This window comes from Gossypium arboreum, chromosome 4, assembly GCF_025698485.1.
Source record: "Gossypium arboreum isolate Shixiya-1 chromosome 4, ASM2569848v2, whole genome shotgun sequence".
In the NCBI taxonomy this organism is placed as follows: Eukaryota; Viridiplantae; Streptophyta; class Magnoliopsida; order Malvales; family Malvaceae; genus Gossypium; species Gossypium arboreum.
Genome location: NC_069073.1, coordinates 121583612 through 121706649, shown reverse-complemented (window position 1 = coordinate 121706649; position 123038 = coordinate 121583612). Strand labels below are relative to the sequence as shown.

Genomic DNA, 123038 nt, shown 5'->3' with positions numbered 1-123038 from the left:
TTAGTCCTTTATAATTTATAAAATTTTAAATTAATAATGATAAAATTATTTTTTAACTTCCTAACAAACACATCCAAAGACTCTTAGGTAGCCAATGATGGTTTAAACCCGAACCAGGCCTCGAATGGAGTTTTCTGAGCCAAAGCCTCGGTTGGAAGCCTATTTTGAAGGTAAATAGCAGTGTTAACTGCTTCTGCCCAAAATGTCTTAGGCAAATTTTTTTCAAACATCAAGCACCTGGCCATATCCATCAAGCTTCTGTTCATTCTTTCACTTACACCATTTTGTTGAGGTGTATAAGTGTTGGTGAGCTGGTGTTTGATGTCTTCTTCATCACAAAACGTATTTAACCCGAATGAAGTATAATCAGTCCCATTATCAGACCTCAATGTCTTCAACTTGCAACCTATTTCAATCTCTGCTGCAGCTTTAAACTTAAAAAATATTGAAGCCACTTCTGATTTCTGTTTCAAAAAATAAATCCAGCAATATCTCGAGTAATCATCAATGAATAAGATGAAATACCTGCTGCTATTCAGAGATTGAGTCTTCATTGGACCACACACATCAGTGTGTACAAGTTGTGGTCTTTCAGAGGCTCTCCAAGCTTTGTTTGTAGGAAATGGTAGTCTAGCTTGTTTTCCTAGCTAACATACTTCACAAACTTATTCCTTTTCAACTGAGTTAGTGAAGTTTTCAACCAATTCTTCTTTGGTTAGCTGAGTCATTGAGTTGTAGTTGACATGGCCAAGTCTTTTATGCCATAGCTTGGATTCATCCTGAACAGCTGTGTAGGCACTGTCTGCGTCCTTGTTCTAGTCCACCACAAAGCTTTTGTCAGCCATGGTCACTGACATGAGCTTGGATCCATTTGGATCACTGATTAGGCATTCCTTGCCTTTGAACACCACAGAGTAGCCCTTTTCAAGCAACTGAGCTATACTGAGCAGGTTTCTATATATTTCAGGCACCAAAAGTACATTTGACACAAGTTTGGTACCTATATGAGTGTCAATCAGCACATCTCCTTTGCCTTCTACTTTGATGAAGTGCCCATTTCCAACCTTCACCTTTGTTTTGAAGCTTTTGTCAATTTTCTTGAAGATGGCAGCATCAAGAGTCATGTGGTTAGTACATCCACTGTCAATCAACCATCCTTTTGTGGCTTTTCTTTTGGTAGCTGAGCAAGAAACTGCAAAGACTTGCTCTTCTTGGTCACCGCCTTCTTCTGCTACTCGAGCTTCAGCTCTTGGCTGTTGAGGTTGATTTGGCCTCTGTTTGCCTTTGTTTTTGCAAACTTTTTCTGCATGGCCCATCTTTTTGCAGATTTTACACTGCATATCAAGTCTAAACCAACATACTTCACCCGGATGACTTAGCCTTTTACAGTGTGGGCAAGGTGGATATTTTCTTGCACCATCTGTCTTTGGCTTGTCTGACCAGGTTTTCTTCCCCTTGTATCTAGAAGAGTTTGAGGCTGGTCTAGTTTTGGCTTGGAAGGCACCTTCTTGATGCTCCTCCAATCTACTTGCTCTCCTTTGCTTTTGAGCATAAAGAGCATTGATCAGTTCTGTCAAGGATATGCTGGTCAAGTCCCTCGAGTCTTCAAGAGATGAGATCTTTGCCTCATACCTTTCAGGTAGGGTTGAGATCACCTTCTCTGTAACGCCCCCACACCCGAGACCGTCGCCGGAGTCGAGTATGAGGTGTTACTAAGCTTAGTTTAACATTTTTAGAACTTTGGATTATTTGTTTCTACATTCACAGCTTTTAAGCTACTTGCGTCACAGTCACAAGAAAAATCATATCTCGAGTTACGAAACTCAAAATTAAGATCCGTAAATTTTCCCTGAATCTAAACTCATATACCTATCTACTAATTTTTTTCTAGAATTTTTGGTTAGGCCAATTAGTACAGTTTATTAGTTAAAGTTACCCCTGTTTCAGGACTCGACTGGTCTGACCTCTGTTTACTACGAACCACATTTCTCTCTGTAAAAAATTCATATGACTATGAGATTTGTTTCTACTAAAACTAGACTCAATAAGGATTCTGAGGATATAAAATAAACCACCTAATTATATCTTTACAATTTATTGTGAATTTCTAAAGTAGGAACAGGGGATTCAGAAACTACTATGACTCTGTTTCACTAAAATTCAAATATCTTCTAACATATAATTCCTTTACTTGTTTCATTTGTTTCATGTGAAACTAGACATAATAAGCTTCAATTTTATATGTATTTAATCACCAAATTCAATTTCTATGATTTTTAGTAAATTTTCAAACTCGCGTTAGTGTTGCTACAGATGATACATTTATGGCAAATTTCATCCTTTTATGAGTTTTTATGCACTAAGTATCTTAATAGTTTTCTTAACATCAAACATAATCTACACTAACCATTTTCATAATTTATCATTATCAAGCATTTCCTCAACCATTCCACAACCATACCATAAGATCATTTTCACAAAATAGGTATATTGCTATACATGCCATACTTAAATTTACAAGCCATTTACCAAAAGTCTTAGGATAGTGTGGTGAGCCTTGACCTATCCCGACTCTGAGTGGCTTGTCCAAAACTACAATGAGTAAGAAGGAGGGAGTAAGCATAAATGCTTAGTAAGTTCATATGCAAATAATAAGTAACATAACAAACAATTATACCAATCAACATTAGCATACATCACTAAAACACATATCACATTTCTAAACATCATTCCTCATCATCTTATTACCTTATAGTGGTTGTATCAATACTCAACCCGAGGGTTAAATACATACCTGTCCAAAATAACCATTTCACATCACTCACCAATACTTCTCTTTACATCTCGAATATTCCTCCATTGAGTAGAACTTTACCCGTTGAACACATCGGAATATAATTCGGATACATGGATAATTTGCATATAAGTGCCACATATTCAATCAAGCAATCATGTAATCCGCCCATAAGCGAACTCGGACTCAACTCAACGAGCTCGGGAGTTCGCATCCATAAGTGAACTCGGACTCAACTCAACGAGTTCGGACATTCGCATCCATAAGTGAACTCGGACTCAACTCAACGAGTTCGGATGCTCAACCATCCTAGTGACATGTCACTTGTATCCTAATCTATTCCTAAGGTTAAAACGGGATTTTTCTCGAATACTTATCCTTGCCGTCTTCCGTAGAATGCTGAAATCAATACTCGGTAACAATTATATTTAACAAGTAGTTCACATAATTTACATATTATTTGAAATTAACCACAAAGCATACATTTCATAATAAAATTCAGCATAACATATAATTAACATCAATAACTTAAAAATAACCATTATGCTACATTATTTACACATGAACTTACCTTGGTACCAAAATACAAAGATTTTGCAATTTAGTCCACAATCTTTTCTTTTCCTCGATTGAGGTCGATTCCACATCTTTCTTGATCTAAAATAACACATTTAGCTCATTTAATACTCACATTATCAAATTAATCCTTAACTCAAATTTTGGCAAAATTACAATTTTGCCCCTAAACTTTTGCATATTTACATTTTTGCCCCTAGGATCGGTATTAAACTTTATTCCATATTCTTATGTTTTACAACATGCTGATCACTTTTCTCTTCTATGGCAACATCAAATTCTCACTCTAACATGTACTTGTGACTATTAGGTATTTTTACCGATTAAGCCCTTTTACTCGTTTTTGCTTAAAATCGAGTAGTACAAGTTGTCTAACATAATTTAAAACCCTATATTCTATCATAAAACATCAAAATACACAAATTTTACCTATGGGTATTTTTCCAAATATAAACCCTAGGTTGAATTATTGCTAACATAAGCTTAATCGAGCCACCGGGATTCCAAAACGTAAAGAACATTAAAAACGGGGCTTGGAATCACTTACTATGGAGTTTGGAAGCTTGAAACAAACCCTAGCTATGGAGAACACTTGAAAGTTCGGCCTAATGAAGAAGATGGACAAAAATTGGCTTTTAATTTTGTTTTTAATTCATTTTAATAACTAAATGATCAAAATACCCTTACTACTAAACTTTCCAAAAATTCCTTCCATGTCCTAATTTTGTCCATGAACTTAAAATTGGTCAAATTTCTATTTAAGACCTCCTCATTAATATTCCAAAACAATTTCATACTAAAAACTTCTAGAATGCAAGTTTTACAACTTATTCGATTTAGTCCCTACTTTCAATTTAAGCACTTTAGGCATAGAATTTCATCACGAAATTTTCACACAATCATGCAATCATATCATAATCATCAAAATAATTATAAAATAATTATTTCTATCTCGGATTTGTGGTCACGAAACCACTATTCTGATTAGGCCCTAATTCGGGATATTACAACTCTCCCCCCTTTAAGGATTTTCGTCCTCGAAAATCTTACCTGTAAATAGATGTGGGTATTGATTTCTCATAGTTTCTTCGGATTCCCATATAGCTTCTTCTACTCCATGCCTTTGCCACAACACCTTCACAAGTGCAACATTTTTATTCCTTAGTTGTTTGACCTCTCGAGCTAAAATCTTAATCGGTTCTTCTTCGTAGGTCATATCTGGTTGTAGTTCAATTTCTGTCGGTGAAACTACATGTGAAGGATCCGAACGATACCGATGTAACATAGATACGTGGAACACATCATGAATCTTTTCTAATTTAGGTGGTAATGCTAGCTGATATGCTACCGGTCCAACTTTTTCAATTACTTCATACGGCCCAATAAAACGCGAACTTAATTTGCCCTTCCGTCCAAATCTAAGGACCTTCTTCCACAGAGACACCTTTAAAAATACTTTATCACCAACTTGAAATTCAATGTCCTTTCATTTTAGATCTGCATAAGATTTCTGTCTATCTGAAGCAGCTTTCAAACAATCTTGAATTACTTTCACTTTTTCTTCAGTTTCTTTTATTAGATCAACTCCATAAATCTGATTTTCCTTGAGTTCAGTCCAATACAATGGCGTTCGACACTTACGACCATATAATGCTTCATAAGATGCCATTTTCAAGCTCGTCTGATAACTATTGTTGTAAGCAAATTCTACCAGCGGCAAATATCTTTCCCAACTTCCTTGAAATTCCAATACACAACATCTAAGCATATCTTCAAGAATCTGAATTACTCTCTCTGATTGTCCATCAGTTTGTGGATGAAAAGCAGTACTGAAATTTAACTTTGTACCTAACGCGTCTTGCAACTTTTGCCAAAACCGCGAGGTAAACCTTGGATCTCTATCTGAAATAATCGACAATGGTATTCCGTGTAATCTAACAATTTCTCTAATATACAGTTCAGCCAACTTGTTAAGAGAATAATCCGTACGTACCGGGATAAAATGAGCCGACTTAGTTAATTTGTCAACTATTACCCAGATGGCATCTTTCTTTCCTGGAGTCAATGGCAATCCTGAAACAAAATCCATAGTAATCTGATCTCATTTCCATTCAGGAACCATAATAGGCTGAAGTAATCCCGAAGGCACTTGGTGTTCAGCTTTCACCTGTTGACAAATTAAGCATTTGGACACAAACTCTTATATATCTCTTTTCATTCCATTCCACCAATACATTTTCTTCAAGTCATTATACATTTTCGTACTACCGGATGAATCGAAATAACCACTATGTGCTTCTGTAAGATCTTTTGAATCAATTCCTCATTCTTGATACACAAATCCGATCTTTAAACATTAAGCACCCATCGAACCAATTTTGAAATCGACTCTGTATCAACTTCACTTTGTTTTCTCTTGGCTTGCAAATCTTGATCATCTTTACGAGCTTGAAATCTCTTGCAAAAACATTGGTTTTGCTCTTAACTCTGCTAGAACTGAACCATCATCGACACTTTCAAGCGAGTGTTCATAACTCTCAAAGCAAACAACAACTTTCGCTCAAAGCATCAAGAACCACATTCGCTTTTCAGGATGATAATCAATAACAAGCTCGTAATCTTTCAATAATTCCAACCATCTTCGTTGTCTCAAATTCAAGTCTTTTGTGACATCAAGTACTTAAGACTTTTGTGGTCGGTATATACCGACATTTTCACCATACAAATAATGTCGCCAAATTTTCAAAGCAAACACCACCGCAGCCAATTCCAAATCGTGAGTAGGATAATTCCTCTCATGAGGTTTTAACTGCCTCGAAGCATATGCCACCACTTTTCCTTCTTGCATGAGCACACACCCCAAACCATTTAGAGAAGCATCACTATACACCACAAATTCTTTACGATTCGGTTTGTACTAACATTGGTGCCTCTGTTAATAACTTTTTCAATTCTTCAAAACTCTGTTGACATTCTTCCGTCCATTCAAATTTAACATCCTTTCGGAGTAATCTAGTTATAGGAGCAGCAATTATAGAAAATCCATTTACAAACCACCGATAATACCCAGCTAGCCCCAAGAAACTTCTAACTTTGGTTACGTTTTTCGGTGGTTTCCAATCAACAATGGCTGAAATTTTACTAGGATCAACCCGTATACCATCACCTGAAACAATATGACCCAAAAATCCAACTTCCCGGAGCCAAAATTCACTTTACTAAACTTAGCATATAGCTGCTTATTTCTCAAAGTTTGCAAAACTATCCTCAAATGCTCAGCATGCTCTGTCTCATCTTTTGAATAAATTAAAATATCATCTATAAACACCACAACAAATTTGTCCAAGTATGGCCAAAATATGCGATTCATTAAATCCATAAACACAGCAGGAGCATTTGTCAATCCGAATGGCATAACTAAAATTCATAATGACCATACCTTGTTCTAAAAGCGGTTTTAGGCACATCCGACTCTTTTACCCGCATGATTGGTAATACCGGATCTCAAGTCAATCTTTGAAAACCATGTTGCTCCTTTTAGGTGATCAAACAAATCATCAATTCTTGGCAGCGGATACTTGTTTTTGATTTTCACCTTGTTTAACTGCCGATAATCAACACACAACCTCATAGAACCATCCTTCTTTTCACAAATAACACAGAGCACCCCAAGGTGAAAACTCGGTCTCACAAAACCTTTATCACCAACTCTTGCAATCTGCGACTTTAATTCCTTCAACACTTGTTGGTGCCATTCTATCTGAACAATCGAAATCGAGTGTTCCGGTATCAAATCAATACCAAATTCTACTTCCACGATGGAGGCAAACCCGTCAATTCTTACCGAAATCGTCCTCAAATTCACACACAACCGTTACTGATTCAACTTTCCTTTCAACTTCTTTTGTATTAATTACATACGCCAAATAAGCTTCATAACCCTTTCTCAGATATCTTTGAGCCGACATTGAAGAAACCACACTAGGCAATGCCTCTGATTTATCTGATTCAACCCGCAGAGTTTCACCATTTCCACACTTTAATTCTATAACCTTTTCTTTGCAATTTACTATAGCATCATGCAATGTCAACCAATCCATACCCAAAATAACATCAAATTCATCAAACGGCAACAACATCAAGTCAGCCGGAAAGTAATGATCCCGAATCATTAAAGGACATTTCTTACATACTTTATCAACAGTCACACATTTGCCTAACGGATTCGATACTCTAATCATAAATTCTGTATTCTCAATAGGTATATTCATACTAGACACCAATTTCATGCACACATATGAATGAGTAGAATCGGGATCAATCAAAGCAATAACATTAACATTATAGAGAGAAATGTACGGTAATCACATCGGTGAGGAAGCATCTTCACGCTTTAATAGCATAAGTTCTAGCCGAGCCCTTCCTTGAGTCTAACCGGTGCATCCACGCTACATTCTTCTTGCTTGTTTCACTTCCGACTTTTCTGGATACCTTCCCTCGAGTCGCACCACTAGCTTTTACATTCGAAATTTTTCTTTCTCAGCTCTCTCTGGGTAGTCTCTAATAAAATGATCCGGAGAACCACATCGAAAACATTCATTTGCTCTGCACGGACCAAAATGATTTCTACCACACCGCTGGCACTCGGGTTTAACAAATCTCGTATTTCCCACACTAGCCGCAGATAGTCCGAGATTTAGGACCCACATTTCGCTTCTTAAAATTTCCATATGATTGCCCGGTGAAGCTTGGGAGCGGGATTCATATTCTTTGACTTTCCAGTTCTTTGTGAAGGTGCATTACTCATTGGTCTTTTCTTCCAATTTCGTGTTTGATTCTACCTTTTCTTTTCCTTGATAATTCTTGACCTTGCAAGCTCGATCGACAAGTACCACCATTTCTTTTAGTTCAAGGATCCCAACAAATACCTTAATGTCTTCGTTAAGCCCATTTTCAAATCGTCGGCACATCTTGCCTTCAGAGGAACATATTCACGGCATACTTACTTAATCGAACAAACTCTCTTTCATATTACGAGATCGTCATATTACCTTGCTTCACTCAAGAAACTCTTTACATTTCGATCAATAAATCTTTCACTAATATATTTCTTCCAAACTCTTCTTGAAAGAATTCCCGTGTTACCCTCTCTTTCGGTACCATGAAATCAAAGTCTTCCACCAATTATAAGCTGAATCCTCAACAAAGATGTAGCACATTTCAAACATTCTTGGTGTACAAGATAATTCATCAAATACCGGATAGAATTTTCAAGCGAACTCGCTTTCTCGCATCATCATCAATATTTGCTCTAAATTCTTCACCCCTTGTTTACGAATTCTATCAACGGGGTTCTATGAAATTTTATCATATCCACTCCTTGAGGCATTGGAGGCATAGGTTGAGGAATTGGGGAGGTGGGGAGGTCGTACATTTGGGTTCGTCTGAGCGAACTCGATGTACCATGCACTCATCATTTGGAGAAAGGCTTCCGACTCCTTTCTCCTCCTCCCGACCAACGATGGGAGGTGGATTTTCAGTCGTGCTGCTCCTTCAGGAGATGGCGCATTACTCTCTACTTCATCTGCCACAATTGGATCGGGATCCATTTACTATAAAAAATCATTTAAAAGGTCAAGTCGTCACACTATCACAATTCATACATATGGCATGTATAGCAAAATCCGTACATACAACACGTAGTCCGAGAACCGACTAAACCTGCTCGATACCACTAAATGTAACGCCCCACACCGAGACCGTCGCCAGAGTCGAGTATGAGGTGTTACTAAGCTTAGTTTAACATTTTTAGAACTTTGGATTATTTGTTTCTACATTCACAGCTTTTAAGCTACTTGCGTCACAGTCACAAGAAAAATCATATCTCGAGTTACAAAACTCGAAATTAAGATCCGTAAATCTTCCCTGAACCTAGACTCATTTACCTATCTACTAATTTTTTTTATAGAATTTTTGGTTGGGCCAATTAGTACAGTTTATTAGTTAAAGTTACCCCTATTTCAGGACTCGACTGGTCTGACCTTTGTTTACTACGAACCACATTGCTCTTTGTACAAAATTCATATGACTATGAGGTTTGTTTCTAATAAAACTAGACTCAATAAGTATTCTGAGGATATAAAATAAACCACCTAATTATATCTTTACAATTTATGGTGAATTTCTAAAGTAGGAACAGGGGATTCAGAAACTGCTATGACTCTGTTTCACTAAAATTCAAATATCTTCTAACATATAATTCCTTTACTTGTTTCGTTTGTTTCATGTGAAACTAGACATAATAAGATTCAATTTGATATGTAGTTAATCACCAAATTCAATTTTTATGATTTTTAGTAAATTTTCAAACTCGCATTAGTGTTGCTACATGATTACATTTATGGCAAATTTCATCCTTTTTATGAGTTTTTATGCACTAAGTATCTTAATAGTTTTCCTTAACATCAAACATAATCTACACTAACCATTTTCATAATTTATCATTATCAAGCATTTCCTCAACCATTCCACAACCATACCATAAGATCATTTTCACAAAATAGGTATATTGCTATACATGCCATACTTAAATTTACAAGCCATTTACCAAAAGTCTTACGGATAGTATGGTGAGCCTTGACCTATCCCGACTCTGGTGGCTTGTCCAAAACTACAATGAGTAAGAAGGAGGAGTAAGCATAAATGCTTAGTAAGTTCATATGCAAATAATAAGTAACATAACAAACAATTATACCAATCAACATTAGCATACATCACTAAAACACATATCACATTTCTAAACATCATTCCTCATCATCTTATTACCTTATAGTGGTTGTATCAATACTCAACCCGAGGGTTAAATACATACCTGTCCAAAATAACCATTTCACATCACTCACCAATACTTCTCTTTACATCTCGAATATTCCTCCATTGAGTAGAACTTTACCCGTTGAACACATCGGAATATAATTCGGATACATGGATAATTTGCATATAAGTGCCACATATTCAATCAAGCAATCATGTAACCCGCCCATAAGCGAACTCGGACTCAACTCAACGAGCTCGGGAGTTTGCATCCATAAGTGAACTCGGACTCAACTCAACGAGCTCGGATGCCTAGTTACATTTCACGAACTCGGACTCAACTCAACGAGTTCGGACATTCGCATCCATAAGTGAACTCGGACTCAACTCAACGAGTTCGGATGCTCAACCATCCTAGTGACATGTCACTTGTATCCTAATCTATTCCTAAGGTTCAAGCGGATTTTCTCGAACACTTATCCTTGCTAGTCTTCCGTAGAATCTTTGAAATCAACACTTTCGGTAACAATTATATTTAACAAGTAGTTCACATAATTTACATATTATTTGAAATTAACCACAAAGCATACATTTCATAATAAAATTCAGCATAACATATAATTAACATCAATAACTTAAAAATAATCATTATGCTACATTATTTACACATGAACTTACCTTGGTACCAAAATACAAAGATTTTACAATTTAGTCCACAATCTTTTCTTTTCCTCGATTGAGGTCGATTCCACGTCTTTCTTGATCTAAAATAACACATTTAGCTCATTTAATACTCACATTATCAAATTAATCCTTAACTCAAATTTTGGAAAAATTACAATTTTGCCCCTAAACTTTTGCATATTTACATTTTTGCCCTAGGATCGGTATTAAACTTTATTCCCTATTCTTATGTTTTACAACATGCTGATCACTTTTCTCTTCTATGGCAACATCAAATTCTCACTCTAACATGTACTTGTGACTATTAGGTATTTTTACCGATTAAGCCCTTTTACTCGTTTTTGCTTAAAATCGAGTAGTACAAGTTGTCTAACATAATTTAAAACCCCATATTCTATCATAAAACATCAAAATACACAAATTTCACCTATGGGTATTTTTCCAAATATAAACCTTAGGTTGAATTATTGCTAACATAAGCTTAATCGAGCTACCGGGATTCCAAAAACGTAAAGAACATTAAAAACGGGGCTTGGAATCACTTACTATGGAGTTTGGAAGCTTGAAACAAACCCTAGCTATGGAGAACCCTTGAAATTTTGGCCTAATGAAGAAGATGGACAAAATTGGCTTTTAATTTTGTTTTAATTCATTTTAATAACTAAATGACCAAAATACCCTTACTACTAAACTTTCCAAAATTCCTTCCATGTCCTAATTTTTCCATGAACTTAAAATTGGTCAAATTTCTATTTAAGACCTCCTCATTAATATTCCAAAACAATTTCATACTAAAAACTTCTAGAATGCAAGTTTTACAACTTATTCGATTTAGTCCCTACTTTCAATTTAAGCACTTTAGGCATAGAATTTCATCACGAAATTTTCACACAATCATGCAATCATATCATAATCATCAAAATAATTATAAAATAATTATTTCTATCTCGGATTTGTGGTCACGAAACCACTATTCCGATTAGGCCCTAATTCGGGATATTCATTCTCTACAATTCTTGCTTCACTAAATTGTTCTCCAAGTAGCCTTATGCTGTTTACTATAGCCATGATTCTGTCTGAGTACTTCTTGACAGTTTCTTCCTCTTTCATCTTCAAGTTTTCAAAGTCCCTTCTTAAATTTAGTAACTGTTGTTGCCTTGTTCTTTTAGTCCCTTGGAACTCCTCCTTCAACTTATCCCAGGCCTGCTTTCCCAGGCCTGCTTTGGTGACTCACAAGCCATGATTCTTGTGAAAATCACATCAGATACACTGTTCTAGATACATGACATAGCTTTATGCCTCTTTATTTTTTCATCAGCATGCTGCTTGATCTGAGCCACTGTTGGATTGGCTCTGAGTGGTTCAGGTTCAACATCTGAGTTGACCACTTCCCACAAATCGAATGCCTGCAGGTAGGTCTTCATTTTCACTGCCCAAATGTGGTAGCCCTCTCCATTAAAAACTAGTGGTACAGCTGGTGAGAAGCCTGATAAAGCCATAGTTGTAAGAATTGAAATATGACAGGTCCACTAAGAATAAGGCTCTAGATACCAATTGTTGGGTTTTGAATACTTTATCCGGATGAAGTATGAAGCTCAGTGTAAACTTGAGCAACAACGTAATTAATCCGGATAAAGAATGAAGGAAGATTAAACTTTCAAAAAGGGCTCTATATTTTCAGGATAAACAAAACAAAATTTTACTTGGTAAAAGAAAGTAAAAATTGAGAGAGTATTTTTTCAGGAATGATTTCTATTGAAATTCATTAAATTGAAAAATGGCATACTGCCAGTACATATACCAGTCATAAGCTGGTCAGCTTTGATAGGTTTCACTTACTATTTTTAGGCTTCATTGCAACTTGCACAACTTGCAAATTGCAACTTGTAAAATTAGATAAACTGATATATCAATCTTATAAGCACCGAATGCATTAAATACACTATCTACTTAGTTTTAATTTAACTAAGTTACAAAATATTACAAAAGTAACAAAATGAAACTGAAATTGAACAGTAGCATCAACTATAGTAGCTGTATGTGCTTCATCCGGAAATACTACAGCAGCTTGATCTGCTTCTTCATACTTCATCCGCATAACTTATGTTTCACGGTCTGCTCCTTGGTTGCTTTATCTGCTGCATGCATGCCAACTTCAACAACAAGCGAATGGGAAGAACTGGTTCCACCGCCACTTGATCACCACTTCTTTAAGGAGTCAAGCTCAACGTTTTGGGTTTCTAAGATATTATCGGAAATCTTTTGCTAGTAAGGGAGTTACTATAGTGTTTTTATATAAACTCACAATCCCTTTTTTTTTTACCAAAATGATGTGGAATTCAACACTATAAGTTGGTGTTGATATTCAACACTTCCCCTCCACACCAACTTTCCCCATGCCAAACTGACGTTAGATTCTATAACTTTTTCTTATCACCAGTAATGTGATTTGAGTAGCCCGAATCAACAATCTAGTCGTTCTCATAATCAATTCCATTGGGTGTTACAGTTGTAAGAGTCATCACCTCTTCCGCAACAGACAGTGCCTCGAGCCCTCGACATCCCATTCCTTTTCACTATTGGTGATAATAACATTACTTTCCACGAGTTTTTTCTTCAATCAACATGCGTTTATATTGTATTTTAAAAAAATATCTTCGTAGGCAGGCCAAAATTTTCTTCTTAAAAAGGTATTTTCAATTTTTTCTATTTAAAAGATGCTTTTATATTCAGGCCAAATGAGATAATGAAACAATGGCGCATTCAAAATTAGCCACATACAGAGAAAAAAGGCAGGGCAGATGAGATATGAAACAATGGCAAGTCCGTGGGAAGGTTTTAAGACCACATAACTGCCCGTGCTGAAAGCAATCACCATTGCAACCGTTGCATAGCCAAGGAGCACAGAAACAGACCGAGTCCGATATAAAACTATTCGACGCCAAAAGCTAAATCGTGATAATAGATTATCCAGAACGCCGAAGTGGGTGGTGAGGGCAGAAACAGAGAAAATAAAGGCCATTGCATTTGTTACAATAAATGCTTTAAAGGCTGCCTCATCAATCAAAAGGGGAGTGCCTTGCTCTGACCCTTTTCCACTCTCCAAACCACCAGGAATAGTTATTGCTGCTGCGAATGCGATGGTGGCTATTAGTGCTGCCACTATTAAATGAGCGTTTCTTGTGTTCTCCAAGCTTTCTGTAGAAACATTACGTGAGCCAAACTGACGAACTGGTTCCTCCGCCACTTGATCATTCTCCATTTCTTCCAACAATTCTTTGATTTGCTTCTGCCATGACACCCACATGTATTGTAGATTTACTAAATATGTTAATTAAAACTAAAATTTTAATAAAACCATAGCCATGGAAATGCAATATAAACACACACACCTGTTTATGATGATCATTCCTGGAACTGTTTTCGGATTGAAGTGCATTATAAACTTCTTGAGGTGTGATTCCAAAGGCACCTTCCAACTCCATTAGATTTTTGAGTGATCCATATACAATCTTAATACCACGATTGAGAAGAGAAAGCCTTAATGGAGAGGAAGGGTCTCTAAAAGCCAGATAATGAAGTAAATTCAAACCTTTGTTGTCCACTTTTTCACAACAATCTGGACATAAAGAGAGAATCTTTAAAACTGTTCCAACATTACCTTGCCTGGCTGCCATAAGAAGGGGTGTCATCCCTCTCTTTTTATCACCTATATAGGCAGCTGATACATCCCTTTTTAACAGTTCTTCCACAACTGATATTCTACCACCTATGTGCGCAGCATAATGAAGAGGGGTGTGCCCATCTTTATCTCTTTCCCTTGTCAAATTCCCCTTCTTCTCTAATATTACCCTTATTGCCTCTAAATCCAAGCAAAAAAAAATGTCAATAGACCTGTTCTTTATTTATTTCAAAATAAAAAATAAAATAAAATTGGAACTAACTCAACAACATACCTGCATCTTTAGCCATAGCTGCTGCATGCAAAACTGTTCTACCGCGGGGGCCGCCATGAGCTGTTGATGTCGATTTATCTAATAGTATACTCAGCACGCCCCTGTTTCCTCTCCTAGCTGCTATGTATAGTGGAGTCTCCTGTTTTTTGTTGGCAGAATATTGAAAATCAGAGTCTTCAAACTCCAACAATGCTTTCACCACTTCAAAAGTGCCACACCCTGCTGCTTCGTGTAAAGCCGTGTTGGATTCCTGATCCCTAATCCTCAGCATCTCCCTCACTGCATTTACTTTATCCATTCCCAGCTCCGCTAAATCTCCATCTCTAGCTTTTGCACAAGACTTGATTAGAAGTTTCACAATAGCAGAATGTCCATTCCTTGCTGCAACGTGCAAAGGAGTTTGACCTTTAGCATTCGTTTGGAGTAGCAGTGACGGACACTTGTTGAGAATTTGTTCGATAAAATCTGATCTCTTTTCTCTTTTTATCGTAGGAATGGAAATAGCCGAAGACAGATAGAATGAGTCATATGGTACAGGGAAGAATTTGATTATTGAGAGAAATCTTTTAAAAAGCAAGGCAACATCCTCCTCAGTTGCCAAGTTAACATGGAGCACGTTGTCTTGGTTTGGGGTCTTTAGCGACTCAAGTTGAAGCCCCTGCTTATTATTGAATTCTTCAATGTTGCATTCTGTTGCTGCCTTATACAGCGAAGCATCCATGTAAGTGATGTTCTCTTCAGGCTCCTCTGCTCCCATTTTTGTTGGTCTATTTCTTCCTGGATAACACCAAAGAAAATTTAATTAATTAGCTGAAACATTCCAAGCTCAAGAAAAAAATACTGCAAATTCAGAAATTTACCAAATGCCTTACCCGTTTCTTACTTGCTTGCTATCCTCCATCAAGTCACCTACAAATGACAACTATATATAATTTCATACTTGAACACTTCAGTAATAGTAATATATAGTGTTAGAGGTCAATAAAGTAGGAGTCTTTTTATGGTGAAATTTGGTTTTAAGGAAACTGCGAAGAAGGAGAAGAGTTGAAGAAAAAGAATGGAAGAAAATGGGGTGTACAGCTCTTTGTGGTCAAGTCAATGCTGCCCTATGTTTTTTTTATTCGAAGACAGTGTTTGGTAGCTGAGAAAATCGTTACACACTAAAATTTGAGCATGTTATTATTGTTGAGTCATGTAGACTAAACCCTAGATTTTCTTTTCACTCTTACAACAAAGAAAATCCCAAGACCAAAATGATTTACCTCATTTTTATATTTTTATATGTATTTTATAATCGATGAAATCCCGTCAATCATCTCCGTCACCCTTCTAGAACTCAAAATCCTCCACCTTATGAGATGAATTAGATGTAATTGAAGATTCTATCAAGGTGTTTTTGTATGACACCTTGACCATATCTCCGGTAACTTCCTCCCATTCTCATCCACCGTTGGATCATCCGTAGCACGACCAATGTCGGTATTCAAAACAGCAGGATTGACACCAATCACAAAATCCGCCACAGGCAACGTTCCACCCATTTTATATTAGCAAATGTGATTCCTATATGCATATTATAATATAAGATGAGATAAAATGGAAGAATCATTAACTAATTAATTAATTATTGATGTCAAAGTTGACCCCAAAAAATTATTGTCCAAGCAACAGTAACATAATGAACTTAATTAATAGTATTTTAAAAAGAATTTGACTTTTGAATGTTTAAATTTGACTAAGTCAAAATAGTTTACTAATAGATATACATACTAATGAAATTATAACAAAATTTAATTAATTCCATAATTGTTGAAAGCTCCATAATATATTTTAATTCCCTACTTGAACATTTTAGCATTGCATAATCTCCAATAGTGATACTCTTGCTATGTACTTTCTTATATTCAACATTTGACTAACATTTTTTATAATTTTAATTAAAATTTATTATTTGTTACGTAAGTATTTGGGTTTATTTTCTAGTTAAGTACTTGAGTTTGGCTTCAATGTTTAATTTGACACCTGAGCTTTTTTTCTTATCTCAATTAACTACCTTTGTTTTTGTACTAGAACACATGTGTCAAATATTCATTGTGCCACATGAATCCAAATTTAGGTACCAAATTGAGACTGAAAAACTCAAGTATCGAATTAAACATTAAAATCAAACTCAGATATCAGATGGTATATTAACCCAAAATTAGTTAAACTCTTGTCATTTAACATATGGTCTTCATTAAACAAAATAATAAATAAAAACATATTAAAACGACGTAGTTTTATCTTGTCTTATTTAGATTTTCGGATAACTCGAATTGTGTAATTTATATTCAAGTTAAACAAAAAAAATTGATTTTTATTTGAGTTGATCTGAATAACTCGAACTATTTAATTCAAAAATTAAATTTTTATTCTGTTTTTGAATCGAATAAAAACTACTAAATTGTTGAAAATATATGTATCAAATTCGTATTTTTTAAATATGTTTTATATATTATTAATTTCGTCATTCTAATTGCAATTTAATTGAATGAATTCTTGACCAAGTCAGAATAGCTTACTAATATATATACATACCGATAATGAAATTAAAAAATATTATACTTATATAAATAAATACCAAGTAGGTATTAGATGCGAAATTCAAGGGCTAAATTGTCCATTAATCTAATCATAAATTAATATGAGTCTCACGTTTCATGAAGGGTTTATTATTTATTTGTGTTCAATTATGTAATATAAATTTGAATGACAAAATATAATTTAAGCTTACTTTTATTTTTAGAAATTTGGACCTTCTATTTTTTGGATTTGAAATTTTAGGTCCAATCGTTGCTACTATTAAAATTATTCTTTTAAATTTACTAGTGTGATATTTGAAATTTAAAAAAATACTTAGTAGTCATGTAACAATAAAATAATATTGAAAATGTTTATAATTTTTTCTTAAAACATTCATTCGAACTCGTCATGATAAAATATTTTTTATTGGAATAGTATTCCTAAAAATATTGGCATCAAAATTTTGATTAAAATAGTTAACAATATTAATTATTTAGGCTAACTAATGACGGTATAAAAGTAGAAAGATGAAATTATGTTAAAAAAAAGCATATAGATTAAATCTCAAATTTCAGCATTGTGTAAAGGCAAAATTAAAGTTTAATCATTTTCTTATAATATAAAAAAATAAGACAAACCTAAAAGAAATAAAAGCTACGTATTCTTCTCTAAAACCCTTAAGACATTCAAATTATATATAACTATATATGCATGTAATGTACTTGTAAGGGAGTTACTATAGCGTTTTCGATTATCATGGGCATGTTCATGTACTTGATGTTTTTCATTATTTTATGTATCAGTGGCGGAGCTAGGTGGTTGGCAAGGTCTTGGTCCACCCTTAAAATGAATTTTTTATTTAGGTCTTTTAATTTATAAAATTTTAAATTAGTAATGGTAAAATTACACTTTGACTCTCAAAATTATAACAATTTGATTTAATCCTTTAAAATTATAATAATATAGACTATTAAAATGATGAAATTACATTTGTTTTCAATAGTTTCGCATGCATAAGCTAATGGTATAAGCAAATATTAATTCATAAATTAACTATGTTTAAACTGATTGGAAGTTAAATCACAAATGTTGTTTTGGATGCAAAAGACAACTTCTATTAATTGGTAATCTAATTATAAAGTTCATGGCCATGGAATCATGATGTAAGCTCTTACTATTAATTCTAATGCTGAAAAAGTTCCTAAAATTGAGGTTGAATGAATTACTGAAGAAAAAAGAGTTGCCAATGCAAACTCTAAGGCCCTCTATGCTATATTCTATGGTATTGACATGCAAGAGTTCAAATGCATTTATAAGTGCACTATTGTAAAGGAAGCTTGGGAAATTTTCCAAACGTATCGAAAAATAGGCTTGGACAAAAAAATTAGGCCAATTTAAAATATGGGTGAAGCTTAGACTTGAACATTTAAGGCCAGAGCCCAACTCGACCCAACCTGTTTTAAGTTAGTAATTTTTTTATTATGTTACTTTTATATATTATATAATTTATATCACATAAAAATTAAATAACTATATATAAAATTTTAGTAGATAAAAATATACAAATATATAAATATTAATTAAAAACAATATAAATATATATTTTTAAATTTTTAAAAATAATATAGACAAACTTAAAATGGGCGTGGATTAACCATTTATAAATATGAATGGACTTAGGTTACATTGGCCACCCAAATGGCCTAGTAAAATCAATCAAATTTGAAAACATTTTTTGTGGTGCCCCAAACTCAGCCGGGACAGTCTGACTCGAATTTCGAATATCACATTAGCCACCAAAGTGACTACCCGTTAAAAACACCTCAAAACACATTATCCAACCAGCACACCATATGTTTGCAACATAAATCATAAAAAAAATCATAATCCCATGCTTTTCTAAAAACACCATTAAAACAAACACAAAAAAAAAATTAATTTTTAGACCCTTGCGAACCCACCTCGCGACGAACCCCCATCTAGAACCCTAAGCAGCTCGCAAACGACTTTCTAAAAGCACCATTAAAAAAAACACAAAAAAATTCAATTTTTAGACCCTTGCAAACCCACCTCGTGACAAAACCCCATCTAGAACCCCAAGTAGCTCGCAAATGCCTAATGAGCGCCAAGTCACGACCTACTTGTGACACTTAACTCGCAACTTGCCCTGCGAGCACCTTGGTTTCTCATCCTACCCTGCGACCTCATCTATTTGGCGAGCCCCTTTCATTAGCAAACTAGACAACGTTTCTCCTTTAATAACTATAGACTGCCTAGATATCACACTCGTGAACTCCTTTATTTGGCGAACCTACCTAACAAGGCTGTTAAAGGTGGCAACAAACAGCAGTATGTATGTTACCCGGATGAAATACAGCAGCTACAAATGCACGTATGTTGTCCGGATGAAGTACGTTTTTGTAACAAGCAACCTGTATATGATTTGACAGAAAACTTTTTGACTGGATAAAGATGGTCAAGTCTTTCCAGTTTTAGAAAGGTCCTAGGATATCATTAGGATACATTTAATGTTTGTTCTCTTCTTCAAGTTAAAAATATTGTTATTCAAATGTAATAGTACTATATATGTACATCATACATTATTGTAAATAGATAGAAAAATTTGCTCTCTCAATTTCTCATTTTTTAGCTTCTGTTTTTTTGTTGTTATCCTTGCAACTCTCAAGTCTTTGAATCTCAAACTTATTTCATACTTTATCCAGAATTATTGCTTTGTTGCTCTAGCTTCAACAAGAGCTTCATATTTCATCCAGATAGCTTGGTTCTATTTTTCTTCCTGTGTGAAAAAAAACCAACAAAGGCGAACTCTCTATCTTGGTGTACATTGACTATGGCGAACCCCCTACTGTTTGGCGTGCTCACTCACACTGGTGAACTCTTAAAATTGGTGAACTCCACGTTATGGCGTGGTCCTATCATCCTGCGATCCCTAGCTCAAGTTACGCTTAGTTGGCTCACAGGTATTTATTCACAAGTTATTATCTCTATTTCATGCATTCTAAATTAACACTTTGATTCAATCAAATAGGAGGTATAAGGACGTACCTTAATACTCAATGATCTCCTTTGGTAAAATTATCAAATTATCAAACATTCAACATGTATAAAATCCAATCAATCATGCACTCAACCAAACAATTATAAAGTCCAAAATCCAAAATTAAACAGTCCATAATGTTCGTTTACAACTCGTCAAAATTTATTTAAAAGTCTATGTCTAATTCTAATCCCTTGAAATAGTCCCACATTGTCTTCCACTTAAGATTTGAAAAACACGTCACATACTCGAAGGGACTTGCCTTGCGTAGGATCACTGGATTGCCACGCTTCACCACTAGTCCTGCGAACTACTTATCTGCAAGGTATATGTAAGGAGTGTAAACTTATTGAAGCTCAATGAGTATACAAGCATACAACATATAAACAAATCATTAATGCTAGAAATTAAACATGCTATAATAGTTCACATAGAATACAATTTCATTCATATCATAGTGATATATTGGCAATTTGTGAATGAGAAACATAATCATATTATATATGGATTGGATAAGCAGATCTCCAAAACACTCCAAATAGTTCAAAGATAATCATATTATATACACATTGTAATTTGGATGCAAAAGACAACTTCTATTAGTTAGTAATCTAAATGTCTAGTTCATAGCTTATGGAATCATGATGAGAAAGTGGTTCATATCACGATATTATGTTGTCTAATGTCCAATAAGGGGAAATAACTTGTTTTGACTACTGAAATAGGATTTATTCTCAAATAGAGACAAAAATGCGTTAGTCTAGACTAATAACACATATTTTTTAAATTATTATTATTGTTGTAACTTTGTATTTTAATTGGGATGCACCATAAGAAACTCCATTTGTGGGAGTTATAAGATGCAACTTTCTTTCAACCATTAAATTTGTTTTTAAGGGATTAATGTTTTGTTTTGCTTTTAAATTAGTTATAATTAGTTGTTTTCCATATTTAAGAATTATGGTAGAAAATATATATACACTAATTAATTTAGGTAATACTTAAATTTCCAATTTTTGAACGAGGTAATTGCATTAAACATCCTCAAATTATGATAGTTATTTTAAATTGGTCTCTAAATTTCAAATCATTCTAATTACATCTCGAAATTATTGATGTTATATCAATTAGGTCATTTCATTATTAAAATCGTTAACTATTAAATGACAGATCAGATCATATGTGACATAATTTTTTGCTTTACGGCTCGTTTTCTTTTTCAATTTTACTTTATTTCTAGTTTTTACTTTCTAAAGTTACGTGCCATTTAATAATTAAATTAACACTTTTAATAACGAAATAACTTAAAATTTGACCCTCAGCCTTTTAAAAAAGAATTGAATTTAGCCATCAATCCTTTAAAAAGAGTCAAGATTTTTTTAATTAAAATACTAACTAAACTATTAAGTTTTTTAACATGGTAACGTAAATGGCAATCCACATGTACTTCATGTGTTTTTTTTTTATAATTATTTTTTATTTTAAAATATTTTTATGAAATTTAAATTATTTGAGGCTTGATACCTTTTGTAGACACTAAATTTCATCCAAGATCCCTAAGTAACAAGAATTCGAGTTTTAATTTGTGGATAGGGGATCCAATTTTTGTTAATGTTTATTAGTTTTGAAATGTTTAATTGTTTTCTTTTGGATTTAATTTCACAATTTTAAAAGTGGAATGTTTTTGAACTTTGGGCTAATATTTGATTTGGGCCCAAATGTTTTCTTATTTGTTCATATGTGTAATACATGTTGGGCTGTGAGCCCATTTATTTCAAAATTTATAACTTTTTCTTTTATATATGATAAAAATATAAAATGGAAAACCTCAAGAAAGGCCCCTGAATTTTCAAAATGCTACATCTTGATCCTTATTATATTTTTTCCATTAAAAATTCGATTCACTCATTTAATATATTTATTTTTAATTTATCAAAACTTTGGGTCATAATTAAATACCGAGACATGAATTTTAATTTACCAATGTAGACAACACATATTTAACAATGTGCCAATTTCGGGCGTCACGAAGATACAAAAACTTTCTAATTGTGTAACCAATTCTCGAACCTAAACATTTTTCTCTACATCTACTTCATAGACCCAAAATTACCTTTTTAAAAAGAATTTTAAATTTTTTCTACTAGGAATTGGAACAACATTGTAGTCAATGATAAAATGATATTAACATATTTATATTTTACATATATATTGAAGGATTCAAGACTGCCCACATACAGAGTAAAAAGGCAGGGCAGATGAGATATGAAAAAATGGCAAGTCCGTGGGAAGGTTTTAAGACCACATAACTGCCTATGCTGAAAGCAATCATCATCGCCACCGTTGCATAGCCAAGAAGCCCAGAAACAGCTGTAGTTCGATATGAAATTGTTTCACGCCAAAATTTAAATCCTGATAATAGATTATCCAGAGCCCCAAAGTGGATGAAGAGGGCAGAAACAGAGAAAATAAAGGCCAATGCGTTTGTTACAACAAATGCTTTAAAGGCTGCCTCATGAATTAGAAAAGGAGTGCCTTGCTCGGATCCTTTTTCACTCTTCAAACCACCAGGAACAGTTATTGCTGCAGCGAATGCGACGGTGGCTATAAGTGCTGCCACCACTAAATGAGCATTTCTTGTCTTCTCCAAGTTTTTTGTAGTATTATTTCGTACGTCAAAGAGACGAACTGGTTCCTCCGCCACTTGATCATTCTCAATTTCTTCCAACAATTCTTTGATTTGCTTCTGCCATGCCACCCACATTAGGCGATTGTATTGTAGGTTTATTAAATATGTTAATTCAAAATTTTAAATATTAATAAAACCATAGCTATAGAAATGTAATATGTACACACACCTACCTGTTTATGATGATGTTTCTCATATCGAAGTGCATTATAAACTTCTCGAGGTGTCATTCCAAAGACACCTTCCAACTCCATTAGATTTCTAATTGATCCATATACAATTTCAATACCACTAAGCTTGAAAAGAGAACGCCTTAATGGAGAGGAAGGGTCTCTAAAAGCCAGATAATGAAGTAAATTCAAACCGTTGTTGTCCACTTTTTTGGAACAATCTGGACATAAAGAGAGAATCATTCTCACTGTTCCAACATTATTTTGCCTGGCTGCCATAAGAAGGGGTGTCATCCCCCTCTTTTTATCACCTATATAAGCAGCTGATACATCCCATTTTAACAGTTCTTTCACAACTGAGAATCTACGACCTAAGTGTGCAGCATAATGAAGAGGGGTGTGTCCATCTTCATCTCTTTCCTTCGTCAAATTCCCCTTCTTCTTTAATGTTACACTTACTGCATCTAAATCCAAGCAAAAGAAAATTTCAATAGACCTGTTCTTTATTTATTTCAAAATTTTAAAAAAAAAAATTGAAAAAACTCAACAACATACCTGCATCTCCAGCCATAGCTGCTGCATGCAAAGCTGTTCTACCGTGGGGACCGCCATGACCAGTTGATTTTAATTTATCTAATAATAGAGTCAACAAGCGCCCAGATCCTCTCCTCCTAGCTGCTATGTAAAGTGGAGTCTCCTGTTTTTTGTTAGCAGAATACGGAAAATCAGGGTCTTCAAACTTCAACAATGCTTTCACAACTTCAACATTGCCACACCTTGCTGCTTCATGTAAAGCCGTGTTGGATTCCTGATCCGTAATCCTCAGCATCTCCCTCACTGCACTTACTTGATCCTTTCCCAGCTCTAAATCTCCAGCTCTAGCTTTTGCGCAAGACTTGATTAGAAGTTTCACAATAGCAGAATGTCCATACCTTGCTGCAACGTGCAAAGGAGTTTGACCTTTAGCGTTCGTTTGGAGGAGCAGTGACGGACACTTGCTGAGAATTTGTTCGATAAAATCTGATCTTTTTTCTCCTCTTATCCTAGTAATGAAGATACTCAAACACTGGTACCACGATACATACTGTACGGGGAAGAATGTGATTATTGAGAGAAATCTGTTAAAAAGCCAGGCAGCATCCTCCTGGTTTGCCAAGTTAACATGGAGCACGTTGTCATGGTTTGGGGTCTTAAGCGACTCAAGTTGAAGCCCCTGCTTATTATTGAATATTTCAATGTTGCCTTCTGCCGCTGCCTTATACAGCCAAGGATGCAAGTGAGTGATCATGTTCTCTTCAGGCTCCTCAGGTCCCATCTTTGTTGATCTATTTCTTCCCGGATAACACCAAACAAAATTGAATTAATTAGCTTGAAACTCAAGAAAAAAAATACTGCAAATTCAGAAATTTACCAAATGCCATACCAGTTAGTTACTTGCTTGAATATCCTCCATTTAAGTCACCTACGAATGACAACTATGTATAATTTCATAAACATTTTAGTATAGAATAAAGAAACCACCTTTATATATTTTTTTATTCCTTACTTGGATCACATTGGCATTGCATAATCCTCAACAATGCTATTCTTTTTTTCACTTTTACTTTAAACAAAACAACATTCTACTAACTTATTCTTGCTGTGTGTTCAAGTAAAGCTGGTAAAATTACCTATTGTGGTAATTAATCAAAAACAACATTATTACCATAAGAATACAGCTTCAACAAAATTTATAGATTTCAATCAAAAGATATAAAATACACATTATTAACAATCAATATTTGACTTAATTTTTTTAATTATTAGTTATTTTTTCAGAATTTTAACCAATTTGTCTACTTAATTTGAGTTAATTGCACCAAACATCAACAAAATATGATCCTCAATTTAAATTGGTCTCAAACTTTAAAACATTCTAATTACATCCTTAAACTACCAATGATATATAGATAAAGTACTTTCGTTACTAAAATCATTAATGTACTATAGGTGAATATTGAAATTGGTTACTATACTTATTTGTTTTCATTGATATTTGACATTATATTTTGAAAATATGAGTAAATTTTTCATTCAACTCTTATGTTATTTTGAATTTTACTACTAGACTTTGAATTTATTAAATTTTATCATTAACTTTGTTTTTTAATTAAATTTTATTATTCAATATTAATTTGATGATTTGAAAGAAAAAAATATTTCAAATATTTATTTTAATAATTAAAAATAATTTAACAAATATAATAATGTGATTTGATGATGGGATCTATTTCTTCCTAGATAGCACCAAATAAAATTTAATTAATGACAATGGTGAGGGTGTGTCCATCTTCATCTCTTTTCTTCGTCAAATTCCCCTTCTTCTTTAATATTACCCTTATTGCCCCTAAATCCAAGCAAAAAGAATGTCAATAGATCTGTTCTTTATTTATTTCAAAATTTAAAAAAAAATGGAACTAACTCAACAACTTACTTGCATGTAGCTGCTGCATGCAAAGCTGTTCTACCGTGGGGGCCGCCATGAGCTGTTGATTTGAAATTATCTAATAATAGAGTCAACAAGCGCCCAGATCCTCTCTTCCTAGCTGCTATGTAAAGTGGAGTCTCCTGTTTTGTGTTGGCAGAATACGGAAAATCAGGGTCTTCAAACTCCAACAATGCTTTTACCACTTCAGCATTGCCACACCGTGCTGCTTCATGTAAAGCCGTGTTGGATTCCTGATCCGTAATCCTCAGTATCTCCCTCACTGCATTTACTTGATCCGTTCCCAGCTTCTCTAAATCTCCACCTCTAGCTTTTGCACAAGACTTGATTAGAAGTTTCACAATAGCAGAATGTCCATACCTTGCTGCAACGTGCAAAGGAGTTTGACCTTTAGCATTCGTTTGGAGTAGCAGTGGCGGACACTTGGTGAGAATTTGTTCGATAAAACCTGTTCTCTTTTCTCTTTTTATCATAGTAATGTAAAATCTCAAATACCGATTGAATGATACATATTGTACGGGGAGGAATTCCAGTATTGAGAGAAATCTGTTAAAAAGCCAGGCAACAATCTCCTCGTTTGCCAAGTTAACATGGAGCACGTTGTCATGGTTTAGGGTCTTTAGCGACTCAAGTTGAAGCCCCTGGTTATTATTGAATACTTCAATGTTGCCTTCTGCTGCTGCCTTATACAGCGAAGCATCCATGTGAGTAATGTTCTCTTCAGGCTCCTCAGGTTCCATTTTTGTTGATCTATTTTTTCCAGGATAACACCAAACAAAATTGAACTAATTAGCTTGAAACATTCGAAGCTCAAGAAAAAAGTACTGCAAATTCAGAAATTTACCAAATGCCATACCAGTTAGTTACTTGCTTGCAAATCCGCCATTCAAGTCACCTACAAATGATAACTATATATAGTTGAACACTTTAGTAATAGTAATAGTGAAAAAGTAGGAGTTTTTTATGGTGAAATTTGGTTTGAAGGAAACTGTAAAGAAGGAGAAGAATGGAAGAAAATGGGGTGTACAGTGTCTGGTAGCTGAGAAAATTGTTACAAACTAAATTTTGATCATGTTAGTTATTATTGAATGACTTAGTTGTAAGGAAATGGAAAGCAAATGGCCCTAAAACAAAGTTGCATTATTAAATTTTGATTAATTAGTGAACCTATTAAAAATCAGTCCACCTTTCAAGAAAAATAATGTTTCAAATATTTATTTACTAATAGTCCAACTAGTTTTAAGCTTTCCAGCCAAGCAGCAGATGCCAATCTCATATGCATATTATAATATAAGATAAGATCAAATGGAACACTCATTACCTAATTAATTAATTAGTATTTTAAAAGGACTTTGACTTTTTATATTATTTAATGATACTTAAACTATTATATAACAACGTAAAGGTTTTGTTTAATTTTATATTTATTTCTGATTTTAGTTTTATCTATTTAAATTTAGATGTATTTTAATTATTAAGTTTGATTGTATTTATAATGACAATTTTGATTACTGATTATTTCAATGTATTACGTCCATCCTTAATTTTTATCAACACAAAATCAAATTATAGTATTATATTTAGCTATAAATGAAAATAATTACATTTATATACCAAACTGATTCTTTAATCTTTCAATTAAAAATGAGATCATTGATGTGGGCTAAATCGGTACATGATGATTGTATATTTTCGGAGGTTGATTGGTGGGGACGGCCTAAGGGTTGCAAGTTGGGTAGAAAATTGGGGAGGGATAAGGATTGTGTTTGGGATCATCTTCCTACGGGTTAGTTGAAATTTAACGTGGCTAGAGTAGTTGTGGAGAAGGTTGCGGGTTGTAGAGGGGTGTTGAGGGACGAAAAGGGAGTGGTCTCGGCTTCTTTTTCTAGTAAATGTGGTGCGTGTAGAGTGGAGCAAGCGGTAGTAATGGCTGTTAAATTTGCAACGGAGATGTGGAAGGTAAATGTTCCTGTAATTATAGAGTTTGGGTTGAGTAGTGTTTTTGATTGGCTGAAGTATAGACATTTACAATCATGGTTGGTAAGAAAATTATTTGCGGATATTGAAGGAGGATTACGGCATTTGGTGGAGATAAAAGTTTGTGGTCATAAATAGTCAAAAGAATGATATGGCTAATTCATTGGCAAACGCGGGACTATCTGGGAATCACTTTTGTAAAGCTTATTAGTAATTTGTTGTTTCTGATGATTTGTATTAATGCAGTCTACTTGCTGTTATATTTTTTGTAGGTTGTATTGCTATTTTTTTGCAGCAACATTGAAATTGCCCATGAAGGCACCAACATTGTAAAGCAATCTAAACTACAAATGCACACAACAATGTTTGAAACTCTCTAAGAATAGAGGATAATGAAACAATTGGCAAGTTTTGTGTCAAATTGTGTGAATTGTTGCATCAATTGAATTAGTATTCAAATTTAAAGTTGGTTAGGAAGGTTCTTTGATCTTTCCCAAAGAAATTCAGCATCAAAGTCACAACTATTGAAGAAGCCAAAGGTATTGATAATATGTGTGTTGATGAGTTAATTGGATTTCTACAAACATATGAGATCATAGCACTACTATAGAAGAGTTGCAAGAGTAGATAACCCTTTTATCTCATAACTTAAACAAATCTTTCAAATACCGACCAAAATGAAGCGAAAGTGTTGAGAAGTTCAAATTGCTCAACAAGGAAGATCCAAGGGAGTTGTTAGGCTATCAAGACCTATAAAAATAAAATCAATTTGAAAATATAAACTAATAGATCACTTGGTAGTTATGTAACAATAACAATAATATTGAAAATGTTCATATAGATTTTTTTTTCTTAAAAACATTGATTTGAACTTGTCATGATAAAATGTTTTTTTTTGTTTGTTAGAATAGTATTCCTACGAATAATTGACGTCAGCATTATAACTAATGATCCCTTTACTTGACTTGAACAACTTTTTGTCTTTATTTTCATACCAATTGGGGAGATGTCTTGTCTTGGGTTCGGAGCGTAGCGGATGACTTTCAAAAGATAGAGATATTGATGTGACTAACTGAACTGACAATACATTGAACTGGACCCAAGAAGAGTAGATTTTGAATCTATTTATGGATTTATTCATTTGTGACGTTCAAAGTGTGTCAGGCCGTGTCGATTTCACGAATCACACTCCAAACATGCGGGAAAACGTGTATTTTAGGTTTTTTGGGCATTTTAAGTCCTATATATGATAAAAATAAGATGGGAGCAAGCCGTCATAGAATACTCAAGAAAACAATTCAAAAAACACCGTTGAAGCCAATTCTAAAGTAGATTTCCATCAAGATTAAAGATCTCATTTTGATTTCTTTGAAGATTATTATAACTTTCCTTATTTCTTGTGCTTATATTATCCTTGGGATGTTTTTATTTGCTATCATGAACTAATATTTTAAATACCTAGGGAGATGAATTCTAGGATAGATTCTGTTATTTGATTTCTACTTTTTACGCAATAGATACTTGAATCTTGTTCTAAATTATATGTGCTTAATTATTGGTTTAATATTTCTAAACTATTAACCCATGTTTGATGTGCTTAAATCAAAGGAGGAATAGACCTTGTTTAAGAGTAAATCTAGTGTAATTGAGTAGAGTTACATACAATTCTAGAAATAAGACAACATGTAACACCCCCTAACCCCAAACCGTCGTCGGAACAGGGCTACGAGACATTACCGGATATATCAGACAACTTATGGATATTTTACAATTATTATAACATTCATAGTATAATTGAAGAATTATGTCCCTATAATGGACTTTCGAAGCCCAACACAAGTATTAAAGTGGAATGAAACGAGACTTGTTCGAGTATTCAGGGAAATATATTTTTTTTTATTTTACAAAAATTTCGACAGCATTTCTTCTTAATTTTTACATAAAACCCCCTGCAAATTCAAACTAAAAACCACCTAATCCAAAACCAATGGCACAATCAAAAACAATTTAAACCTAAATATATCTAAATCATAACCAATTCGTTATCATAGTCATTTAATAACTAAACATTCATAATATTAATCCAAATTAACTAATAACTTCATTTATTTATTTTATTTTTTTTCCAACTTATACCAAATTATATAATATAATATTTACCATTTTATCAAACTAATAACAAAATATGGTATACCATTCTTATAACTAACTTCACAAGTATATCTATATAACTTATACAACACCTAGTACATGCCACTTTCAATTAAGAAAGAAAACATCACCCAAAATTTGCTGGAGTCGGGATCGTTCAGATGCTGGACCAGGGTATCAGACTCCTATTAACCTGCGCACGGAAACAACCGCACGCTGAGTATTCCGTACTCAGTGGTATTACCATAATTCAAATTATAATAGCAATAAAGAATTTTAATTACCAAACATGTAACTATCTAATTTCACAAATATCAATTCATTCTTAAACTTTCATTAATTAATAATAATGATACAATTTTTTTTTATCTATTCTTCATTTCCATCACATATTACATGTAATAATTTCAATCACTACATGAACATTAAGTTCATGCCTTTCATTTTCAATCTCAATTTCAATCCACTATTCAACTTTTTCGTTTCTTTCAATATTCAATAATATAATCAATCAATTTATTTTAAATTTCTCATCTTAGATATTCACCCTATTAACAAATCCGGACTTTGACGGATACACGGATTCCAACCCAACACACCATTACGGCACATTGTGCCTAAAACGGTACATAGTGCCTGATCAGTATACGACACATAAAGTGCCTAAAACGACACACGAGGTGCCTGATACGACACACGAGGTGCTCGAAATACGACACATAAAGTGCTCGATCAAGAAAGCCGCAAATCCGTACACTTCCATATCCTATGGCATGCCAATTATATCCGACTTAGCCCGACTAGTTAATAGGGTATTTCAATTCTCAATTCACTTTCATTTCCATTCCAAGATTACTTTTAAATTAAAACTTTCACATTCAAATCAATTTACAATTCAATTATACATACACATTCACCATTCAATTCAATTCTCATTCAACTCAAATATCAATACTTACCTTATAATTCACTTATTAAATATAGAATTGATATAAAACATTTAATAAAAAGTAATTTGAATTATAGTAATACAAACCGTGAATTTCTCGTTTTAATCCTCGATAGCTTTCTCCTTTCCTTTGTGCGCCGATGTCTTGGGTTCTTTGTTAACTATGAAAATAATAATAATTTATAATCATCAATATAACACAATTCAATTTAATCCATGAGCCTAAACATGCAAATTTAACCATTTTTAATGTATATATATAATTTCACCATTAAGCTGTCTACTTGAGTCATTGTTACTAAATTATTTATATCTTGAGCTAGGAAACTCCAAATTAAGATCCACTAATTTTCCCTAAAACTAGACTCATATATCTTCTCACCATAATATTTTCAGAATTTTTGGTCTATCCAATTAGTACAGTTTATTCATTAAATACTCTCCTGTTATTTCATTTGACAGTTCTGACCTCTCTCTACTAAAAATAAATTATCTCATTGTACAGAACTCGAATAAGGTTCTTGTTTACTTATTTTGAAACTAGATTCATTAAGGAGTTTACAAATATAAATTACACTCCATAATAATTTTTGTACAATTTATAATGATTTTCCAAAGTTAAAACAGGGCATCTCGAAATCACCCCAAACCAGTCTTACAAAATTTCAAATATCTCTTGATTCATCAATTCATTGCTTACACTATTTATACTATAAGAAACTAGACTCAATAAGTTTTAATTACATATTTTTTTATCCTCTAGTTCAATTTATACAATTTTTAGTGAATTTTCAAAGTCAGATCATTGCTACTTCCCAAAACTGTTTTGATGTAAAATGCTAATAACCAAGTTTATAACACCAATTCACACCTTATTTCTATTCAATTTCCATCAAAATATTCATATAACTATCAAATTTTCATCATTTTTCTATAATTCCGAATTTATTTCAATTTAATCCTTAAAACTCAAAACTTATAGCTTAGTTTACAATTCAATCCTTATATCTATTCTAACTTGAATTTCATTCAATTAAACCCCTATTTCATCATTTTATTCAACATGAACTTTGTTTAAAAACCTAAGAAATTCCAAACTAACAACTTAATTTCATCAAAAACTTGTTTTAAGACTTCTAAAATATCAAAATTATGAGAAAAGGACTTGATTGAGCTTACCAATTAACTCCAAACTTCATAAACCTTATTTCCCCTTTTCTTTCTTCTTTCCTTTCTTTCTCCCCTGCTCTTCTTTGTTTCGTTTGCTTTCATTCTGTTTCTTTTAACTTATTTGTTTCTTTTATATATAATAATAATATAATATAATATAATATACTTAATTATTAAATATATATTTTTTTAATCAATAAAATCTTTGGTATTCTCCACGTTAACCGCCTCAGCTATAAGGAAATGGTTTAATTTCCTCTTAAGTCCTTCTAATTTTTCTTTAATCTATAATTAAACTTTTACCCTTATTCAATTTAATTCTTTTTACTAATTACTCTAAATTAAGCTAAATTTACTTAATTAAAGTCTAATTAACCACTCATTTTACTTCGTAAATATTTTTAATAAATATTTACGAATCCGTTTTTCAAAAATGGAGACCCGAAAATTCTCTTTTTCGGTAACAGTAAAATTCGGGTCATTATACAACATAAATCTACCGGATTAAAGTCAAATCTAATAAGGAGATCCATACTATTTTTATAAAGATTTTATAATTTTTTTATTTTGAATATTTTATAAAATTTAAATTTGTTGAGGTTTGATACTTTTGTAGATACCCAAGTTTCGTCCGTGATCCTTGAGTAATAAGAATTCGAGTTTTAATATGTGGATATCAAATCCCATTTTGTTAATATTTATTAGTTTTTGAAATATTATTATTATTATTTTGTATTCGATTTAATTTTATAAATTTAAAAGTCGAATCTTTCTAAACTTTGGGCTAATATTTGATTTGGGCCCAAATGTTTTCTTATTTTTTCACATGTTTAATAAATGTTGGGCTGTGGGCTCTTTACCTCAACATTTATAACTTTTCTTTTATATATGATAAAAAAATAGAAAATAGAAATTTTCAAGAAAGGCCCCTGAAATTTGAAAATGCTACATCTTGATTTTTATATTTTCTTTTCGATTAAAAAATCGAATCATTCATTTAATATATTTATTTTTAATTTATAAAAAATAAGGATCATAATTAAATACTGAAATACGAATTTTAATTTACGAATTGTAGACAACACATATTTAACAAAGTACCTATTTTAAGAGTTGCGAGGGTGCTAAAACCTTCCTTTCATCTAATCAACTCTTGAAGCTGAACATTTTTCACTAGATTTCTATCATAGACCCAAAATTATCTCTTTTTCTAAAAAAGGATTTTCTAATTTTTTAAAAAAAGTGATTTTATAGATGTATAATTTGGTGGTAAACCTAAAATTCTCATATTTATCAATTATTCGCCAAATTAGAAAATTAGCTACAACATCTTTATTATTTTTTGATATTTAATAAATCTTATTATGCTCAAATTGTGAATTTTCTTTTTACCTTTTCTAAATTACATTTCTATCAGCTAATAACTTTATATTAATTTCAATTAAATGAAGATTGTTAACATTGATAAGTTCAAAGAGGTAACATTGGCACTAGGAATTGGAACAACAATATAATCGATGCTAAAGCAATATTATTTTGACGTAAATAGCCACATACAGAGTATAAAGACAGGGCAGATGAGATATGTAACAATGGCAAGTACGTGGGAAGGTTTTAAGACCACATAACCGCCTGTGCTGAAAGCAACCACCATTGCAACTGTGGCATAGCCAAGGAGCACAGTAACATATCGAGCTCGATTTAAAACTTTTTCACGCCTAACAACTCCTGATAATAGTCTATCCAGAACCTCTAAGTGGACTATGAGGGCAGAAATAGAGAAAATGAAGGCCAATGCGTTTGTTACAACAAATGCTTTAAAAGCTGCCTCATGAATCAAAAAAGGAGTGCCTTGCTCTGACCCTTTTTCACTCTCCAAACCACCCGGAACAGTTATTGCCGCTGCGAATGCGACGGTGGCTATAAGTGCTGCCACTATTAATTGAGCCTCTCTTGTCTTGTCCAAGTTTTCTGGAGAGGTAGTTGGCAAGAGAATGGGACGAACTGGTTCCTCCGCCACTTGATCATTCTGAATTTCTTCCAACAATTCTTTGATTTGCTTCTACCATGCCAGACACATTTACCGATTGTATTGAAGGTTTATTAAATATGTTAGTTCAAAACTTAAACATTAATAAAACCATAGCCATGAAAATGCAATATATATACACACCTGTTTATGATGATGTTTCTCAGATCCAAATGCATTTTTAACTTCTTGAGGTTTCATTCCAAAGGAACCTTCCAACTCCATTAGATTTCTGACTGATCCATACTCTTCAATCCAAGGCTCCAAAGACATCTGCCTTAATGGATGTCTAAAAGCCTGATAATGAAGTAAATTCAAACCTTTGTTGTCCACTTTTTCACAACAATCTGGACATAAAGAGAGAATCTTTGAAACTGTTACATCATAACCTTGCCTGGCTGCCATAAGAAGGGGTGTCATCCCCCTCTTTTTGTCACCTACATAGGCAGCTGATACATCCCTTTTCAACAGTTCTTCCACAACAGAAAAGCAACCTAAGTGTGCAGCATAATGAAGAGGGGTGTGTTCATCTTCATCTCTTTCCTTTGTCAAATTCCCCTCCTTCTCTAATATTACCCTTATTGCCTTTAAATCCAAGCAAAAAAAATAGATGTCAATAGACCTGTTCTTCATTTATTTCAAAATTTAAAAAAAAATGGAACTAACTCAACAACATACGTGCATCTCCAGCCATAGCTGCTGCATGCAAAACTGTTCTACAGTGGGGGCCGCCACGAGCTGTTGATGTCGATTTATCTAATAGTACACTCAGCACGCCTCCGTCTCCTCTCTTAGCTGCTATGTAAAGTGGAGTCTCCTGTTTTTTGTTGGCAGAATACGGAAAATCAGGGTCTTCAAACTCCAACAATGCTTTCACCACTTCAACATTGCCACACCCTGCTGCTTCATGTAAAGCCGTGTTGGATTCCTGATCCGTAATCCTCAACATCTCCCTCACTGCAATTAGTTGATCCGTTCCCAGCTTCTCTAAATCTCCATCTCTAGCTTTTGCACAAGACTTGATTAGAAGTTTCACAATAGCAGAATGTCCATACCTTGCTCCAACGTGCAAAGGAGTTTGACCTCTAGCATTCGTTTGAAGTAGCAGTGACGGACACTGGCTGAGAATTTGTTTGATAAAATTTGATCTCCTTTTTACTTTTATTATAGCAATGAAAGAAATCAAAGCCGAAGAGAATGGTTCAGGTAGTGGGAGGAAGAATACTATTGTTGAGAGAAATCTGTCAAAAGAATTCTCCTGGGTTGCCAAGTTAACATGGAGCACGTTATCATGGTTTAGGGTCTTTAGCGACTCAAGTTGAAGCCCCTGGTTATTATTGAATACTTCAATGTTGCCTTCTGCTGCTGCCTTATACAGCGAAGCATCCATGTGAGTAATGTTCTCTTCAGGCTCCTCAGGTTCCATTTTTGTTGATCTATATCTTCCAGGATAACACCAAACAAAATTGAATTAATTAGCTTGAAACATTCGAAGCTCAAGAAAAAAGTACTGCAAATTAAGAAATTTACCAAATGCCATACCAGTTAGTTACTTGCTTGCAAATCCTCCATTCAAGTCACCTACAAATGACAACTATATATAGTTGAACACTTCAGTAACAGTAATAGTGATATATTGGGTTAGAAGTGAGGTCAAAAAGTAGGAGCCTTTTATGGTGAAATTTGGTTTGAAGGAAACTGCAAAGAAGGAGAAGAATGGAAGAAAATGGGGTGTACAGTGTCGGTAGCTGAGAAAATTGTCACACACTAAATTTGTTCATGTTAGTTATTATTGAATGACTTAATTGTAAGGAAATGGCCCTAAAACAAAGTTGCATTATTAAATTTTAATTAATTAATGAACCTATTAAAAATAATGTTTCAAATATTTATTTACTAATAGTCCAACTAGTTTTAAGCTTTCCAGGAAAGCAGCAGATGCCAATCCCATATGCATATTATAATATAAGATGAGATCAAATGGAACACTCATTAACTAAGATAATGAAAGCTTAAATTATATCAAACTTATTGATAGTATATATTAATGCATATTAAAAGACTTTGACTTTTGGATATTTATAAATATTATTTAATGATAATTAAACTATTATATAACAACCTAAAAGTTTTGTTTAAATCTATATTTATTTTTTATTTTAGTTTTATCTATTCAAATTTATTGTATTAATTGTTTAAATCTATTCAAATTTACTTTTGTTTAAATCTATATTTTAGTTTTATTTTATTTGAAGTCTTAAAACATTGACACTAGGAATTGGAAGAATATTGTAATCAATGATAAAGTAATATCCCCACAATAAAGTAGTCAAAAATAGTAATATCCGCACATATTAAAAGCAAGGGTGAGGAGTCACTAAACTAACTAAAATCACGATAAAGGCAAGTGCAACTATTGAATAGTAGTATAGCTATGGTGAGTCAGGAATATCGTATCTACGAGGATTAAAAGTAATAGTAATTAATATCTTTTTATTATCTAGTCGATAAATTGAGGACTTATTTTTGATCCAAAATTAACTAAACTAATTACTAAGAACGCAACAGAGAGTGAATTGAGAAAATATTTGAAGAAAACCAATGAGACAGACAATACCTAGAAAAGAATCCACCTAAACTTCATTTATTATTCTGAATCTAAATTAAATAATTTATTTACTTGTACCTTGATCCGTAGAAATCCCTAAATTATGTTAATATCTCTTTCGAGAATAAGAACAACTGACTCTAGGCTGATTAATTGAAATCTCTTTCTAATTAAAACATCTATTGTCGCATTAACTCGATCTATGAATTCCCCTATTAGATTTAACTCTAATCCGGTAGATTTATGTCGTCCTATTTCTAGGATTGCATGCAACTCCACTCAATTATGGCAAATCTACTCTTAAATGGAGACTTTTGCTCCATTGAAACAAGCACATCACACTTGAATTAATATCCTAAAAATATTAAATCAAGAAATAAATATATATAATTAAGAACAAGAATCAAGTATTTATCATGTAATTCAAAAAATCAAATAATAAGATCCATCATAAGTTTCATCTTCCCTAGGTATTTAGGGGTTTTAGTTCGTAATTTGGAATGGAAACATCTCAAAATTAGAATAATAACAAGAGATAAGAAACCCAAATAAACTTTGAAGGAAATTTGAATGAAGATATTCAATCTTGAAGGAGATTTGCTTCTGAGTTGATTCTGACGGCATTGTTCGAGTAATTCCTTTGTTCTATTTTGCGTGCCCCTTTAGATCCTCTTCTCATATGTATTTATAAATTTTAGAATACTCAGAAACCCTAAAAATTGAGTTTTTCCACGAAAAAGAGAAGCAGGGTTCGAAATCGACACAGGCTGGCACATGGGTGTGTGGCCAGCCCGTGTGGAAGTGCCCAAGCCATGTGGCTCCTAAAAACAGCACTTTTTGTTTGATTTTGGTCCGTTTTTTGCTCCTTTCATTTTCCTATGCTCACTTAAGTATAGAAACATAAATTTAAATGATTAGGAGCATCAAATTCACTAATTTACATAATAAATCATCCAAAAACATGCCAAGCATGAGATTAAAACATATTACTTTTATGGTTTATCAGTGGAAAAGCTTTAAGACTACATAACTCCTTGTGCTGAAAGCAATCACTATCGCATTGCAGCCATTGCATAGCCGAGGAGCCTAGAAACAGATTGAGTTCTATATGAAACTGTTTCACGCCAAAATTTAAATTGATATAATAGATTATCCAGAACCCCAAAATGGATAAAGAGGGTAGAAACAGATAAAATAAGGGCCAATGCATTTGTTACAACAAATGCTTTAAAGGTTGCCTCATGAATCAAAAGGGGGATGCCTTCCACTGAACCTTTTTCACTCTTCAAACCACCAGGAATAGTTATTGCCACTGCGAAGGCGATAGTGGCTATAAGTGCTGCCACTAATAAATGAGTATTTCTTGTAGCCTCTAATATTTCCATAGAAACATTTCGTAAGTGAAAGTGACGAATTGGTTCCTTTTCCACTTGATCATTCTCAATTTCTTCCAACAAATCTTTGATTTGCTTCTTCCATGCCACCCACATTAGTCGATAATATTATAGATTTATTAAATAAGTTAATTCAAATATTAAATTTTAATAAAACCATAGCCATGGAAATGCAATATATATACATACTCCTGTTTATGATGTTGTTTCCTAAAATGATTCTGTGCATTATAAGCTTCTTGAGGTATGATTCCAAAGGCACCTTCTAACTCCATTAGATTTCTGGCTGATTCATATACAATCTCAAAACCACCACGCTTGAAAACAGAACTTCCTAATAATTGGAAGACAGAGTCTCTAAAAGCCATATAATGAAGTGAATTCAAACTTTTTTTGTCCACTTTTTCACAACAATCTGGACATGAAGAGAGAATCTTTGAAACTGTTCCACGATAACCTTGCTTGGCTGCCATAAAAAGAGGTATCATCCCTCTCTTTGTTTCACCTACATAGGTAGCTGATACATCCCTTTTTAACAGTTCTTCCATAATTGAGAATTTTCGACCTAAGTGTGCAGTATATAACTTAAATTTTAGTTATTTTTGTTCTTATATTTATCTCTAAACATTTAACTTAAATTTAATTTCCACACAAGTATGGGCAATGAAGAGTCTAGTGGTTAGTGATAAAATTTTAGTTTACCCTTTAATCATATATTTGAATTCTTGCATGAACAAAAGTGAAAATATTTTTATGTCAATCTCTTTGTCACCTATGTGAATAAATTTTAATTTAATTTAATTTAATTTTTGTTAAAAGAATCTGATGAGTCAGTAGTGGGATGGGATCTGTTTTGTTTTATTTTGAAGAGAAATTTTAATTAATTAAAAAATTCCCACATTTCCCACCTTCTTGTTCACGTTTTTCTTTCCTTTTTTCTCTTAGCTAGCAATTGTTTTTTTTTTCTTCTTGTTCTTTAATTATTCGAATATTATTTGTTTTTGTGCTTGGGATTTTCTTTGAAACAAAATGCTTGGGCTGGTCCTAATCATTGGAAATATAGGAAAAAAAATTAAAGATAATCATGGGTGCAATGTAATGATGATGATCCATAATTGTTGTTAGAGTTGTGTGACCCAAATTCTAAGAGATTGTTTCCAAGTCAAGTTAAACAAAAATATATTTTCTTTCTAGAAGATTTTGTATTTATTAGTATAATATATTTAGCATTTATTAGCATAGTTTATTTGACATTTTAATTTAGCCTATAAATAGCATCTTTTACAACCTTAGAAAATATACCCATTAGATATTAGGACTCATAACACATTTAAAGAATTTTGTGTTTACGTTTTGAGGGTTCTTTATTTTCGGGTTTTTGGGGTTTAATTTTTATCTCCATCTTTTATACTATTCATTCTTTTGCCATTATAGTAAAAATATCTTTGCCCGTGGTTTTTATCCTCTTTGGAGGAATTTTTCCACGTTAAATTTGTGTGTTCAATTTCTCAATTTATTCTGTTATTTTTTGCTTGTTCGTTGCTTAAATCGGGTTAGTCCTAATAAGTGGTATCAAAGCTAGTTCAATTTTTTATACACCAGCCTGTTCAGAGATAGCAGCAACAAGGTTTGAAATTGAAAAGTTCAATTGTGAGGCAAATTACAATCTATGACAAGTTTGGATGATGGCAATTCTAGTTCAAACAGGCTTGAAAAAAGTTGTTATCGGGAAAAAGCCTGAGAATCTAAATCAAACAGAATGGGAAGAGCTTGATGAAAAGGCCTTGTCTGCAATCCAGTTGTGCCTCACGAATACGGTATTGATGGAGAAGACCCCATCCGCATTGTGGAAAAGGTTAAAAACTATTTATGTGACTAAGTCTCTGGCTAACTGTTTAATGTTGAAACAACGTCTATTTACGTTTCGTATGAACGAATGTGAGCTTCTTAGAGATCACACCAATCACTTCATTACTCTTTTAAATGATTTAAAGAATGTTGATTAGGCTATGCTATTATTGTGCTCTTTACCCATTTCATACAAGTCTTTCAGGGAAAAACTGATTTATGGTAGAGACAAACTCTCGTTCGAAGATGTGAAGGGTCATTTGTTGAGTAGAGACAAACTCGACAATGAGTTTGGTTTGGATAGCAAGGCAGATAGGCAACCTTCCATTTTGGTAGCATCAAAGAAACGAGACAAAAGGTGTCGCTATTGTAAAATTATGTCAAATCAGATTGTTATAAACTACGAAATAAAAGAGCTGCTGAGAGTAACGAGCATGATGTAGCTGGTGCTAATTTGGCCGATGAAGGTGGTGATGATTTCTTGTTAGTGTCAATGAGTGATAACTCCAAGCTCACGTCTGAGTGGATCCTAGATTCTGAATGTTTTTTCCACATGTGTCCCAATAGAGAATGGTTCTCCACATAAAGTTCGGTTGAAGGTGGAGTTGTGCGCATGGGAAACGATTCATCTAGTAAGGTAATTGGTATTGGTACTGTTAAAATTAGGATACACGATGGGACGATTAGGACACTCTCAGATGTTAGGTATATACCTAATTTATGAAATAATCTCATCTCCTTGAGTATTTTAGACTTGAAAGGATGCAGAATCAACATCGAGTCGAGTGGTATTAAAGTATCTCGTGGAGCTCTCGTTTTGTTAAAAGGTAAAAGAACTGACAGTCTTTATATTCTGGAAGAATCTATAGTGGCCGATGAAATCGGACGTCCCTCGTCCATTACGGAGTCAAAGTCAACTTATTTGGAACGGAGGGAACTTGGTCATAGGAAGGAAAAATGTATGACCGTTTCATTGAAGAGAGGTTCTCTTTTGGATAAAGGTTTTGAAAAGTTATGGCACTGTGTTCGTGAAAATTAGACTCGGGTTAGTTTTGATTTGGGAGTACATAAGTCGAAAGCTAGTAGTCTTCCAACTTCTAAGCACAGATTCGACTCAGTTAATTCCCTACATAGTTCAAGATAGGCCCGTGGCGGGCTTTGGCAAAGATGGCGTTGAAAGAATTTGTGTCAATGTGGAAATTGTTAGAGTTGTGTGACCCAAATTCTAAGAGATTGCTTGCAAGTCAAGTTAAATAAAAATATATTTTATTTCTAGAAGATTTAGTATTTATTAGTATAATATATTTAGCATTTATTAGCATAGCTTATTTGACTTGTTAACTTAGCCTATAAATAGCGTCTTTTACAACATTGGAAAATAGACCAATTAGATATTAGAACTCATAACACATTTAGAGAATTTTGTGTTTACGTTTTGAGGGTTCTTTGTTTTCAGGTTTCGGGGTTTAATTTTTATCTCCATCTTTTGTACTCTTCGTTCTTTTGCCATTATAGTAAAAATATCTTTATTCGTGGTTTTTATCCTCTTTGGAGGAGTTTTTCCACGTTAATTTTGTGTGTTCAATTTCTCAATTTATTCTGTTATTTTTTACTTGTTCGTTGCTTAAATCGGGTTGATCCTAACAATTGTCTTGGGAAGAGCAAAATGAATTTGGTGGTTTTAACAATGAAATTTGCCATGGCGATGTTGATGAGTCTGGCACATTTTTTTTTAGCCTTGTCAGGTTAGTAAAATTGAAGTTGAATATGATAAGACTTCTAAATAAGTCGATGTTCAGTATTTGAAAAAAACTCTTTGAGGCCATATGCAACAATCCTGAGTTTGCGCTTTGGAAATCTCGGGGTTGAATTCATGTCAGAAAATATTCAGGTGTGTAATTTTAACTCGAAACATTGATTAAAACTTAGAAAAATTTAAAAACAGAGGTTGTTTTCAAAACTGTTCTGCATCATACGGTCTGGGCTATTTGGGCTGTGTGGGCTCATTTTTTTCTTTTTGAAATTTTCACTTAGGCTTATTTAACTTAGAAATTTGTAATTATACCTCCCGTAGGGTCCGTTTGGCTTAAACAAGACTCAAAATACGACATCTGTTGATATGTGTCTATATGTGTTGTGAGTAAGGTATGTGAAAAATATGTTTACGTTCTGTGTTTTGATAATTCTGAAAGTATATTATGTATGATAAGCATAATTTGTATTAATAAATTTTGTATAGGTTATTATGTTAATGACATTTACATAAGCATGTCATATTTTTTATTCGTTACGATTGTATGTTAGCATGTGCATTGGGGTGGGTTTTGATATGATGGAGGAAGTGTTTTTGGTAGTATTACTATAGATTCTGGCAGTTAAATTGCAATATCTGTTTGATAGCTCAGCTGCACCATTATGAGTGGCATATCACCATGACCCGACTAGATGGATAGACTCTTACAGTCTTAATTGGTGTGATTGGTTGGACAGAGTTTGTATGTAGCGGATGGGGGTAGAATTTGTGTTTGCATTTGTATCTAATTATGAACACACATCTGATTCCGTATAAGAGATTATTTTTGAGATTATGATTCTAAAATTATGAAAATTTCGTTTTGACATATGATTATGAAATATGACATTCTGATTTGTTATAGGTTTCTCGTAATATGATACGTCTGTTATGATATATGATATACTCTGATATGTTATATGATACGATTCTAATTTATTAAAAGATATGGGTTCGATACGTCATGTAATATGAAAATTCTAAATTGATTGCTCGTGTTTGCATACTTCTTAAGGAAAAATTCTATTTGTGCCTCGAGTCACACACTGGGCTTTTAGCTCACTCGTTTATCTTATATGTTTCAGGTGTACTTCCGACTTAAAACTTGGCGGTGACTTCGGAGCTCGGTTCACACAATTTTGTATAAGCTATTTTTTTTTTAATTTCAGACTTTACGGTCTTTCATATTTTAATTTGATTTGAAACGTTAAATTCTTAGTTTTGGTATTTGTTTTTGCGAACGTTTTATTTAAAACTCGTAAACACACCTAAGATGACATAATTAATGGATCTTATGTTTTTAAGAGATAAGAATTTTAAAAGTATTTTTCCCTTGTAAGATTTTGAAATTAATTACGACTTTTTACAATTCAATTGGTTAAACATTCAGGATTGTTTTATAAAATTAATAAAACAAGATTTTCGTCTAAGTGCTTACACGCGTTCTTTTGAAAACTTGTGTTTTCCATAAATTAAATAACTTTATTACTCTGGAATTAAAACTAAGTTCTTTTTTTTTACAATTTCTTTTACGAACATTGTAACCTCCATAATCCGATTTTAAGTTTAGGTCGGATTTGAGGTGTTACAATACTCAGCATGCCATCGTCTTCTCCCCTAGCTGCTATGTAAAGTGGAGTCTTCTGTTTTTCTATTGACAGAACACGTAAAATTAGGGTTTTCAAACTCCAACTATGCTTTCATCACTTCAACATTGCCACACCATGCTGCTTCATGTAAAGCCGTGTTGGATTCCTGATCCCTAGTCCTCAGAATCTCCCTTTATTTACTTGATCCATTCCCAGCTTCTTTAAATCTCCATCTCTAGCTTTTGTGCAAGACTAGATTAGAAATTCAACAATAGCAGAATGTCCATACCTTGCTGCAACGTGCAAAGGAGTTTGACCTTTAGCATTCGTTTGGAATAGCAGTGATGGACACTTCCGGAGAATATTTTTGATAAAATCTGATCTCTTTTCTATTTTTATTGTGGTAAAGAAAATACTCGAAGTCAGACGAATAATAGACATGGTACGGGGAAGAGTTTGATTATTAAGAGAAATCTTTTAAAAAGCAAGGCAGCATCCTCTTTTAAATAACAGATGGAGCACGTTGTCAAGGTTTGGGGTCTTTAGTGACTCAAGTTCACGCTGGTTATTATTGAATACTTCAATATTGCCTTCTGCTGCTGCCTTATATAGCGAAGCATCCATGTGAGTGACGTTCTCTTCAGGCTTCTCAGGTTCCATTTCTTGTTAATCTATTTCTTCCTGGATAACACCAAACAAAGTTTAATTAATTAGTGATAATACTCTAGAACGACATATTTTTATGTGCTAATTGCATGTTTATTTTGAGTATGACCTTACTAATTTGAGCTATTTATGGTCTTTTATCTTTCAAAGATTAAATTGGAGGCAAAAGGAAATTTAAGGGTAAAAAGTGCAAATTTGAAGATACAATGGGCCAACATGCAACATAGGGAAAAAGGTGATGCCAAAAATGCAAGTATGGAAGACATAAGGGCAAAAGTACAAAAGAAGAGATTTTATATGTAACGCCCCAATTTTCGGGAATTCTGTGAATGTTGGCATAGGTTTAATTATGTTAGTGGGCCTCTAGAAAGCCCAAACTTAAGATAGAACCCGACAATTTTAGTTAATTTTTGTTCCATAAGAAAAAGGGGGTGAAATTATGAAATAAGACCTATGTGAAAATGTTTGAAAATGCTATAGGCTAAATTGAAGTGGCCAAATAAATAGGAGTGCAAAATAGGAGGATTTGCATGACGAACCTCCCATTTTACATGAAGTGGCCAGCCATCATGTTATTGTAGACAAAATGTACACTTGATATCCATAATTTATGGTACAAATTGATAATAGGTTAGGTAAATGTTCCATGATAATAGGTTAGGTAAATGTTCCATGATAATGGGTTAGGTAAATGTTTCATGATAATGGGTTAGGTAAATGTTTCATGATAAGAATTTCATGTCTTTTGTATTAAAGAATTAAATGGATGAAATATGAAGTTTTATTAAAAGAAAAAGGGGTGAAAAGAACAAAGTTTTGTCCATCTTTGTTCATCATAGCTGAAAGTTAGAGAAGAGAAAGGAGAGGAGAAAGCTCTTGAGTATTTGGTCATTAGGAGGAGGAAAATTGAAGGTAAGTTCTTGGTACCTTGCTTCTATTTTGAGGTTCATGAGTTCTTCTTGATTCTACCTTAACTCTTGAAGTATATTTTGATTTTTAGTTGTGTTGTGAGCATTTAGTCATGAATTAAAATGAAGGAAATGGTTGTTGTTTCATGTTCTTTTAATGAAAAATGGAAGATAGGTGAAGTTGACCCAAACAAATGAGCATGCTTGTGCCTTAGATGTTAAAGGGAAAAATCAGCTAACATGTTGTGCTTTTAAATGATGAAATGGAGATTATTCTTAAGTAAAATCATAGATATGTGATGATTGATTGGTGATATACATGTTTAAATAACATGCATGCAAGGTATGTGTGAAAGAGTGATTTGGTAATAAATCTGCTTGGGACAAAGAAGATAACGTGACTTTGGAAAATCACCATAAATTGTGGGAGATGAGAAGCTAAATAAATTATGTAATTAAAGCTTATTGAGTCTAGTTTCTAATGAAATAAACGAGAACATATTTTGAATTCTGTACAATGAGAAATTTGATTCAGTAATGAAGAGTGGTCGATTAGTCAAACAGTGAAACATGCGAAGCTTTGAGAAAAATCTGGTATTGATTGGCCAAACCAAAATTCTGAAAATTTTATGGATATAAGATATATGAGTCTATTTTCAGGAAAATTAACGGAACTTGATTTGGAGTTTCTTAGCTCCAGTTATAAATGATTTAGTGACTGTTGCTCGTGAAGACAGCTTGCAGTGAAATTATGATTATGTGGTAAACATTGACAAAAATTTGTTAATGAGTTGCTTATTGATTTCTTATAAGCTTACTATGATCTATAGATGTGGTTGGCAATATTGTAAGGGGTTAATACGTAGTTTGTATTTGAATAGTTAGATTAACGTGTTAGTAATCCAATTGTAGGTGGTTCGTGTGTGGATCTCGTCAAGATATCGTCGCAAAAGTGTGTAACTAACACCCTCTTTCTTAGTCTAGATCGGCAAAAGTCGAAAAGCCGAAATGCCGAAAACCAGTATTTTGTAGATTTGCGAGTGTGCGAATGCTCGTGAGGTAAATCGATTAATGTTTTTGGTAAGCTGCAAAATTTGGATTGCAAAGTGCATGATTTTTGTGCCCTCGATATTTTTGGGCTTAATGGGCCAAAATTGGAATGATAGGCCAACGGGCCCAATTCGGTAAGAACCCTCGGTACGTGATTCTGTTAGTACGTGAAAAGTAGGAATATGCATGAAAAACCCTAAAATAGATAAATTACTGAAATACCTTTAAAAGTGGAAAATTTATAGTTTTACCCCTAGTAGATAAATTACCGAAATACCCCTAGGTTAAATTGACCTAAATGCATGTTTGATCGTTGTTATTTATCGCATGCCATGTTGTTATTATCGATGCATGGGACCGGGATATTGACGGAGGAAGTACTGAAAGTGGCTTGTCCACGATCTTGAGGCTTTGCCTCAATTTATCGTTAATCGAGCAACAAAGTCGCAATCGTGGAGTGTTGGGTGGGTGGGTTGAGCTATTCCCACATGGAGTGTATGGCTGGTACGGTGGAGTGTAGTGGTTGGTGGGTTGAGTAGTCTCCCCAAATGGGCTTGCATATGTTTACCGATGTTGCATATATTTTGAAATGGGCCTATGGGCCATACATCATTATCTCAATAAGGGCTAAGGCCCGCTTATTGTAATCTGAAAGGGCTCGCCCAATACCATCTATTACTGAATGGGCTTAGGCCCAATAGGCTTGAGCTGACTTGGGCTTTGAATGGGTTTTCCTTACACACTGAGTTTCCCCAAACTCACCACTTTTATTTTCATCCACGCAGGAAATCCCCAACCATAGTGGGCTTGGAGCTGTGAGGGAATTCGGAGTGGCCACCCATTCTGAAAGTTTGATTTTCTTCTGGTGAACTGGACATCCTTTTATTTACGTTTGAATTTTTTGGGCTTTTAAATGTAATAAGGCCACTTAATTATTTTTGATGGTTTTAATATGTATTACTAAGATAGGTAATACTTATTTTAACTGTTGAAATTGGATAGCTTTAGGGCGCGTTTTCAAAAACAACAATTGATTTCAAAATAACACGACAACAAGCAAAGCTTCCGCAATGAAAGTATTTTTCAAAATTAATCACTTTTCCTAAAAATGACTTAATCAAATCGGTTTCCTAGAAATATCCATGACGTTAAGGTGTGGCAATGGCGGTATGCATGTCTAGGATTGGATCCGAAGGGAGCTTGGTACTTAAGCAGTCCGATGAACTCACCACCTCTTTTTCGGTTTCCTTCCTGGTGCACAGCTTCCATTCATTTTAACCCTTAATGAATTAATCTTTTGAACATCAAGTACGATTTTCTGGATTTAGAATGGAAATTTTTTTTTAACATTTTTGATGTGGCATGCCGGATCCGGCTATAACTTCTGGGCCGGGTTTGGGGTGCTACATTTAGTGGTATCAGAGCCTAGGTTGCAACAACTCGGCTGTGGAATGGGTTTATAAAAACAAAGATTTTCGAAAACGAAAATTTTATAAAGAATGCAAAAACTCGATTTTCAAAATTTAGATCTTTAGAAGGTGGCATTCAATCTCCTACCAAGTCCGTAAGTATTACTCGAACTCTTCTCAATATTTTTCTCAATTATCTGTTCGCATCAAACCCTACTAGGATACTCTAGATAGGATTATTCTGAAACCATAGGAAAATCTGATAAGAGATTGAAACTGTAGCTAGACTTCGATTCTGCGAAAACAAACTCTGAACTACTGTCTGATTCATAAAACATCTGTAATAAACACTGGAATATTAATTGATGCATAAAAATTCCTAATCAAGATAATACGATATGAGTACAAGAGGCCGTGGACGGAGCTGAGGAAGTGCTCGAGCGAGATCTTCGTCTTCGAGACATATGCCGGCGGTGAATGCACCGGTACCACCGACAATAGAGGTAGAGTCTCATGACCGCGGTGCCGGGGATGATGCCCTGTCACAGGTAATGCTTCGTGTTCTGGAAAGGGTTGCCGGGACAAGTTCGGGCAACGGAATTCGAGGATCGATTTTTGAATGACTTTGAGCTAACGGAGCGGAGATCTTTAGGGGCGTGTCTGGTATAGCCCCGAATGTGGCGGAATATTGGTTGGAGGCCACAGAACGGATTATGGACAACTTGGACTGCTCTGAGGAGATTGTGAGTGGGGTATCTGTAGTAAGTCCTTTGGGTCACTCGGTTAGGGTAAACAAACTGTATAGGGGTGTACCCTTAGAAACTCAAGGTAGGATTTTCCCTAGAGATCTGATGGAGTTACCGTTCGGGGAGTTGATCTCATTTTGGGAATGGACTGGCTTGTTAAGCATAAGGTGACTCTGGATTGTGCTGCTAAATGAATGGTGTTAAGGACCACAAAGGATGAAGAGGTTATGGTGATAGGTGAGCGAAGGGATTTTTGTCCAATGTGGTGTCGGCTTTAAGAGCCGAAAAGTGGATTCGAAAAGGTTGTGAGGCCTATTTGGCATTTGTAAGTCAGTCAGAAGAGGAGGGACTGATAGTGGATAAGGTTAGGACTTTAAAGGAGTTCCAAGATGTTTTTCCGGAGGAGCTTCCAGGATTGCCTCTGAACCGAGAAGTTGAGTTTCGAATAGATTTGTTGCCTAGAACGGCGCCTGTGTCCATCGCACCGTATAGGATGGCACCGAAGGAGTTAGTGGAGTTAAAGGCTCAAATTCAAGAGTTGTTGGACAGGGACTTCATTAGGCCAAGCGTGTCTCCATGGGGAGCACCGGTGCTATTCGTGAAAAAGAAGGATGGTACGATGCGGATGTGCATTGATTATCGCCAGTTGAACAAACTGACGATTAAGAATAAGTATCCACTACCAAGGATTGACGATCTATTCGACCAGCTTAGAGGAGCTTCCGTATTTTCCAAGATTGACCTTCGATCTGGATATCATCAGTTAAGGGTCAAGGAGGCAGATATCCAAAAGACGACATTCAGGACTCGGTATGGTCATTATGAGTTTCGGTTATGCCATTTGACCGATTTAACGCTCTTGCAAAGATTTATGGATCTGATGAATTGCGTGTTCCAACCATTTTTGGATCAGTTCGTAGTCGTCTTTATTGACGATATCCTGGTATATTCTGAAACTGAAACGAAACATGATGAGCATCTCCGTATAGTGCTGTAAGTATTAAGGGAGAAGGAACTCTTCGCAAAGTTCAGCAAGTGTGAATTTTGGTTGAGGGAGGTAACCTTCTTAGGACATGTGGTCTCTGCCGAAGGGATTAAGGTGGACCCTCGAAAGATTGAAGCAATTTTGGAGTGGAAGCCACCTAGGACGGTGTCGAAAATTCGAAGCTTCCTAAGGTTGGCAGGATACTACAGAAGGTTTGTGGAAGGTTTTTCTGTAATGGCAGCACTTTTGACAAAACTCATAAGGAAAGGAGTACCGTTTGTATGGACTAAGAAGTAGCAGGAAGCTTTTGAGAAGTTGAAGAAAGTTCTGACTGAAGCACCTGTGTTAATTCAGCCGGAGTCTGGGAATGATTTTATTGTGTACAGTGACGCATCACACGTGGGTTTGGACTGCGTGTTAATGCAAGAGGGTAAGGTGGTTGCATATACATCACGATAGCTTAAGCCTCATGAGGGAAACTATTTGACTCATGATTTAGAGTTGGCAGCAGTGATATTTGCACTTAAGATTTGGAGACATTACTTGTACGGAGAAAGGTGTATTATATACACTGACCATAAGAGTCTTAAGTATTTGTTGACTCAGAAGGAGCTGAACCTTAGGCAAAGGAGATGGATTGAGTTGCTTAAGGATTATGATTGTTCGATCGAGTATCACCCAAGCGTGGCTAATGTGGTAGCCGATGCTCTAAGTCGTAGAGCTGTATCTGATCTGAGAGCAATGTTTGCTCGTCTGAGTCTATATGATGATGGAAGTCTGTTGGCTGAGTTGCAAGTGAGGCCAACCTGGGTGGATCAGATTAAGGAAAAACAGTTGAACGATGAGTCTTTGGTCGCTCGTTTTCAACAAGTTAAGGAAGGGGAAAATTCTGAGTTTGGGAGCCAGAAGAGACGATGCAATAGCAATACCCTCATCTATTTGGATTAGGCAAATTTCGAGGACGAAATTTCTTTAAGGAGGGTAGAGTTGTAACGCCCCAATTTTTGGGAATTCTGTGAATGTTGGCATAGGTTTAATTATGTTAGTGGGCCTCTAGAAAGCCCAAACTTAAGATAGAACCCGACAATTTTAGTTAATTTTTGTTCCATAAGAAAAAGGGGGTGAAATTATGAAATAAGACCTATGTGAAAATGTTTGAAAATGCTATAGGCTAAATTGAAGTGGCCAAATAAATAGGAGTGCAAAATAGGAGGATTTGCATGACAAACCTCCCATTTTACATGAAGTGGCCAGCCATCATGTTATTGTAGACAAAATGTACACTTGATATCCATAATTTATGGTACAAATTGATAATAGGTTAGGTAAATGTTCCATGATAATAGGTTAGGTAAATGTTCCATGATAATGGGTTAGGTAAATGTTTCATGATAATGGGTTAGGTAAATGTTTCATGATAAGAATTTCATGTCTTTTGTATTAAAGAATTAAATGGATGAAATATGAAGTTTTATTAAAAGAAAAGGGTGAAAAGAACAAAGTTTTGTCCATCTTTGTTCATCATAGCTGAAAGTTAGAGAAGAGAAAGGAGAGGAGAAAGCTCTTGAGTATTTGGTCATTAGGAGGAGGAAAATTGAAGGTAAGTTCTTGGTACCTTGCTTCTATTTTGAGGTTCATGAGTTCTTCTTGATTCTACCTTAACTCTTGAAGTATATTTTGATTTTTAGTTGTGTTGTGAGCATTTAGTCATGAATTAAAATGAAGGAAATGGTTGTTGTTTCATGTTCTTTTGATGAAAAATGGAAGATAGGTGAAGTTGACCCAAACAAATGAGCATGCTTGTGCCTTAGATGTTAAAGGGAAAAATCAGCTAACATGTTGTGCTTTTAAATGATGAAATGGAGATTATTCTTAAGTAAAATCATAGATATGTGATGATTGATTGGTGATATACATGTTTAAATAACATGCATGCAAGGTATGTGTGAAAGAGTGATTTGGTAATAAATCGCTTGGGACAAAGAAGAAGAACGTGACTTTGGAAAATCACCATAAATTGTGGGAGATGAGAAGCTAAATAAATTATGTAATTAAAGCTTATTGAGTCTAGTTTCTAATGAAATAAACGAGAACATATTTTGAATTCTGTACAATGAGAAATTTGATTCGTAATGAAGAGTGGTCAGATTAGTCAAACAGTGAAACATGCGAAGCTTTGAGAAAAATCTGGTATTGATTGGCCAAACCAAAAATTCTGAAAATTTTATGGATATAAGATATATGAGTCTATTTTCAGGGAAAATTAACGGAACTTGATTTGGAGTTTCTTAGCTCCAGTTATAAATGATTTAGTGACTGTTGCTCAGGAAGACAGCTTGCAGTGAAATTATGATTATGTGGTAAACATTGACAAAAATTTGTTAATGAGTTGCTTATTGATTTCTTATAAGCTTACTATGATCTATAGATGTGGTTGGCCGAATATTGTAAGGGGTTAATACGTAGTTTGTATTTGAATAGTTAGATTAACGTGTTAGTAATCCAATTGTAGGTGGTTCGTGTGTGGATCTCGTCAGCATATCGTCGCAAACAGGTGTGTAACTAACACCCTCTTTCTTAGTCTAGATCGGCAAAAGTCGAAAAGCCGAAATGCCGAAAACCAGTATTTTGTAGATTTGCGAGTGTGCGAATGCTCGTGAGGTAAATCGATTAATGTTTTTGGTAAGCTGCAAAATTTGGATTGCAAAGTGCATGATTTTTGTGCCCTCGATATTTTTGGGCTTAATGGGCCAAAATTGGAATGATAGGCCAACGGGCCCAATTCGGTAAGAACCCTCGGTACGTGATTCTGTTAGTACGTGAAAAGTAGGAATATGCATGAAAAACCCTAAAATAGATAAATTACTGAAATACCTTTAAAAGTGAAAAATTTATAGTTTTACCCCTAGTAGATAAATTACCGAAATACCCCTAGGGTTAAATTGACGTAAATGCATGTTTGACCGTTGTTATTTATCGCATGCCATATTGTTATTATCGATGCATGGACTGGGATATTGACGGAGGAAGTACTGAAAGTGGCTTGTCCACGTCTCGGAGGCTTTGCCTCAATTTATCGTTAATCGAGCAACAAGGTCAAGAATCGTGGAGTGTTGGGTGGGTGGGTTGAGCTATTCCCACATGGAGTGTATGGCTGGTACGGTGGAGTGTAGTGGTTGGTGGGTTGAGTAGTCTCCCAAATGGGCTTGCATATGTTTACCGATGTTGCATATATTTTGAAATGGGCCTATGGGCCATACTCATTATCTGAATAAGAGGCTAAGGCCCGCTTTATTGTAATCTGAAAGGGCTCGCCCAATACCATCATACTGAATGGGCTTAGGCCCAATAGGCTTGAGCTGACTTGGGCTTTGAATGGGTTTTCCTTACACATCGAGTTTCCCAAACTCACCCCTTTTATTTTCATCCACGCAGAAATCCCCAACCATAGTGGGCTTGGAGTCGTGAGGGAATTCGAGTGGCCACCCATTCCGAAAGTTTGATTTTCTTCCGTGAACTGGACATCCTTTTATTTACGTTTGAATTTTTGGGCTTTTAAATGTAATAAGGCCGCTTAATTATTTTTGATGGTTTTAATATGTATTACTAAGATAGGTAATACTTATTTTAACTGTTGAAATTGGATAGCTTTAGGGCGCGTTTTCAAAAACAACAATTGATTTCAAAATAACACGACAACAAGCAAAGCTTCCGCAATGAAAGTATTTTTCAAAATTAATCACTTTTCCTAAAAATGACTTAATCAAATCGGTTTCCTAGAAATATCCATGACGTTAAGGTGTGGCAATGGCGGTATGCATGTCTAGGATTGGATCCGAAGGGAGCTTGGTACTTAAGCAGTCCGATGAACTCACCACCTCTTTTTCGGTTTCCTTCCTGGTGCACAGCTTCCATTCATTTTAACCCTCAATGAATTAATCTTTTGAACATCAAGTACGATTTTCTGGACTTAGAATGGAATTTTTTTTTTAACATTTTTGATGTGGCATGCCGGATCCGGCTATAACTTCTGGGCCGGGTTTGGGGTGCTACATTATAGCACAAGACTCTATTTAATGTTTAATTATATTAGGATAATTATTAAGGATTATTATTTAGATTTAATTTTAGAATTTATTTTCATTTATCTTTAATTATCTTTATTTATTTTTATTTATCTTTTAGAATTTAATTAGGAATAGGCTAGGTTTCTTAGTAATATAAATAGGGGATGAAGTGACACAAATTTCGTCCATCTTTTGCTGTAACACTCTGTCCCCCATAAATTTAGTCTTTTTGTTCTTTTCATATTTCAATAAAAAAAAATTTCCTTTCCATTATTTTTATTTGTTTTTCCCCAAAAATCATGAGTCACTAAATCTATCTAGCCGAAGGTTGTCAAAATTTCCCAAAAAGGGATCATGAGGCTCAGGATCCGTACTTAGCCTTCTCGACGAATATTCATCGCTTCTCTGCATTACGGGGCTGACACTTCCATCCATGTCCCTTCAAAGGTGATCTTTTCAACATGTGCAAAGGCAGCTGCTTTGTATGTTTTGGGAAGGTTGCACAGTCGGTTCGTTAGCTTACTACCTCAAAGGTTGGCGAGCCTAAGAGACAAAATGGTGTGGGATTCGCCATTGAAAAGAGATGATCTAGCATAAGATAATCCTACAGAAGCGATTGTTGGCTAGAGTTAGCTTCCGCTAAATTGTAAGTCTAAATTCTTAAAGCTGGTGGTCGTAGGCGTCCTCTTCCACTATAACTGGCTTATCCTATTTGAGAAGGATCACCTAAAACCGAGGATTGGACCGGAGGCTGGAATCTCTCTATAAGAACACCTTTTTCTCAACTTTATTTATTTCTATTATTTTTAATTTTTGCTATCCTAATCAAAACTTTTAATTCTATTTTTATTTTATTTTTCCAGATCAAAACTTTTAATTTTGTTTTTTATTTATTTCTTTTCCAGGTACGCAAGTTTTCTTGGGTACGATTCTTACCAGGATTCCGAGGAACAAGCAATTGTCTAAATCCGGTCCTTGACAAGCGTCGTTTTGCCTATCAAAATAAAATAAACCTCTTCAAAAATAAAATAAATAAATAAAAAGGTAGAATAGTGGAAGAGGGTCGATCCACAGGGAGTTTAATGGAATTTTTTATTAAATTTCTTGTTCTCGACCTAGGAGCTGAAATGGAAAATAAAAAAAGGTGATTTGAGAAGTAACAAGAAAATAAAATAAACAAGCAAAAGCGCAAAGGAAGATGTATTAAAATAAAAGAAATAAAATAAAGAAGATGAAAGATTAAGTTGAATAAACACGAGTATAAGAGTCGCCTCGAGCTAGTTTCGTCAATTCCCACGATCATCGAAAATAGATTTTTGCTCCGGGATTCATGTCAGTTACAGTCTACGAGGCCCAACCCATCGTAAGTTGCTTTTCTCTCATGTAACCGATCTTCCCAAGTCTATCTCCGAAAGTCGATTCTTAAGTAAATCAACCACGTCTATCGCCATTAAAATACTTAGTTTTAAAACAGGAAAAGCCCAACTCGGAAGTTGTCTTATCAAGAATCATTTCCGATCTCGTCTTTCCTTAGTGGACCGCCACTAAGAGTGTTCATAGGAAGTCGAATTGCCACAGGCCGATCCTTCCTCCCAACTGTAAAATTAAACGATTCCAGACCAACGGATCCTTTTTGATTTGAAAAACGTTTAAAAATTTTAGTAAGGCCGATTGCCAAACTATCTAAGCAGAAGATTTAAAATGTATCCCGAGGGATTTAAGCAATATTCAATTCTCACGTGAGGAATTGATTCATACTAGCTCTTGGCTTGAGAAAATTAGCCAAGCATGATATTGATTATCATGCTTAACATGTTTTGATAATGTAAAACATAAAATAAAATAAAGTAAAGTAGAAATAAAACAAAAGAAGAAAATTTTATTAAAAATGAAAACAAAGTAGCAATAAGAACAAAAGACAAGAGATCCCCTTAGCCTTACCCAAAGGTGGGTATTTATAGGCTTCAAATGCCCAGATCAACAAGCAATTGTCCAAATCCGGTCCTTGACAAGCGTCGTTTTGCCTATCAAAATAAAATAAATAAATAAAAAGGTAGAATAGTGGAAGAGGGTCGATCCACAGGGAGTTTAATGGAATTTTTGATTAAATTTCTTGTTCTCGACCTAGGAGTTGAAATGGAAAATAAAAAAAAGGTGATTTGAGAAGTAACAAGAAAATAAAATAAACAAGTAAAAGCGCAAAGAAAGATGTATTAAAATAAAAGAAATAAAATAAAGAAGATGAAAGATTAAGTTGAATAAACACGAGTATAAGAGTCGCCTCGAGCTAGTTTCGTCAATTCCCACGATCATCGAAAATAGATTTTTGCTCCGGGATTCATGTCGGCTACAGTCTACGAGGCCCAACCCATCGTAACTTGCTTTTCTCTCATGTAACCGATCTTCCCAAGTCTATCTTTGAAAGTCGATTCTTAAGTAAATCAACCACGTCTATCGCCATTAAAATACTTAGTTTTAAAACAGGAAAAGCCCAACTCGGAAGTTGTCTTATCAAGAATCATTTTCGATCTCGTCTTTCCTTAGCGGACCGCCGCTAAGAGTGTTCATAGGAAGTCGAAATGCCACAGGCCGATCCTTCCTCCCAACTGTAAAATTAAACGATTCCAGACCAACGGATCCTTTTTGATTTGAAAAACGTTTAAAAATTTTAGTAAGGCCGATTGCCAAACTATCTAAGCAGAAAGACGAAATGTATCCCGAAGGGATTTAAGCAATATTCAATTCTCACGTGAGGAATTGATTCATACTAGCTCTTGGCTTGAGAAAAATTAGCCAAGCATGATATTGATTATCATGCTTAACATGTTTTGATAATGTAAAAACATAAAATAAAATAAAGTAAAGTAGAAATAAAACAAAAGAAGAAAATTTTATTAAAAATGAAAACAAAGTAGCAATAAGAACAAAAGACAAGAGATCCCCTTAGCCTTACCCAAAGGTGGGTATTTATAGGCTTCAAATGCCCAAATCAACAAGGAAAAATTAATCAAAAAAAAGATAAGATAATATCTTTAAAATTTATGAAAATGAAATCCAAAATCCCTCAAATCACGTCAATAGATCAAGATAAGTTGTTTCCAGAATATTCCCCGTGTTGACTTTTGATTTGCCACGTCAGATCAGCGTCGTGCCCAGCATTGTGCCCATGACTCCAGCCGTGACAGAATAAGCGTCGTGCCCACGACTCTAGCCGTGACAGAATAAAAAGAAAAAAAAACTGCAGATTACGTATTTTTGTTGCCATTTCCAGTATTGGGTTCACTACACAAGAAATAAATCAAATACAACCAATTAAGTAGTGAAAATTTCATAAGACAAAGGAATTAACAAGCAAAAAGTGTCAAATATAAGAGTACATCAAATTCCCCCTCACTTGTCTCATACTTGCCCTCAAGTATGTTTGAAATAAATTAATCAAAAGCTTCATCATCTTTCTCCTAAACCGTTGCAAGTCTTAAACAAAGTTATGAGAGTTCAAGTGCACAAAAAATGACGTGAATAAAACATGAATCAAAATGAATAGGTGCAAGCAAGAACAATCATTCAACCTTACCATTGTCTATCAATTATCAATCAAATTCTAACCTAAGCTTAATTCTTACCAAGATGCACTTAAATCACTAAAAGTGTTTCGGGTGTAGAAATCAAATTCACTCAAAGTCAAAATTTGAATAAGGGTTTCCATAGGCTTGTGGCAAGATCAATTCTCCACTACTTTAAAGAAATGAGATGCAAAAATCATTAGGACTTTTTAATAAAAGGTGTAATGGGGCTTAGGTAAAGGTACGGAATAAGGCTAAAATGAAGCTAAAGAAAGTCAAGACAAGAGTTTCCCAACAAGTAACTATATCATGTCCACAACCTTAGAAAACATAGGCAACAAGAATAAGCAAACTAAACAAATGTAGCTATAATGAACAAATCATCAAACCTTTTTTTTTTTTAACTTTTTTTTTTCTTTTTTTTGAATTATTTTTCTTTTTTTGTGCTTTTTTTTTGTCTCTTTTTTTTTAACATTATCTCACAACCTTAAACTTATGCTCTTTGTCTTGTCAAGGGTGGAAGAGAGGAATAAATGAAAAGGCTCGGGTTTAAAATCTTGGTGAAAACAAAGAAAACGAGATTAGGCTTCAACTTGGTTCATTAAGGGAAAAGAAAGGGTGAATCCTAATGCCTAAATCATATTAATGCATCAAATTCCAATGTAATCTCAAAATGCATACAAGCCACAAGTTCTAGATTCCAAAGTCCAAATTGACACTCTCAGGCAAGAAAAAGGAGCATGAAAATATAATCATACATGCTAAAGGCTCAAGTTCTCACAAAATGGGCTAATTAATTAAGCTAGGTGAGAAATTCAACTAACAACATCAAGACAAATTGTAAGGGTTGTCAAATTGGACTTACTCATATTATTCGATTATCAAGCATGCTAGAATTCAAGTATCTTTATGAACTAAAATAATCATAACATGCTTAGCGGCAAGCAACGGTAAAAGAGTTGTTCTTCTAATCAATTCAAACAAACATATCATCAAACAAATATGACAAGCAAGGCGAAATTAATGTCATCCTTTACCCTCCCCCTCACTTAATCGTATTGTCCCAATACGGAAAAAAAAGTAAAGTACATTTAAGAACAAAGAAAGGTAAAGGATACTCCCCGTGATCAATGACGACGGCGGCCACGGCTGAGGTAAAGGAAGGAGAGTTTCCGTGATGTTCTCTTCTAGGGCCTGGAGGGGTCTGAACAAACGACAAATAAAAATAAAATTTAAAATTGATGAAAAGTAAACAAATGGGTTGCCTCCCATTTAGCGCTTTGTTTAACATCGTTAAGCTCGACATTTTCCTGTCAGATTTTTGGCTCTTCCAACCCGATTTCTTCAATTAGTCCGATTGGTGTGCTCTCGAAGAAAGGTTTTAGCCGTTGTCCATTAACTTTAAACCGTGCACCTGAGCTATCCTCAATTTCTACGGCTCCATGAGGAAAAACATTGATCACGGTAAATGGTCCGCTCCACTTGGACTTAAGTTTTCCTACAAAAATTTTTAATTTTGAGTTAAATAGAAGAACTTTCTGCCCAACGAAAAATGATTTAAATGAAATGCGCTTGTTATGAAATGCTTTTGTTCGCTCTTTATAATTTTGTGCGCTATCGTAAGCATTGCGGCGAATCTCCTCAAGCTCTTGGATATGAAGTTTCCGTGCTTCGCCAACAGCGTTCATCTCCATATTACATTCCTTCATAGCCCAAAATGCCCTATGCTCAAGTTCGACAGGCAAGTGGCAAGGTTTGCCGAAAACAAGTCGGTAAGGTGACATCCCGATAGGTCCTTTGTAGGCCGTGCGATATGCCCACAACGCATCAACTAACTTCAAGCTCCAATCTTTCCGGCTTGGTTTAATGTTCTTCTCTAGGATTGACTTGATTTCTCGATTTGAAACCTTTGCTTGTCCGTTGGTTTGCGGATGATAAGCTGTTGCTATCCGCTGAGTCACGCCATATTTCTTCATCAAAGCTTCAACGACTCGGTTAACGAAATGTGTTCCTCTATCGCAAATGATCGCTCTCGGAGTTCCAAATCTTGAGAAAATAAAATCACGTAAAAAATTAGTTGTGGTTTTCGCATCATTTTCTCGGGTGGCTTTCGCCTCTACCCATTTCGAAACGTAATCAACGGCCAAAATAATGTATAAATTTCCAAATGATGAGGTAAATGGCCCCATATAATCGAGCCCCCACACATCGAAAATTTTACAGATGTGTATAGGATTTAATGGTATCTCACTCATTCGACTTAGATTTTCGACTCTTTGGCACCTGTCACATGCTTTGCAAAAGTTGTAAGTGTCCTTAAACAAGGTTGGCCAATAAAATCCGCACCCAAGAATTTTGTGTGTGGTTCGTTTAGGGCCAAAATGTCCACCGCAAGCATAGGAATAACAAAACTCAAGTATGGATTTTACCTCGCTATTACTTATGCGTCGTCGTACTATTTGATCCGAGCAATTTTTCCATAAATATGGATCATCCCAAATGTAGTATCAAGACTCTCTTTTTATGCGTTTGATCTCAAATTGAGATAGATTGTTCAGAAATTTACCCGTAACTAGAAAATTCGCCAAATCGGCGAACCATGGGAATGATGCGTGTGCTTCCATCAATGTTTCGTCTGGAAATTGTTCTCGTAGGGGAGGTTTGACTGGTGAAGTAGGCAAACGGCTTAGGTGGTCAGCTACTAAGTTTTCGCTTCCCTTTTTATCCTTGATTTCAAGATCGAACTCCTGCAGTAAGAGAATCCATCGTATCAACCTCGGCTTTGCTTCTTTTTTGTTCATCAAGTATTTCAGCGCTACATGATCTGAAAAAACAAAAAATTTAGTTCCTAATAAATAAGAACGAAATTTTTCTAATGTAAAAATGACAGCAAAAAACTCTTTTTTCGTTGTCGAGTAGTTGCGTTGAGCCGAGTCGAGAGTTCTAGAGGCATAGGCTATCACGTGTGGTCCTTCTTTACTCCTTTGGCTGAGAACGGCTCCCACGCTAAGGTCAGATGCGTCACACATAATCTCAAATGGTAAAGTCCAATTTGGTGGTTGTACAATTGGTGCGGATATAAGCCTTCCCTTAAGCTCTTCGAATGAATCTTTGCAAGATTAATCAAAAGTAAAATTCACGTCCTTTTGTAGTAATCGGCAAAGAGGTTGCGCCAACTTAGAGAAGTCCTTTATGAACCGTCGGTAGAAACCTGCATGGCCAAGAAAACTACGAATTTCCCTCACCGAAGTGGGGTATGGAAGTGAGCGAATTACATCAATCTTTCCCTTATCAACGGCAATTCCTTGGGCCGAAACCACATGACCGAGTACTAATCCTTTACTTACCATAAAATGGCATTTCTCGTAGTTTAAAACCAATTTAAATTCAATGCATCGATTAAGAACATAAGAAAGATTGGAAAGGCATTGAGAGAATGAATTACCGTAAACAGTAAAATCATCCATAAATACCTCTATTCCTCGCTCGATGTGATCGGAGAAAATGCTTAACATGCATCGTTGGAATATGGCCGGAACGTTGCAAAGACCGAAATGCATTCTTCTATAGGCGAAAGTTCCGAAAGGGCAAGTGAATGTTGTTTTTTCTTGGTCTTCAGGTGCCACCGGAACCTGAAAAAATTCAGAAAATCCATCAAGACAACAGTAATATGTTTTTCCAGCAAGTCTTTTGATCATTTGATCGATAAATGGTATAGGAAAATGGTCCTTTCGGGTTTGTGAGTTGAGTTTCCTATAATCGATACACATTCTCCAACCATTTTGTACTCTCTTCGGAATCATTTCTCCTTCAGCATTTTTGACCACCGTAATTCCAGTCTTCTTTGGCACAACATGGACCGGACTTACCCACTTGCTATCAGAAATGGGGTAGATAATGTCAGCATCTAGCAACTTTTGAATCTCCTCCTTCACAACCTCCATCATTGGCGGGTTTAAACGTCGCTGGCCTTCTCTCGTTGGTTTTGCGTTCTCTTCTATTTTAATTTTATGCATGCAAGTGGATGGACTTAAGCCTTGGATATCAACTAATGTCTATCCAATTGTCTTTTTATAGGTGCGCAAAACAACAATCAATTCTTCCTCTTCCTGTCGTGATAATTCACTTGAAATGATAATTGGCAAGGTTCGGTTATCGCCCAAAAATTTGTATTTGAGATGCGATGGAAGTTGCTTCAATTCTTGTTGTGGCACCTGCAAAATTGAGGGAAGGGGTTTAGATGGAATTAATCGAGAATCAGAAATGGAGGAAAGAGTTGAAATGATTTCGCCTTCATCATCGAGATCCTCCAATTTCCTATAAAAATCATAAAACAAATCAGTTTCGATAAAATCATCGGCTAACGAATCTATAATATCAACAAAATTTAAACTTGCGATGGAATCAAGATATTTCATAGCTTTGTACACATCGAATTTAACCACTTCCCCGTCAAATTCCATGGTTAAGATGCCGTTACGGACATCAATTTTTGTATGCGTTGTTGACAAGAAAGGGCGTCCAAGCAAGATTTCTGATCCGTTGTTGCTGCGGTCATTTTCCATGTCAATAATGTAAAAATCAGCAGGGAAAATGAGATCGTTTACCTTTACCAACACGTTTTCTAGTACCCCTTCGGGGTAGATAACTGACCGATCAGCTAATTGAACCGTCACTCGCGTCTCTTTTAATGGTTCTGTTGAAATTTTGTTGTAGACGCTTAGCGGCATGACATTAATAGATGCGCCTAGATCGCACATCGCCCTTTTTATTCTGACTTTTCCTATTTTGCACGGAATTGCAAAACATCCCTTGGTCCTTGTATTTCGGTGGTAGGCGTCTTTGAAAAATGGCCAAAACATTCTCGTTGAGGTTAACTCTTTCATTGTCGGATAACAGCCTCCGATTTGTGCATAAGTCTTTCAAAAACTTTGCATATTTTGGCACCTTCCGAATAACATCAAGGAGTGGAATATTGATTTCCACTTTTTTGAATATATCCAAAATTTGCTTCTCCTCTTCCTTTTTGTCACGCCTTGCAAGCTTTCTTGGAAAAGGAAGAGAAGTCTCGTAAGTAGAAAAAGAAGGACTAGGGATGACTTTACCTGAGGTAGGCGAGGAGTTTTCTACTTGACTCTTCAAAGAAATGTCTTCTTTGTCTTTCTCGATTTTCTCGGGCTCCTTTGTCAGCTCTGGTGAAATTACGGTACCCCTTCGTAAAGTAATCGCGCTCACATTTTCCCTCGAATTTGTTTCGGTTTGAGAGGGCAATCGTCCTTGAGACTCTAGGTGACCAACAATTTGGGCTAGTTGGCTTATTTGTTTGTCAATTTCTTGGAGATGAGATTGTGTTTGGGTTTGGAATTTCTCTTGTGAAATGGCCAATTTTTCAACAATAGTCTCAAGAGAGGTTTTTTGTGGTGATTGATTTGGAAAGGGAGGTGGTCTCGGTTGGTAATTTTGGTTTTTGTTTCCATAGCTCATATTTGGATGGTCTCTCCAACCGGGATTGAAAGTGTTACCGTAGGGATTGTATGGCCTTTGAGGAGGTCCTGGGAAATTATTTATGGCATTGACTTGGGCGCCCGTCTTATCTTGTAGCATTGGACATGAATCGGTTGGGTGGTTTGGCATCGTGCAGATTCCACAAACCTTCTCGGCTCCTATCTTACCTGTGACAAGAGAATTGACAATATCAGTGAATTTATCTATTTTATTTTCTAAAGAAACGGTACTTACTTCGTGAACCCGTCGGCTAGGTTTACTTGAAGAGCCGAACTGTTGTGAGTTTGCGGCCATAGTAGAAATTAGAGTTCTATCATTTTCTGGTGTCATATTGACGAGTGCGCCACCACTTGCAGCATCCACCATCTTTTTGTCCATCGGAAGCATCCCTTCATAGAATCTTGAAGAAGGGCGCTTTCGGATAGGCCATGTCATGCGGCAACTTGCGCATAACTTTTTGAACCTCTCCTAGTAGTCGTAGAGAGATTCATCGCTCCTTTGCTGGATTCCCAAAATGCTTCGCCTAAGCTCGCTCGCCTTTGCCGCTGGAAAATACCTATCAAGGAAAACACGAGATAGTTCAGCCCATGTGGTTATTGAGTTAGGCGGTAGGTAAAATAACCATTCCTTAGCCATTTCGGCTAAAGAAAAAGGAAATGCCCTTAGTTTGATTTGGTCTTCCGAGACTCCTTGCGGCTTCATGCTACTACACACCATGTGGAATTCGGCGAGATGTTTATGTGGGCTTTCGCTAGGAAAACTGTTGAATGTAGGGAGGAGATGAATTAACCCTGTTTTGAGTTGAAAAGGGGTAGTGCCTTGAGAAACGGTAATGCAGAGCGGTTGTTGTACGGCGGGGGCGGCGGCAAGCTCTCTAATGGTTTGGTTCGCCATTTGCTCCGGTTCAAACGTGGGATTTGTTATTGGATTAGTGGTGTTGGGAGATGGTCTTTCGTTGGGAGTTTGTTTCGGTTCACGTGGTGGTGTCGTAGAAGTAGATTCCAGATTGGATTATCGTTCTCTTTGCTCTTGCTGCTTCTTTCGTCGAAGTGTTTGACCGTGGTTTCTATGAGCGCTTGCTTCAATTTCTGGGTTATATTGAACTAGAGTCCCCGGGTTTCTCCTAGTCATAAAACTCAAACAAAATAATCAATAATTGCCGAAAATAAAACTCCCCGGCAACGGCGCCAATTTTGACAACCGTCGTTTTGCCTATCAAAATAAAATAAACCTCTTCAAAAATAAAATAAATAAATAAAAAGGTAGAATAGTGGAAGAGGGTCGATCCACAGGGAGTTTAATGGAATTTTTGATTAAATTTCTTGTTCTCGACCTAGGAGCTGAAATGGAAAATAAAAAAGGTGATTTGAGAAGTAACAAGAAAATAAAATAAACAAGTAAAAGCGCAAAGAAAGATGTATTAAAATAAAAGCAATAAAATAAAGAAGATGAAAGATTAAGTTGAATAAACACGAGTATAAGAGTCGCCTCGAGCTAGTTTCGTCAATTCCCACGATCATCGAAAATAGATTTTTGCTCCGGGATTCATGTCTGTTACAATCTACGAGGCCCAACCCATCGTAACTTGCTTTTCTCTCATGTAACCGATCTTCCCAAGTCTATCTTCGAAAGTCGATTCTTAAGTAAATCAACCACGTCTATCGCCGTTAAAATACTTAGTTTTAAAACAAGAAAAGCCCAACTCGGAAGTTGTCTTATCAAGAATCATTTCTGATCTCGTCTTTCCTTAGCGGACCGCCGCTAAGAGTGTTCATAGGAAGTCGAAATGCCACAGTGATCCTTCCTCCCAATCGTAAAATTAAACGATTCCGCACCAACGGATCCTTTTGATTTGAAAACGTTTAAAAATTTTAGTAAGGCTGATTGCCAAACTATCTAAGTAGAAAGACGAAAATGTATCCCGAAGGGATTTAAGCAATATTCAATTCTCACGTGAGGAATTGATTCATACTAGCTCTTGGCTTGAGAAAAATTAGCCAAGCATGATATTGATTATCATGCTTAACATGTTTTGATAATGTAAAAACATAAAATAAAATAAAGTAAAGTAGAAATAAAACAAAAGAAGAAAATTTTATTAAAAATGAAAACAAAGTAGCAATAAGAACAAAAGACAAGAGATCCCCTTAGCCTTACCCAAAGGTGGGTATTTATAGGCTTCAAATGCCCAAATCAACAAGGAAAAATTAATCAAAAAAAAGATAAGATAATATCTTTAAAATTTATGAAAATGAAATCCAAAATCTCTCAAATCACGTCAATAGATCAAGATAAGTTGTTTCCAGAATATTCCCCGTATTGACTTTTGATTTGCCACGTCAGATCAGCGTCGTGCCCAGCGTCGTGCCCATGACTCCAACCATGACAGAATAAGCGTCGTGCCCACGACTCTAGCCGTGACAGAATAAAAAGAAAAAAAAACTGCAGATTATGTCTTTTTGTTGCCATTTCCAGTATTGGGTTCACTACACAAGAAATAAATCAAATACAACCAATAAAGTAGTGAAAATTTCATAAGACAAAGGAATTAACAAGCAAAAAGTGTCTAATATAAGAGTACATCAGTCCTTGAGAATTTGACGCTACTTTCCTTATACTATTATTTTTTATTTTCAATATTTTATAGGGATAATATATTTTTGGTACTCTCAACGACCGCTTCAATTAGCTTGAAACATTCCAAGCTCTACGAAAAAAGTACTACAAAATCAGAAATTTACCAAATGCCATACCAGTTAGTTACTTGCTTGCTTATCCTCCATTCAACTCACCTACAAATGATAACTATATATACTCTAACACTTTAGTAATAGTAATATATTGGGTTAGAAGTCAGGTCAATAAAGTAGGAGTTTTCTTATGGTGAAATTTGGATTCCAAGAAACTACAAAGAAGGAGAACTTAGTGCCTTTCCCATATGCATATTATAATATAAGATAATTATAGCATCAATATTTATATGTTGTGACTATTACATAATTGATCGAGTTAAAATAACTTAGTGCTAATTTAAGAATTTCATAGTGACAAGTTGATAGTGACAAATAAATTAGATCACAATTATACACTTATAGTAATAATTTAATTGTATTATAATTTAACCAGTCACAACTATTATCATAATAGTGATGAAATTCTAGAACTATTGTGCCATATTTAAAATTTGTCACAAATAATAATTTGTGATGAAATTTTTATTATCACCACAATATCTTTGAACATCTCCCAATGAATGTCATAGATTTATTAAAATATTTCGAATTGCTGAAAAATAAACAATATTTTCCATAAGAAAATATCTAATTAAACACAGATTCTCATCTGTCTGCAATACATTATATCTTCACCTTCTGAAATACTCAACCCTGCCAATTCATTCTCCATCGTGAGATCTATTAATTACCTTTGACGAGATCCAAATTTATTATGTGAAAAACCGAAAAATCAAAACCCTAAAAAACCAAAAGGCATGCTACTCAGGGGCAAAACTAGAGGGCTGACAGGGGCTCTAGTCTCCGCTAAAACAAAAAAAAAATTATTTAAATCTTTTAAAATTTTTAAAAATTTAAATTAATAAAAATAAAATTACACTTTAATCCCCTAAAAACATCAACTAATATTTATTAGTTCCAAGGATGAGATGTTGGACATTATTACGACTACATTTACTTATGCTAATTGCCATTTAATTTAATTAACAAAGTTCGAGAAAAAGGCTATTAGTTAGAAATTCAAAAAGTTGCCAAATGCCTCAGTTGTGTTATTATAGAGTCAACACATTTTGTTTTATTCAATGAGAAGATTTAAAGAAAAATTTTAATTTATTATTTAGTTTTGAGTTCATCTTTTAATTTTTAATTTAGTACTTTATCTTTTATTTATAATCAATAAAAGTTAAATGAATATATAAAATTATTAAATATTAAATTAAAAACAATATAAATATATAATTTTAAAAATAATATAGGTTGATTTAAAATGGACTTAAGTTAACTATTTACAAATATGAACGAACTTAAACAAAATTTTAAATTTATATTTCAAGTGGAATCGAACAAATTTAATGCATAATAACTCATTAGTTAAGTTCTGAATTGTGTTTTTAAACCCATCAAATCAACTCAATTAAGTTGTAGTAAATCAAGAGAAAACAAAGGCAGGGCCGACCAAATATGACGCTATAGCAAGACCGTGGGAAGGTTTTAATACAACATAACTGCATGTGCTGAAAGCAATCACCATCGCAACCAGTGCAAAATTAAGGAGATTAACGGCAGTCAACCGTATAATTAACATTTTGCGTCGCTGATTTGAGTTTGAGGAAAAGAAATATATCATAGGTAACGGAGAGGGTGGAAAGAGAGAGAATAAAGGCCAATGCATCCGATATGATAAATACTTTAAAGGCTACCTCATGAATAAGAAAAGGAGTGCCCTCCTTCGACCTTTTTCACTCTTGAAACCACCCAGGACGGTTATAGCCGCCGCGAATGTGACCGTGGCTATAAGTCCTGCCACTACTAAACGACCTTCTTTTTTCTTCTCCAAGCTTGCTGTAGAGATAGTTGGCAAGCGAATGGGACGAACTGGTTCTTCCGCCACTTGATCATTCTCAATTTCTTCCAACAATTCATTGATTTCCGATTGATAATTCATTATAAATGATATTTTCAGTGATTTAAATTTTAAACAGATTTGATAATTCAGTATAAAAGTAATTGATAGAATTTTTCAACCAAAAATTAGGGAAAATGATAAGTAAATATTAGGCTGTAATTTTTTTCAATTATTTATTTATTTAACATTATATTTTAAAAACTTTACTTTTAAAATTTTAAAATTATATTTATCAAACAACTTAATAATGTTTCGTACTTGAAGAAATATACTAAATAGATTTTATAACTTAAATCCCGTACTTAATTTTTTTAGGCATAATGACAAAATTATCTCTTAATATTTACATTTTTTTTTAATTTAACCTTCCTCAACCTTTTAAAAAGAGTCAAACTTAGCCACCAACCTTTCAAAAAAGTTAAATTAATTTTATAAACATGACAAATTAGATTGCAATCCACTTGTATATCATAGAAATCCACATTGAATTAAAAATACCAAAACTTTCCACATCCATAGAAAAAAGGCAGGACAGATGAGATATGAAACAACGGCAAGCCCATGGGAAGGTTTTAAGACCACATAACTGCCTGTGCTAAAAGCAATCACCATCGCAACCGTTGCATAGCCAAGGAGCCCGGAAACAGCCTGAGTTCGATGTAAAATTGTTTGACTCCAAAACTTCAATCTTGAGAATATAATATCTAGAACCCCAAAGTGGGTGGTGAGGGCAGAAACTGAGAAAATAAAGGCCATTGTATTTGCTACAACAAATGCTTTAAAGGCTGCCTCATCAATCAAAAGAGGAGTGCCTTGCTCTGGCCCTTTTTCGCTCTTCAAACCACCAGGAACGGTTATTGCAGCCGCGAATGCGACGGTGGCTATAAGTGCTGCCACTACTAAATGAGCATCTCTTGTCTTCTCCAAGCTTTCTATGGAGATGGTTGGCAAGCGAATGGGACGAACTGGTTCTTCTGCCACTTGATCATTTTCAATTTCTTCCAACAATTCTTTGATTTGTTTCTGCCATGCTACTTACATTAGCCGATTGTATTGTAGATTTATTAAATATGTTAATTCAAAACTTAAATATTAATGAAACCATAGTCATGGAAATGCAATATATATACACACCTGTTTCTCATGATGTTTCTCGGATCGAAGTGCCTTATAAACTTCTTGAGGTGTCATTCCAAACGCACCTCCCAACTCCATTAGATTTTTTAATGGTCCATATACAATCTCAGTACCACGAATCTTGCAAAAAGAAAACCTTAATGCAGAGGAAGTGCTTCTAAAAGCCAAATAATGAAGTAAATTCAAACCTTTGTTGTCCACTTTTTCACAACAATCTGGACATAAAGAGAGGATCTGTGAAACTGTTGCAAGGTAACATTGCCTGGCTGCCATAAGAAGGGGTGTCATCCCCCTCTTTTTATCACCTATATAGGCAGCTGATACATCCCTTTTTAACAGTTCTTCCACAACTGATATTCTACCACCTAAGTGTGCAGCATAATGAAGAGGGGTGTGTCCATCTTCATCTCTTTCCTTTTTCAAATTCCCCTTCTTCTCTAATATTACCCTTATTGCCTCTAAATCCAAGCAAAAAAAAAAAGTCAATAGACCTGTTTATTTATTTCAAAATTTAAAAAAAAAATGGAACTAACTCAACAACATACCTGCATCTCCAGCCATAGCAGCTGCATGCAAAGCTGTTCTACCGTGGGGGCCGCCATGAGCAGTTGACGTGAATTTATCTAATAGTAGAGTCAACAAGAGCCCAGATCCTCTCTTCCTAGCTGCTATGTAAAGCGGAGTCTCCTGTTTTTTGTTGGCAGAATACGGATAATCGGGGTCTTCAAACTCCAACAATGCTTTCACCACTTCAACATTGCCACACCGTGCTGCTTCATGTAAAGCCATGTTGGATTCCTGATCCCTAATCCTTAGCATCTCCCTCACTGCATTTAGTTGATCCATTCCCAGGTTCTCTAAATCTCCATCTCTAGCTCTTGCGCAATACCTGATTAGAAGTTTCACAATAGCAGAATGTCCATTCCTTGCTGCAACGTGCAAAGGAGTTTGACCTTTAGCATTCGTTTGGAGTAGCAGTGACGGACACTTTGTGAGAATTTGTTCGATAAAATCTGGTCTTTTTTCTCCTCTTATCTTAGTAATGAAATTTGTCAAAGACGGATCAAATGATTCGTATTCTACGAGGAAGAATACATTTAGTCCGACGAAGGATCTGAATATTGAGTGTACTCTGTTAAAAAGCCAGGCAGCAATCTCGTGGGTTGCCAAGTTAACATGGAGCAGGTTGTCATGGTTTGGGGTCTTTAGCGACTCAAGTTGAAGCCCCTGCTTATTATTGAATACTTCAATGTTGCCTTCTACTGCTGCCTTATACAATGAACCATCCATGTGAGAGACGTTCTCTTCAGGCTCCTCAGCTCCCATTTCTGTTGATCTATTTCTTCCTGGATAACGCCAAACAAAATTGAATTAATTAGCTTGAAACATTCCAAGCTCAACAAAAAGGCACTGCAAATTAAGAAATTTACCAAATGCCTTACCTATTTGTTAGATCTAAATAAACTTATGTAAATGTTTATAAAAAGAAATAAATAATGTTATGATAACAAGATTAAGATTGTCTAAGTGTGTAAGTCCAAATCTTATGCTTATATATTTTATAATTTTTATAAAAGATATAAAAGACAAAAATATCAAAATATTAATATTTATTGCTTCCAAGGACCTCAATATTTTATTTTGATTACATTAATTTAAAATATTAATATTTATTACTTTTGAGGACAACTTGTTGGACCTCATCATATTATTTTAACTACATTAATTTAAAATATTATTATTTATTGGTAGACCTCCTTATATTATTTTGGACAAAATTAGTGAAAAAGGTCACTCTTTTAAAAAAATTTAATGATTTGTAGAAGATTAGTCATTGAATTTATTAGAAAAACAACAAATGTAGGGTTAACCTAATTTAAGGAAAATGTTAATTTATTATTTGGTATTTGAGTTTAATTTTAATGTTTAATTTAATATTTAAGTAATTTTTAGAGTCATATTTTAAGGAAAAATAATATAATCGAATTTAAAATGGGTTTAGATTAATTATTTACAAATATAAATAGACTTGGATAAAATTTTAAACTCATATTTTCAACTGGACCGAGCTTAAACAAATATAAATTATAATGATACATGTATAGACTTGACCCGACCATAAACACTTCTACTAATGATCCATTTACTTCGATTCAACAACTTTTGTGTTTATTTCCATTTTCTTGGCCAAAGGGTGGAAGTAATCAAACCATAAATCAAGGCTAGGTTTTCTTTCTATAACTAATCTACCTAATAAATCCTTCAATTTTTATTTTCATTTAATCATTTTTAATAAAATTAGTTGATTAACTTCACAACAAAGGTCTCTTGAATCTTGTTTATATTTTAATAAAATAGTTTTTATATATAAAATATTTATTTAAACAAAATATTAACTTGTAATTGTAAAACAAATAGGCAATTATAAATATTTTTCTTTCAAAATCTATATAATAAAAACTTTGTTCCTTGATAAACCTTAACTATTTTGCTTTTTACTTTAATTTTTTTATCTCATTCAATTACAATTTATACACACTATTAAATTAACACATAAATTAAATCTGAATAGATATTCCATCTTACGAATAGGATGAACATATTTGGTCAATGAGTCCAATGCAAGGGTTCACCTTTCGATTTATTGAAAAGGACATAGATAAAGGCACAACAATATACATAAAGTAGTTAGGAATAACAAAAAGAACTGACCGAACCAAAGTTATTCGTCCTTCTATCGAAAGTTTCCTCGCATCTCATCCAGACAGTTTTTACCTAACCTTGCTTACAACAAAGTCGAAAGTATGCACAGTAACTCTATTATGTAACAAAGGTAGTCCAAGGTAACACCTAAGATTGTCCACTCGGTTGAATCCCACACTATCGCAAATCACCTCAGCAACCAAACTAGGTGTATTAGGGGAGAAGAACACCTACAACTTGCTCTTATTAACCTTCTACCCAGAAAAGTAACAGAAAGTTTCCAATATGCTACTCACCACAACTATTTGATCCCTACTGGCTTCACAAAATAGCATAAGGTCATCAACAAAGAAAATATGAGACAAGGCAAGATCTCTTCTTGAAAGGAACAAAGGCTTCCAACTCCATTCTCAATCGCCTCCTCAATAAGATGCCCAAGTCTCTCCATGCAAAGGACAAAAAGATAGGGTGATAATGGGTCTCCCTGCCTTATGCCATGTGACGGTTGGAAAGCCTCCGTTAGAGCCCCATTCAATAACACCTGAAGTGAAGAAGAAGAAACACAATGCAATATGTCACTAATTAACTGCTTAGGAATTCCTACCGTTAACAAAGTATCTCGTAGAAAATCCCAGTTGATTCTATCATAAGCCTTTTTGAGGTCTATCTTCAAGATCATACCACATTTGGTACCTCGAAAGTTCTTCAGAGAGTGAACCACCTCTTACGCCACTATAATATTGTCGACTATATCTCTACCTAGAATAAAGCTTGATTGGGTTTAACGTGTTAATTTCACTATCATAGGTCTTAGTTTGTTAATAATCGTCTTTGTAAGAATCTTGTACAGTACTGAACACAAGCTTATTGGCCGAAATTGGGTGATTCTTTTTGGTTCGACATCTTTGGGATAAGGATTAGTAACGTTCTGTTCAATTTCAGATCCAAACGCAACCCACCCAAATTATGCCCCACAAATGAACACACTGATAGTCCTACAATTTCCCATTGTGTCTGAAAGAAACTAGCCTGAAACCCATCCACACCGAGGGCCTTCAAAAGAGCCATACTAAACATTGCTCTACGTACTTCCTCTTCCTAAGCCACTGAAAGAAGAGCACTTGTCTCATCACAAGATAACACAAGAAATTGACTGTGACAAGGGAAAACACCACTGGCCACGTAATCCATGGTGTAGAGTTCTTTAAAGAAACGCACCACATACTGCTTCAACACATCCTCCTCAAAACACCATTCATTATCCACAAGAAGACCCTCGACTTTATTCTGCTTTTGTCTTGCCAGCGTACGACTGTGAAAATAGGATGTATTCCTATCCCCATTTTTAACCATTTTGCTCTGAATTTTTGAAACCACAACAATTCCTCTTGTTCTAAAATTTCCTCAATTTTCTGTCCTAATTCGTACTCCCGTCTATAAAGTGTTTGAGAAGAATGAACCTCAAGAACTTTTTCTATTTTCAAGTCTTTAATTAACATGTTTTGAACTTTTTTTTAATTTTACTTTTAATTAATGATAAACATGTTAATTTGCATATTTTTGGTGTTTAATTTGGCTTATTTCTGAATTAATCCCTGCTTAATTGGTGTTTTTATGATTTAATCTTGTCAGATATGCAATTGGTCAAAAACGAGCAAAAAGGGGGCCAAATTGAAAGACAAATCGTTGAGTTGGGGCCAAATCATAAAGATAGGAAAGCCAAGGATTTAACATCAATTTTGACTTTGTAAAAATCTAAAAATAGAAGATATTATTTTATTTTATTTAGTTTTATTATTTATTTTTATTATTTATTTTATTAATTTAGCTTTAGCCTATTTTTAGTAAACCCTATGAATATAAATAGGGGCTTTTAATTCTTAGGAAAATCATCTCTTAATTTGTATTCCTTCTTCTACTTGGAATAGAATTATTCTCTCTCTTGTATTTCCTTTTTCAATTTGGAGTTGGAATACCATTTCTTTTCCCTTCAATTTGACGTTGCATTTTGTAGCTTTGTTTCCAATTTTTGTTTCTTTTCCAAAATTGGTTCAATTGCTATCCAAGTCCCCTTTCCTTTCCAAAATTCCATCATCCTTCACACCAAGCCAAAACATAATCCACAACCTTCAAGCATGATTAAATTCATGCCACACTAAACCCCTTTCAGTTTTAAGCCGGTGTTAACCCTGTCAAAAAACTCGTGAGTTACGAACCCGAGCTGTTTAACTCCCAACTTTCGATATTTATTATTTCTCCAGATTAAGAGTATGACTTCGTCAACTCACAAAGTCAAGAGAACACTAAGTCAAAAAAGCCGTCGTTTGAGTTAGTGTGGCTAGACGTACAGTTGGAATTCCGAAAGGATCGATTGTCTAATTGGTCTTCCGTGAACACATTGGCGTGCCAAGTGGGGATTGCTGCTTGGTTCCGTCAAGGGAAGTAGTAACCGGATTTAAATGTCCCAAACATTTGAGGGCATTGGTTCGAGCTAGGCTCTTCTAGAATGCAAAGCTGCCGGAGTTCTAAATCACGAACGTTTCATAGGTTGTTCGATCGATAAGGGTTAATTGTAGGATGTTCCATAACTAATTTACACAAGGAAGAGTTGGTGTCCAAGGCGTCCTTGGTAGCTATAACTAGCTTATCGGAAAAGAGGAGTTCACCTAATTTTGAGGATCGAGTCAAAGACGGAAAAACCCGTGCTTAAGGCTGAGCTAAGTTTAATTGATTTTTCTTCAGATTACTTTGTTGTTCTTTTTATTTCATCTTTTTCCTTTTAAGTTTTTTTTTTTGTGTTTATTTCAGGTTTCATATTTTATCCCCCCAAATATCGCGGGCACGATAACTGCCCAGACATAAATTTGGTCGAGAGATAAACAATTTTCAGTAAATCAGTCTCTATGGGATCGACCCTACTCCCTATACTACTTTAATTTGTAAATTAGGTGTAGGTTTATATTGGTGGAATCGACAGCCATCAATTAATCACTCCTTTATTTATATAGACAAAATAATAAATATTTAATTATATAATAAAAACAATTTATAATATTAAATATATTTTATTTTTTAAAAAGATCATCTAATATTTATTAGCTCCAAGGATGAGTTGTTGGACCTTATTATATTATTTGGGCTACATTTATTTATGCTAGTTGCCATTCAATTTAATTAATAAAGTTGGAGAAAAAGGCTATTAGAAATTCAAAAAGTTGCCAAATGCCTCACGTGTTTGTTATTATAGATTCAACATATTTGGCCAGTGGATCTTATTTGCTTTATTCAATGAGAAGATTTAAAGAAAAATGTTAACTTTATTATTTGGTATTTGAATTTAACTTTAATGTTTAATTTAGTACTTGAATTTTTTATTTATAATTCATAAAAATTAAATGTTTATATAAAATTTTAATAAATAAACAATATATAAAATTATTAAATATTAAATTAAAAACAATATAAATATACAATTTTGAAAATAATATAGGGTGATCTAAAATAGAATTAGCTTAATCATTTACAAATATAAACAGACTTGAGCATCATTCGAGTTTGAACAAATTTAATGTATAATAATTCATTAATTAAGCTCTTGAATTGTGTTTTTCAAACCAACTCACTTACTCGCATCAAATCAACTCAATTAAGTTGTAATGTAAAACTAACTGGTAAAAAAGTTAAAGTAAAATCAAACAATACAACCATAAATTCTAAAAACACTAAAATAAGGCACAAAACAAAAGCAATTTCAGTCTAATAACCAAGTTTAAACCAATGAAAATGGTATAAACATGTTCACAAAGTAATCCGAGATCCACAGAAGAAATAATATCCATTTGCGGGTAAATAAAGAAGTCAAAATAAAGGCAGGGCCGACTAAACATGAAGCTATGTCAAGTCCGTGAGAAGGTTTTAACACAACATAACTGTCTGTGCTGAAAGCAATTACCATCGCAATCAATACAGAATTAAGGAGATTAAGAGCGGTTAACTGTGTAGAAACTACTTTGCGTCGGTGTTTTGAGTTTGAGGAAAAGAAATATGTCGTCTTAAGATAAACGGAGAGGGTGGAAAGAGAGAGAATAAAGGCCAATGCATTCGATATGACAAATGCTTTAAAGGCTGCCTCATGAATCAGAAAAGGAGTGCCCTCCTTCGACCCTTTTTCACTCTTGAAACCACCCAGGACGGTTATTGCTGCCGCCTGCCACTACTAAATGACCCTCTCTTTTCTTCTCCAAACTTTCTGCAGAGGTAGTTGGTGAGCGAAAGGGTGCAGAGATAGTTGGAGAGCGAAAGGGTGCAGAGATAGTTGGAGAGCGAAAGGGATGAACTGGTTCCTCCGTCACTTGATCATTCTCAATCTATTCCAAGAGTTCATTAATTTGCTCCTGTCACGCCAGCCACATTAACCCATTGTATTGTAGGTTTATTAAAGATGTTAATGTTGAGCATTGGCCTGCAATGCAACATATGGCCAGCAAGTCAGCAAGCAGACCAACAGTGGAGCAAAACCGAATGCAGCAACTAGCTTAGGACCATTTTGTTCTTTTTGTTCCAATGTAACCAACTTTAGTTTGTTTGTAATTTGTAATCTAAGTTAGTAAGATTTTTAATGTAATGGATGTAATGGCTGATATATCAGCTTACTTTGGTTTAAAATTTAACTTGTATTAGTTGATTATTAGTGGGAGTAGGTAAATCATTAGGTAATGGTTATTTGACTTGTTAACTTTGTATTTATTTTTCGTTATCAATCAATGAATATAGTTGCTAATTTTTCATCCATGTTTTGTGCTCAAGTTCTCTTCATTTTTTGCCCTCGGTTTCATTTAGTTCTTAAGCAAATAAGTTGTTGCTGCTAACTTTGTTCTAACAAATGGTATCAAGAGCCTAAGTCTTTGAGGGCCTTCTCTTGGTGGTTGTTGTTTGTTTGTGAAATCAAGCTTAAGAAAGTAGGAAACCTCAGCTGTTGAACTTGTTGCAGCAGGATGAGCTTCACATCACCTCCACCTCTTGTGTTCACTGGTGAGAACTACCACATTTGGGTGGTAAAAATGAAGACTTACCTTCAGGCACATGATTTGTGGAGTGTAGTGGAGAATGATGCCGAGCCACCTCCATTGAGAGCGAGCTAATCCCACTATTGCTTAGATGAGACAGCATGCTGAGGAGTCTGCCAAGAAGCCTAAAGCCATGGCCTGCTTGCAAAGTGGAATGTCTGATGTGATCTTCACTTGCATTATGGCATGTGACTCACCTAAGCAAGCTTGAGACAGGTTGAAGGAGAAATTCATGGGGTCTGAAAAGACTAGACAGCAACAACTAATTAATCTGAGGAGAGATTTCGAGAATCTCAAGATGAAAAATACTGAGACCATTAAGCAGTATGCTGATAGAATAATGGCCACAGTGAACAATATACGGTTGCTTGGTGTAGACTTTGCTGAAAGTAGGGTGGTTGAGAAGGTTATCACCACACTTCCTGAGAGATTCGAGTCTAAGATATCCTCATTGGAGGACTTGAGAAACCTCACCACCATTTCTCTATCAGAATTGGTGAACTTACTCTATGCTTTGGAGCAAAGAAGGGCTAATAGGCAGGAAGAACACTCTGAGGGAGCCTTCCAAGCAAGGGCCAAAGAGAGCTCCAGTGCAAATCAAAAAGGCAAGAAACCTTGGCTTAACAAGAAGGACAAATTCAGAAAGGACTCAAGTAAAAGGAGCTACCCACCATGCACTCATTGCAAAAGAACCACACACTCAGAAAGAAACTGTTAGAGAAGACCAGATGTTCAATGTTGGAAATACAAGCAATATGGTCATGTTGAGAAACTTTGTAGGAACAAAGGCAAAGCACCAGTACAGCAACAAGATCAGGCACGTTCTGCTGAGGATCAACAAGCTCAGGAGGAGCATGTTTTCAGTGCATCTTCCCTTGTAACTACAAGCAAAGGCAAATGTAGTTGGCTTGTAGATAGTGGCTACTCACATCACATGGCTGCTGATGTGAACCTGTTTAAGGAGCTTGACAGGAGTTTTAGCTCAAGGATCAGAATTGGCAATGAGAGCTTAATTAAAGCTAAAGGTAGGAGTGATGTGTTGATCAGCTCAAGCTCTGGTAACAAGCTGATTCCTGATGTGTTGTATGTGCCTGATATAGACCAAAACCTGCTAAATGTTGGTCAGCTGGTTGAAAAAGGCTATTCTTTGTTCTTTAGAAGTGATTCCTGTGTTATTGAAGATTCTCTTAGTCAGGAAGTTGTCATAGTACCTATGGCAGACAAGTGTTTCATGTTGGATGTTAATCAGCTTGAAAAGAGGGCATATTTGAGCCAAAGTGACAATGCTGGCCTATGGCACAAGAGGCTAGGCCATGCCAATTTCAGGTCACTTAACTTGCTGCATAAGCTTGGTTTGGCACAGGATATGACCAAGGTCGAGCCACTTGAAGGTGTTTGTGATGTCTGTCAACTTGGCAAGCAAGCTAGACTTCCTTTTCCAGTTGATCAAGTATGGAGAGCTCGAGAGAAGCTTGAGCTAGTGCATTCTGACATTTGTGGCCCAATGAAGACCCCTTCACTAAATAAGAGTAAGTACTTTGTACTTTTCATTGATGATCTGACCAAATTCTGTTTGGTTTTCTTCTTGAAATAGAAGTCTGATGTGTTTGAAGCTTTTGGAAAGTTCAAAGCTATGGTTGAAAACCAAACCGGTTGTAGGATCAAGACATTAAGAACAGATAATGGGGCTGAGTATTTGTCTGATAGATTCAAGAAGCTATGTGAATAGGCTGGGATACATCATCAGCTAACTACAGTGTACACTCTTCAGTAAAATAGAGTGTGTGAAAGGAAGAATAAGACTATAATGGATATGGGCAGGTGCTTGCTGTTCCAAAGCAAGCTTCTAAACTCATTTTGGGAAGAGGCTGTCAATAGCTCGGTATACTTGCTCAACGGGCTCCCAACACATGCTGTCAAGGATAAGACACCCTTTGAAGCATGGTATGGACTCAAACCATCTGTCTCTTATTTGAAAGTATTTGGATGTGTGTGCTATGTCCTTGTACCTGCAGAAAGAAGGACCAAGCTTGAGAAGAGGTCTGTTCCCTGTATTTTTGTGGGCTATAGCAGTGACAAGAAAGGCTACAGAGTCTATGATCCTTCAACAAGGAAGATTTTGGTAAGTAGAGACATCAAATTTGATGAAAAGAAGATTTGGAACTGGGATGGTTCGAATGCAAGTCAGTTTGAAGAGGATTCAGCTGAAGGCAACTTGGAGCTAATTAAAAGTGAGCCTAGTAATAGCAATGTTGATGACCTTCCTGTGAGAGGTACTAGGTCCATTGCTGATGTTTATCAGAGATGCAATATGGCCATTGTAGAGCCTTTGAGCTATGAAGAAGCAGCTAGGGACATGAATTAGAAGAAAGCTATGGAAGCTGAAATGGACATGATTCAAAAGAACCAGACTTGGGACTTGGTTGAGAGACCAGAAAAGAAGGTTATTGGAGTTAGATGGGTCTTTAGAGCAAAATTCAATGCTGATAGCTCATTGAATAAACACAAGGCAAGGTTGGTGGTCAAGGGGTATTGCCAGCAGTATGGAGTTGATTTTGAGGAGACTTTTGCCCCAGTTGTAAGATTGGATACCATCAAGCTACTGTTTGCTTTGGCTGCATAGAAGAAATGGCAGATACATTAACTTGATGTTAAGTCAGCCTTCTTGAATGGTTTTCTTAAGGAGGAGATTTACATAGAGTAACCCGATGGCTTCCAAGTCCAAGGGCAAGAAGACAAGGTCTATAGGCTGAAGAAGGCTCTGTATGGGCTGAAACAAGCACCAAGAGCATGGTATGATAGGGTAGATGCTTACTTGTCTAAGCTCGGGTTTGAGAAAAGCCTGAGTGAGCCAACCCTCTATGTGAAGAAATCCAAGGATGAGACATTGCTAATTGTCTCAATTTATGTTGATGACTTGCTAGTGATTGGAAGCAAGAATGTTCTGGTCAACGAGTTTAAAGTACAGATGCAAGAGGTATTTGATATGACTGATTTGGGGGTCATGACTTACTTCCTTGGTATGGAAGTGAATCAGATTAATTGAGGGATTTTCATTAGTCAACATGCTTTTTCCTTGAAGATACTTGACAAGTTTAGCATGCAAAATTGCGAGTCTGTAAGCACACCAATGGTTCAAGGAGAAAAGCTATCAAGCATTGATGATCATATAAGGGTCGATGAGAAGGAGTATAGGAGTTTAGTAGGTTGCTTGCTCTATTTGACAGCAACCAGACCTGACTTGATGCATGCTGTAAGTTTGTTGGCAAGGTTTATGCATTGTTGTAATGTAGTACATTTCAGGGCTACCAAGAGGGTGCTGAGATACATTAAAGGAACTTTGAGGCTTGGTATGTTGTTTAAGAAAGAAAAGGAGCTGAAGCTGGTTGGTTATTCAGATGGCGATTGGGCTAGTTGTATTGATGATATGAAAAGCACATCAGGGTACTTTTTCACCCTTGGCTCGAGTGTGTTTTGCTGGTGTTCAAAGAAGCAACAGACTATTGCTCAATCCACTGCAGAAGCAGAATACATAGCAGCAGCAGCAGCAGTAAATCAAGCCATTTGGCTTAGGAAGTTGCTATATGATCTCAATGAAGAGCAACTTGAGCCTACTGAAATTAAGGTTGACAATCAATCAGCAGTGGCTATTACTAAAAATCCAGTCTTCCATGGCAAGACTAAGCATTTTAAAATCAAATTTCATTTTGTTAGAGAGGCTGAGCAGACAGGAGAAGTTAGCCTTGTTCATTGCAGCTCACAAGACCAATTGGCTGATAATTTGACTAAGCCACTTTGTACTGCAAGGTTTGAGAATTTAAGAAACAAGATTGGTATGTGTTGCATACAGTCCATGGAGGAGTGTTGAGCATTGGCCTGCAATGCAACATATGGCCAGCAAGTCAGCAAGTAGACCAGCAGTGGAGCAGCACCGAATGCAGCAACTAGCTTAGGACCATTTTGTTCTTTTTGTTCCAATGTAACCAACTTTAGTTTGTTTGTAATTTGTAATCAAAGTTAGTAAGATTTTTGATGTAATGGATGTAATGGCTGATATACCAGCTTGCTTTGGTTTAAAATTTAACTTGTATTGGTTGATTATTAGTGGGAGTAGGTAAATCATTAGGTAATGGTCATTTGACTTGTTAACTTTGTATTTATTTTTCATTATCAATCAATGAATATAGTTGCTGATTTTTCATCCATGTTTTGTCCTCAAGTTCTCTTCATTTTTTGCTCTCGGCTTCATTTAGTTCTTAAGCAAATAAGTTGTTGCTGCTGACTTTGTTCTAACAGTTAATTCAAAACTTGAATATTAATAAAACCATGGAAATGCAATATATATGCACACACACCTGTTTATGATGATGTTTCTTATATTGAAGTGCATTATTAACTTTTTGAGTTGTCATTCCAAAGGCACCTTCCCACTTTCTGAGATTTCTGAGTGATCCATATACAATTTCAATATCACCACGCTTGAAAAGAGGAAGCGCTAATGGATAAGAAGAGCCTCTAAAAGCCAGATAATGAAGAAAATTCAAACCTTTGTTGTCTACTTTTTCACAACAATCTGGACATAAAGAGAGAATCATTCTCACTATTCCAACATTATTTTGCCTGGCTACCATAAGAAGGGGTGTCATCCCCCTCTTTTTATCACCTATATAGGCAGTTGATACATCCCTTTTTAACAGTTCTCCCACAACTGATTTTCTACCACCTAAATGTGCAGCATAATGAAGAGGGGTGTGCCCATCTTCATCTTTTTCCCTTGTCAAATTCCCCTTCTTCTCTAATATTACCCTTATTGCCTTTAAATCCAAGCAAAAAAAAAAATGTCAATAGACCTGTTTTTTATTTATTTCAAAATTAAAAAAAAAATGGAACTAACTCAACAACATACCTGCATCTTTAGCCATAGCTGCTGCATGCAAAACTGTTCTATCGTGGGGACCGCCATGAGCTGTTGATGTCGATTTATCTAATAGTACACTCAGCATGCCCCCGTCTCCTTTCTTAGCTGCTATGTAAAGAGGTGTCTCCTGTTTTTTCTTGGCAGAATATGGAAAATCAGGGTCTTCAAATTCCAACAATGCTTTTACCACTTCAACATTGCCACATCCTGCTGCTTCATGTAAAGTCGTGTTGGATTCTGATTCAAATCCTCAAAGATCTCCCTCACTGCACTTACTTAATCCATTCTCAACTCTAAATCCCCATCTCTAGCTTTTACGCAAGACTTGATTAGAAGTTTCACAATAGCAGAATGTCCATACCTTGCTGCAACGTGCAAAGGAGTTTGACCTTTAGCATTCATTTGGAGTAGCAGTGACGGACACTTGCTCGGAATTTGTTCGATAAAATCTGATTTTTTTTCTCTTTCTATCGTAGTAACGAAAGAATTCAAAAACCGATACGATGATACAAATCCTACGGAGATGATTTTGATTGTTGAGAGTTTGGCAAACTCCTGGCTTGCCAAGTTAACATGGAGCAGGTTGTCATGGTTTGGGGTCTTTAGCGATTCAAGTTGAAGCCCCTGCTTATTATTGAATACTTCAATGTTGCCTTCTGCTGCTGCTTTATACAGAGAAGCTTCCATGTGAGTGATGTTCTCTTCAGGCTCCTCAGGTTCACAAGAGGAAATAAGCATGATGTTTATCGATGATTCCATTTTTGTTAATCTATGATAATACTCTAAAATGACGTGTTTTTATATATTAATCATGTGTTTAATTTAAGCTTGAGCCTACTAATTTGTGCTATTTATGTCTTTTTATTTTTTAGGGACTAAATTGGAGGTGAAAAGTAAATTCAAGGGAAAAAGCGTCAATTTGGAGATTAAATGGGCCAATATGCAACGTGGGACAAATATAGTGCCAAAAGTGCGAACATGGAAGGCACAAGGACTTAAAAGTAAATAGAAGAGATTTTATTTTGGAAGACTCTATTTTATTTTATTCTATTAGGATAATTAATATTAAGATAATTATTAGGATTATTCAAATATAGGATTTTATTTTAATTATCTTTGTTTATCTTTAATTAAATGTATTTATCTTTTTAGAATTTAAGTTCAATTAGACTATCTCCCTAGCACTATAAATAGGGGGTGAAGTGACTCTATTTGGGGGCATCTTTTTCTGTAAACACTCTCCCCCAAAAGTCTATTGTTTTTTCATATTTCTTTTCAATAAAATTTCTTTTTCCATATTTTTATTTATTTGCTTTCCCTTCATTATCATGAGCCACTAAAAAACCCTTCTAGCCAAAAGTTGTCAATATTTCCCCAAAAAGGGTTCTTGAGGCCTAGAATCCGTACTTAGCCTTCTCGCCAATTATTCATCATTTCTCCACACTACGGGCTGACGCTTCCGTCCATGGCCCGTAAGAAGTAAGCTTTTCAGCATATGCAAAGGCGGCCGCTTTGTATGTTTTGGAAGGACTGCATAGTCGGTTCGTTAACTTACTGTGTTAGAGGTTGGCGAGCCAAAGAGACAAAATGGCATGGGATTCGCCATTGAGAAGCGTTGATCTAGCATAGATTACTGGCTAGAGTCAGGTTCCCTAAAAATCGTAAATATAATCTTTGGAGCTGGTGGTCGTAGGCGTCATCTTCCACTATAACTGGCTTACTTGAGTCGAGAAGGATCATCCAAAAGCCAAGGATTGAGCCCAAGGCGGAATGAGACAACCGAAGGCTGGAACTTTCCATAAGAATTTCTTTTCTCCTAAAACTCTCTTTATTATTTTTATTATTTTCGTAATCATAATTTGATAAACTTTAAATTCTTTTTTATTTTATTTTCGCTTCCAAAATCAATTCTTAAATTCTATTTTTATTTTTTTCCAGGCACGATTACTTGATTTGAAGACAAGTATTCGTATAATTCGGTCCCTGAGGATTCGACCCTACTTTCCCTTTACTATTTCTTTTTCATTATTTTACAAGGAATAGGATATTTTTGGTGCTCTCAACGACCGCATCAAATTTTGGCGCCGTTGCCGGGGACCGGCAACATACTAATATTGTTTTTCTTTGTTTTCTATGACCAGATCTGCTCCAGGTACTCTTGCGTTCGACTCAAAAATAGAAAAGACTGCGAAAGCTAATCGAAAGGAAACAAAACTAAGGAAAAAGCAGTCAGTGGTGGTTGGAACTCAAAGCAATCCAACGCCAGAAATTAGAATCGACGACGAAGTAGAGTCTAGGGTTAACGAAAACCCTACTCAAATGTTAGAAAGTAAAGAAGAAGAAGTTGATTCCCCTGAAGAAGTGCTGAACACTAGGGTTGACGAAAACCCTAATTTAACACCTCAACTTATGGCTAAGACAATTCGGCAACTAGCCGAAGCACCGACAGAACAACTGCTACTATGCATCGCGTATCCTACTGTGGATGCTGATTTTGAATTAAAGTCAGGCTTGATTCAGCTACTGCCAACTTTCCGTAGGCTACAAAATGAAAATCCCCACAAGCATTTAAAAGAATTCCATATGGTTTGTTTGAGTATGAAACCTCAGGGGGTAACTGAGGATCAAATTAAATTGCACGCTTTCCCTTTTTCCCTAGCAGATTCAGCCAGGGAATGGTTATTTTATTTACCTCCTAGATCCATTACAACTTGGGTTGATCTATCTCGTTTATTCCTTAACAGGTTTTTCCCTGCATCACGAGCGGCTGAGTTAACAAGAGAAATCATGGGCATAAGGCAAATAGACGCAGAGACTCTATACGACTATTAGGAGCGATTTAAGAAATTGTGTGCAAGTTGCCCACAACACGGTATAACGGAACAGTCTTTGCTCTAGTACTTTTATGAAGGCTTGAAACCCATGGAGATGAATATGGTAGATGCCGCGAGTGGAGGAGCGTTAGTTAACATAACTCCACAACAAGCAAGAGACTTAATCTCCACAATGACTGCAAATTCCCAACAATTTCGAGCCAATCCTAAACCCCCTAGAAGGGTTCACCAGCTAGGTAATTCTACCATTGAAGATAGACTTGATAGACTTACTAATATTTTGAATTCCCTTGTTACAGAAAAATCGAAACCAGCTCGAGTATGTAGAATATGTGCTACACCTGAACATACGACTGATGCGTGCCCTAGTCTGTATGACGATTTTATGGCCCATTTAGATGCTGTGGGAAATTTTCCTGGGCCACCACAAAGACGATACGACCCTTACACCAATACCTACAACCCAGGATGGAGGGACCACCCTAATTTTAGTTATGGGGCTAATCCACGATATAACTAGCCATACCAAAATCGAACCCCACAATAGTCGCAAGATTCAAGTAATTCTTTAGAAACTTTGGTCAATAAATTAGCAACTAATGTCCTTGATTTTCAACAGCAAACTCTCAAATTTCCAAAGAGAAATGAAGGGTTTTCAGCAGAAAACTGGAGCATCCATAAGGGAGTTGACCACATCAATTGAGAAATTAAACTCTCAAGGGAAACTGCCATCACAAACAGAACCAAACCCGAGGCAGAATGCGAATGCAGTAACGTTACGAAGCGGAAAGATCCTGGAACCAGTTCCTGGCAAGAATCTTGGTCAAGAAATCGCCCAGGAAACTCCAGGAAACAACGAATAGATCCGAGCGAAACCCCCACTGCCAAAAATCCAACCTCCATTCCCAGAACGATTAAATTAGTGCCGAAAAAGTAAGGAAGACAAGGAGATCCTCGAAACATTCAGGAATGTTGAGATCAACTTACCACTGTTAGATGCCATTAGATAGATTCTGCGGTATGCCAAGTTCCTCAAAGAACTTTGCACCAACAAACGAAAACTAACAGGTAATGAAAAGGTAAGTGTTGGTGAGAATGTTTCATGATTCTCAAATGAAAAATACCGGTTAAATGCAAAGATAGGGGTATGTTCGCTATTCCATGCAAAATTGGCCATTTGGGAATTAAGAAGGCTATGTGTGATCTAGGGGCCTCAATAAATGTAATGCCTTATTCTATTTATGAATCAATTAACGCGAGTTTTTTGACAAAGACAGGTGTTATTATTCAATTGGCAGACAGGTCTATTGTGCATCCCGAAGGAGTCCTCGAGGACGTCTTGGTAAAACTTAATGAACTTATTTTCCCTGCAGATTTCTACATAATTAAGATGGAGGAGGACAACACTGCTAGATCTTCAGACCTCCTGTTGGGCCGACCCTTCCTTAGTACTGCTAGCACCAAGATCGATGTCCGAAGCGGCACTCTTACGATGGAATTTGATGGGGAGATCGTGAAATTCAATGTTTACGATGCTATTAACCATCCAAGAGAAATCTTGAGCGTAAACCGCGTCGACCTGATTGACTCATTAGTGGATGAGACTTTTGAGTCAACTTATGAAGACGAATCTGAATATAGATATGATGATTATGAATTTGTTAAGACATTATTATCACCATCAGAAACTAAACTTCTACCTTCTGTTGTGCAGGCTCTAGATTTGGAATTGAAACCACTTCCCGCGCATCTCAAGTATGCATTTTTAGGAAAAGGTAATACCTTACCCATTATAATTTCAAATAAACTCTCTAAACCCGAAGAGGAAAGTTTGATCTAGGTACTAAAGAGTCATAAGGAGGCGATTGGCTGGACCATTGCTGACTTGAAAGGGATAAGGCCCTTGACATGCACCCACAAGATTTACTTGGAGGAGAACACGAAACCAAGGAGAGAGGCACAAAGACGTTTAAACTCGAATGTGATGGAGGTGGTGAAAAAAAAATAATTAAGCTGCTGGATGCTGACATCATTTTCCCCATTTCTGACAGCAGATGGGTAAGTCCGGTACAAGTCGTGCCCAAAAAAACGGGTGTGACAGTAAAGAAAAATGCTGAGGGCGACTTAGTACCGGTCCGAGTGCGAGTGACGGCGATGTGCGCATCGATTCTGAGAAGTTGAACGCTTATACTAGAAAAGATCATTTCCTCTTCCTTTTATAGATCAAATGCTTGAACGTTTAGCTGGTAAAACTCACTTTTGTTGTCTTGATGGATATTTAGGTTTCTTCCAGATCCCTGTTGCGCCAGAAGACCAGGAAAAGACCACTTTTACATGCCCGTTCGATGCGTTTGCATCTGGGAGGATGCCATTTGGACTTTACAACGCACTCAGCTACCTTCCGAGATGCATGATGAGTATATTTTCGAATATGTAGAAAAATTATTGAAGTTTTTATGGATGATTTTACCGTGTATGGAAACTGTTTTACTGAATGCCTTGAAAACCTTACGATAATTTTGAACAGGTGCATAGAATTTAATCTTGTCTTGAACTATGAAAAGTGTCATTTTATGGTAGACAAAGGTTTGATTCTAGGTCATATAGTCTCATCTAAGGGAATTGAGGTTGATAAGGCCAAAATTGACATTATAAATTCTTTGCCATATCCCTCTACTGTTAGAGAGATACGTTCTTTTCTTGGCCATGCAGGATTTTACAGGCGTTTTATAAAAAAACTTCTCAAAAATAGTTGAACCATTGTGCCAGCTGTTGCAGAAAGACAAAAAATTTGAGTTTGACTCAAAATACAAGGAGACTTTTGATACACTTAAGCAAAAGTTGGTAACCGCCCCTATAGTACAAGCACCAGACTGGAACTATCCCTTTGAAATTATGTGCGATGCAAGCGAACGTAGCGTGGGAGCCGTATTGGGACAAAAGATAGCGAAAGAGCCTCATGTCATCTGTTACGCCTCAAAGACCCTAGATGCTACACAAAGCAACTACACAACCACAGAAAAAAGAACTTTTAACTATTGTGTTTGCTTTAGATAAATTTCGATCATATTTACTGGGATCTAAGGTGATTATTTTTTCTGACCATGCAGCTCTTAGGTACTTAATCGCAAAGAAGGAAACAAAGCCAAGGCTCATTAGGTGGATTTTACTGCTCCAAGAATTTGACATCGAGATTCGTGATAAAAAGGGGTGTGAAAACCTAGTGGCCGACCACTTGAGTAGGATAAAAACTCTATTTGATGATGATTCCATAAAGGATGAGTTCTCCGATGAAAGCTTATTCTCAATCGAGGCTTACTATCCGTGGTATGCAGACATAGTTAATCTCTTAACCACGGGATCGCTGCCCACTGAGTTAGCTCAATCCATAAAAAAAAAGCTTAGACGCGAAGCTCGGAATTACATATGGGACGATCTATACTTGTGGAAACATTGCTCAGATCAGATAATACGACGATGTGTTCCAGAAACTGAGGTAACCTCTATCCTTACTTTTTGTCACACAGAAGCTTGTGGAGGTCACTTTGGCCCTAAGCGGACAACTCACAAGGTATTGAAGTGTGGGCTATATTGGCCTACAATCTTTCGCAACGCGTTTAACTTCTGTAAGTCTTGCGATAAATGTCAACATACAGGTAATATCACTAGACGAAATCAAATGCCCCTATCCTCGATTCATGTATGTGAGATTTTTTATATATGGGGCATTGATTTCATGGGCCCCTTTATTTCTTCGTTTGGAAGCGATATATACTTCTTGCGATGAGACTATGTTTCTAAGTAGATAGAAGCAAAGCCTACTGCAATGATAATGCTAATCTTGTTGTGGAGTTTCTAAAGCGAACTATTTTTCTAGGTTTGGGACACCTCGAGCTTTGATCAGTGATCGTGGTACCCACTTTTGCAACAAGGTCATGGAGGCACTATTATCAAAATATGGGGTTCATCATCATATAGCAACAGCCTACCATCCCCAAACGAACGGCCTAGCAGAGGTTTCAAACAGGGAGATCAAGTCAATTTTGGAAAAAATGGTTCGACCCAACCGTAAGGATTTGAGTCTTCGGCTCAATGACGCGCTTTGGGCCTATCGGACGGCGTATAAGGGACCAATTGGCATGACCCCATATCTACTTGTTTTTGGCAAAGCATGTCATCTACCAGTAGAGTTGGAGCATAAAGCTTATTGGGCTATTCGACAATGTAACATGGAGTTAGAGCTCGCGGGGAAGGCAAGGAAATTGGACATTCAAGAATTTGAGGAAATTCGCAATGATGCCTATGAGAATGCTCGAATTTATAAGGACAAAACAAAGATGTTTCATGACAAAAATATAGTTCAGAAGCATTTCTCAGTAGGACAAAGAGTTTTGCTTTATAACTCTATATTAAAGCTATTTCCAAGTAAGCTTTGATCTCGGTGGCAAGGACCTTTTATTGTGACTGAAGTATTTACAAATGGCGCAGTTGAAATAGAGAGTGAAGAATCAGGAAAGCGGTTCACAGTCAATGGTCAACTGCTGAAGCCATTTTACGAGAATTTCCAGGCCCACACGGTCGAGAAAATTCAATTAGAACCACCATAAAACTGTTCAAGGCGTCGAGCTAACGACGTTAAACAAGCGCTTGTTGGGAGGCAACCCAATCTTTCTTTTTCTTTTTCTTTTTCTTTTTATTTATTTATTTATTTTATTATTTATTATTTTCTTTTATTTTTATTTTATTTTAGTTAAATATTAATAAATTTCTCTTCTTCCATCTAGGTGAAATGAAGCGAAAATACGAAGAAAAAAAAGACAGAAAGTGTGCACCAAAACAACCCAGAATGCCATATCTCTGTAGCCAAACAGTCCTATTCCAGCCTTAGAATCCCCAAAACCTACAGCCAAACACCCCTTTTCAGCAAATAAAACCCCCAAACCTTACATTTTTTTTCCCCCAAATTTCTCCATAACCGCCGACTCCTTTCTCCTCCACCACCCACCGCCAATTTCTTAGCCACCATGGTGAAAACCCGAAGCTGAACAAACATTGCACACGTCACCCACCCCGTCTCCACCTCTTGCCGCTTCGCCATCTTCTTCTCCACCGTGTACGCCAACCGACGGTAACTACATGGGGAGTTTTTCTAAAAAAAATTTTTCTCCACCTATTTGTTTTCCTTTTACTTTCACATCGAGGACTATGTGTTTTAAGTGGGGGGGAGGCATTCTTCGTTATTCTTGTCATTATCTGCTATTTTTTTGTCATATTGTTGTTGCTGTTGTTTTGTGCTCGTTTCTGCCTATTTATTTTAAGAATATCCTGCTGCTTTTCATGCCCAAGATTTTACCAGGAATTGCCTACTGTTTGACTTTCATGCATGATTCTTACCTTCTAAGGAAGTTATGATTTTTCCCATAATTGATTCCATCTCCTTTGTTTTATTTTTATTAGGCTAAAAATAATTGTGATTAATAGGTTAATTCTATCTTGCTTTTCATAAAATTGATCAAGTTTAATATAAAATGAACACTTAAAATGATTGCATGCTTAATTAATGTTCATGGCTATTAGGTGATTATTGAAACTTATTTTTGACACTTAAATTTTTTTCTTTCTGAGTTCTCAAGAATTTTAAATATCGTTTAATTTTTAATAAATGTTTTCCATGGTTATGAGTACTGACTTAGATCGTGACTAAGCGAGTAACCGGGTAGGGTGCTTGGTTGTCATTCTACTTAGCGTCAAAAGGTTGTGTGACGTGACAAGTAAAACTCCGCTAGCCGAGGTTATGAGTATGGCTCAAATCGTGGTCGATGAGTAACCGGGTAGAGTGCTTGGGTTGTCATTCTACTTCGCGTCAAAAGGTTGTGTGACGTGTTGGGTAAAACTCCGCTAACCGGAAATAAATAATTTTAGGAGTATGTTGGGTTGAGTAACCGGGGTGGGGTGCTTGGGTTGTCATCTCTCTTTGCGTCAAAAGGTTTAATATATTCCAAAGTAAGTAAATAATAATAAAATTTAAAAAAAATCAAAAAAGAAAAAAAAAGAAGAAAAAAATAAGTACTAATAAAGTTGCACTTCGGGGACTAAAGGAGGAAATAATTAAGGTGTCTTAGTAGGTTTGGTAATTTACCTAAATGGCATAACTCAAGTCGATCTTAATTTTTGTATGAAATAATTGGAATACTTTTTCTGTTTTACTTCAAGCAAGCTTAGAGGTCTCTTTATTTTTCATATGCGTTTTTAACTAATTTTTATGAAATTTTGGAGTGGTATTTCTTTTATGGCAGAATCTAGCTTTCACAGTCGATAGGAACCATACTTGAGGGCAAGCATGGGCTAAGTAGGGGGAATTTGATAATACTCTAAAATGACGTGTTTTTATATATTAATCATCTGTTTATTTTGAGCTTGAGCCTACTAATTTGAACTATTTATGTCTTTTTATCTTTTAGGGACTAAATTGGAGGCGGAAAGTAAATTCAAGGGAAAAAGCGTCAATTTGGAGATTAAATGAGCCAATATGCAACGTGGGACAAATATGGTGCCAAAAATGCGAACATGGAAGGCACAAGGACTTAAAAGCAAATAGAAGAGATTTTATTTTGGAAGACTCTATTTTATTTTATTCTATTAGGATAATTAATATTAAGATAATTATTAGGATTATTCAAATTTAGGATTTTATTTTATTTATCTTTGTTTATCTTTAATTAAATGTATTTATCTTTTTAGAATTTAAGTTCAATTAGACTATCTCCCTAGCACTATAAATAGGGGGTGAAGTGACTCTATTTGGGGGCATCTTTTTCTGTAAATACTCTCCCCCAAAAGTCTTTTGTTCTTTCATATTTCTTTTCAATAAAATTTCTTTTTCCATATGTAACGTCCCCTAACCCTATACCGTCACCGGAACAGGGTTACGAGACATTACCAGTCAGTACAGTCCAATTCCGGTCATTAATTAAAATAAATATTCACACACATCCTAGTTTTAAGATGTCGTCCCTTTAATGGGCCCTTACGGTCCAATATGAACAGTAAATTCAATTCGGGACTAATTTAGAATCACTACGAATTTTTAGTAAATTTCAAAATTCATACTACATACTGTTGCCAACCATAATTTACTCATTTCATCAATACTTCTACAACCTAAATGACTCTCATTAAACATCCTGGGTACATGCCACTATCAATACTCAACATACTTTACCTTAATGAATTCGGGATCATCCTGGGATGCTGATTCAACGTACTATCTTTACTTAACGTGCGCACGGAAACAAACCGTACACTGAGTATGGTATACTCAGTGGTATTTCTATAATCCGAACAATTTATAATATAACAAATACTTAAGATCATAATAACAATTACAATTATTCAATTATTTATTCATAGATAAATTTCAACTACTTACCATATAAATTTTATACAAATCATATAATAAACACAATAACATAATTGTTCAATTCTTAACTAAATCCATTATTATTTACTCCATTCTTTCACTTACTATTCGGTATAGCTTTCCTTAATTTATTCACAATTCAATATCATTAAACTATATTCAATTATACACTTATCAATCATATTCCATTTTAATTCATTTCAATAACAATCAATTTCATTTATATCATATCAACTTACTATCCGATAGCTTTCACTATAAACATACGATTCATATATCTCAAATCACATTTCAATTCATCAAGTGACATCATATATCATCAATTCGAACTCCAATCATTTCATGAACCTTTGGTTCATATTTTCAATTTCATATAAATTTTCAATTCTCAATTCAATTTCTCGTTTCATTTCAATAGCTTGATCAATCAAATTTATTCGATTTATCTTTCACTTATTTACCCTATTAACAAACCCGAACTTTGACGGATACACGGATTCCAACCCAAACACACCATGACGGCACATTGTGCCTAAAACGGTACATAGTACTGATCGAGATATCGACACATAAAGTGCCTAAAACGACACACGAGGTGCCGATCGACACACGAGGTGCCTGATACGACACACGAGGTGCACGAAATACGACACATAAAGTGCCGATCGATAAAGCCGCAAATCCGTATACTTCCGGATCCTATGGCATGCCAATTATATCCGACTCACCCGACTAGTTAATAGGGTATTTCATTCACTTTCTCAATTTAATAATTCTTTCATCAATATACCATTCGATATTCACATATATTCACCCATTTTCACAATTCATACAATTTCATTCAATTCAACAATATATTTTAATTATTCACATTAATTCATAATTCAATACAATTCAATTCACTTTTCAATATCAAATATTCAAATATCACAATCACATATATTCATATCAATTTCCTCGTATTTCCAATCAATATATTTTTAATATAATATTCATTCAATATTCAAATTTCTACATAAATCATATATATTATATAATTCAATCAATATAAATTCAATCAAAATAATTTCAATCAATATAAATTCAATAAATTCATCGCATACCAAAATCAATCCATTCCAATTGTAAAACATCATAATTCTAACACTAACAATTGCCATATGTATATAAATATAACAAATAATAACTAAGTTCAGATTATAGAAATACAAACCGTAATTTTCGAGGTAACTCCAGTTGACTTTGTCTTATCCTTTCTTAGCCGAGATTTCCGGTACCACATTGACTACGAAATTAATACAATTCATAATCAGTAATACATTACTAATTTATATCTTGAGTTACAGAATTCTAAATTAAGATCCACTAATTTTTCCTGAAACTAGACTCACAAATCTTATTACAATAAAATTTTCAGAATTTTTGGTGTAGCCATTAAATACAGTTTATTCTTTAAATTCACCCCTATTCTGCTGTCTGACAGTTTCGTCCCTTCTTCACTAAAAATTAATTATCTCACAGTACAGAACTCGGATAATATTCTCGTTGATTTCTCCTGAAAATAGACTCATTATGGATTCTAAACACATAACTTTAAGCCTCTAATTATTTTTATTCAATTTTTGGTGATTTTCCAAAGTCAGAACAGGGAAACCCGAATTCATTCTGACCTTATCTCACAAAATTCATTATATCTCATAATTTACAACTCAATTGCTTATACTATTTCTTCTATAAGAAACTAGACTCAATAATATTTAATTCCATATTTTATTCATCCTCTAATTCAATTTCTACAATTTTTGGTGATTTTTCAAACATAGACTACTGCTGCTGTCCAAAATAGTCTTAGTACAAAATATTGATTTACTTTAATTTCAATTTAATCCTAACTAAATTACTTACTTTTCTATCTTAATTCATACTTTATTTCAACTCAATTTTTTAAAAAACTTAGACATAATTATCTATTTTTCATCATAAAACCATAATTTCGAAATTCTTTCAATTTAGTCCTTAAAGCATAAAACTTATGAATCACTTTACAATTCAATCCTTATATCATTTCTAACTTGAATTTCTATCAATTTAGCCCTTAATTCATCATTTTATTTAACATGGACAATATCTAGAAATCTAATAACTTTCAAAATATCAACTTAATTTCATCAAAACTTTGTTCTAAAACTTCTAAAACATCAAAATTAAGTAAAAAGGGCTTGATTGATTTATCTATTAAAGCTTAAAGCTTCAAACCTTCAATTTTCTCTTTTCTCCCTTTCTTTCTTTCTTTTTCTCCCCTGCTCTCTGTTTCGTTTCATTCTATTTCTATTTCCTTTCATTTGCTTCTTTAGCTTATATATATAATATAATATAATATAATATAATATAATATAATATAATTAAAACATAAAATATCTTTATTATATAATAATATAATAATATAATAATATATTAAACATAAAAAAATCTTAGATTTTTTTCACGGTACACATCTCAATTTATACTTTTGTATAATTTCCTTTTAGTCCTTTTATTTTCTTTGAATCTATAATTTAACTTTTACCCTTATTCAATGTAGTCTTTTTCTTAATTACTCTTAACTAAATTAAATTCACTTAATTAAACTCTAATTAACTACTCATTTTACTTCGTAAATATTTTTAATAAATATTTACGAATCCATTTTTCAGAAACAGAGACCCGAAAATACATTTTTCGGTAACGGTAAAATTCGGGTCATTACACCATATTTTTATTTATTTGCTTTCCCTCCATTATCATGAGCCACTAAAAAACCCTTCCAACCAAAAGTTGTCAATATTTCCCCAAAAAGGGTTCTTGAGGCCTAGAATCCGTGCTTAGCCTTCTCGCCAAGTATTCATCGTTTCTCCACACTACGGGCTGACGCTTCCGTCCATGGCCCTTAAGAAGTAAGCTTTTCAGCATATGCAAAGGCGGCCGCTTTGTATGTTTTGGAAGGACTGCATAGTCGGTTCGTTAACTTACTGCGTCAGAGGTTGGCGAGCCAAAGAGACAAAATGGCGTGGGATTCGCCATTGAGAAGCGTTGATCTAGCATAGATTACTGGCTAGAGTCAGGTTTCCTAAAAATCGTAAATATAATGTTTGGAGCTGGTGGTTGTAGGCGTCCTCTTCCACTATAACTGGCTTACTTGAGTCGAGAAGGATCATCCAAAAGCCAAGGATTGAGCCCAAGGCGGAATGAGACAACCGGAGGCTGGAACTTTCCCATAAGAAATTTTTTTCTCTTAAAACTCTCTTTATTATTTTTATTATTTTCGTAATCATAATTTCAGTAAACTTTAAATTCTGTTTTTATTTTATTTTCGCTTCCAAAACCAATTCTTAAATTCTGTTTTTTATTTTTTTCCAGGCACGATTACGCCTGAGATTTGAAGACAAGCATTCGTATAATTCGGTCCCTGAGGATTCGACCCTACTTCCCCTTTACTATTTCTTTTTCATTATTTTACAGGGAATAGGATATTTTTGGTGCTCTCAACGACCGCATCAATCTATTTCTTCCTGGATAACACCAAACGAAATTTAATCAATTAACTTGAAACATTCCAAGCTCAAGGGAAAAAAATACTGCAAATTCAAAAATTTACCAAATGCTTTACCTGTTTGTTAGATGTAAAAAAGTTTATGTAAATGTTTATAAAAGGAAATAAATAATGTTGTGATTGAAATAACAAGATTAAGATTGTTGAAGTTACAGTAATTTTATTACTTAGGCCTAAGGATGAGTTGTTGGAACCATTATTTTATTTTTACTATATTTATTTAAAATATTAATATTTATTACTTCCAAGGACAACTTGTTAGACCTCGTCATATTATTTTAACTACATTAATTTAAAATATTATTATTTATTACTCCCAACCATGAGTTGCTAGATCTCGTTATATTATTTTGCACAAAATTAGTGAAAAAGTCATTAAAAAGTTAACGATTTGTTGAAAAAAAATTTGTAGAAAGTGTGTTTTTAGAAAAATGATTTATACCAATAATGAGAATTAAGTAAGATGATAAGGGTTTTTTTTACCTTAATCAATAGTTGAGGGTTTAATTCTTAGTTTAGGTATGGAATAACTTTAAAACTTGTGCTCAACATCTACCCCTTTTATGGGCTTATTGACTCCAAATGCAGAGAATTAATTACTAGACTTGTTTGTATTAGTGGATTTTTTTATCGATGATCCAATTTTTGTTGATCTATTTCTTTCTGGATAACACCGAAGAAAATTGAATTAATTAGCTGAAACATTCCAAGCTAAGAAAAAAAATACTGCAAATTCAGAAATTTACCAAATGCCACCCGTTTCTTACTTGCTTGCTATCCTCCAGCAAGTCACCTACAAATGATAACTATATATAGTTTCATACTTGAACACTTAAGTAATAGTAATATATATGGTAGGAGTTTTTTATGGTGAAATTTGGATTCCAGGAAACTGCAAACAAGGAGAAGAATGGAAGAAAATGGGGTGTACAGCACTTTGTGGTGAAGTCAATGCTGCCCTATGTTTTTATTATTATTCCAAGACAGTGTTTGGTAGCCGAGGAAATTGTTACACACTAAATTTTGATCATGTTAGTTATTATTGACTCATTTGGACTAAACCTTAGATTTTCTTTTTCACCCTTATAACAAAAAAAAAAATCCTTACCACCAAAATATCAAATGTTGATAACGTTAGTGTTACGAAATGGCTATTTGTGCAGTGGCGAATTCAACCTGCAAAGTCACAAGCTCACTTAAAGTTGCGAGCTCATCCAAGTCTGCAAGCTCAACCAAAAATGCGATCTCATCAAAAGATATGAGCTCAATCCAAGTTGCTAGCTAAGTTAAGAGCGAGTTGTTGCAAGTTTTGGCAAGCACCTAGTTGAAGTGCAAGCAGGGTTCGCATATTATACTGTTGGTGTTTTGTTTAAACTCTACTTGTTAAGGTTTATGTGTTGAAAAAAGCAGAGTTAATATTAAAATGATGTTTTTATGTACTTCCGCTTCCGAAGCCACTGAAAGAAGAGCACTTGTCTCATCACAAGATAACACAAGAAATTGACCGTGACAAGGGAAAACACCACTGGCCACGTAATCCATGGTGTAGAGTTCTTTAAAGAAACGCACCACATGCTGCTTCAACACATCCTCCTCAAAACATCATTCATTATCCAAAAGAAGACCCTCGACTTTATTCCGCTTTTGTCTTGCCAGATTCCTATCCCCATTTTTAGCCATTCTGCTCTGGATTTTTGAAACCACCACAACTCCTCATATGCTAAAACTTCCTCAATTTCCTGTTGTAGTTCGTACTCCTATCTATGAAGTCTTTGAGAAGAACAAACCTCAAGGACTTTTGCTATTTTCAAATCTTTAATTAACATGTTTTTAAGGTTTTTTTTAATTAATCACTCCTGTATTTATATAGACAGAATAATAAATATTTAATTATGTAATAAAAATAATTTATATATATTTATCATTATATTAAATATATTTTATTTTTACAAAGATCAGCTAATATTTATTAGCTCCAAGGATGAGTTGTTGGACCTTATTATATTATTTGGACTACATTTATTTATGCTAGTTGCCGTTTAATTTAATTAACAAGTTCGAGAAAAAGGCTATTAGAAATTCAAAAAGTTGCCAAATGCCTCACTTGTTTGTTTTTATAGAGTCAACATATTTGGCCAATGGATCCAATGTTGGGTTCCTCTTTTGCTTTATTCAATGAGAAGATTTAAAGAAAATATTAAATTTATTGTTTGGTATTTGAATTTAGTTTTAATGTTTAATTTAGTACTTAAATTTTTATTTATAACTTATAAAAATAAAATGTTTATATAAAATTTTAATAAATAAACAATATATAGAATTATTAAATATTAAATTAAAAACAATATAAATATATAATTTTTGAAAATAATATAGGTAAATTTAAAATAAATTTAGTTTAATCATTTACAAATATAAACAGATTTAAGTATCATCCGAGTTTAAACAAATTTAATGTATAATAATTCATTAACTAAACTCTGAATTGTGTTCTCAAATCCATCAAATCAACAACTTAATTTAAAACTGATTAGTAAACAAATTAAAATAAAGTAAAATCAACACAAACAATACAACCATAAATTCTAAAAACACTAAAATAAGGCACAAACAAAAGCAATTTCAGTCTAAAAGCCAAGTTTAAACCAATGAAAATGGTATAAACATATTCACATATTTCGAGATCCACAGAAGAAATAATATCCATTTGCGGGTAAATAAAGAAGTCAAAATAAAGGCAGGGCCGACTAAACATGAAGCTATGGCAAGTCCGTGAGAAGGTTTTAACACAACATAACTGCCTGTACTGAAAGCAATCACTATCGCAATCAATGCACAATTAAGAAGATTAATAGCGGTCAACCGTGTAGAAACTACTTTGCGTCGGTGTTTTGAGTTTGAGGAAAAGAAATATGTCGTCCTAAGGTAAACGGAGAGGGTGGAAAGAGAGAGAATAAAGGCCAATGCATTCGATATGACAAATGCTTTAAAGGCTGCCTCATGAATCAGAAAAGGAGTGCCCTCCTTCGACCCTTTTTCACTCTTGAAACCACCCGGAACGGTTATTGCTGCCGCGAATGTGACGGTGGCTATAAGACCTGCCACTACTAAATGACCCTCTCTTTTCTTCTCCAAGCTTTCTGCAGAGGTAGTTGGCGAGCGAAAGGGTGTAGAGATAGTTGGCGAGCGAAAGGGATGAACTGATTTCTCCGCCACTTGATCATTCTCAATATCTTTCAACAATTCATTGATTTGCTCCTGTTACGCCAGCCACATTAACCCATTGTATTGTAGGTTTGTTAAATATGTTGATTCAAAACTTGAATATTAATAAAACCATAGCCATGGAAATGTAATAAATATGGGCAAACACACCTGTTTATGATTATTTTTCTCTTCCTCAAGAGCATTATAAACTTCTTGAGGTGTCATCTCAAAGGCACCTTCCCACTTTCTGAGATTTCTGAGTGATCCATATAAAATCTCAATATCACCACGCTTGAAAAGAGAAAGCTCTAATGGATAGGAATAGCCTCTAAAAGCCAGATAATGAAGAAAATTCAAACCGTTGTTGTCCACTTTTTCACAACAATCTGGACAATAGGAGAGAATCTTTGAAACTGTTCCAAGATAGCCTTGCCTGGCTGCCATAAGAAGGGGTGTCATCCCCCTCTTTTTATCACCTATATAGGCAGCTGATACATCCCTTTTTAACAGTTCTTCAACAACTGATAGTCTACCACCTATGTGTGCAGCATAATGAAGAGGGGTGTGCCCATCTTCATCTCTTTCCCTTGCCAAATTCCCCTTCTTCTCTAATATTACCCTTATTGCCTCTAAATAAAAGCAAAAAAAAAATGTCAATAGACATGTTCTTTACTTATTTCAAAATTTAAAAAAAAAATGGAACTAACTCAACAACATACCTGCATCTGTAGCCATAGCTGCTGCATGCAAAACTGTTCTACCGTGGGGGCCGCCATGAGCTGCTGGTGTCGATTTATCTAATAGTACACTCAGCACGCCCCCGTCTCCTCTCTTAGCTGCTATGTAAAGTGGAGTCTCCTGTTTTTTGTTGGCAGAATACGGAAAATCAGGGTCTTCAAACTCCAACAATGCTTTTACCACTTCAACATTGCCACACCCTGCTGCTTCATGTAAAGCCGTGTTGGATTCCTGATCCGTAATCCTCAGCATCTCCCTCACTGCACTTACTTGATCCATTCCCAGCTCTAAATCCCCATCTCTAGCTTTTGCGCAAGACTTGATTAGAAGTTTCACAATAGCAGAATGTCCATACCTTGCTGCAAGGTGCAAAGGAGTTTGACCTTTAGCATTCGTTTGGAGTAGCAGTGACGGACACTTGCTGAGAATTTGTTCGATAAAATCTGATTTTTTTTCTCTTTCTCTCGTAGTAACGAAAGAATTCAAAAACGGATAGGATGATACAAATCCGACGGAGAAGATTTTGATTGTTGAGAATTTGGCAAACTCCTGGCTTGCCAAGTTAACATGGAGCAGGTTGTCATGGTTTGGGGTCTTTAGAGACTCAAGTTGAAGCCCCTGCTTATTATTGAATACTTCAATGTTGCCTTCTGCTGCTGCCTTATACAGAGAAGCATCCATGTGAGTGATATTCTCTTCAGGCTCCTGAGGTTCACAAGAGGAAATAGGCATGATGTTTATCGATGATCCCATTTTTGTTGATCTATTTCTTCCTGGATAACACCAAACGAAATTTAATCAATTAACTTGAAACATTCCAAGCTCAAGGAAAAAACTACTGCAAATTCAAAAATTTACCAAATGCTTTACCTGTTTGTTAGATGTAAAAAAAAAATTATGTAAATGTTTATAAATGGAAATAAATAATGTCGTGATTGAAATAACAAGATTAAGATTGTTGAAGTTATAGTAATTTTATTGTTGGACCCACTGTTTTATTTTTACTATATTTATTTAAAATATTAATATTTATTACTTCCAAAGACAACTTGTTGGACCTCATCATATTATTTTAAATATATTTATTTAAAATATTAATATTTATTACTCGCTGGATCTCATTATATTATCTTACACAAAATTAATGAAAATTGTCATTTAAAAAATTAACCATTTATTAAAAAATGGTAGAAAGTGTTTTCAAAAAATTATTTATACCAAACACGAGAGTTAGATAAGATAGTAATGATCTCTCTTATCTTAAACAATGGTCGAGGATTCGATTCTTACTCTTAATATGGAACAACTTTAAAATTTGTGCGTAACTTTTACCCCTGTAATGGACTTACCGACTCCAAATATGGAGGATTAGTTACTAGGCTTTTTTCCCGTGCATAACACCTAAGAAAATTTAATTAATTAGTTGAAACATTCCAAGCAAAAAAATACTGCAAATTCAAAAATTTACCAAATGCCTTACCCGTTTCTTACTTGCTTGCTATCCTCCAGCAAGTCACCTACAAATGATAACTATTTGTAGTTTCATACATGAACACTTTAGTAATAGTAATATATAGGGTTAGAGGTCAGGTCAATAAAGTAGGAGTTTTTTATGGTGAAATTTGAATTCCAGGAAACTGCAAAGAAGGAGAAGAATGGAAGAACATGGGGTGTACAGCTCTTTGTGGTGAAGTCAATGCTGCCCTCTGTTTTTTTTATTATTCCAAGACAGTGTTTAGTTGCTGACAAAATTGTTACACACTAAATTTTGATCATGTTAGTTATTGACTCATTTGGACTAAAACTTAGATTTTCTTTTCACCCTTATAACAAAAAAAAAATCCCTACTACCAAGATATCAAATGTTGATAACGTTTGTGTAATGAAATGGTCATTTATGCAGTGGTGAACTCATCTTGTAAAGCCACGAGTTCACTTGAAGTTGCATGCTCATCTAAGTCTACGAGTTCAATCCAAGTTGCTATAGCTAAGTTAAGAGCGAACTGTTATAAGTTTCGGCAAACACCTAGTTGAAGTGTAAGCAAAGTTTTGCATATTCTGCTGTTGATGTTTTGTTTAAGTCTGCTTGTTAAGGTTAACGTGCTGAAATAGAGTTAATATTGAAATGACGTTTTTAGGTACTGGTTTACCTAATCTGTTTGTGTACAAATTTACTTTTATTTTTCCTAGATAAATTTGGGACGATTAGTTGGTAACTTGTAATCATTTTCTCTTATATATTGCAATCTTTTGAAATGAAAGATAACAATTTGATAGCAATTCATAAAATCTGCTAAGTATATTCTTTGTTTCTGCTCTAGTTTTTCGTTGCTATGTTTTCTTAATTTCTCAAAACATCAAAGATTAATCACTAAATTAAACTTTTTTTAAATTTGAGTCATCAAAATAATAATGTGAAAATATTTGTATAACTTACATTAAATATTATGATCATTGTAACGAAAAGGAAAGCAAATGGCCCTAAAACAAAGTTGCTAATGATGGTTAAAATACTAAAAATTGTTGAAAAGTAGATGCACCAAATCCATCATTTTTGAAAATGCTTTACAGATAATGGGCACATGAAAGATGCATGCTTCCACCTAAAAAAATCTAAAATTTTCTAAGATTTATTTACTAAATAAATTTTACATGAAAGATATTAATGATGTATTTGATACTGTTATTGCCTTTGTGCTTTATTAAATTTATACATTAAACAAAACGACAATCTGTGGTTAGATGTGAGGTCAATAAAGTAGGAGTTTTTTATGGTGAAATTTGGTTTTAAGGAAACTGCAAAGGAGAAGAATTGAAGAAAAAGAAAGGAAGAAAATGGGGTGGACAGCTCTTTATGGTTAATTGAACATTATATATAATTGAACACTTTAGTAATAGTAATATATAGAGTTTGAGGTCAGGTCAATAAAGAAGGAGTTTTTTATGGTGAAATTTGGTTTCAAGGAAAGTGCAAAGAAGGAGAAGAATTGAAGAAAATGAGGTCTACAGCTCTTTCCGGTGAAGTCAACGCTGCCCTATGTTGTTTATTAGGCCATAATCAAATTTAAGAGCTGGTGCTTAGCAGCTATAAGCCTTTGTAGCAACCTTGAATTACTTCCTATGGTGCTCAACAGTTGGAATCACATCGACTTTGGTTTAAGATATAGATTTAACACCCAGAATTGCTGCATGCAAAGTTGGCCTCTCTTCTTTTTATTGTCTCTCAGACAGTACTTTATGTTTAAGCTTTATAAACACTTAATTTTGTTCCGAACATTAATAATGTGAACATTACGAAGAAACTTTTCAACCAATATAGACATAACCCAACTAAGATCCCACCATTCCAAATTTTAAGAAAACCATAATTCAAAGTCAAATTATTTGGTTTATATGATTTTTATATAAATTAACTAGGATCTGAATGTGATTTGAACAAAAATAATTATATTACAACAGTGAATATTTATATATTGTCACTATTACTTAATTTAGTTCCAGTGTAAGAATTTCATAGTGACGAAATGGTATACAATTATTAGTGTCACATGCAAAATTTGTCACAAATTTCTTTATTGTCACTACAGCACCATCGTCAACAAAGCTAGGTATTGTTGTAAGTAATAACAAACAAAAAAAGGCAGAGCAGATAAAAAATGAAACGGTGGCAAGTCCATGGGATTTTGACAAAGTTGATAGGGCAGATGAAATACACTTCATCTCTTTCCTTTGTCAATTCCCTTTATGCATAAAACATTAATTAAAATTAGCAAATGGGGCCAAAACAAGGTTGTTAAAGATGATTAAAATACTAAATTGTTGGCCTGCCCCAAGGCTATCGGAAGGTTATCATTGAATCGGAAAATGTGAGGGGCGATGGATATTTTAAAGAGGCGACTAATGACCAAGCTGTTGTCAGATGGATTCCAATTTATGCATAAGAGACGGAAAGCTACTAAGATTGCAGACTTTATGGCGCTGCTGGTCCTGATTTGGGAACTACTCTGCATTTTTTTGAAGAGCCATCAGCTGGTGTTTTGGAGCTGCTTACTTACCATGGAAACAAGTTTAATCTTTGATTTGGTTTGTTTTTAAGCTTTTTGCTGCTACTTTCTTACTATTGATAGAATTAAGTGACCCAAATTCTTATTTAAATAAAATACGATGGAAAATAAAATAAAAGTAAAATCCATATAGAACTAGACTTCTTTTATTTTATTTTAGAATAAGGTTTTTAAATCTTATTAAACTCCATCTATTTTATATTGATTAGGATAAGGTGTTTCAATCCTACTAGAATATAACTTTGCAAGCTTATAAATAGACATAGTCTATTCCTCTTGTATTGAGTAAAATTTTTCGACATAGTGAATTTTCTTCTCCTCTGCCCGTGGTTTTTTCCCAAAAGGGTTTCCACGTAAAATTTGTGTGTTCTTTATTTTATTTATTTTATTCTATTTTTTTTCACAAATTGGTATCAAAGCTTCCGGGTTATTCATCTCGATCACGGTAATGGCGTCTTTGAAGTATGAAATTCCGTTGTTGGATTGCAACACCAGATTTGCGTTGTGGCAAATTAAGATGCAAGCAGTTCTTGCACAGATGGATCTGGAGGATGCCCTGCTAGGGATAGATAAGATGCCTTCGACATTAACAGATGAAGAGAAAAAGCGTAAGGATCGAAAGGCATTAACACAATTACATCTGCACTTGTCCAACGAAATTTTGCAGGATGTGATGAAAGAGAAAACTGCCGCTGCATTATGGAAGAGGCTAGAACAAATATGTATGTCGAAAACTCTAACAAGCAAGTTGCACATGAAGCAGCGTCTTTATGCTCATCGTTTGGAGGAAGGTGCGTCAGTACACGAACACTTAACAGTGTTTAAAGAAATTCTCTCAAACTTGGAGGCCATGGAGGTTCGAGATGATAAGGAAGATCTAGGGTTGATTCTACTTTGTTCGTTGCCCGTCTTATTCAACCTTTAGAGACACGATTTTATATAGCCGAGTCTTTCACGCAGTTGATGAGGTTTATGATTCTTTAACCTCGTATGATAAGATGAAGCATCTTGTGGTTAAACCCGATTCTCAAGGAGAGGTCTCATTGTTCGTGGGAGACAAGATCGAGCGCGATGATGATCGTGGCGGGACACGAGAACGGAATCCTCGTGGTAAATCTAAGGGTAGATCAAGTCTTCAAACAGAGGTAAAACTTGTAACTTCTGCAAGAAGAAAGGGCACATTAAATCTGAGTGCTATAAGCTACAAAATAAGATTAAAAGGGAGGCTGCGAATCAAAAAGGAAAACAACCAGAAAATTCCGGTGAAGCTGATGTTGTAGAAGACTATAGCGATGGTGAACTTCTAGTCGCTCCTGTCAATGATTCTAAAGTAAGCGAGGAGTGGATACTTGATTCAGGCTGCACCATCCACATGAGTCCCAATCGGGATTGGTTTACAACTTACGAAACAGTATCTGAAGGTGTTGTTTTGATGGGAAACAATGCTTCATGTAAAAATCGTAGGTGTTGGAACAATTAAAGTTAAGATGTTTGATGGAGTTGTCAGAACACTTAGTGACGTGCGGCATGTTCCAGAATTGAAAAGAAATTTAATTTCGTTGAGTACTCTTGATTCAAAAGAGTACAGATACACAGCTGAAAGTGGGGTTTTAAAGATTTCCAAAAGGTCCCTTGTTGTGATGAAAGGGCAGAGAAAGATTGCCAAGTTATATGTTTTCTGAGGTTCTCTCATTCTTGGTGATGCAATTGCCGCTTTCTCTTCCTTGTCGATAATGATATTACTAAACTTTGGCATATGCGCCTAGGGCATATGAGTGAGAATGGCATGACAGAATTAAGCAAAAGAGGACTTCTTAATGGGCAAGGAATTTGCAAACTGAATTTCTGTGAGCACTGTGTTTTTGGGAAGCAAAAGAGAGTTCGATTCACTAGAGGAATCCATAACACGAAGGGAATGTTGGAGTATATTCATTCTGATCTGTGGGGGCTATCCAGAGTGCCTTCGAGAGGTGGAGCTAATTATATGCTAACCTTTATTGATGATTTTTCCAGAAAAGTTTGGGCGTTTTTCCTGAAGCAGAAAAGCGATGTGTTTTCCGTATTTAAGTCTTGGAAAATTATGATTGAAAAACAAAAGGGAAAACAGATAAAATACCTCCGCACAGATAATGGCTTAGAGTTTTGTTCTGATTAGTTTAATAGATTGTGCAAGTTAGAAGGGATCATGAGACATTTGACAGTTCGTCATACTCTACAGCAAAACGGCGTTGCAGAACGAATGAACAGAACGATCATGGAGAAGGTTCGATGTATGTTTTCAAATGCCAACTTACCAAAGGCATTTTGGGCAGAAGCGGCCTCTACTGCATGTTTTTTGATCAACCGATCTCCATCCGTTGCCATTGAGAAAAAGACTCCACAAGAGGTATGGTCTGGTAATCTTGCTAATTATTCTGATTTAAAGATTTTTGGGTGTCCTGCGTATGCTCATGTTGATAATGGAAAATTGGAACCGAGATCTATTAAATACATTTTTCTTGGTTATAAAGCTGGTGTAAAAGTGTATAAGTTATGGTGTCCTGAAAATAGAAAAGTTGTGATTAGCAGAGATGTTGTTTTTGATGAAACTGCTATGCTACCTAACTTATCTCTTAAAGACTATTCCAATAAAGAAAATCAAAAGCGGTGGAGCATCGATTAATACTGAGTCAACTCCTCAAGCCGAACAAAAATTGAGAATAGAGTTGCTTCTTCACCACAATACTCTATCGCCAAAAATGAACTAGAAGAGAAATTAAACCTCCAAAGAAGTATGTCGAGGTTGATCTAGTTGCTTATGCTTTAAATGTGGTGAAGATATAGATGCGAATCAAGAGCCATCTAATTATTCTGAGGCGGTTAGCTGTGAAGACTCAGAAAAGTGGATGTTTGCTATGCAAGAAGAGATGAAATCACTCCACAAAAACAGAACATGGGACCTTGTAAAACTTCCTAAAAGTAAAAAGGTTGTTCGTTGTAAATGGGTGTTTAAAAAGAAAGAAGGGACTCTAGGAGTTGAAGAACCCAGATATAAAGCAAGGCTTGCTGCAAAGGGTTACAGTCAAATTCCAGGAGTGGACTTCACAGATGTGTTCTCTCCAGTTGTTAAGCATAGTCCGATTCGAGCTTTGCTTGGTATTGTGGCCATGCATGATTTGGAGCTTGAGCAGTTAGATGTAAAACCGCATTTACGCATGGAGAACTTGTGGAAGATATTTACATGCAACAACCGAGAGGGTTTTATAGTCTCGAAAAAGAGGACTATGTTTGCTTGTCGAGAAAGTCCCTTTACGGTTTGAAACAGTCACCAAGACAAGTGGTACAAGAGGTTTGATTCCTTTATGACTTCTCATGATTTCAAAAGAAGTAGTTTAGATAGTTGTGTTTACTTTAAGAAAAAAAGGATGGTTCTTTTGTGTATCTACTTCTTTATGTTGATGACATGTTGATAGCAACAAAAGATAAAGGAGAGATAAGAAAGGTTAAAGCCCAACTAAGTGAAGAATTTGAGATGAAAGATTTAGGACCAACAAAGAAGATACTTGGTATGGAGATTCTCGAGATAGAAAAGCAAGTAAATTGTACCTAAGTCGGAAGGGGTACATTGAGAAAGTTCTTTGCGAGTTCAATATGCAGAGTGCTAAGCTCATTAGTACTCCTTTAGCAGACCATTTTAGACTTTCATCGGCCTTGTCTCCTCAATCAGATAATGAGATTGAGTACATGTCACATGTTCCATACTCTAGTACAGTGGGATCTCTCATGTATGCTATGGTTTGTTCACGTCCGGTTTATCATATGCGATCGGTGTAGTTAGCAGATATATGGCAAATCCGGTAAAGAACATTGGAAAGCGATTCGATGGATTTTAAGATACTTACGAGGCACTCTGATGTTTGCTTACAGTTTGGAAGAACTAAAGATGGAGTTATAGGGTATGTTGATGCTGATTTTGCTGGAGACCTTGATAGAAGAAGATCTCTCACAGTTACGTCTTTACAATCGGAGGTTGTGCAATTAGTTGGAAAGCCACTTTGCAAACTACGATCGCTTTGTCTACCAAAAGTGAGTACATGGCGATTCTTGAGGCTTGTAAAGAAGCTATTTGGTTGAAGGGACTATTTAGTGAACTCAATGAAGACCTTCAAATCAGCACGATATTTTGTGACAATCAGTGCCATCTTTCTTACAAAAGATCAAATGTTTCATGAGAGAACAAAACACATTGATATTTGGTATCATTTTGTTCGTGATATTATTGCTCGTGGTGATATTGTTGTGAGCAAAATTAGCACTCATGAAAATCCTGCAGATATGATGACTAAGTCACTTCCTATAACCAAGTTTGAGCATTGCTTAGACTTGGTTGGTGTTCATTGTTGAAGTTAAACCCTTAAGGGGTTTTATGGAAGAGGTGGAGAACTTGTTTATTGAAAGTTCGCGATGAAGAACTTGTTCATTGAGAATTTGTGTCAAGGTGAAGATTGTTAGAATTAAGTGACCCAAATTCTTATTTAAATAAAATACGATGGAAAATAAAATAAAAGTAAAATCCATATAGAACTAGACTTCTTTTATTTTATTTTAGAATAAGGTTTTTAAATCTTATTAAACTCCATCTATTTTATATTGATTAGGATAAGGTGTTTCAATCCTACTAGAATATGGCTTTGCAAGCCTATAAATAGACATAGTCTATTCCTCTTGTATTAGAGTAAAATTTTTCGACATAGTGAATTTTCTTCTCCTCTGCCCGTGGTTTTTTCCCGAAAGGGTTTCCACGTAAAATGTGTGTGTTCTTTATTTTATTTATTTTATTCTATTTTTTTTTCACATATCAATAGAGAAAAATAAGACTAAATTGTTAGTATAATCATTAAGAGTTAATAATTTCGTGTGAATAGGATAAAAGAAAGTAAGTTATTGTCATAAAAAACACTTGTTCAATTTCTATAAAGATTGGAAGGGTCAGAGATGACCTCGCTTAAAGCCCAATATATCATTACAAATACACTCTGCAAAATATTAAGAAAATAAAAAAATAAAAAAAAACCAAAATTTTGATGAGATTCAGCAAATAATGCCTACGTCCTCAAATATTACTAAATATATTTTACTGCAAAAGATAAAATAGAAAATTACAAGAAAGAAACAACAAATGTCGGGATAATCTAAAAGTGAAGAAACCACCTCTATTTATAATAGTACAAGCACTCCACAACCTTGTATGTTTTAGACGGGTAATTGTGTTATTTCAACAAATAGACACTTTAGCGAATTTAGTAATTAATGTCCATTAGCGAAGGGTTCATTATTTATTTGTATTAAATTATGTAGTACAAATTTAAAGGACAATATAATTTAAGCATACTTTTATTTTAGAACTTTAGACCCTCTATTTTTTTAGATTTAAAATTTTAGGTCCAATCGTTACTACTACTAAAATTTTTCTATTAAATTCATTAGTGTGATATTTTGAAATTAAAAAATTACTTGATAGTCATGTAAAATAAAAATAACATTGAAAATGTTGATATAGATTTTTTTCTTTAGAATATTCATTCGAACTCGTCATGAATATTTTTTCTTGGAATAGTATTCCTAAAAATATTGACGTCAACATTGTGTATGGGCTAACTAATAACATTGTAAAAATAGATTGATCAAATTATGTAAAAAATAATGTATATAGATTAAATTCCAAATTTTCACATTGTGTAAGGGCTAAAATTAAAATTTGATCATTTTCTTATAATATAAAAAAAAGTAAGGCAAACCTAAAAGAAATAATGAGTCACGTATTCATATCTAAAACCCTCTAAAACATTCAAATTATATATGATTATGTAATGTTTTAATTCAAAAATTAATTGTATTAACAATTTTGATTAATTAATAACATTATAAAATTGTAGGAGTCAAATTAGATTAGAAATTAATGAAAATAACAAGAAACAAAATGGAGGCTTAAACTCTTGTCGAGCTTCCTAGCTTCCAACATATGATTTTCATTAAACAAAACAAGAAACAAAAACATTAATTGGATAAAATTGTTACTTTCTTAAAGAGTCTATGAAGAGACATGAAAATTTCTATAGAAAGAAGATTTTATTTAGAAATCACAACAACAAATTCTAAAATTTTTTCTTTCCTTCCTCCATTTTCAATTATTATTAGATTATTCTATAAAGTATTACTGTAAAAATCTTTTGTAGAAATTGAATTTCTTATTATATATTGCTCAGTGCTTAGCGCTCTATTTTCGTCAGTGTAAAACGCAAATAGTCATCGGCTTCATTATATCATTGAGGTTAATTTGCTCGAAATTCTTTTGCACACCAAATATAGGTGGGGGCAAATATAACCTTAAAAGTAGTGACTTGATACACACCTTGGAACCTTGTCCTATTTTTTCATTTGCTATTTAAGTTTCGTTCATGTGTTTGATATTTTCCTCACCGAAAATTTGTACTAACAAAATCAACTTCTATCAATTTATAATTTAAATGTATAGTTGATAACCCATGAAATCATGATGTAAGCTCTTCCTGTTAATTCTGATGCTGGAAAGGTTTCTAAGCTTCAGGTTGCATTTTAACAAATTGCAAACATTTTATCAAAATTATTAATATCAACAACATACCTGCATCTCCAGCCACAGCTGCTATGTAAAGTGGAGTCTCCTGTTTTTTGTTGGCAGAATACGGAAAATCAAGGTCTTCAAACTCCAACAATGCTTTCACCACTTCAACATTGCCACACCCTGCTGCTTCATGTAAAGCCGTGTTGGATTCCTGATCCCTAATCCTCAGCATCTCCCTCACTGCATTTACTCAACCCATTCCCAGCTTCTCTAAATCTCCATCTCTAGCTTTTGTGCAAGACTTGATTAGAAGTTTCACAATAGCAGAATGTCCATACCTTGCTGCAACGTGCGAAGGAGTTTGACCTTTAGCATTCGTTTGGAGTAGCAGTGACGGACACTTGCTCAGAATTTGTTGCATAAAATCTGATCTCGTTTCTCTTTTTATCATAGGAATGGAAAAACTCGTAAACGAGTGAGATAACATTATTTATCTGACACATCAAGAAATAATTTAAAATTTATAAAAATTTAAAAGTTAAAAAGTTAACATGAAGTTCATGCTAACTTTCACGCCGACTATTATATTTAAAAATTTAATATTTTAGTGTAAAACAAAAATTAAATAGTTTTTGAAAGTGAATGATTAAATTTAACTCTTTTTAAGAAGTTAAACGTTAAAATTAATTACAAGAAAAGTAAAATTAGTTAAATTTATTATTATGTGAAAAATTCTTATTACTTCCTATATATTTCTACACTTCCTATGGTGCTTAACAGTTGGAAGCACATGGACTTTTGGTTTAATACAGAGATATTTTTTTTTTTGGGGGGAGATGAAGTTGTTAGTAAATATATTTGCATATGTAGTTGCCTGGCATCTACAGCCATAACTGCTGCATGCAAAGCTGTTCTATCATGAGGGCCTCCATGAGCTCTTCGTTTTATTGTCTTTCACACAATGAGTACTTTTTAGTACAACATCTTCACGAGAGCTAGGTATTGTTGCATGTAATAACAAACAAAAAATGCAGGGCAAATGAAACATGAATCGATACCAAGTCTATGGGAAGGTTTTATAACCACATAACAACTTGTCCTAAAAGCAATCACCATCATAACCATTGCACAATCAAGGAGATTAGAAACATAAAAGAAGATCCAGAATCTCAAACAGGAAGGAGAGGGCAGAAACAGAGAATAAAGGCCAATGCATTTGTTGAAGGCTGCCTCATCAATCAGAAAAGGAGTGCCTTGCTCTGACCTTTTTTCACTATACAAACCACCAGGTAATGTTATTGCTGCTGTAAATCCAAAGTCACCTTTCAACTTCATTAGATTTCTTATTGATCCATATGCAGTCATAGTATCACCAGGCATGAAAAGAGAATGACTTAATTGTAGGAACGGTCTCTAAAAGCCAAATAATGAAGTAAACTCAAACCTCTTTTTTCCAATTTTTCACAACAATCTGGACATCTTTAATATATTTATTTTTAATTTATCAATATTTTGGATTTTAATTAAATACTGAGATATAAATTTTAATTTATGAACATATTTAACAAGCTATCAATTTTAGGCATTGTGAGGGTGTTAAAACCTTCTTTTCACGTAGTCAACTCTTGAACCTAAATATTTATTTTCTGAATTTTTATCGTACCTAAAATTAATTTTATTTTTAAAAATCAAAATTTTCTTTTTAAAGAGTGATTTTATAGCTGTTTGATCACACCTAGCCTAACAAAATTGGCGGGAACCTAAAATTCTCATATTTTTCAATGATTCATCAAACTAATTTTTATTTTAATGGAAAATTAGTTGCAACATCTTTATTATTTTTTTATATTTAATAAATCTTACTTTACATAAATTATGAGTTTTTAAAATTTTTTAAAATGTATATCTATCGACTAATAACATTTATTTCAATTAAATGGAAATTGTTAATACTGATGAGTTTGATATATCTAAAAGAAAAAAAAACTTAAAGTAATGTTCTTCAAAGAGGTAACATTGACACTAGGAATTGGAAGAATATTATAATCAATGATAAAGCAATATTATCATATTTATATGTTACATATATGATGTAATATTCGAAATTAGCAACACATAGATCAAAAAGGCAGGGCAGATCAGATATGAAACAATGGCAAGTTCGTGGGAAGGTTTTAAGACCACATAACTGCCTGTGCTGAAAGCAATCACCATTGCAACCGTTGCGTGGAAAAGGGTCCCAGAAGCAGACATAGTTCGATATAAATCTTTTCGATGCCCAAACTTAAATCCTGATAACATATTACTCAGAACCGCAAAGTGGATGAAGATGGCAGAAACAGAGAGAATAAAGGCCAATGCATTTGTTAAAACAAATGCTTTAAAGGCTGCCTCATCAATCAAAAGGGGAGTGCCTTGCTCTGACCCTTTTTCGCTATTCAAACCACCGGGAACAGTTATTGCCGCTGCAAATGTGATGGTGGCTATAAGTGCTGCCACTACTAAATGAGCATCTCTTGTCTTCTCCAAGCTTTCTGCAGAGATAGTTGGCAAGAGATTGGATCGAACTGGTTCCTCCGCCACTTGATCATTCTCCATTTCTTCCAACAATTCCTTGATTTGCTTCTGCCATGCCACCCACATTAGCCGATTGTATTGAAGATTTATTAAATATGTTAATTCAAAACTTAAATATTAATAAAGCCATAGCCAAGGAAATACAATATATACACACCTGTTTCTGATGTTGTTTCTTAGATCGGAGTGCATAATAAACTTCTTGAGGTGTCATTCCAAGGGCACATTCCAACTCCCTTAGATTTCTGAATGATCCATATACTGTCTCAATTACACCAAGCTCGGAAAGAGAACCACTGAATGGAGAGAAAAGGCGTCTAAAAACCAGGTAATGAAGTAAATTCAAACCTTTGTTGTCCACTTTTTCACAACAATCTGGACATAAGGAGAGAATCTTTGAAACTGTTCCAAGATAGCCTTGCCTGGCTGCCATAAGAAGGGGTGTCATCCCCCTCTTTTTATCACCTATGTAGGCAGCTGATACATCCCTTTTTAACAGTTCTTCCACAACTGATAATCTACCACCTAAGTGTGCAGCATAATGAAGAGGGGTGTGTCCATCTTCATCTCTTTCCTTTGTCAAATCCCCCTTCTTCTTTAATATTACCCTTATTGCCTCTAATTAATCCAAGCAAAAAAAAAAATGTCAATAGACCTGTTTATTTATTTCAAAATTTTTAAAAAAAATGGAACTAACTCAACAACATACCTGCATCTCCAGCAATAGCTGCTGCATGCAAAGCTGTTCTACCGTGGGGGCCGCCATGAGCAGTTGATGTAAATTTATCTAATAATAGAGTCAACAAGCGCCCAGATCCTCTCTTCCTAGCTGCTATGTAAAGTGGAGTCTCTTGTTTTTTGTTGGCAGAATACGGAAAATCAGGGTCTTCAAACTCCAACAATGCTTTTACCACTTCAACATTGTCACGCCGTGCTGCTTCGTGTAAAGCAGTGTTGGATTCCTGATCCGTAATCCTCAGCATCTCCCTGACTGCATTTACTTGATCCATTCCCAGCTTCTCTAAATCTCCATCTCTAGCTTTTGCACAAGACTTGATTAGATGTTTCACAATAGTAGAATTTCCATACCTTGCTGCAACGTGCAAAGGAGTTTGACCTTTAGCATTCGTCTGGAGTAGCAGTGACGGACACTTGCTGAGAATTTGTCTGATAAAATCAGATATTTTGTCTCTTCTTCTCACAGTTATGAAAATATTGAAACCCGGATGGATTGATACAGAATCTACGAGGGACAATACATATTGTGCGGGGACGAATTTGAATATTGAGTGAACTCTGTTAAAAATCCGGACAGCATTCTCCTGGGTTGCCAAGCTAACATGGAGCAGGTTGTCATGGTTTGGGGTCTTTAGCGACTCAAGTTGAAGCCCCTGGTTATTATTGAATACTTCAATGTTGCCTTCTGCTGCTGCCTTATACAGAGAAGCATCCATGTGAGTGATGTTCTCTTCAGGCTCCTCAGGTTCACAAGAGGAAATAAGCATGATGTTTATCGATGATCCCATTTTTGTTGATCTATTTCTTCCTAGATAACAGCAAACGAAATTTAATCAATTAACTTGAAACATTCCAACCTCAAGAAAAAAATACTGCAAATTCAAAAATTTACCAAATGCTTTACCTGTTTGTTAGATTAAAAAAAATTTATGTAAATGTTTGTAAATGGAAATAAATAATGTTGTGATTGAAATATCAAGACTAAGATTGTTGAAGTTATAGTAATTTTATTACTTCCTAAGGATGAGTTGTTGGACCCATTATTTTATTTTGACTACATTTATTTAAAATATTAATATTTATTACTCGCTGGATTTCCTTATATTATTTTGCATAAAATTAGTCAAAATGTTATTTAAAAAAATTGTAGAAAATGTTTTCAAAAAATTATTTATACCAACCATAAGAGTTAGATAATATCGTAAATAGTAAAGATCTCTCTTATCTTAAACAATGCCGAGGGTTCAATTCTTATTATAGGTATGAAACAACTTTAAAATTTGTGCCAAACATCTACCCCTTTAATGGACTTACCGGCTCCGAATATGGAGAATTAGTTACTAGGCTTACTTCCGTGGATAACACCTAAGAAATTTTAATTAATTAGCTGAAACATTCCAAGCTAAGAAAAAAATACTGCAAATTCAGAAATTTACCAAATGCCTTACCCGTTTCTTACTTGCTTGCTATCCTCCAGCAAGTCACCTACAAATGATAACTATATATAATTTCATACTTGAACACTTTAGTAATAGTAATATATAGGGTTAGAGGTCAGGTCAATAAAGTAGGAGTTTTTTAATGTAAAATTTGGATTCCAGGAAACTGCAAAGAAGGAGAAGAATGGAAGAACATGGTGTGTACAGCTCTTTGTGGTGAAGTCAATGCTGCCCTATGTTTTTTTTATTATTCCAAGACAATGGTTGGTTGCTGAGAAAATTATTACACACTAAATTTTGACCATGTTAGTTATTATTGACTCATTTGGACTAAAACTTAGATTTTTTTTTCACCCTTATAACAAAAAAAATCCCTACCATCAAAATATCAAATGTTGATAACGTCTGTGTTAAGAAATGATCGTTTATGCAGTGGTGAACTCATCTTGTAAAGCCACGAGTTCACTTGAAGTTGCGAGCTCATCCAAATTTATGAGCTCAATCCAAGTTGCTATAGCTAAGTTAAGAGCGAACTGTTATGAGTTTTGGCAAACACCTAGTTGAAGTGTAAGCAAAGTTTGCATATTTCTGATAAAACATTTTCAAATATTTATAGTTTTTCAATAACTATAAATGAATGGGTGTAATTAATCAAAAGATAAATCAAAAGATAAAGTATTACTGCATAAATCATTTGTAGAAATTTAGTTTTCTTGTTAAAAATTGCTGAGTGTGTAGTGGACTATTCTCGTCAGTGCAAAACGTAAATAGTCATTGGCTTCATTGTATCCTCAAGGTTAATTTGCTTGGAACTCATTTGCACACCGGAGACAGGTGGGGGCGAATATAACCTTGAACACACGAAGGGAACTCGAATGGAAAAAAAAAAGACAAGGCTCCAAGGCGTGTATAAAGCCACTATCTTTAAGGTTATATTCGCCCCCACCTATCTTCAGTGTGCAAATGAGTTCCAAGCAAATTAACCTAATAGATACAATGAAGCTAATGACTATTTGCGTTTTGCACTGACGAGAACAACTCACTACACACTCAGCAATATTTAATAAGAAAACTCAATTTCTACAAAGAATTTCTGCAGTAATACTTTATAGAATAATCTAATAATATTAAAAAATGAAGGAAGAAAAGAAAGAATATTAGAATTTATTGGTATGATTTCCAAATGAAATCTCATTCCTATTTATAGGAATTTTCATGTCTCTTCATAGAGACATCTTTCAATAGAGTCTTTATGAATAAATAAATAATAATTATTATTCATTTAATTTTATAACTATTCAAATAATATTATTTGAATAGTTATAATTCTTTCAAAAATCAAATGATATAACTTTTGACCAATAACTGATAAACCATAATATATACATATTTTTACCCCATGCTTGGCATATTTTTGGATGATTTATCATAAGATTTAATGAATTCGATGCTCCTAGTCCTTTCATTTCATGTTTTATAATTAGGTGAGCATAGGAAAGTGAAAAGAGCAAGAAACAAGCCAAAAACGAACAAAATAGGCTGATTTCAGTGCTTCACACGGCCTAGGCACTTCCACACGGGTAATCCACACGCCCGTGTGAGACACACGGGCAGACCACATGCTCGTGTGTCATGGCCATGTCGACTTGAACCAACCCAGAATTGTACATGGCCTAAGCACCCTCACACGGGAGGGGCACACGGCCGTGTCCCTGTCGAACCCAAGTCTAGTTCTATTCGAAAAAGGCTAATTTTGGGCTATTTTGGGCATTCCAAAGTCTATATAAACACCCTAGAAGTGGATCAAAGGGGACACGGAGAGTAGAAAGTAGATAATACTCGAAGACAGCCATTGGAATCAGCTTGGAAGCTGAATCTACTTCAGGATTGAAGATCTCCATTCAATTTCCTTAAAAGTTCTTTGGGTTTCTTTATGTTTTGTTGTTTTCCCAATTTTGAGATGTTTTCCCCCATTATTATAAACTAAACTCCTTAAATACCTAAGGGAGATGAAACCTAAGACAGATCTTATTACTATTTGAATTATATGATAATACTTGTTCTTATTCTTAATTATCTGTTCTTAATTCTTGCTTTAATATTTCAGGATATTAATTCAAGTCTGATGTGCTTATTCAGTGGAGCCAAAGTCCCTGTTTAAAAGTAGATCTAGCATAGTTAAGTGGAGTTGAATGTAATCCTAGACATAAGACGACGTAAATCTGCCGAATTAGAGTCAAATCTAATAAGGGAATCTATAGATCGAGTTCATACGACAATAGGGGTTTTAATTAGAAAGAGATTTCAATTAATCAACCTAGAGTCAGTTGTTTTTAGTATCGAGAGAGATATTAACATAAGCTAGGGATTTCTACGGATTAAGTTAAGAGAATAAATCGTCTAATTTAGAAGTAATAAGTGAAGTCTAAGTGGATTCTTCCTTGGGCGTTGACTTCTTTATCGGTTTTCCAACAGTATTTTCCAACTTTTACCTCTGTCATGCTCTTAGTTAATTAAATAGTTAATCTTAGTTTAAAAACATCCCTTTAATTCTTGGGCTAGATAATAAAAAGATAGTTATTACTAGTACTTTTAGTCCTTGTAGATATGATATTTCCAGTCTCACCACAACTATACTACTGTTCGATAGGTGCGCTTGCCTTAGTCGAATTTTTAGTTAGTTTAGCGACCACCAATAACCAAAAGATTTATCTTTTGATTAATTACACCCATTCATTTATAGTTATTGGAATACTATAAATATTTGAAAATGTTCCAACAATCTCCCCCTATTTTCAAAGTATTTAGATTTTCATATTCTTAGAAATCAATTTGCATAAATGAAGGTGTCTTGAGATTGAACCTTCACTTAATGAAAATATGTTAAAGTTAATCGAAATTATATGGTAAACTAAGCTTTGAACCAACTATTCCATTTGATTAACCGAACACATCTCGCACAATGATTTCAACATCGGTCAATGCATAGTATCTAGGGACACAATTATGGCCATGTGTTTGTGTCCTCTTTTCATGAGTGCTGTCAGAGCCAAGCCCTTGAGCTCCTAGAAGCAGCCACGCTTCCACTCACATAGGTAGATCCCATCAAGAGTGTTCCCGTAATTATAACACTCTAAAATATTTATGTTATGGGTCCATTAAGAGTACATTGCTCATCATTCACTTATCATTACGAGTACCTATCACTTTAATCTTAGGATGGATTTATTTACAGTGCTAACAATCACATACTAATGATGTACTTTATCGCATTGAACTCAAGATTTGATGTTATACCAAGCGTTGAGTCGAGTTTCCATCATGGGTGACTCTAATTAATGGGCTTGAGTCCTATCCCTTTTGAGGTCATTTTTACTGTATCTCTAGAAAGATTTTTTGTCAAAGGATCCACCAAATTTTCACTTGACCTCACATAATTAATAGTGATCACTCCATTTTGGACTAGATTAAAAATGTCAAGAAATTGTAGCAATTCTTACTACTGGAGCATAGGTATCAAATTTATAATAATGTTATTCACCAAATGGATGTTAAAACTACATATCTAGAACAGGCTTTTCCCCAAAAATGTAACAGCCTATTTTTGGTCAAATAGGAACAGTGGTTTTGGGACCACAAATTTGAGGTCAAACCATTTATTTTATTATTATTTTGAGGTTGATAGCATGATAGTATGATTGTGTGAAAATTTCATTGAGAAATTTTATCATTTGGTCGCTTAATTCAAGAAAAAGGACTAAATCGCATAAAGTGCAAAAGTGATGTTCTATTGGCTAAAGGTGTTAAATGGCTATGTAATATTATAGTAAAGGTCATTAAGTATTAATTATCCCAAAATAAAGTTAGTGGATGTTGGTGGAGGGGTAGTTGGTGTAGTTAGTAAATTTATTAAAGGTTAAAAAGGTAAAATGGTGAATAATAGTAACATTAAATAAAACTAATTAAGTATCATCTTCCACTATAATTTTAGCAACCGAAATTTTGAAATAATGGAATCCATGGGAGTTTAAAGTTTTGGCCAGTTTGTCTAGCTTGCATGTAAGTCCAATTTTGTCCCGTTTTTAATGATTTCTATGTTTTTGGAACCATTGTAGCTTAAGCTTTCTAATGAGGGGACTAAATTGCAAAACCATTAAAGGTTTAAGATGTTACCATTGATTAAATGTGTGAGCTTTGATGATTAATGATAGATTATGAATGTTTGATAATGGATATACAAGTTTTGTAAAGTGATTGTTGAGAAAAATGTCAAATAGGTGTTTAATTGAGAAATGTGTTAAATTGTGTGGTAAAAGTGTGAAATAATGAAATATATGGGATGCTAGGGGTCCATATGAAATTCGGATAGCATGGGTATTGATTAAATTGCATGAATTTTTATTTTTGTGAAATTGGGATTAAATTGAATAAATGTGAAAGTTTAGGGACTAATGTGTAAAAATTCCCAAATGTATGTTTTTGGACCAAATTAAATACATGGATGATTTAATTAGTCAATTTTTAATATATTTAGATCAAGAAAGGAGAAATATGGAGTTGGATAGGGGAAAGAATAAAGTTACAGAATAGTTGACTTGATTCGCTGCTTAGTCTCCGAGGTAAGTTCGTACGTGGTAATTTTATTATAAATGTATGTTAAATGTTTTGATATTGTATAAACTGGGATTATGAGATTACGAATAATGTTAAATAGTGGAAACGACTTTACGAATGCATTCAATGATAGAAATGAAAGGTGTGAAAGCTTGGTTGAACCTTAGGAATAGAATTGGATACTTATGAAATTTTGTAAGTTGATTTACCGATTTGGCTTCGGGCCATGCATATCGGATAGGTTGGCTTCGGGCCATGATATCGACACTTTGAGTGCAAATAATACCTTGATTTGGCTACGGGCTATGGTATAGGTACTTCGGGATAAGTTACCTTGATTTGACTATAAGTCAGACAGTCCAAATCACTGGCTTCTGAGGGACCAAAACCAAAATATAAAAAATATATAAAATAAATAATAAAAATAAAATAAGGTCAAATGTCCATTTACATTTATTAGCCCAAATCCCTAATAAAATTAACAGTTAATACCCAAAACCCGAAACCCCAATTGAAACCCAGCCCAATTACTAAATAAACCAAATCCCAGCCCACTCCTAAAACAGTCTAGACGGCCCAAACTTCGGCACCAAGAGCTGAAACCGTAGGACCAAGTTGCGCTGCAGCCTCGCATAGGATCGGTCTCCACTTGCCCAACCACTTCCAGTTGGCTCCATTCCTACCTGCAACAGAATACACGAGAAATAGCAAATAACAACAAAGAATCAACAACAAGGAAATAACAGAAAAGAAAAAGACTGTACTTTTGATTTCTTTTGATTTTTTGGGGGGTTTTCGGCTATAAAAAGCCATTTGTAAACAATGGAGGGGGATTCTTTTTTTGAAACAGAGATTGAATACAAAGAAATCATTTTTTTTAAGGTGTTTTCTTTTTAAATATCTTTAATTTTTTTCATTTCTTGGCAATTTATTTTTCAAATCATCCGTCGTTGCGTTTTAAAAACAAAAGAAAGAGAGAGAAAAACCTTACCTTGCGAATCGGCCATCGATTCCTTTTCTTTTCATTGAAATCGAAGCCTAAAGGGAATCTCAAGGCTAAAATTCCCCCCTTCGAAGCCAAAAAATGCTAGTCGCTGCTTGTGGTGATGGATCGGTGTTTGAAAAAAGGGATTTAAGGTTGCTGGTTGAAGAGGGGAGAGTCTAGGGTTGGTTCGGCCGAATGTGGCCTGATTATGGCCTTTTTAAAGGATAAAAAACGGTGCCGTTTTGAGCCTGTTACAGTGGCTCCAAAACGGTGCCGTGTTAATTGTACCCAACCCGACTAGATCCAGTTACCCGTGAGGATCCGCGCGTTTGGTCTTTGAGGGGATAATTTCGCATTAGGTCCTCACTTTTCGTACAGTCATTCAATTGCATGTTATTTGTTTTATGTCATTTTTTTTAAATTTTATCTCTGCAATTTGTGCATGAGTTCAATTTAATCCATGCCTAAACACATTGTTTTGGGGATCTGGAATATTTCCAGTTTTGATCCCGCACATTCGCGCATATTGCATTTTAGGCCTTATGACAGTTTCAATGATTTATTTTATTTATTAATTATCTTTGTTAGTTTGATTTTACTTCAATTAAGTTTTATTTCAATTTGTATAATTTATTTGCTAATTCATATAACATTCATGTTCTTAAATTTATTTTTTTACACATTTTAAATTACTTTGGCATTTTATTTTGATTTTTACTTTTGTTTAAATTACAAAATTGTTATTCTAAAAGTTCCTTTTATATCATGTTGATTTAAAATTGTGTATGATATTATGTTTAAATACTTTTATATATAATTATACATACATAGTTTATGGTAAATTTAGCTCAATTCTATATACATTATTGTTTTCATATTATTTTATGTAAATTTTTCTTTTAAATTTATTTGTGTATAATTTGTCTCCTTTAAGGATTCTATTTAAAATGGTATATTTTATTTACTTTAAATACCTTCATATATTAGAATCTTTATATATATTATCTATATATATATATATATCATTAATTAAATTAATTTGTTTTATTTGAAATTATGTTAGATAATGTTTATTTGATTTCTTTTTACATAACATATATTTTAATAATCATTTATATTCTATTAGCTTTATATACATATAAGTTATTTCAAATTCATCAATTTATCAATTCATATATTATGTATATTATGTGTTCCTCAATTCATCACTATTTTAAAATTGTCATATACCACATTGGCTTTTAATTTCCATTTTGTTTTATACATTTTGTATTGATTGTGTTATATTAGGCCATATATGTTATTGTTGTATTATCTCTTTCGCTTTTTGTATTGTTATATGTAATTGTTCGTTTTGTTAGTTGGTTAAATAAGGTTATATTATCTTCATTCACCAAGTATTGTATTGTATTTGTGCATGTTATCTCATATTTGTTATTTCCCTTTTTGTTTACAAATGTCGCTTGGTGATTTCCAACTTTTTAAAATCAATTATTTTATTTCAAGTAAAATCAACGCGTCTTGAGCTAATTTATAATCATTTATTTAATTTTTTTAAAAATAAGGCAATGTTCAATATTTGGAAATTCGGGAAATCGTGCCCTACCGTGCTGGGTTTCGATTTTTCGTTGGACTAAATATTTGGACATCCTTTTATAATTTTTGACCTAAGGGCTTCTGGAAGTCAAAAATCAATCGTGTTTTCAAAGGTATAAAGTATCGTGTCCTATCGTGCTGGATGTGATGCTGTATACCTTTGAAACGAGAGAGTTTTGGCGACCAACTTGAACCACTCAAATGTTTTAAAAATGACCATATTTCAAAATCTTTTTAAATTTTAGACATAAGGACAGTACATAATCAATATAGTACCAATTTTGGGCGTAGTGAGGGTGCTAATCCTTCCTCATACGTAACCGGCTCCCGAACCCCTTTTTTCAAATTTACGTAGGCCAAAATTGATTTAAATGGAATAAAATGTTTTATTAGGTGATCTAATCACACCTAAACAAAAGGATTGGTGGCAGCTCCACACTTTGTTTTAAAAGTCGATCGTCATTTTTTTTCTAACTCTAAAAGTTAGTTTCGACACAGGCTATGGTATAAGTACTTATCGATTGAGATCTTGAGTATCCAACTTCTATTCCGCATGGTTCAACAAGTAAAGAATGACGTAGTTGAGAAAGAAGTTATTATGAGGTGGTATAGGTATGAACGGAACCTATACGAGTATTACTTTGAGAAAGTTTAATGAGATGGTACTTGATCATGTTTTGAGACATGAAAAAGGTTTGTGATTAATATGATTATGATTTGGTAATGTGAAAATAGTTGAAATTATATTGATTGATGAATTAAGTATCTCACTTACGAACTTACTAAGCTTTTAAAGCTTACTATGTTTATTTTTCACTATTTTATAGATCATCGAAGCTAGCTTGGACTCGGGGATCGTCGGGAAATGTCATCACACTATCGATCATCTTTTTGATACTTTTGGAGCTTTGTATATATGGTATAGGGCATGTATAGGCTAATGTCATCTTGGTATGTTTTTAGTTATGATATAGCCATGAGATTTGGCTTGTATATGATGTAATTGTTGGTGTGTATTTGGCCATCTAAGTTGGCTTAAATTATGGATTTGGTAAACGAAAAATGTTGTGTTAATTACTTTGTGTTTTGGTATGTCGTGGATTGGTATATTGATGATGATATGGTTTATTATGAGGTATAAAATAGGTGATAAGATAATAAGTTAATTTATTTGGAACTATTGTGTGGTTTGATGATTTTGGCATAATAATTTGGTATGTTTTGAATATGGAATTAAGTAGTTGAAATGGTTGTGGTTAGATGGCATGATATATGTATGGAATATCACGTTTTGGCTGCCTATTAATGTATTGAAATGGTGCTAAATGTTGTGTTTTAGGTATGCATGAGGGTGAGAAATGTGGCTTAAACCAAGCCTATTTTCACTCCACACGGTCGAGCACACAGGCGTGTGACTCGACTGTGTGTGACACATGGCTTTGGTACATGGCCGTGTGTCCCCTAGGGTGCCCTTTCGAATTAAGTCAGTATACCTTATAGGTTTGGCACGGCCTAAACACACGAGCGTGTCTACTGGCCGTGTGAGGCACACGGGTTGGCACATGGGGGTGTGGCCAGCTGTGTGGCCAAGTCAGTAACCCCTCTAATTTTCCCATGGCCAAGGCACAAGGGCGTGTCTTCGGCCATGTGGTGAAGTTAGAATATATGCACTATTTTCACACGGCCTGTGACATAGGCGTGTTTGGTGGCTGTGTGAGGCACACGGTCTGTTCACACGGGTGTGTAACGTGCGCAAGTGAGAAAAATTTTTAAGTCGTCCAAAGTTTTCAAATGTTATCGGTTTAGTTCGAAACCCCTTTTAAGGATGTTTTAAGGTCTCGTATGCCTTAATAAACGACTATGTTATTGTGTTAAATGAAATATGATTATGATTGTATAAATGTATATGGTTGTTGTGTTTTGGACGGTATTGCCTCGTAACCCTATTTGACAACGGATACGGGTTAGGAGTGTTACATTTGATTGGTATCAAAGCCAG

The 123038-nt window shown here is 34.6% G+C and overlaps 12 protein-coding genes and 1 long non-coding RNA gene across 15 annotated transcripts; 1 reads left to right on the top strand and 12 right to left on the bottom strand.

Annotated features, from left to right (window-relative positions):
• Positions 1-12759: 12759 nt before the first annotated feature.
• On the bottom strand, positions 12760-15999 carry LOC108459158 (ankyrin repeat-containing protein ITN1-like). Its single transcript, XM_017758515.2, has 4 exons — positions 15696-15999; positions 14824-15600; positions 14260-14729; positions 12760-14156 (listed from the first exon to the last, which is right to left on the bottom strand). The coding sequence occupies exons 2-4, from the start codon at positions 15578-15580 to the stop codon at positions 13578-13580; spliced, it is 1806 nt and encodes a 601-aa protein (XP_017614004.1). The 5' UTR covers positions 15581-15600; positions 15696-15999; the 3' UTR covers positions 12760-13577.
• A 6605-nt stretch (positions 16000-22604) lies between these two features.
• LOC108459157 (ankyrin repeat-containing protein ITN1-like) lies at positions 22605-24871 on the bottom strand. Its single transcript, XM_017758514.2, has 4 exons — positions 24726-24871; positions 23858-24633; positions 23306-23766; positions 22605-23189 (listed from the first exon to the last, which is right to left on the bottom strand). Exons 2-4 carry the CDS (start codon positions 24615-24617, stop codon positions 22644-22646), a joined length of 1767 nt encoding a protein of 588 aa, XP_017614003.1. The 5' UTR covers positions 24618-24633; positions 24726-24871; the 3' UTR covers positions 22605-22643.
• Positions 24872-25497: 626 nt separating this feature from the next.
• On the bottom strand, positions 25498-26880 carry LOC128291692 (uncharacterized). The gene is made up of 3 exons (XM_053026882.1): positions 26644-26880; positions 25776-26537; positions 25498-25688 (listed from the first exon to the last, which is right to left on the bottom strand). The coding sequence occupies exons 2-3, from the start codon at positions 26525-26527 to the stop codon at positions 25634-25636; spliced, it is 807 nt and encodes a 268-aa protein (XP_052882842.1). The 5' UTR covers positions 26528-26537; positions 26644-26880; the 3' UTR covers positions 25498-25633.
• A 6672-nt stretch (positions 26881-33552) lies between these two features.
• LOC128279346 (uncharacterized) lies at positions 33553-35836 on the bottom strand. Of its 2 annotated transcripts, none has more exons than XM_053026883.1 (3): positions 35606-35836; positions 34742-35505; positions 33553-34648 (listed from the first exon to the last, which is right to left on the bottom strand). In XM_053026883.1, the coding sequence occupies exons 2-3, from the start codon at positions 35487-35489 to the stop codon at positions 34596-34598; spliced, it is 801 nt and encodes a 266-aa protein (XP_052882843.1). In that variant the 5' UTR covers positions 35490-35505; positions 35606-35836; the 3' UTR covers positions 33553-34595. The 2 variants fall into 2 exon arrangements, with proteins under 2 accessions (XP_052882843.1, XP_052882844.1); XM_053026884.1 differs by having other exon boundaries at positions 34453-34648; positions 34742-35499.
• LOC108459156 (uncharacterized) lies at positions 33566-34483 on the bottom strand. The gene is made up of 2 exons (XM_017758513.2): positions 34208-34483; positions 33566-34096 (listed from the first exon to the last, which is right to left on the bottom strand). The coding sequence occupies exons 1-2, from the start codon at positions 34481-34483 to the stop codon at positions 33566-33568; spliced, it is 807 nt and encodes a 268-aa protein (XP_017614002.2).
• Positions 35837-37723: 1887 nt separating the features above from the next.
• LOC108459155 (ankyrin repeat-containing protein NPR4-like) lies at positions 37724-38613 on the bottom strand. Its single transcript, XM_017758512.1, has 2 exons — positions 38251-38613; positions 37724-38143 (listed from the first exon to the last, which is right to left on the bottom strand). Exons 1-2 carry the CDS (start codon positions 38611-38613, stop codon positions 37724-37726), a joined length of 783 nt encoding a protein of 260 aa, XP_017614001.1.
• Positions 38614-44695: 6082 nt separating this feature from the next.
• Positions 44696-46974, top strand: LOC128291423 (uncharacterized). Its single transcript, XR_008281200.1, has 2 exons — positions 44696-44872; positions 46704-46974. It is a non-coding gene; the product is annotated as an uncharacterized LOC128291423 (long non-coding RNA).
• A 13769-nt stretch (positions 46975-60743) lies between these two features.
• Positions 60744-61418, bottom strand: LOC128291620 (uncharacterized). The gene has a single exon (XM_053026832.1). The coding sequence runs from the start codon at positions 61416-61418 to the stop codon at positions 60744-60746; it is 675 nt and encodes a 224-aa protein (XP_052882792.1).
• Positions 61419-61422: 4 nt separating this feature from the next.
• On the bottom strand, positions 61423-62628 carry LOC128291619 (uncharacterized). The gene has a single exon (XM_053026831.1). It carries the CDS (start codon positions 62626-62628, stop codon positions 61423-61425), a length of 1206 nt encoding a protein of 401 aa, XP_052882791.1.
• A 4597-nt stretch (positions 62629-67225) lies between these two features.
• Positions 67226-69294, bottom strand: LOC108459152 (ankyrin repeat-containing protein ITN1-like). Its single transcript, XM_017758508.1, has 4 exons — positions 68514-69294; positions 67966-68426; positions 67330-67854; positions 67226-67237 (listed from the first exon to the last, which is right to left on the bottom strand). The coding sequence occupies exons 1-4, from the start codon at positions 69292-69294 to the stop codon at positions 67226-67228; spliced, it is 1779 nt and encodes a 592-aa protein (XP_017613997.1).
• A 10699-nt stretch (positions 69295-79993) lies between these two features.
• LOC128291618 (ankyrin repeat-containing protein At5g02620-like) lies at positions 79994-81414 on the bottom strand. Its single transcript, XM_053026829.1, has 4 exons — positions 80974-81414; positions 80644-80703; positions 80093-80551; positions 79994-80026 (listed from the first exon to the last, which is right to left on the bottom strand). The coding sequence occupies exons 1-4, from the start codon at positions 81412-81414 to the stop codon at positions 79994-79996; spliced, it is 993 nt and encodes a 330-aa protein (XP_052882789.1).
• A 15524-nt stretch (positions 81415-96938) lies between these two features.
• On the bottom strand, positions 96939-97759 carry LOC128291617 (ankyrin repeat-containing protein NPR4-like; the record flags this gene model as incomplete). Its single annotated transcript, XM_053026828.1, has 1 exon — positions 96939-97759. A coding segment is annotated over one exon (621 nt), but the record flags the coding sequence as incomplete, so codon positions are not given.
• Positions 97622-99953, bottom strand: LOC128291825 (uncharacterized). 2 transcript variants are annotated; one of them, XM_053027256.1, is made up of 4 exons: positions 99924-99953; positions 99793-99844; positions 98425-99216; positions 97622-98334 (listed from the first exon to the last, which is right to left on the bottom strand). In XM_053027256.1, exons 3-4 carry the CDS (start codon positions 99194-99196, stop codon positions 97826-97828), a joined length of 1281 nt encoding a protein of 426 aa, XP_052883216.1. In that variant the 5' UTR covers positions 99197-99216; positions 99793-99844; positions 99924-99953; the 3' UTR covers positions 97622-97825. The 2 variants fall into 2 exon arrangements, with proteins under 2 accessions (XP_052883216.1, XP_052883217.1); XM_053027257.1 differs by lacking the exons at positions 99793-99844; positions 99924-99953 and adding an exon at positions 99314-99381.
• Positions 99954-123038: the final 23085 nt, after the last annotated feature.

What these genes read in the sequence shown, in the direction of transcription:
- LOC108459158 (XM_017758515.2), bottom strand. Translation starts at nt 15,580, where the DNA reads ATGGGAGCAGAGGAGCCTGAAGAGAACATCACTTACATGGATGCTTCG. An exon ending in AGCTATGGCTAAAGATGCAG is followed by an intron (nt 14,730 to 14,823) that starts GTATGTTGTTGA and finishes GCTTGGATTTAG; the next exon opens with AGGCAATAAGGGTAATATTA. An exon ending in GGAATGATCATCATAAACAG is followed by an intron (nt 14,157 to 14,259) that starts GTGTGTGTGTTT and finishes GTGTCATGGCAG; the next exon opens with AAGCAAATCAAAGAATTGTT.
- LOC108459157 (XM_017758514.2), bottom strand. Translation starts at nt 24,617, where the DNA reads ATGGGACCTGAGGAGCCTGAAGAGAACATGATCACTCACTTGCATCCT. An exon ending in AGCTATGGCTGGAGATGCAG is followed by an intron (nt 23,767 to 23,857) that starts GTATGTTGTTGA and finishes GCTTGGATTTAG; the next exon opens with ATGCAGTAAGTGTAACATTA. An exon ending in AGAAACATCATCATAAACAG is followed by an intron (nt 23,190 to 23,305) that starts GTAGGTGTGTGT and finishes GTGGCATGGCAG; the next exon opens with AAGCAAATCAAAGAATTGTT.
- LOC128291692 (XM_053026882.1), bottom strand. Translation starts at nt 26,527, where the DNA reads ATGGAACCTGAGGAGCCTGAAGAGAACATTACTCACATGGATGCTTCG. An exon ending in CATGCAGCAGCTACATGCAA is followed by an intron (nt 25,689 to 25,775) that starts GTAAGTTGTTGA and finishes GCTTGGATTTAG; the next exon opens with GGGCAATAAGGGTAATATTA.
- LOC108459156 (XM_017758513.2), bottom strand. Translation starts at nt 34,483, where the DNA reads ATGACACCCCTTCTTATGGCAGCCAGGCAAGGTTATGATGTAACAGTT. An exon ending in AGAAACATCATCATAAACAG is followed by an intron (nt 34,097 to 34,207) that starts GTGTGTATATAT and finishes CTGGCATGGTAG; the next exon opens with AAGCAAATCAAAGAATTGTT.
- LOC128279346 (XM_053026883.1), bottom strand. Translation starts at nt 35,489, where the DNA reads ATGGAACCTGAGGAGCCTGAAGAGAACATTACTCACATGGATGCTTCG. An exon ending in AGCTATGGCTGGAGATGCAC is followed by an intron (nt 34,649 to 34,741) that starts GTATGTTGTTGA and finishes TTGGATTTAAAG; the next exon opens with GCAATAAGGGTAATATTAGA.
- LOC108459155 (XM_017758512.1), bottom strand. Translation starts at nt 38,613, where the DNA reads ATGGAAGAACTGTTAAAAAGGGATGTATCAGCTACCTATGTAGGTGAA. An exon ending in AACATCATAAACAGGAGTAT is followed by an intron (nt 38,144 to 38,250) that starts GTATATATATTG and finishes GTGGCATGGAAG; the next exon opens with AAGCAAATCAAAGATTTGTT.
- LOC128291620 (XM_053026832.1), bottom strand. Translation starts at nt 61,418, where the DNA reads ATGCCGCTAAGCGTCTACAACAAAATTTCAACAGAACCATTAAAAGAG.
- LOC128291619 (XM_053026831.1), bottom strand. Translation starts at nt 62,628, where the DNA reads ATGACATGGCCTATCCGAAAGCGCCCTTCTTCAAGATTCTATGAAGGG.
- LOC108459152 (XM_017758508.1), bottom strand. Translation starts at nt 69,294, where the DNA reads ATGGGAGCTGAGGAGCCTGAAGAGAACGTCTCTCACATGGATGGTTCA. An exon ending in TGCTATGGCTGGAGATGCAG is followed by an intron (nt 68,427 to 68,513) that starts GTATGTTGTTGA and finishes GCTTGGATTTAG; the next exon opens with AGGCAATAAGGGTAATATTA. An exon ending in AGAAACATCATGAGAAACAG is followed by an intron (nt 67,855 to 67,965) that starts GTGTGTATATAT and finishes GTAGCATGGCAG; the next exon opens with AAACAAATCAAAGAATTGTT.
- LOC128291618 (XM_053026829.1), bottom strand. Translation starts at nt 81,414, where the DNA reads ATGGAATCATCGATAAACATCATGCTTATTTCCTCTTGTGAACCTGAG. An exon ending in AACTTCTAATCAAGTCTTGC is followed by an intron (nt 80,704 to 80,973) that starts GTAAAAGCTAGA and finishes CGACATCAACAG; the next exon opens with CTCATGGCGGTCCCCACGAT. An exon ending in AGCTATGGCTAAAGATGCAG is followed by an intron (nt 80,552 to 80,643) that starts GTATGTTGTTGA and finishes TTGGATTTAAAG; the next exon opens with GCAATAAGGGTAATATTAGA.
- LOC128291825 (XM_053027256.1), bottom strand. Translation starts at nt 99,196, where the DNA reads ATGGGATCATCGATAAACATCATGCCTATTTCCTCTTGTGAACCTCAG. An exon ending in AGCTATGGCTACAGATGCAG is followed by an intron (nt 98,335 to 98,424) that starts GTATGTTGTTGA and finishes GCTTTTATTTAG; the next exon opens with AGGCAATAAGGGTAATATTA.